This window comes from Cetorhinus maximus, chromosome 10 (assembly GCF_964194155.1).
Source record: "Cetorhinus maximus chromosome 10, sCetMax3.hap1.1, whole genome shotgun sequence".
Taxonomy (NCBI): domain Eukaryota; kingdom Metazoa; phylum Chordata; class Chondrichthyes; order Lamniformes; family Cetorhinidae; genus Cetorhinus; species Cetorhinus maximus.
Window position 1 is genome coordinate 7,014,755 of NC_135888.1, and position 144,179 is coordinate 7,158,933.

General features: G+C 39.3%; 2 protein-coding genes across 5 annotated transcripts in view; both read right to left on the minus strand.

The window, feature by feature from the left end:
• golga1 (golgin A1) overlaps positions 1–1,826 on the minus strand; it is a 64,674-nt gene extending 62,848 nt beyond the window's left edge. For both annotated transcript variants that reach the window (XM_078549880.1, XM_078549879.1), the window contains exon 1: positions 1,705–1,826. The gene's annotated coding sequence lies outside the window, so the exon portion shown is untranslated. The remainder of the gene's footprint in view (positions 1–1,704) is intronic.
• Positions 1,827–6,573: 4,747 nt separating this feature from the next.
• Positions 6,574–106,436, minus strand: scai (suppressor of cancer cell invasion). 3 transcript variants are annotated; one of them, XM_078549881.1, is made up of 16 exons: positions 106,300–106,436; positions 91,954–92,049; positions 90,559–90,645; positions 81,415–81,513; positions 80,969–81,065; positions 78,516–78,614; positions 67,581–67,733; positions 63,669–63,770; positions 61,500–61,601; positions 49,056–49,134; positions 40,776–40,875; positions 39,258–39,339; positions 18,185–18,257; positions 17,380–17,553; positions 15,956–16,056; positions 6,574–8,796 (listed from the first exon to the last, which is right to left on the minus strand). In XM_078549881.1, the coding sequence occupies exons 1-16, from the start codon at positions 106,407–106,409 to the stop codon at positions 8,650–8,652; spliced, it is 1,701 nt and encodes a 566-aa protein (XP_078406007.1). In that variant the 5' UTR covers positions 106,410–106,436; the 3' UTR covers positions 6,574–8,649. The 3 variants fall into 3 exon arrangements, with proteins under 3 accessions (XP_078406007.1, XP_078406008.1, XP_078406009.1); XM_078549883.1 differs by lacking the exons at positions 6,574–8,796; positions 15,956–16,056 and adding an exon at positions 27,357–27,477 and having other exon boundaries at positions 17,386–17,553; XM_078549882.1 differs by lacking the exons at positions 90,559–90,645; positions 91,954–92,049; positions 106,300–106,436 and adding an exon at positions 90,337–90,497.
• Positions 106,437–144,179: the final 37,743 nt, after the last annotated feature.

Genomic DNA, 144,179 nt, shown 5'->3' on the forward strand with positions numbered 1-144,179 from the left:
ATGCACTCAAATCACTAAAAGCTAGCACACAGATGCACAGTAATTTTAAAAGGTTCCTCTCCAATTGTACAGCCTCATTTCAATTTGCCCTATCCTCTTCTTCTTTGCTCAAATTTCTCCCCATGTATTAAGGTTGTCAGAGTACAATGTGACAGGTCTAGAAATAATCCAACATCTTGCCAACTGGTCATTTTGCAAGTGGCAAAACTGTTCATACAGGCACATCAGTTAAATCTTATGAAAGATGTTAATACAAACATTTTCATTAAGAGTAAAATGGACAAAAACTATACCAAGTAAGCAGCAAGCCTAATATTTAGTTTCATATTTTTGTATTGGAACATCGGGCCAGGTCTGCCAATGCCAACAGTGTTAGTGTTGTTGCGTCCACCGCTGTTACACTGTGGGACCCATCAGAAGCCCTGGCACAAGCACATGCACTGTAATTTCCCAGGAAGTTTAAACTTATGGACTGTTTTGTGCTACATGATACCCAGATACTCACTCTAGAATGGTTACATTGTTTAATCTCTGATGTAACTCAGTAATAAAAAGCAGAACCCAAAACACCCCTCAACCCTTCATATCCCAACCACCCTCCCGACCCCATTCACCCCAACCCCTGACCCAACTGCCCAACACCCAACCATCCACCCAGCCTGTCACTAAAGTCCACTGAAACCCTGGAGATGCTGACCCGAATACGGCAGTTGATGTCGCAAAGGAAAAAAAAAAAATGGGGGCGTGTCCTCTGCACTCCTCCTCTCGGCCATTGCCGGACGGCTGCGCAGAAGCGTCTCAACCGCAGCCGGGACAGGACATCCCGACTGGAAGGACCTGAGGGGGGAAGAGGGCACAGCGGTCTTCCCAGTATCGCCACTGACTGGACGATCGGGGTCATTACAACTACAGTTCGAAAGTACTCCACTGGCTGCAAAAAGCGCTTTGGGATTTCCTGATATTTGTGAAAAGTGCTGTATAAATGCAAGTCTTTGGTGGAATCTAGAAAGACTTGTGCAGAAGTTGTCTTGGCTTTTATTTTTTTTGGGGGGGGGTGGAATCACCTTATATTTTTTGAGAAGTTAAAGGGAATCCGTTTAGTCAGGAATTAAAAATAAATTAATTCCCAAAATAAGTGGGGCTTTAGGTAAAAACGTGAACAGTGTAATTCCTTCAGTGTAGTCGCAAAAAATCTAATTATCATGAACAATTTCAGGAGCTTCCCATAACCTGGGAAAAGTCTTCAATTTCCACCCACAAAGCCAGAAGCTTGCACCACAAAACAGCAGCTGACAGCTTCTTGAGTGACAGGTGACGAATCCAATCAGGAAGCGCGCTGGTCCCCGGCGACGGTTTCATTGGACGGTCGCCAAAGCTCCGGACCAATCGGCAGGCGGGAAGCGGGGCGGACAAACCGGCCGTCGGATAAATAAGGCGGAGCGGCCTAGTCTCTGCTGACCAGGGCGGGGGGCGAGTCAGCGCTTCACCGGGGATCACCCAGCCATTGACCAACCGCTCGGCTCCCCTCGCCCCCCCGAGGCGGTGCTGGATAACAACAGGCCAGCTCTGGAAAGTTCGGCCCCCAACGGCCGAGTTAATACCAACAATAAACTCCGGAGAGCGGGATACCCCCGGCGCCCCTCGCCCGCGAGAGATCCTGTCAGGCTCGGTGTATATAGACCGTTTCACATCATGAGGAGGTACCTGAGTGTCCGTTAGCAGCAAAGCTCCGAGTGTGGTCGTCCAGCCGCCCCATCCATCCCGCTCTCGGCCTTTCTCGCCTCACTCTAGCCGATGTGGCCGCGACGTCATCCGGCTCCCAGCAGCTTTGGACCGCGGCCGTGCCACAGGCTCGACCAATCAGATCCACCCTTAGATTGGCAGCCGGGGAGGGGGAGGAGAGGAGGGGGGGGGGGGGTTCCTGCCCGTTCGCCGATGCAATCGGACTTCTGATTGGCGCTCGGCTCAGTCAACCAAAACAAAAGACAAGCCATCAGGTGAGGCTGATCGCTGCGGCGCCAACAACTGTATGTCGACGGTCAAGAGTAGTCCGGGAGACCCTGCAGCGCCTAGAGTCTGGGAGGACTGAAGTCCAACTTCCATAGGTGCCATATTAATTTCAATGTAGTTAAGACTTTCTGTGCTCCAGGGATTAATGAGAGAAAGATAGGAGTAGGAGTAAGCCATACAGACTGTGGAGCCTGTTCTGCCATTCAGTGCGATCATGGCTGATCTTGGGCTTCAACTCCACTTTCCCACCCTCTAATCCCTTGATTTTCTGAAACCAAAAAATTGTCTATTACAGCCTTAAATATCAGGGTGACCATCTGACCTTTTTTTTTTAACAAGATTGCACCATAATTTCACTGATTGTCCTGCATCCCATTTTTTTTTGCATTACATCATCAGTCCCAGATTTCTAAAGCTTTGACCACCGATCTGGGAGGCTGTCTGGAGTTTCATTTTTCTTCCTCTGACTCAGGGATGGTGTCAAGAGGACTGGATAATTGCAAACATTACACCCTTGCTCAAAAAAGGGGGTAAAGATAAGCACAGCAACTACAGACTAGTCAGTTCAACTTCGGTGGTGGGAAAACTTCTAGAAAATATAATTCAGGACAGAATCAATCGTCACAGGGACAAATGTGGGTTAATTAAGGAGAGCCAGCATGGATTTCTTAAAGGGAAAATCATGTTTAACTGATGCTGGACTTTTTCTAAGAAATAACAGAGGGTTGATGAGAGCAATGCTGTTGATGTGGTATACATAGATTTACAAAAGGTATTTGATAAGATTGCCACACAACAGACTTGAGAAATGTTATAGCTCATGGAATAAAAGGGACAGTAGCAACATGGATACAAAATTGGCTCAGTGACAGAAAACAGAGTAATGTTTTTAGGGCTGGATGAAGGTTCATAGTGGAGTTCCCCAGGGGTCGATATTGGGACCCTTGCTTTTCCTGACATATAGTAATGATAAATTTCAAAATTTGCAGACGAAACAAAACTTGGAAACATTGTAAACTGTGAGGAGGGAAGTGTAGAACTTCAGAAGGACATGGATAATTTGGTGGAATGGGTGGATAGGTGGCAGGTGAAGTTCAATGTGGAGAAATGTGAGGTGATACATTTTGATAGGAAGAACATGGAGAGACAATATAAAATGAAGGGTACAACGTGCATATGTGCTTAAGTCATTAAAGGCATCAGGACAGGTTGAGAGCCGTTAATATAGCATACAGTATCCTAGGCTCTATTAATAGGAGCATAGAGTACAAGAGGAAGGAGATTATCTGTGCTTGTATGAACCTCTAGTTAGACGTCAGCTGGAGTACTGCATACAGTTCTAGGCACTGCATTTTAAGAAGGATGTGAAGCCATTGGAGAGAGTGTAAAAAAGGTTTACGAGAATGATTCCAGGGATGAGAAACTTCAGTTATGGAGATAGATTGGAGAAGTTGGGATGGTTTTCTTTGAAGGCAGCTGAAAGGAGATTTTATAGAAGTCATGAGGGGCCTGGACAGGGTGGATAGGGAGAAACTTTTCCCATTGGCGTAAGGATTGAGAACCAGTGAGCACAGATTTAAGGTAATTGGTAAAAGACACAAAAGTGATGAGAAAAAAAACTTTTTCGCACGAGTGGTTAGGGTCTGAAATGCACTGCCTGAGAGTCTGGTGGAGGCAGGTTCAACTGAGACATTCAAGAGGGAATTAGATAATTATTTGTAAAGGAGGAACGTGCAGGGTTATGGGGAATAGGCAGGAGAATGGCACTCGGTGGATTGCTCATTCAGAGAGCCAGTGCAGACACAATGGGCGAATGGCCGCCTCCTGCTCTGTAACAATTCTGTGATTCTGCAGCTCCCTGTGTTTTTGTTATTTAACTGCTGCACTCTGCTCCCATCTTTGGCCACAAGGTGGCTTTGGAACCCCTAGATGGCAGATTTGAATCCAATTCCAGGGACCCCCTTCCCACCCGCTGTCATGGTCACCAGCAACCCTCTACTTGCTCTCATGGTTACCAGATCCCACCCCTGGTCCCACAATCAAGTGTTCATTAAATAAAAAGTTGGTCACCCTGTTAAATATGGTCAACAACGGTGATCGAGCATCCTGAGCCCTCTGGGGTAGAGAATTCCAAAGATTCACAACCTTTTGAGTGAAGTAATTTCTCATTATTGTCCATAATTCCTCCCGTCTCTGCTGCTAAGGGACCAACATTTATTTTGGCTACTCTCTTCATTTTTATATACTTGTAAAAGCTCTTACAAATCTGTTTTTTTAAATCCCTGGCCATTTTGCAATCTTATAAGCCTCTTCTTTTGATATACTATCCTTAACTTCCTGAGTAAGCCATGGAAGGATTTTTCTTGCTGAGTTTTTGTTTTTCAAGATTTTTGTTGAATATTTTGAATTGTTTCTTTAAAATGTTTGTTTATTTACGGTCATACTGTAAGGGGTTGATCATCCTTGAACATAGAAATATAGGCGTTTGGTGCTATTTGAGTTAGGACGACAGTTGGAGGCTGGGAAGTCATCTGATGAAACATCCATAAATAGGGGCAACCAGAGCTGGTAATCCTGTTCCTGAGCGAAAAAATGGTAAAATCCTGCCATCCTCAACCTACAAAATAGTCATATGTCAAGGTTAAAAATCAGCCTATAGGATTGTTGCAATGGAATTATCATTACTATTTGCACAAGTAAAAATATGTAACAAAAATGCAATTTACAAACATGGGTTTCTATAACAATTTCTGTTTTAACCATAAAGATTTTGGATATTGGCAGCTTTATATGACTGATTAATATTCAGTCAAACATGTGTCACATCAGTAAAACTGGAAAGAAATTCACTTTTTGTAATTAAGTTTTCTTAGTGACCAGGGTATCAGTTTGGGGCAAGTTCCCAATTTCTTTTATTTCTGTTGTAAGTTTCTGAGAGTTTGGTTTTAATAACTGCTGGTGATCAATTCTATGGTGCATCCTGCTTGGTGACTATTTGTACTGACACACTAATTTTAACACGGAGCTTGTTTTGAAAACATATTTTGAAAAAGGTGGTAATGGCATAACAATGCAGGAAAAGTATTGATATTAATCAAGTTGCTGCTGGCAAATTTTCCAGGGACAGGCCAATTTATCACAGTTTAAGATACATGGGCAATAACCAAATATTTAACTTTATACCAAATTATTTGTATTGCAAATTATTCAAAACAATATCCTAAAGGCAATAAATATTGCCCTTTTACATCAAAGTCTTTGTAGACAAAAAGTGATTCCATATAAATCTGCAGTAAATGCACTTAAGGAAGCCAAATTTCCCTCACCACCTATTAATTAATGCTTGCACATAGCTTATTATCTAACATCCCGCCTAAACATTGTCACGATAACTTGCCACAATAACTTTGATTGGCTAATGCTGGCTTTCTATTTTTAAAATAGTCTATTTGTCAAATACTTGAGCTCCTGACTTCAAGGTGCATTGTTCAAAATGAAAAGAGCAGTTTAAAAAAACGTGTTTAGACGTGGCACTCACACAGATGAGCTGTGGCTAAACATTCTTTAAATTCATTCATGGGATGAGAGTGTTGATGGAAGTGCCAGCATTTATTGCTCAACCCTAATTGCTCTCAAGGTGATGCTGAGCCACCTTCTTGAACTCCTATGTGATGTAGGCACACACAGTGCTGTTAGGGAGGGAGTTCCTGGATTTTGACCCAATGATAATGAAGGAATGGCAATATAGTTCCAAGTCAGGACGGTCTGTTGCCCTTGTCCTTCGGTCATAGTGCTCATGGATTTGGAAGATGCTGTTGATGAATTGCTGCAGTGCATCTTGTAGATGGTACACACTGCTCACAGGCAACCAAATAAAGGGAAAGCAGGGAATGAAGTAGGATGCGTACGTTTCATTTTTGTCAAGGGTGATAAACCAGTAAAACTGCATTCCAAAGATCACTCCTTGCTGACCTTCAAGGTGGCAGTAAATATATGTCTAAGAAACTACGTCATCAGAAGGAAGGCAAAATTATGAGCTTGACTGTTTGCCAAAAGTTACTTTCTGGTCCCTCAGAGGCAGAGGTTTCCTGAATTGGATAAGGGAATCTGTTTCATTGCCTCTCCTGCGAAATGTTGACAAATGTTGATGTAGTACAATTGAAAAAAAATCAAAAAAGGTATCTTCTGTACAATATAGAACTACTGATAAGTTACTATTAACTAAAAAAAAAACCTTTCCAGCAGAAAGAAATTGTGGTTGAACTAACTTTTCAGCTTTGCATAAGTTTGTTACTGAGGCACTTGTTCAAACATAAATCATCAGATTATCAACATAGTGAAACCATAAAGCTCCAATGGAACAGATGAAATTAAATACCATTTAAATAAAAGCATAACATTTTTAATCCAATTCAGATTTGTTCATCATAGACTGTTCATTTTTAGTGACTCCAGTAAACAAAAGATTTTTCAAAAACATCTGTGTTGTCATTTTACTATTCAACTCTGGCATCACAAAATGTACACTAAAGTGTTATTTACCACTATACAGAAGAATCAACATTGCTTTAGGATTTTTTTTATTGAGTCTCATTGATAAAGTATAGGGTAATACACATTACGAACACACAGTAAAAACAAAACTGTACATACAACAGTTAAGTTATGTTAATCACAAGACGCATTATAATGTGCAGACAGTGAGAACATTTTCTCCAGTGTGCGCCATCTGTTTACCTTTTAATATAACTAAAAGTATAGAATTCTGCTTTCATCTTTGCATTTTTCTGCTTCAAGGTAGTAGCAAAAGATCACATTTAAATCTAATAACATGCTTAACAACCTTTCGAAAAGTTGCAGCACAGGAGTTGGGCTGCAGCAAGTGAATACAACGTGATTCACAAAAATTCCTTCATTAAAAAATCTTAAAACATCTTTGTAGTTGCAATTATTTACATATTAATTATTGGCCATTTTTAGAACTTTGGAAGCAAAATTGTCAATACTACAATGTCCTTTTATGCCATCTGGCCAATAAGCATTTAACATTTTACTAATTAAGCTGCCTTCTTGTTTTACATACCTTAAAATTGTATTTTAGCCAAAACACATTCATATTTTAACAACAGGACACAAGTTTAAGTGACAGAATATTAGACCAATAACATAAGTTAAATCAGATCTACATGATGATTTGATAGTGGCTAAATCTTCAGAAAGAGAAATTTCACACAATACAAGTCAAATAGCTCTCCTAAGCCATCTAGGAGGAAATATCAACTATGAATTGAGTCAACACGATGCAAAAAGATGTGGTAATAGGCATAAAAAGCATATTTAATAGTCTTGATACTTGTCATAAATGGATCAAAATCTATTACAGGAAAGATGGTTTCCTTTACATAACATTACTATACAAAGTATATTTGGCAAAGGTATGAATACCAAAGCTTTTCACAAAAAAACTTGCTTATTTCAAGTATCCATGTATAAAAATGTAGCAGCGTCTTATGGCTGAACTAAAATTAGTTGTGCAGCACAATACTTGTAACCATAAGATGTGTGACCTGTCATAGTAAATGTGTTGAGAACACAGAATACATCTTTCTGCTTCTAATTTCTACCAGTCTTTCAGGAACAAAGCAACGTTAAATTATAGCTACTAGCAACTTTATCAATAAAATAGTTCCTCTTTCAAAGAGGAATGATGAGTAGGTGGAGTATAATTAAGAATATCTTTAATTTCCCTAAAATGAGGCTCAACTGCAAAAGTAACCCCAATAGTTTTATGCACATAACTATCTATAGTAAATGGAACAGATGAGACTTAATTGGAAGCTATTAGATATCATGCTACAGTGTTTTGTAGCAATTCCAATAGTGTAAAGCAACATGAGACATACACACTTAAACCTACCTTAATCTAATGGACTCTGCTTTGAATGTTTCCTGGTAGCTCTGGTTCTCATTCATCAACAGAACATGCTCATCTGTCACAGTGCATTATGGGAGTGTTAGATAACACTGCTATATGCAGTATTTTCCAGGTCATGTCATATTTAATTGCAGTAGTGATACACTAACAGGGGTATTAGTTTCTCTTAAGTATACCAAAGGTGACCATTAAAGGGTTTACTGATAATACCACAGCTAGTACATATGGCTAACTATAACTCTTAAAATGAAACGGAATATTATGGGAAATAATTCATTTTTCCTTCTATATATTGCTGCCAAGAGATACTTAATTATAAAACACTCAAAATGACAACCTTATTAACATCTAGTGTTTTACTGTAACACAGGATGGATAAATGAACCAAGTCAAAAAGCTTCTATTGCTTTTGTAGTAAATGCCCTTTTCAGCTAATCATTATTTATAAATCATCTTTACAATTGTATCCTGCCGTGTTAATGTTTTCTTCACAATACACTTAACACACAGTGACTATGGAACACATAACTACAGAAACATAATTGTGCCAGATACATCAGTCTTTTGAGAAATTGTCTGATCAAAAAGACTTCTGTTTGAAAAAGAAGTGTTTCAATTATCCAATAGGTAAATGCAAAGAAAAATGTCTTCTTCAGAACCAGTGGCTTCAAATAAATTGTTAAATTTATTTTTCAGCCTTTCTCCTAATATTCAGCAGTGGTCTTTTCCAGGAAAAGGCTTCGAACATCCAACATGGAAGCCAGTTCTAGAATGTGATTCTGGAGGGCAGGATTCTCCACACTATCTTCTTTCTGCAACTGTGGGTATGTTTCCGGGTAATTCCGAGTTTCCTTTTATTGGATATGGAGGCAGAAGGAAGAAAATAAACAGTTGAAAATAAACAGTTGTGCAAAAAATGAAGTTAATTTGGCAGTATGGTGTCTCCATGCATTTAATATATTTAAGATAACATGAAAAAGACTGCCCTAAGTTGATCAATATACTACATAATCAATATCAAAACCAAAATCAGTATTTTAAAATCAAAAATGCAGGTGAACAGCCAAAACCCATACTGCAGAAAATGATTATGGTTCAAGCTGATCATGGAGATAAAGCATGATAAAGCAAGATGGAGGATCAGAGTCAGAGATGGATGCAAATGAAGAAAACAGATTGAGGTGAGGGATTTCATATTAATTGACACAGCATCCCAAGCATCATTGGCAGCAGGGATTGTGCTAAAATGAAGGGTGTGATATAAAACTAAATAATATCTTATTCTATTAATTGTACAAGATTCATAGCCATGCACCTGCTGTCCTTGGCCTTCTGGGCAGTACAGGTTTGGAAGGTGCTGTCGAAGCAGCCTTGGTGAGTTGCTGCAGTACATCCTGTAGATAATACTCCCATAATCAATGGAAGCAGAGTGTTAATATTAACACTGAGCGAGGCACTAACCCATACCCTTTAATGGAAGTGAAACTTTTATAGTTATAGTTATGAAGATGTTTCATTTACAGTGAGAAAAAATTACTTCTCATGTAATTAACTATCACAACTGGAGTGAAATTGAATGTAAGGCAAAGGCAGATAAAGTTAGTTGGAGGGATGTTTCTATACTTTGATAAACATATAAAGTATATGGTAAGACGGTAGAATCTGTGAATGTACAATAGAGGATTAAGGGTTAGATCACAGCACATGCTCATAATTCTGAATGCAAGCTCCACTGCATTATGATAAAGTACATAATTGATGCTAGGTCCTCTCTCATTCAACACCCAACCATGCCAGGAGAAGATGTGCAATTACAAAGTAGGATTGGCAAAGACCTAGCAGCAGGTTGTCTTCCCACCCATTTAGCTAGCTACTATGAAGTGGCATAACCTAAGGAAATAAATAAAATAGGTGGAGGCCAGAAGATTGGACAGAATACAAGGAACAGCAAAGGATGACTAAAAGATTAATAAGGAGGGAAAAATTAGAGTACGAGAGAAAGATAGCCAGAAAAATAAAAACAGATAGTAAGAGTTTCTATAGTTATTTAAAAAAGAAATGAGTTATCAAAGTGAGTGTTGGTCCTATGGAAAGTGAGTCTGGAACATTGATAATGGAAAACAAGGAAATGGAAAATGAATTGAACAGGTGTTTTGCATCAGTCTTCACTATAGAGGATACAAGTAACATCCCAGAAGCAGCTATATATCAGGAAATGGAAGGGAGAGAGGAACTCAGGAAAATTACAATCACCAGAGAAGTGGTACTGACTAAATTGTTGGAGTTGCGGGCTGACAAGTACCCGGGTCCTGATGGACCTCATCCTAGGGTCTTAAAAGAAGTGGCTAGTGAGAGAGTTGATGCAGTGGTTTTAATTTTCCAAAACTCCCTAGGTTTGGGGATAGTCCCATTAGATTGGAAGATAGCAAATGTAGCTCCGTTATTCAAAAAGAGAGGGAGACAGAAAGTGGGAAACTACAGGCCAGTTAGCTTAACATCTGTTGTGAGAAAATGTTAGCTATTATTAAAGAAGCAATGGCAGGGGACTTGGAGAAGTTCAAGGTAATCAGACAAAGTCAACATGGTTCATGAAAGGGGAATCAGGTTTAACCATCTTATTGGATTTCTTTGAGGAAGTAACATGTGCTGTGGATAAAGGGGAACTGGTGGATGTACTGTACTTAGATTTCCAGGAGGCATTTGATAAAGTGCCACATCAAAGTGTTTGCAGAAAATGAAAGCTCATAGTAGAGGGGGTAACATGCTGGCATGGATAGAAGATTGGCTGGCTAACAGAAAGCAGAGTGTATGCATAAATGGGCCTTTTTCAGGTTGACAAGATGTAACAAGTGGTGTGCCACAGGGATCAGTGCAGGCACTTTAACTGTTTACAATTTATATAAATGAGTGGATGAAGACATGGATGGGATGGTTGCCAAATTTGCTGATGACACAAAGATAGGTAGGAAACTAAGTTGTGAAGAGGACATGAGAAGGCTACAAAAAGATATAGATAGGTTAAGTGAATGGGCAAAGATCTGGCAAATGGTGTATAATGTGGGAAAATGTGAAATTGCCCATTTTGGCAGGAAGAATAAAAGAGAAGCATATTATCTAAATGGTGAGAGATTGCAGAGCTCTGAGATGCAGAGGGATCTGGGTGTCTTAGTGCATGAATCGCAAACAGATATTATGCAGGTCCAACAAGTATTTAGGAAAGCTAACAGAATGTTATCATTTATTGTGTGGGGAACTGAATCCAAAAGTAGGGAGGTTATGCTTCAGTTATACAAAGCACTAGTGAGTTCACATCCTGAGTACTGCGCACAGTATTGGTCACCTTATTTAAGGAAGGATGTAAATGCATTGGAAGCAGTTCAGAGAGCGTTTACCAGAATAATACCTGGAATGGGCAGGTTGTCTTATGAGGAAAGGTAGGACAGACTGGGCTTGTATCCGCTGGAGTTTAGAAGAGTAAGAGGTGATTTGATTGAAACATATCAGATCCTGAGAGGTCTTGACAGGGTGGATGTGGAGAGGATGTTTCCTCTTGTGGGAGAATCGAGAACTAGGGGTTACTGTTTAAAAATAAGGGGTCACCCATTTAAAACGGAGATGAGGCAAAATATTTTCTCCCAGAGGGTGAGTTCTTTGGAACTCTCTTCCTGAAAAGGCAGTGGAAGCAGAGTCTTTGAGGTCGATAGATTCTTGGTAAACAATGGGTGATAGATTATCAGGGGTAGGCAGGATGCAGATTTGAGGTTACCATCAGATAATCCATGATCTTTTTAAATTGTGGAGCAGGCTCAAGGGGCTGAATGGCGTACTCCTGCTCCTTTTTTATATGTTTGTATGTTAGACATTTGTGTACTTCCTCCAACCTAGCATACTGTATACCCTGCTCACAGTTTAGTTCTCTCTATACATTGGGCAGACAAAATTCAGATTAAGTAATCACTTTGTCAAGCATCTGTTCTGCCCACAATTGCGACCCAGAGTTCCACGTCACTTGCCACTTGAATTCGCAATGCATTCCCACTCTGCTCTCTCAGCCTTTGTCCTTTTACTTGATTTCAGTGAAACTCACTGCAAGCTTGAGGAACAGCATCATATTTTCCCACTAGGGCCTCTGGCTGTAACATTGATTTAAGTAACTTTAGGCCTTAACCAAAGCTCCCCTTTCTCTTCTGCAAGAATTGCTGGCAATGTGGGATTGACGCATCAGCTTTTTGGGGATAGAGGAAAGGAGTAAATTGGTGCTTGGGTTGGGGGACCCTACACTGGAAGACCTTTCTGCGAGGAGTAAACTTGTTTTTATTTTTTCTGAGTCACAGGTGTCTACTTCTGATCTGAATGCACGTAGCGTTTGAAACAAAACAAATGAATTGATGGATCGTACTTATTTATCTTTATTTGCGCTAACAGCCATGACAGAGACATGGCTACAGGGCGGGACAGATTGGGACCTGAACAATGAAGGGTGAGACACTTTTAGGAAGGATAGGAAGTTAAGAAAAGGTGGAGGGGTGGTTCTGTTAATTAAAGACAACATTACCACAACAGAGAGGGATGGCCTAAGGTCACGAAACCAGGATATAGAAGCAGTTTGGGTAGAGATGAGGAATCATAAAGGCAAGAAGTTGCTTGTGGGAAGGCTGTACAGGCTGCCTAACAGTAATCGCAGAGTAGGACGGGCTATCAAAGAAGAAATAGTGGGAGCTTGTCAGAAAGGTACGGCGATTATCATGATCTTAATCTACATATAGACTAGAACAACCAGGTGGGCAAAGGCAGCATAGATGACAAATTCATAGCATCTTTTCACGATAATTTCTTAGATAAGCACGTTCTGGAGACAACCAGGGAGCAGGCTATACTATACTAGGTCTATACTGGTATTGTGCAACAAAATAGAATTAATTAATGACCTCATAGTGAAAGCACCCCTAGGTAGCAGTGACCGTAATATGATTGAATTTTACATTCAGTTTGAGGGAGAAAAGACTGGGTCTAAGACTAGTATTTTAAACTTAAATAAGGGCAATTACGAGGGCATGAAAGCAGGACTAGTGAAAGTGAACTGGCAATTTAGGTTAAGGAATAGGTCAATAGAGATGCCATGGCAGATATTTAAAGAGGATATTTCAGAATACACAGAATAGATATATTCCAACAAGAAAGAAAAATTCCAAAGGGAGGATCCCCCATCTGTGGTTAGCTAAAAAAGTTAAAGATAGTATCAAACTTAAAGAAAAAGCATACAATGGTGCAAAGATGGGTGGCAGGTCAGAAGATTGGACAGAATATAAAAAACTGCAAAGAATGACTAAAAGTTTAATGAGGGGAAAATTAGAGTACAAGAGAAAGCTATCTAGAAATATAAAGGCAGATACTAAGAGTTTCTATAGATACTTAAAAAAGAAAAGTTAACAAAGTAGCATTGGTCCTGTAAAAAAGAAGTCTGGGGAATTATTAATGGAAAATAAGGAGATGGCAGATTAATTGAATAAGTATTTTCCATCGGTCTTCACTACTGATGATACAAGTAACATCCCAGAAATAGCTGCAAATCAGGAATTGTAAGGGAGGGAGGAACTCAGGAATATTACAAATCACCAGGGAAGTGCTGCTTAGCAAACTGTTGCAACTGCGGGCTGACAAGTCCTCAGGTCCTGATGGACTTCATCTTAGGGTCTCAAAAAGTGGCTAGTGAGATAGTTGACATGTTGGTTTTAATTTTCCAAAATTCACTAGATTCAGGGAAGGTTCCTTTAGGTTGGAAAATAGCTAAAGTAACTCCTTTATTCAAAAAGGGAGGGAGACAGGAAGCAGGAAAGTATAGACCAGTTAGCTTAACATCTGTCATAGGGAAAGTGTTAGAAGCTACTATTAAAGATGTTATAACAGGGCACTTAGATAAATTCAAGGTAATCAGACAGAATCAGCATGGCTTTGTGAGAGGGAAATCATGTTTAATCAATTTGCTGGAGTTCTTTGAAAAAGTAACATGTGCTGTGGATAAAGGGGAACCAATGGATGTGCTGTACTTAGATTTTCAGAAGACATTTGATAAGGCGCTACATCAAAGGTTATTGCAGAAAATAAAAGCTCATGATGTAGGGGGTAACATATTGGCATGGATAGAAGATTGGCTAGCTAACAGGAAGCAGAGTTGGCATAAATGGGACTTTTTCTGGTTGGCAGGATGTGATGAGTGATGTAGCACAGGGATTAGTGCTGGGGCCTCAACATCTTACAATTTACATAAATGACTTGGATGAAGGAATGGTGGCTAAATTTGCTGATGACACAAAGATAGGTAGGAAAGTAAATTGTGAAGAGGACGTAAGGAGGCTATAAAGTGACATAGATAGATTAAGTGAGTGCTGAAGATCTGGGGAATGGAGTATAATGTGAAATCATTAATTTTGGCAGGAAGAATGAAAAAGAAACTTAATATCTAAGTGGTGAGAGATTGCAGAGCTCTACGATTCAGAGGCATGAATCACAAAAGATTAGTATGCAGGTATTGCAGGTAATTAGGAAAGCTAATAGAATGTTATAATTTATTGTGAAGAGAATTGATTACAAAAGTAGAGAAGTTATGCTTCAGTTTTACAGGGCATTGGTGTGACCACATCTGGAGTACTGTGTACAGTATTGGTCTCCTTATTTAAGGAAAGATGTAAATGCGTTAGCAGTTCAGAGAAGATTTACTATATTAATACCTGGAATGGGACTAAGGATGGGCAATAAATGCTGGCTGAGCCAGCGAAGCCCACATCCCATGAATAAATTTTTTTAAAAAGGCGATTGTCTTATGAGGAAAGGCTGGGCAGGCTTGGCTTGTATCTGCTGGAGTTTAGAAGAGTAAGAGACGACTTGATTAAAACATATAAAATCCTGAGGAGATTTGACAGGGTGAATGTGGAAAGGATGTTTCCTCTTGTGGGAGAATCTAGAACTTGGGGTCACTATTTCAAAATAACTGGTCACCTAGGAGGAAAAATGTTTTCTCTCAAGAGGGTAGTGAGACTTTGGAATTCTCTTCCTCAAAAGGTGGTTGGGCAGAGTCCTTGAATATCTTTAAAGCAGAGATAGATAGATTCTTGATAAGCAAGGGGGTGAAGGTTATCAGGGGTAGGCAGGAATATGAGGTTAAAATCAGATCAACCATGATCTTATTAAATAGGGGAGCAGGCTTGTGGGCCCACTCCTGCTCCTAATTCAAATGTTCATATTTGCCAATGTTCCCTTTCTACCTGTCTCTCCGTTCCCCCCACCCCTTTTAGCTATTTATACATTTATTGAGTTTCATAGGTCTTTTCTTTGATTTCTCTCATTAAGCCTCCTATTGACTCGTGCCAGTATCAGTTCTGTCACTTAGCCATCTCCTCTTAAGCATTTTACAGGTCATTTAGTTTAATTCCCATATTGTATGTGCTTTTCCCTCCTGTTTCCCTTTGTTCCATTCCTTGTTAAATACTGTTCATCAGTAATATCTTCAAGGCTCCAAACAAAATGATAACGTCTATTTTCTCCACAGATGCTGCCTGTTCTGCCGAATGTTTACAGCATTTGCTGCTTTTGTTTCATATTTCCAAAATCTGCAATTCTTTTGCTTTTTCTACCTGATTAAACGTTTACCTTGATCAGTAAGAAAGAGCTTCACATTCAAAACAGGCCCTGATCCAAAAAGACTTTGCGGATCTTGTTTCGATGGTTTATTTACAGACTCCTAAAGTCACTAACTCTTGCTGGGGTGCCATTCAGTATACTTTTTACACCTATCTCATGCAGTCATTGTTTGTATAAGTTTAACATTGACTATTAGAAGGCTACATGATCATGAAGAACATCACAGCCATTCCGGATTCTGCTTTCATCAATGGCAAGCTCAAGACTTTCCTGCAGGGAGGTGGTATACATCTTATACAATCTAAACTTTTCAGACTTTTATGTTATCAGTTGCTGTATTGCTGAAGTAAAATCAAAAGGTACGAATCTTACCCTGAACATTTTGTGCAGTCTCATGGTTGCAGAACAGAGAACAAACCGGGTCAACAATAATCGAAGGAAATCATCACCAAAAAATTGAAGGAATGCTTGATCTGTAACAAAAAAAAAATGAACAGGGATATGCTTTGTGATTTAAGTGCCATTCTCAAGACAGCTGGTGCCATTCACTCAGTCATCCAAAGTAGTGCAGACATAACTAAACTGGTTGGAAACCTATTTTGTTTAGTGATCAATATGGCTATGCCATTTTATTAAGATTGTGCAATGTTCACGAAACAGGCTTCATTTTACAACTGCAAAAATCCTCAGGGAGTTCAACCTTTGAAACAATTCTTAACTTCAGTCTTGTATGAAGAAATACTTATGTAAAAAAAGGCTTACGGCCAAGATGAACATTGCAACAGTGTTGTAGATAACCAGAGACAGGTCAGCAGTCTTGTGTTTTATTTTTGTACTTATGAATATATACAGGTTGTGGTAAATAATGTGACAGCTTTCATATTGCTCTAGAAAATGACACATCTTTCTGGCTCACTGAGAATGCCAGTTTTTTGATACTTTAAAAAAGTTTACTACAAAAACGAACTCCCTGTAGGGTTGTTTTCAATCTTAAAATTAAATGCATCTGCTAAAAGTGGAGGTTTTTACACTGGCTTGTTTGCTCAACATGCACTTTAAAAATAGCATCTCATTGAAGATAGGTAGTTCAATGTGTCTCTTACTAGAACATGCTATAAAGCACAAGGACCTATATAATAGTTTCAATTGAAAAAATTGCATTAACTAGAAAACCACATTACCTCATGTTTGAGGAGATTAGTATGTGTGATCATACTGTGCAAGGACTGCTCCAGACTAAGGCGGCAGCCAATTATGACCTCAGGTAACTTTAGATGGACAATAAATATAGACTTGTCAAGCATATAAATCAAGAAAAAAAAATCTGTGGATACACAATTCTTCCCTCGTGCATTGTGCAGCATTATTGCTTAGTCATAACATTTTGCAACTGTCTCACAATCCCAAGTTGCAGAAGCAAAATTTTAAAAGTAACAGAATTCCCACTGCTGAGCATTTTACAACTATTCCAGCTGGAAAGTGTGTTATGAGAGGTTGCTGGGGAATGACAAAAGTGACCCAAGTTCTCAATCAAAAAAATCTTAAGCTCACCTTCTAGTTTCAATATAAAAAAGGCTGGTTAGCTAACAGAATGGTACAGGTTCCAGTGGAATCATGTCCAAAGCATCTGTCACTGCCTTCGGAAGAAAAGTGCAGTATTCTTTTTAATTAAATGCTGAAGGGTGGAGAGCTTGATTAATCGAACCAGTCAGTATTCTTACTAAAACTAATTTAGTTACTTGTTCATGCATTCATTTCTTCATAAAACAGCATCTGGTGTGTGGAACATAACTTACCCACTGTCCGTGATTTAGTCAGCAGGTGAGCAATGTCCCTATAAATCTTATGAAGATATTCTTGACATTTATCCCACATTCCTTTCCTCATACTTGTGAGTCGACACATAAAGAGAAATGCCATCAGAGGATTATACAGAAAGAGGGTGAAAAGGCTGCCACGTTGAGTTTGATCTGTAAAGAGAGGCACATAATTTAATAAGATTTTGGGAAGGGCGATCCATCCACCAATAGTTATCATGCACTCTTAACACAACAGTAGCAGTGCAAAACGAAAACATCCCTGATTTTGATTGCTTGCAAAAAGCTATGATTAAAGCACCGTCATTCTCTGTTTTCAAGTTTAAGTTGGCTTAATATTAATTGCTTATTTACCAAATAAGTACAACCAAAATTTGAATTCAACAAATTACATAGCAACAAATTTCAAGCAGAAGACATCCAAGGCCGTCTTTCCACAGTATTCTACAAGTGCATTTCTGATATCTTGAATCCTGTTGTTAACACGAACCTTTCTGAAACCCACTGAGCTTTCTTGTTCCACCACCCATGGCAGCAATCTGTTCTACATATTTAGCATCCTACACGTAGGATGAAATTGTATGTCTCAAATTTCTCTACAGTAGTAATTGGATTATTTTAGGAATCACATCAAAATACTGTTCACGATATAGATATAATTACACTGCATCCTAGGATAATTTAGAAAATTATGGTAATATCATGTTGCACAATCACCTCTAACTGTGGAATAGTGAATGGCATAATAATTAAGTCATGTCCTCCAATCAGTATTTAAAAATACCTTGTAAACCTTTGGGATATGCTGTTGGCGAAAGCAGGCAGACTAAAGGCTGGCCAAATAAGTTGATGAAGTTCTGCAACAAAAGAGAAATTATAATTCAAACCTGCAACTCTTGATGCTTTCAAAAATGATACAGCATAGCAATAGAGAATAAGACATTGCACAAAAAAAGTATGGAGATAATGTGTTACAAACACCAACACTTTTATTTTAGCTATTTGTATTTATTATCTGCATGTGATGATGTTATGGCTATTGCGTAAACCAGAATTTGGTACTTGAAAGGGTGCAATCTTCACATCTCTGCTTTTCACAAAAACTCTTTTCTGAAAAACAAATACTTTGATATTTAAATGAGAGATTATATAATACTCCAGCATCAATAAATAAAATCCTGATTTCACTGCTTACCAAATCATAACCAGTGTGGGAGTTGAATGGATGTGTCATTACAGATCTTGCAGTAGGAGTAACAGGGAGGCTATAAATCCTCACTGTTAAGGAGTAAATTGGACATTTGCACATACACAGTTAAATTTGGAAATCAAGAAGTTTCTGCTCTTCCACAAGCTTCCCTACACTCAGACTTCAGGAAGAGGCTTTTAAATACATGTAATGGTGTGAAGTTGTGGCATTTAGTTACTAGACACCCACTAAATACGGCAGCAAAAGTTATGGCTTGTCCATTCAAGCATGTGAATTTTTAAGGGTATGGCAAGGCTTAATTACTGTTAAACACCCTCTCTGGCACTAAAAATTATCTTTTATAAGTGTATAGTGGCATCCCTTTGAAGGTAATTATTGTTGGAGGTTTAAACTTCTTTTTTACTTATTTCTTTTTCTTTAACTCACCTTCATTATCCATTTATTTCCTCTCTTTATTGTACTTCTTTCCATGGCTTTACACTGAATTAAATATTCTAATTTACACTTCCTGGTTTAGACTCTGCATGTTTCACTACATATTCTTCAATCAATCAGATTGGTTAAATGATATGCAGATGCTTGCCCTTTTCCAACAGGTCCCAGATCCTCCCTTTAGAGGGTGTGCCGTGCTGTTTTGGTAATCTAATAAATGCAAATCACAGTGTAAAATTCTACAGAATGTACGTGAACCCGTATGTGCAATGGACACCATTTGTTCACCACTGACCACAAAATCTGGGCTGATATATCCATGTCTGATAAACAATTCACTCAAATGCTCTAAAGCTATGACACATCTCAGGGTTTGGATAACATGAACAAATCTTTCAAGTTTCACTTTCTCGATTCAGGACACTATCTCAATTACTTCATTTGTTACCATTTACTAACACACTACAGACTATAATTTTAGAAGGTCTGGTTGACCAACTAGCATAGCTGTGCAATACAGTAGTGACCAGCATTCAACATGTGCATTCACAGATAAAGGAAAATTCCTCACTCCGATCAAAAAAAGTTGGGGAAGTTACTTCTGGTTTGTGGTTCAATTTCTTGATTCCAAACTTAATCTATAAAGAATGAAAACTGTAAAATCTGCTGGAAGTCTGTTCAACAGTTACAAATTACCACTGAGTTGGTCTCCTGATTACAGAGACACAAAGTTTTCTTAATCCAGACTTGTTAGCTTAATAGGAGATATTAGGCAGATAGTCATAAATATAGAACCACCAGATTATTCACCAGTATAAAGGTGGGGAATCCATAGTATCATAAAAAGATAAACATTCAAAAAAAATGTTATAGCTATTCATTGTGATTAGGAATCAGAAGGTAACAGATAATTCTAATGACTAATTCTGTATGCCTGGGTTAGAACAAAATTGAAGATATGACTGAAAAATTAAATGCCTGGTGGCTTTGTCCAAAGCAAGTACTTTATTACTTATCGTTAAAAAGATTACACTAATTCCCCTTAAGCGCATTATATTGAAGGCTGCTGTATAACCAAACAATGTAATCCTCAACAATATTTGCCTTAAACCTTATACTTCAGTTACGTTGGGTAAGTAAGTTTCAACAGATCTGTTTTTGATGTAGGCTATTAAAGAATAAGGATCACACCCATTCCAGGCCGCAAGATTCTTTTCAGTCTTTCTTCAGAATCAATATTCACTATCAAAACTTTTCATAATTTTAAAATCTTCCATTAACTCTCCTTTTAGCCTTTTCTTCTCCAGCAGAAAAAAATAACAGGACCTCAAGCCCCTCCTAGTAATTTTGGTATTTTTAAATCAATAGTATCATACAGTGGGTATGCGAGCTGTTGAGTGAATTGTTGCATAATTCCGAGGCCAGAATAAGAGAGACAAACTTGCCTTAATTGTGATTCCTATTAACCAACACTTCCATGATTTCACTATTCTCCCAAAGGATACAACAGGGCTAAATTTGAAATCCTTCTCATTTCCTCCTCCCCACTTATTTTCATGGCTAATGAAACAAGAGTTCTGATTACAAGAACTATTTGCTTATTGAAATTAGGGTACACAGGGCTTCATGACAAAGTATTCACAAAAACAGCATATGACCATGCTTGTACAGTCACAGAAATTCTAATCAACACTTTTAAAATTATTTCACTCTGAGGAACTGGATGGCACAATGAGTTAGCACACGGTTTTTAATTCTAGGATCAAGACTTAACACCAATTAAGACTAATGGGTTCAAAGTCTTCATAATCAGACATAATTGACATACAGGTGGTAAATTTATGCAGTCTCAACTAGGTTCTTTAGTGGGCACAGCCTAGAGAACGAAATGATTCAAAGGTCCGCATTAAATGGACAATCTCACTCATAGCATCCAATCTGTTCTAGTGCATATAAGGTAAGCTCTTCTTTTCAGGCTAGGATTGAAGCACATGTAGGAGTTTTACTCTGCATCTCACCACTGTATTGTGGCAGCCTTCCATCTTGTAAGACAATATTTTACACCATGGTGATCAACTCTGTGTTAAGCGTCACCTGTGGGCTCAGGCACCCCACGCTGTCATGGCAGTCTCTGCCGTATTTGCTGCAGAGGAAGACAGTGGGCTGAGAAGGTGCACAACTTGGTGGCCTTGAGGCTTTTTCTGAGCCGCCTTCTCTCTCTCAGCCAGCTGAGCTTTTCATTCCTGCTCGCTTCTTTCAATGCCCTTCCAAATAATCAGTCTCCAGAAGACACGGCCAAGAACAACTACCTCCCAGTTGTCAGTGTCAATGTCTGCCATCTTCATTTCTTACTTGCATGTGTCTTTTTCGTGGACGTATGAATGTCCAGGAGGTCATGACCCAGTGGCCCGTTCACCATACAGAAGTCTAACTATATGGCCGTCATTCATCCGATGAACATGGTTGAGCCAGCACAGATGTTGTTGGCTTAGTAATGAGCGTACTGCATCATACCTCACCTGCAAGTGCTCAATACAGACACTCAGTGGTTAAAACAAAAGTGTTCCACTTCGAAGCTCTAATATTTGCAGTCTGTTTATTAAATTTGTCAAAGATGTAAAGGAAAAGTTCAAGAATAACACTAATGGCATTAACACATAAACAAATAGCCTCAGAGGTAGGCTAGCTACTGACAATACATTAGTCTTGCCACACTAAGATTATGACAAAAGTCAAGCACCAGAGGGAGCTAATGTGCTTTAACTACTGACCACAGGCATAAGAAACATGGGGCTGAATTATCCCCCCCATCCCCGTTGGGTGCAGGGTTATGCGGGGGTGGGCGGGAGCCAGCGCAAACGCAATCGGCGCCCTGATCGGGTCCACACCGCCATTTTACATGGGTGGGCCAATTAATGCCCGCCCAGCATGACGCTCGCCCGGAAGCACAGAGCGCTCCCTGTGCGGGCGGTGGGGGAAGAGTTCCCTGAGTCGGGGCCTGCGCTCGTTCACGCATGAGCACAGAGGTGCCTCAGGGAGATCAGTTTTAAGGTTTTGAAATTTAAATAAAGGAAAAAGAAATTTTTAAAACATGTCCCCTCATGTGACAACATGAGCTGGGACATGTCAATGAATTTTTAAAATAATTTTTAGTGAATTTTAAAACACTTCATGAAACCTCATCCCGCCCATGGATGAGGTTTCATGAAAAATGCAAAGGCCGCGTGGCCTATTCACCTCCCCGCCAACCTTGAGGTTGGATGGGCAGCTCAATTAACTGTTTTAATTAGTTTTTTTAACAGACCTTTGACAGTTCGGCAGGCGTTCAGCCGAGTTGGCTGCACGCCCGCCCAACTGAAAATCTAAATGACGCGCGGTGATGTCGGGACGCCCGCCCGATGTCACCACGTGTCATTTTACGCATCGACGAGCGGGCCCCGCCCCTGCTCACCGACCGGAAAATTCTTCCCATGAAATAAATAATGGATAGTCTTTAAATAGAACCATAGAACACTACAGCACAGAAAACAGGCCATTCGGCCCTTCTAGTGTGCTGAAATATTATTCCGCTAGTCCCATTGACCTGCACCTAGTCCATAACCCTCCAGACCTCTCCCATCCATGTATCTATCTAATTTATTCTTAAAACTTAAGAGTGAGCCCGCATTTACCATGTCAGATGGTAGCTCGTTCCACACTCTCACCACTCTCTGAATGAAGAAGTTCCCCCTAATGTTCCCCCTAAACCTTTCCCCTTTCACCCTAAAGCCATGTCCTCTCGTGTTTATTTCTCCTAATCTAAGTGGAAAGAGCCTACTCGCATTTACTCTGTCTATACCCCTCATAATTTTGTAAACTTCTATCAAATCTCCCCTCATTCTTCTACGCTCCAAGGAATAAAGTCCTAACCTGTTTAATCTTTCCCTGTAACTCAACTCCTTAAGACCAGGCAACATCCTAGTAAATCTTCTCTGCACTCTCTCAATCTTACTGATATCCTTCCTGTAGTTAGGCGACCAGAACTGCACACAATACTCCAAAGTTGACCTCACCAATGTCTTATACAACCTCACCATAACATCCCAACTCCTATACTCAATACTTTGATTTATGAAGGCCAGTATGCCAAAAGCTTTCTTTACAACCTTGTCTACCTGTGACGCCACTTTCAGGGAATTATGTATCTGAACTCCCAGAGCACTTTGTTCCTCCGCACTCCTCAGTGCCCTACCATTTACTGTGTATGTCCTACCTTGGTTTGACCTTCCAAAATGTAACACCTCACACTTTTCCGCATTAAATTCCATCTGCCATTTCCTGGCCCATTTTTCCAGTTGGTCCAGATCTCTCTGCAAGCTTTGAAAGCCTTCCTCACTGTCCACAACGCCTCCAATCTTAGTGTCATCAGCAAACTTGCTGATCCAATTCACCACATTATCATCCAAATCATTGATATAGACAACAAACAACAATGGTCCCAGTACAGATCCCTGAGGCACACCACTAGTCACAGACCTCCAGTCTGAGAACCAATCATCCACTACCACTCTCTGTCTTCTCCCACACAGCCAATTTCGAATCCAGTTTACAACCTCTCCATGGATACCAAGTGTCTGAACCTTCTGAACTAACCTCCCATGTGGGACCTTGTCAAAGGCCTTACTAAAGTCCATGTAGACAACATCCACAGTCTTTCCTTCATCTACTTTCTTGGTAACCTCCTCGAAAAACTCTACAAGGTTCGTTAAACACGACCTACCACGCACAAAGCCATGCTGACTATCCTTAATCAGCCCTTGGCTGTCCAAATAATTATATATCCGATCTCTCAGAACACCTTCCAATAATTTACCTACTACTGACGTCAGGCTCACTGGCCTGTAATTACCTGGTTTACTTTTGGAGCCTTTTTTAAACAACGGAATAACATGAGCTACCCTCCAATCCTCCGGCACCTCACCCGTGACTAAGGACATTTTAAATATTTCTGCCAGGGCCCCTGCAATTTCTACACTAGTCTCCCTCAAGGTCCGAGGGAATATCATGTCAGGCCCGGGGAATTTATCTACCTTTATTCGCTGTAAGGCAGCAAGCACCTCCTCCTCTTTAATCTCTATATGTTCCATGAAACTACTGCTTGTTTCCCTTCCTTCCATATACACTATGCCAGTTTCCTGAGTAAATACTGGTGCAAAAAAACTGTTTAAGATCTCCCCCATCTCGTGAGGCTCCACACATAGACGACCACTCTGATCTTCAAGGGGACCAATTGTGTCCCTTACTATCCTTTTACTCTTAATATACTTGTAGAAACCCTTCGGGTTTTCCTTCACATTATCTGCCAAAGCAACCTCATGTCTTCTTTTTGCCTTCCTGATTTCCTTTTTTAGTATTTTCTTACATTTTCTATACCCTACAAGTACCTCATTTGCTTCTTGTTGCCTATATCTGCTATACACCTCTCTCTTCTTCTTAACCAGATCACCAATATCCCTTGAAAACCAGGGTTCCCTATGCCTGTTAACTTTGTTTTAACTTTATTGAATTTGGATTTTAGAAATGCACCCCTAATTAAAATACTGTGCTAATAAAAGCTGGACAAAACCTTTTGAAAAATGCAGCTAGGAAATACAAAACTCAATATATGGTCAGACACAAATTTTTCCTTCAAGAAAAATGCTTCTGCACACTTCCATTAAATGCATCCTTTCATGGTCTAACTAATCAGTATCAATTAAATGATTTATGGTAAGGACAGAGTGCATTTGTTGTTTGTGTTTTATTTTAAAATCAGCAAATATTTTAAGATTTTGTTCAGAAATTGGGTTAAAATAAAATGGCACCAGACACTCAAATTATTTGTTTTTATTTACCTGCAGTAATGTAGGAATGCTGCCAAGCACAAAAAAAGGGTTTACATAGTTTACTTTAATTCAGAAATTTATACAAAATACAAACCCTCTCTAAACATGATTAAATTCCATACACAGTATTTTATTGCCCGGAATAAATTTACTCTCATGCAACCTGATTTAGAATTCAGTTTTAAATTTGACAGTACTAGTCAATTTCAGTTACTGACCAATTGTTCATGTGAAAAAGACATACGCTCAAAAGATAAAATTAAATAGCCCACCAATTAAATCACCTGAGAAAATATCTAAACAAAAGTAAGCACAAAATACAGAAAATTGACCTGTGGAAATCTGGCAAACAGAAAAACAACTGAAACATTCTCAAATACCAACTATGTGACAATGGCAAATGTTAATCTGAAGATCGCATACAAAAGAACATCTATCTCTTAATTCAGTTAAACATCCAATTCAGATCTAGCTACCATAGGTATTAGTCCCTATAAAATATATACAAAAAAAACTCATTAACTGATCCACAAACAATAACTGCCACACATACAACATTTATTTTGAAAAATATGCCTTGAAAATGAATACATTACTTGAGGATGCTCAACACAAAAGTGGTAACAGGCTTTTAAACTACACTGAATTCCAAAAAAGCCTCAGATTTGCATATAATGTCTGTAGTTAAACACATGTTTAGATTATTAAGCAACCAAATACATCTGGTAGAGCTGGACTTCAGCTGTTCAAGGAGTGCCACCTGAACTGGCTGAGTATTAAAGCATCTTGGAGCGCAGGAGTGCACTGTCACTAAATTTGCAGGCTGCATTTTCTAATTGCAGAACAGTAAGAACTTATTAATCCTCGTTATAAGTCCTGTGCTAAATAAAGGTTACTAACATTCTTGCTGCTGAAAGTTGCAGATGTACAAAATCTGAGTAGATACACAAAGTTTGATAAACTTTTCTGGGTAAGTGGCTATGATTCAGCAAATCAAAATGCAACATAAAATGTCACAAAATATTCATTATTTATGGATTTAAAATATAAGATTGGTTAAACAGCCATGCAAATGTTTCTTTCTGGATTTTATGACAATCAAAGCAATTATGGACAAGGAACTTCAACCAAGCGATGCAGAAGCATGGTTTCTATGCAAGTAATAAGGTAGATTAAAAAAACAAATTAAGTCTATGTTGTTTTCTCCTGTAAAGTTGCTATGTAATATTCAATAATGGAGTAGTTCACCTGGATTTGCCTTCCACTATAAGTAAACCAATATTTGACTGATTTAAGATAATTAATTACATTAGGATAAAAGCTTTTTGAAAAAAAATGCTGGGGTTTGGTGGGGTGGGAGGGTGGGGCGGGGGGATGCACGAGCACTAACTTCGCGCATTGAGAATCTCCCTGAGGCACAGGGCTGCCGCCTCAGGGAGAGGAAGTGTTTTTAAAATAAATAAATAAATGAAGATTTGAAAAATGTTATAAAACATGTCCCCTCACATGAGCAGGGACATGTTATTAACTAAATTTTAAAATTTTTGTTTTATTTTTATTTGCTTTTGAAAACCACATCCCGTCCATAGACGAGGTTTCCTATAAAGTGCAAAGGCCACTTGGCCTTTTCGCCTGCCCACCAACCGGAAGGTTGGACAGGCAAAAAATGTAAATTAATTACGGCTTAATGACCTTAACAGGCCTGTTAATTGTCAGCGGGCCCACTGCCGATTCCCATGCGCGCCCGCCGACCGAAATATCGCACGACTGCATATTGACGTCGGGACGCTTGCCTGATGTCAACGCTCATCACTTTACCCTCAAGCGGGCTGGGCATGCACCCGCCCGCCAAGGTAAAAATTTTGCCCATGGTTCTTTTCTGCCAATTTGCTCCACTCCTGATGCTTGACTGCTCCTGGGGTATGGGTCCGTAGGTGCCAAATATAATCTAGTACCTCACCCAAATAGCCATTTTGCAGGCCTAAGCCTAGCCATGGAACGTTGGCCGGCTCTTTTTCCATAACATACATCACAGCTGAGCCCAATTCTGACTTTACCGGCGACATATGCATACCAGGGATCCATAGAGAGTGATCAGGGGTAGTAATGGTCTCTGGTTGCTTTTTCTCTCCCTGTCCCACAGTCAATGAGACCAATTGTAATTCCTGTCTCAGAGAAGCTACTTTAGCACCAAGTGAGGACCTTCTGGAAGGTGTGCCTAACACACCAACTAAGCTATAAGGTGAACATTATCAAGTTACCTTCTGAATCGTATTTGTCTGGAAAGAAAAAAATATTTGAGTATTTATTTTTAAAATAATCAAGGATAAAAGTTCATCATTGAATGTAATTTTTTTTTTAAATTACATAGCATTATTTTACAAACACTAGTTTAAACATATTGAGCCAGATTTTGCTGCAGAAGTAACGGTGAAGCCGCCACTGCTCACCGTTAAAGAGTAAATCAGACAGCAACATCCAGTGGTCGCACACGTGTTGATGAGTACGCAAATCAGGAAGTTGCTGTCCCCAAATTGCCCTGCTCATCCAGAAGCTAGGTTGTTCAATACTCTGCATTGAAACACATTGAACAGTGTGAAGTTGCAGTGCTTAGGTAATGTACAAACAGGAACAGCAGTAGGCCATTTGGCCCTTCGTGCCTGATCCAGCATTCACAGTGAGATTATGGCTGATTTATACTCCCCTTTGCCCCATGTCCCTTAATACCTTTAGAGTATAGTGTATCAATCTCAAATTCAAAATTTACAAATGATCTGGCATCAATTGCCACTTGTGTAAGAAAGTTCCAAACTTCTACCGGCCCTTGTGTCTAGGAGTGTTTCCTAATTTCACTCTTGAAAGGTCTGGCTGTAATCTCTAAATTATGCCCTCTAGTCCTAGACTCACCAATCAGCAGAAATAGTTTCTCTCCATCTACCCTAGATGTCCCCCTTAATTCCTTGAAAATTTCAATCAAATAACTCTCAGTTTGTGTAATGTCTCCTCATAAATTAACCGTTGGAGTCCAGGTATCATTCTGGTAACCGTTAGCTGCACTCCCTCCAAAATCAACTTACCCCTCCTGTGGTGTGGTGCCCAGAATTGCTCTCAGGTGTGTTCTAACCAAGGCTTTCTATAGCTGAAGCAAGACTTCTATCCCCTTTTAAACTAGTCCCCACTAAAACTCGCTAAAAGTAGTTGCGTCTTATTCAATCCAATATATGTAAATTTTTAAATGGCGTGATAAGTCTTAATTACTGCTAAGTAACTTCGCTGGCACTGAAAAATAACTTTCACAACCATGAGTCTCATTCCTTTAGATTCTAATTATTGTTAGAAATTTAAAAACTAAAATAATGAAAATAATTGTTATATTGTTATATTATTCATAAAGAGTCAGGAACTAATAGTTATGAGAATGTTTATCCACTTACTGCTGTACTCCAGTAAGCTGCCGAACAACAATGGATCAGTTCACCAGCCACATGCAGAGCAGCAAGAATAACACTCGAAGCTCCAGCAATTTGAGTCTAAAAGTATGATTATTTCGAACTTCTGAGAATTGGAAGACATAACATGTTGGCAGCGGGTGTCTTTTGAGTAGGACAAACATTTTGGACAGATTTAATGTTGAATCAGACTGAGTAAAATCAACCTGAAATAGTGCGATAGAGAGGGAAAAGCTGAAGTGAACTGTGCAAAAGTGAAACGGCCGCCACCACAGCAAAGAACGTACAAGCTAGAGCCCATAAGGAATTAGGAAGCTGATGATGTCATAGAGGCATCAGAGAAGCTTAAACAAAAGTGCAGGCTGACATTCAACAGGTTTCCAAAAGGCACTTCTGTGGCAGGAGAGAAAGGATTAAATTTGTTTAATAGCTGGGAGATGAATGAGGACAGTAAAAGTCCAGACAAAATTTTTCGGAAAAAAAAAATCAGTGTACAGCCAAATTTCAGTCAAATTCGAATCAAAAGATTCACCGATATGAATTTCAAAGCCTGAGAAAGGAACCAGGTGAGCCTGTTGACAATTTCTTAACAAGAATGAAATATGCAGCCAGAAAATATAAAATCAAGGAAATGGATGAAAGACTGATAGATTAACTCATTTGGAGATCTGCACACCCTGAAGTACAAAAAGATTTGATTGAAAAGAACAAGCTCACAATATTACAGGCTGTAGACACTGCCAAAGCTCATGAAACCATGAGTAGGCAGATGAAGACATTGACTATCAAAGAGCCAGCCTTCAGTTAAGTTGAGAGAAAGGAAGCAGGGTTGATGCAGTGAAATAGCAACAAAAGAATGCACACCAGACAGAGAAAACGTACAAGAGCTGTGGACGACCACGAGGTCACAGACAGAAGGAAAGATCCCACATATGGATCAAACTGCAGAACTTGTGGAAAGCCCAAATCACTGGAAAAAGATGTGTAGAACGAAGAAAGATGGTGGTAAACGAGTTATCAGAGGCAGAGCAACAGGGCAAATGAGAAGGAAAAGAAACCCATACATCCATTACCTGCAAAATGTCTGAGAACACAATAGACACAGGAACCATACAACTGTTTTAAATGGCTAGATGTGTAAGATCCCAGAGAAAAGAAATTCACACAACCATTCAAATCAAGAAGAGGGTGAGAATTAAGCTCACAATCATCAGCAAACAACCCCACTTCTGACTTTATGATGGAAGAAAGGTCAGTGATGAAGCAACTGAAGATGGTTGGGCCTAGGACACAACCATGAGGATCTCCTGCAGCAATGTCCTGGGACTGAGATGATTGGCCTCCAACAAGCACAATCATCTTTCTTTGTGCTAAGTAGGACTCCAACCAGTAGAACATTTCCCTGATTACCACTGACTTCAATTTTGCTAGGGCTCCTTGATGCCACTCAGTCAAATGCTGTCTTGATATCAATAGTGGTCACTCTCACCTCATCTCAAGTTCAGCTCTTTTGTCCACGTTTGGACCGAGACTGTAATGAAGTCAGGAGCCAAATGGCCCTGGCAGAACCCAAATTGAGCATCACTGAGCAGTTTATTGCTGTTGAAGTGCTGCTTGATAGCACCTTTGATGACACCTTCCATCACTTTGTTGATGATTGAGAGGAGGCTGATGGGGTGGTAATTGGCCGGATTGGATGTTTTCTGCTTTTTGTGGACAGAACTTCCCTGGCCAATTTTCCACATTGTCAGGTGGTTGCTGGTGTAGTACCCGTACTGGAAAAGCTTGGCTAGGGGCGCTGCTCGTTCTGGAGCACATCTTCAGTACTATTGCTGGAATGTTGAAAGGACCAGCAGCATTTGCAGTATTCAGTGCTACCAGCCATTTCTTGATTTCACATGGAGTGAATCGAATTGACTGAAGATTGGCATCTGTGATCTCAGGAGGAGGTTGAAATGGATCAACCACTCGGCACTTCTGGCTGAAGATGGTTGCAAATGCTTCAGCCTAGTCTTCTGCACTGATGAGCTGGACTTCCCCATCATTGAGGATGGAGATATTTGTTGAGCCTCCTCCTCCAGTTGGTTGTTTAATCATCCATCACCATTTAAGACTGGATGTTGGAGCACTGCAGAGATTTGATGTGATCTGTTGCTTGTGCCAAGCAAGATACTTCCCTCCAAGTGGTCAGGAGAAAGTAAGACAACAACTCAGGTAGAACAAGGTCAACACTTCAACAAGCATGCTAAATCCTTGTCTGAGTTGTTGAAAGGATAAACTGTACATGTACAGGATCCAAATAATTGAAACCTTAATTCTTTGTCTCTTCACTCTCTCTGAACCCAATCTTTTTTCTCCCTCAATTGGGCTCTCTGTACCTGATTTGACATCGAATTAAAACATTTGAACTGACATTCCTGGTTCAGACTCTGTGCAGCTCATTATGATCCTTCAATTTAATTGGCTAAAGAGATACACAAGTTGTTTGCCCTGTGCACATAGATCCCAGATCTTACAGAGGGCACTGTGCCAATGTGGCACTCTAACCACAGTAAGTTCCAGAGCAAAAATCCCATAGAAGCTCTGTGGTCATTGCAAGTGTAATGAATGGCAAGCACCATTTGATCACCGCTGATAACAAGTCCAGTCCATTGTTTTGTCTTAAACTGTATGTTTTATAATGGTATTCATCACTCTGCAGGTAAACATCAAATTTTAGCTACCATCTGTTCTTCCTTTGAACTTTTTCATACTAATTAGCCCACAGAATGTGTTCACAATTCCCATGCCTCCTTAACACTGCATATTTTTGGAAAGGTCTGATATGAAAAGAACATTGACAACATATTAGTTTTGAGAAATCTATGCTATAAACAAATTATGAAATTTTGATCTGGAAATTAAGTCAATGCTCTACCCTTTTCTGCTTAGGATGTGACATTAATTTTCTATCCAGATGGCTCCAAAGATGGAGTAGACTTCATTTTAAAGAAGTCCAGTTGGATTGGCAAGATAAATACATGACAGTAGGACACAGCAAGGGAAAACAATCAAACATAATGAATACATATGCAGGCACTTTCTGCTGGTTTTTCTAACCTTAACAACCTGATATTTCCCAAAGGCAGGGGATTTAGAAAGAATTTAGCTTCTAGTTGACCTTGAAGTGCCTATTCAGACCTATTCCCCTGAAGCAGGAAAGTCACAAAAGATCCACCATAAAGTGTTACAAATCAAGTTTGTTCCAGATACTCTTTCTAATGCCCAGAACAAAAATTCAATTTTTGTTTAAATGCTTCCTATATTTTGCATGACCTTGTGCAGATTGCAGGGCAAACAATAAAACTTTTTTAAAAAAGATTAAAATAAGTACTAAAAATAGTACAGGATCCTTCCTGGTCTCCAAGTGACATGCAAATAATATGTTGGATGACCATATATTTCAGGTTACAATTATGAATCAGGTTTAACAAGAAATAGAACTAACAGATGCAAAATAAAATCAACGGCAGTATATCATGGTGTTGCTTACTTAACTCTTGAACAACAAATGGTCTCGAGTTCTGGCCATCCTCTATAACATTGCACTATTACTTTGGACAAATGTCAAAAATGCAAAATTTATTGAGTCCACAATAGGAAAAGCAAGTCTAACAGTCCAAAACTGTGCCACTGATGGAAAACTCAGTGTGGTCTTTTTCTCTCCCCCAACTTTCCAGATTAAAAACAAAAGCATTTATGTACTGCCTTTAAAGTATAAAAATATCCCAAAGTGCTTCATAGAAATGTAAGCAATAAACAAACACCACAGGAACTCAGCCTTGCAAAAAGTTGGAAGAGATATTCAGAGAGTATAAGGCAATTAACTTCTTTTGCTGAACATATGCTGTTCCACAAGAAGTTATGATAAATTGGTTCACTTGCAACTTTGAAAAACAAAATCTGCCTCCACTTGGAATCGCACATTTTGGGGTACACTTTGCTCATGGCTACGAGTTCTGCCACTCCCTGACTCACTGTTTGTAGTAAACTGAAAACTAAACTGAAAACCAGCAGAGTTTTTATTTTCAGTTCAGATTTACCCATAGTTTGAAAAACAATAGAGGAATACTGCTGTGAATCATTCCGTCCTAGTTTTGCATCTTGCATGTATCCTCCCTGGGATTGTGGGAGGATGAGGGGGAGGGAATAATTAAGTACTGAGTGCCCCAATGCTCATTATAATGTTAGAATGTGACAGAACTGCACAATAAAAAGTCACGACTGGCAACAGGGAATGTATTTATATTTGGCTTTTTTTTTTCAATAGCTGGAGTTTGCATTGATTTGAAATTATTTGAAAAGTTCCACCACAAGTTTGTTCTTAATTCTTCTACTCGTAAGCAAAAAACAAAAGGAGATTACAGCTTAGAAACGGGTCACTGAGCACAAGTCACTGTTCTTTACTCCATATGGTATCTAGTCTAATCTTACTCTCCCATTCACTCTCTCAGACTTTGGAGAAGCTTAAATAGCGTGAGAAGAGTAGAGAGTGCGGCGACACTTTGGAGAGCCTTAAAGAAAGGGAGTGCGAGAAGGGGAGAGAGAGCTAGTCAGGGCGGGGGCTCAGCCTGTGGACCGACTGCGTTCAGAGAAAAACCAAAGTGTGACATCGCAGGGAAACAGGTAAGTGATTGGTTGGTGAGTATTTTGCTCATTTATCTTTCAAAACTCATGCAATTTAGTAATTATAAGATTTTATTAGTATTAGTAAGGTTTACTAGCAAAACTCATTGGGAGTATTAGTATTTAATTATAAATTAAGAAAATAATATTAAATTAACATATAATAAAGATGGCAGGTCAGGTGATGTGTTGCGACTGCAGAATGTGGGACCTCTTTGGGGCCAGTGTGATCCAGGGCAAACACATCTGCAGCAAGTGTCTGCAGCTTGAGGAGCTTCAGCTCAGAGACATTGTGCTGGAGGCCGAGCTGCAGACACTGCGATATCAGTGAGGGGGAAAGTTACCTCGACACTTTATTCCAGGAGACAGTCACACCCTTTAGGATTGGGTCTTTTCATTTAGTCAGTGGTCAGGGACAGGAGGGTGTGATTGCGAGTGAGGCAGGTATGGAGATCCAGAAAGTAAAGTGGAGGAGCCTCAGCCCTTGCCAATATCCAACAGGTTTGAGGTTCTAGCAGTCTGGGACCTGAATATTCAAGGATACATAACATTCAGGAAGGACAGGAAGCCAGGAAAAGGCAGAGGGGTAACTGTTAATTAAAGAATGACATTGGTATGACAGAGAGAGATTACCTTAGTTTTGGAGATGAAGATGTGGAATCAGTTTGGATAGAGATGAGAAATAGTAAAGGTAAGAAGTCACTTGTGGGAGTGGTTAATAGGCCCTTAACAGTAACCACACTGTAGGATGGGGCATGCAGGAAGAAATAATAGGAACTTGTGAGAAAAGTACGACAATAATCACTGACAATTGAATCTACATATAGATTGGACCAGATTGGCTAGGGTACCCTGGATGATGAGTTCAGTGTGTTTTCGGGTCATTTTATTAGAGCAGCATGTCTAGAGCCAGACAGCAGGCTATACTAGATCTGGTAATGTGCAATGAGACAAGATTAATTAGTGACCTCTTAGTAAAGACACCCCTAGGTGGCAGTGATCATAATATGATTTGGATGGGGAAATTAGGTTAAGGGATAGGTCAGTAGAGATGCAGGGGCAGACATTTAACGAGATATTTCAGAATGCTCAAGAAAGATACATTCCAGTGAGAAAGAAAGACTCCAAGGGAAGGACAGACCATCTGTGGCTAATTAAGGAAGTCAAAGACAGTATCAAATTGAAAGAAAAGGCATATAATTCTGCAAAGATCAGTGGGAGTTCAGAAGATTGGACAGAATAGAGAGAAGAGTAAAGAATGACTTAAAGATTAATAAGGAGGGAGAAATTTGAATACTAGAGAAAACTAGCTAGAAATATAAAAACAGATAGGAAGAGTAGTTAAAAAGGAAAAGAGTAAGTAAAGTGAGCAATTGACCTCTGGAGTGTGAATCTGGGGAATTAAACATGGAAAATAAGGAAATGGAGATGAACTTAACAGATATTTTGCATCTGTTTTCACTGCAGAAGATACAAATAAAATCCCAGAAATAAGTGTGAATCAAGAGGTGAAAGGGAGGGGGGGTACTTAAAACAATTACAATCACCAGGGATAGGGTACTAAGAAAATTATTAGAACTAAAAGCTGACAAGTGCCCAGGTCCTGCTGAACTTCACCCTAGGGTCTCAAAAGAATTGGCTGCTGAAATAGTTGATGCATTGCTTTTAATTTTCCAAAATTTCCCAGATTTTGGAAAAGGTCCAATCAGATTGGAAAATAGCAGATGTGACTCCTCCATTCAAGAAAGGAGGGAGACAGAAAGCAGGAAACTACAGGCCGGTTAGCCTAACAACTGTTACGGGGAAATGCTGGAATCTATTAAGGAGGTTATTGCAGGGGGGATTTAGAAAATCTCAATGTAATCAGGCAGCCAACATGGTTTTGTGAAAGGGAAATCATGTTTGATTAATTTATTGTAGTTCCTTAAGGAAGTAACAAGCAACATGAATAACGGGGAACCTGTGGATGTGCTGTACTTAGATTTCCAGAAGGCATTTGTCAAGGCACCACATCAAAGGTTACTACGCAAAACAAGAGCTCATAATGTAGGGGGTAACACATTCACATGGATAGAGGACTGATTAGCTAATAGAAAACAGAGTCGGCATAAATGGGTAAATTTCAGGTGGAGTGCCACAGGTATCAATGTTGGGCCTCAACTGTTACAAATTATATCAATGAGTTGGATCAGGGGACCAAAGATATGGTTGCTAAATTTGCTGATGACACAAAAGTAGTTAGGTAGGTGAGCAGTTTGTGAAGAGGACATAAAGAGTCCACAAAGGGATATAGATAGGTCAAGTGAGTGGGCAAAAATTTGGCAGATGGAGTATAATGTAGAAAAATGTGAACTTATCCACTTTGGCAGGAAGAATAGAAAAGTAGCATATTATTTAAATGGAGAGAGATTGCAGAATTCTACGGCACAGAGGAATCTGGTATCCCAGTACGAGTTGCAAGAAGTTATTATACAGGTACAGCAAGTGATTAGGAAAGCAAATGGAATGTTGTCATTTTTATTCCATTCCCCTTGCAAAAAAGTGGTGATGCTTTGCAACGGTTGTACAGGGCATTGGTGAGAGCTGGAGTAGTGTGTACAGTTTTGGTCGTCTTATTTGAAAACGGATATAAGTGCATTGGAAGCAGTTCAAAGAAGGTTCACTTTCATCTTACGAAGAAAGGCTGGACAGGCTGGGCCTGTATCCACTGGAGTTTAGAAGATTGAGAGATGATCTTGTACAAACAGATAATGAGTGCACTTGACAGGGTGGATGCTGAAAGGATGTTTCCCCTTATGGGAGAGACAAGAACTAAGGACACACTTTAAAACAAAGGGGTCTCCCCATTTAAGACGGAGAAGAGGGGAATTTTTTTCTCTGAGGATCGTGAGTCTTTGGAACTCTCTTTCCCAGAGAACGGCAGAGGCAGGGTCATTGAATATCTTTAAGCAAAGGTAGATAGATTCTTGACTAACAAGAGAGTCAAAGGTTACCGGGGGTAGGCGGGAATATGGAGTGGAGGCCACAATCAGATCAACTATGATATTATTGAATGGCGGAGCAGGCTTAAGGGGCCAGCTGGCCTACTCTTGCTCCTAATTCTTAGGTTCATATCTTCATATTTTGTAGCTGAAAAATTCACATTCTGATCACCCCATGTAAAGATGTTTTGCTAACATCCTTTTTAATTCTTTTCGTTAATCTTAGATTTGTGCCCTCTTCTTGCCATCTTGCAAACCCAAGGAGACAATTCATTGTTACTTACATTTGTAGTTTATGTCTCTAGATACAAAACCAAGAGAAGAGGGAGAGGAGCAAAAAAGGAGCAAAGAATCCTGAACAGGATTTACGTTGGTTTGTGTACAAGGTCATTTTAGAGCTCTATTTGCGCTTAACTAGCAAGAGTGCATTATTAAAAATTTTTAAAGAAATTAAAGCAACAGATGTTATACTTCAAAATAATGGCACAGTGATCAATCAGTTCAAAAACACAGGCTTAACGAGATTAAACTTGTGGTAACAATAAGGATGTCACTGAGCGGCTGAAAAGCACTCTGAGGGGGGGGGAGGGTGAACAGCCAGCGGTAGTGGTCCATATTGGTACCAATGACATAGGTAGAAAGAGGGATAAAATCTAACAGCCAGAGTTCAGGGAAGGAGGGAAGAAACTAACAAGCAGGACTTCAAGGATAGTAATCTCCAGATTACTCCCAGTACCATGTGCTAGTGAGCATACAAATAAAAGGACAGAGCAGATGAATGCATGGCTGGAGAGATGGTGCAGGAGGGAGGGCTTTAGATTCCTGGGATATTGGGACTTGTCCTGGGGAAGATGACACTGATACAGGCTGGACAGATTACACCTGAATAGAGCTAGGACCGGTGTCCTTGTGGGGCGATATGATAGTGCTGTTGGCGAGGGTTTGAACCAACAGAGTGGTGTGAGAACCAGAACCAGGGGGTAACATTAGAATGGAAAACCAAGGTGCATATTGCACATGAAAATATGATGTTGTGGCGATAACAGAGACCTGGTTCAAAAAAGGGGAGGATTGGGTACTAAATAACAAGCAGCAATCCAGGGTAAAAATAATTAATTGGGGGAGGGCTAACGTCAACAGACTGAGAACAGATCAGGCCCAGCTAAATTGGAATCAAAGGTTGGCAGACAAAACTCTCATGTAACAATGGGCTGCCTTCAAAGAGGAGATAGTTCAGGTACAAAAAACATTCCCACAAGGGGAAAAGATAGGGTAAACAAATCCAGATTGCTGGATGACAAAGAGGTAGAGAGTAAGATGAAGCAGAAAAAGGGTGCATATGACATACGCCAGGTGGATAATAATATGAGAGAGAACGAAGAGAGACGCTGAATACAGAAGGTCCAGAGGGAAAGTGAAAAATCAAATAAGAGAAGCAAAGCGAGAGTATAAGAGACTGGCAGCTAACATAAAAGAGAATCCAAAAGTCCTCTACAGGCATATAAATAGTATAAAGGTAAAAGGAGCAGTTGGGCCAATCAGGAATGACAAAAGGGAATTTGCGCATGGCGTTAGGGGGCATGACTGGGATACTAAATGAGTACTTTGCATCTGTCTTTACCAAGGAAGAAGATGCTGCTCAACTCATAGTGAAAGAGGAGGTAGTTGAGACACTGGATGACAAAGGTGAGGTATAGATTGATAAACTGGCTGTACTTAAAGTTGCTAAGTCACCAGGACTGAATGGGATGCATCCAAGGATACTAAGGGTGGTAAGGGTTCAAATTGCAGAGGCATTGGCTATAATCTTCCACACCTCCCTAGGTATAAGGGAGATGCTAGAAGACTAGAGAATTGCAAATGTTGCACCATTATTCAGGAAAGAGTATAAGGGTGAGCCCAGCAACTACAGGCCAGTCAGCTTAACCTCGGTGGTGGAAAAGCTTTCAGAAAATGATAATTTGGGACAAAGTTAACAGTCACTTAATTAAGGAAAGCCAGCAAGGATGTGTTAAGGGCAAATCATGTTTGACCAGGCTTGAGTTTTTTGATGAAGTAACAGAGAGGGTTGGTGTGGTGTACATTGGTTTCCAAATGGCATTTGATGAAGTGCTACATAAAAGGCTTGTCAGCAATGATAGAGCCCAAAGAATAAAAAGGACAGGAGCAGCATGGATATGAAATTGGTTGAGTGACAAGAAACAGAGTGTAGTGGTGAATGGTTGTTTTTCAGCCTGGAGGAAGGTTTCTTGCTGGTTTCCCAGGGGAAAGTGTTACGATTCCTGCTTTTCCTGATGTATATTAATGACCCAAACTTGGGTGTACAGGGCACAATTTCTAAATTTGCAGATGACACAAAACTTGGAAGTATTGTGAACTGTGAGGAGGATAGCGATAGTCTTCAAGAGGATTTAGATGATGATTGGGCAGGCAAGTGGGAGCTGAAATTTAGAGAAGCATGAAGTGAGTCATTTTGGTAGGAAGAACAAGGAAAGGCACCATAAAATTAAATATACAATTCTAGAGTGGGGGGGGGGGGGTTGCAGGAGCAGAGGGACCTGGGGTATATGTGCACAAATCACTGCAGGCGGCAGGGCAGGTTGAGAGAGAGGTTAATAGCAAGTAAGGGTTAAAGAGTACAAAAACAAAGAAGTTACGATAAATCTGTTTAAAACACTGGTTCGGCCTCAACTGAAGTATTGTGTCCAGTTCTGGGCACCACACTTTAGGAAGGATCTGAAGACATTAGCATGGGGGGCAGAAAAGATTCACATGAATCGTTCCAAGGATGAGAGGCTTCAGTTTCGTGGATAGATAGAATCAGGAGGGGTCTGGATAGAATACACAGGGAGAAACTGTTCCATTGGCAGAAGGATCAAAAACCACAGTGCACCGACCAAGCTGACTGATAAAAGAAACAATGGCAATAAGAGAAAAAGCTTTTCTTTTTTACACAGCAAGTGTTTAAGATCTGGAATGCACTGCCTGAGAGTGTGGTGGAGGCAGATTCAATCATGGTTTTCAAAAGAGAATTAGACAGCTATCTGAAGAGAAAAAAATTGCAGGTAAAAGGCAGAGGCGTGGGACTAGGTGGATTGCTCTTGGAGAGAGTCGGCATGGACCCATGGGGTGAATAGCCTCCTGTGCTGTAACCTATGATTGTATGATAATTGCAATAAAATGGAAGCAGAATTCATGCCCGTTTTAAATTACCACCAAAACTATGTAAACGTTTTAACAAAGAATTTTAGCTTACCTTATATGCTATACTATTTGAAGAGTCCACAATTAGAAATAATGGTTTCCGTGTGAAAGGGAAAAAATCACCAGGATGAAGACTAAAGAAAAAAGAAAATACAGGAGAATTACAGCTCTATGTAGTTGCAATTTTACCAAGAATTTATGCTTTACATACCATATCCATGTGTGTCAACAGTGGACAGTTGAAGTGCAAACTTGGCAAAAATATTCAAAATAAATTTAATTCAATGTAAAGGGTTTGCTATGAAGATTAAATTAATTACTGTATCCTGTAAATCCAGCTTAAGTTTAACTCTTAAGTAAAAGGGGTAACATAGCATAAAGCATGTGTAGTATAGTAAACAGGTTCTTACAATTAGGGTAATCGTTAATCTACAAATCACCAACTCTCCCAGGGACAAAGACTGCAGAAAAGATACATAGGCCAGAATTTTACATTGATCGGGCGGACACGCACCCAACCCGAATGCACATGAAATTGCGCGAAATGACGTCGGGATGCAGTGCACACGAGCAATACTGAGGTCGGCGGTGCACACGGAAGTCAGAGCTGCACCTGCTGACATTAAAAGGGCCAATTAAGGCCATTAAAAACCCTACTGTCCATGATTTTACGTTGTCCATGCAATTTCGCGCTCATCGCATGGGCAAAACAGGCAGGCAGGCAGCCCGTTTTTAATGAAACCTCATACAAGGACGGAATGAAATGTCCGGGATGAAATATAATTAAAATAAGATATCTGGGGACTGATGTTTTTTGAGTTCTGCTGTCAGGTGCTTGAATGTGTTGCATAGACACAGTTTGGTGCATTATTTTCTTGTCATTTAATTTGTGCAGGTCTGCAGCTCCCTGAGGCAGCTCCGCAGCAGCTGTCTGCCTTCAGGAAGCTCACGAGAAGTGCCCACCTGCACCCTCACTTTTGTTGGCACCCGCCCTCTTCCCCATCCCCCTCAGCAGCGCTGTGGCTTTCTCAGCGCTTGTTTCACGCTGTTAATTGGCCAGCCAGTATGAAATTGTGCTCGGGGGCTGATCGTAGGCAGAAGCAAATTTTGCGTCTGCTTCTGGGCCTGCTGACTTGGCACGCAATACTATGGCAGTCCATAGTATTTGAGTGCAGGGGATAAAGAGAACAATGGGAATCATCATAAAGCTGTTGAAACATGGATGATGTTTCTATAAAAACCTGTTGTAACAATTCCCCAACACTGGCAGCCATTTTAAGAAAATGAAAAGGAAAGATAAAGTTGGGGAAGGCAGGAGGTATAGAAGTGTTAATATTCATCAACACTTAAAATATGGTGGTACACCAATATGAAAATTCTTGTCACGTTATTTTTAAAATTTGCTTATAACTTTGCTACTCATGGGCTCCTCTGGTCTGATTCCGTACATCCTTGTTAGATAGAACTTAGCAATTTCCGCAAAATGTGGCCACCATGTTGAACACATCTACTATAAAAAGTTCAAAGCACTTTATTCTTCAATACCTGTACTGCAACTGGACTGACATACCAGTGCATTTCTTTAAATGAATTGTTGCGTTTTTGTATTACTTCCATGCTTCCTGCATCACGATTATTGTTGGTGAGCACCCCACCAAAATCATATGGACCTAAACAGGAAAACAAACATTGACTCAATATTTTACATCATTTTATGTTATCATTGTTTGGTCCTAATTCAGTTGGGATTGGTGTAGCCACTCTGGTTGTGCATAGGTTGTTTCTTCACTTTTTGCTCATCACAACATGTTGAACAAATATACTTTCATGATGCATGAGTTAACTAATTATAGCATTCTTCATTTATTGCAGCAACACCTGTGGACTACAAGTTCCAACAAGTCCCTCTCCAACAGTGTAACCATCCTATAGCTCTCCATGATCTCTGTACTCCTCCACATCCCTGATCTTAATCACTCCATCACTGTCAGTTGTGTCTTCAGTTGCCAAGGCCTAAACTCTGGAATGCCCTCCATAAATATCTCCAGCTCACTACCTCTTTCCTCCTTTAAAGCACTCCTTAAAAAACCTCTCTCTGACCAAGCTTTTGGTTACTTGTCCTAATATCTATGTGTCAGTGTCAAATTTTGTTTGATAATGCTCCTCTGAAGCAATACTGAAAGAGGCCGTCTGCTCATTAAGAGTGGAGAGATTACACTGGGGATTTCAGTCAAATGTCTTTGAAGTAATAGTCATATAAATGTACAACATATTCTGCATTTTCAATATTAAAAATTCTAGATAAATACTTAAAACCATTATATCTTTTGATTTGAATGATGTAGTGATCAGCGCAAAATTATACATTCTAGCTTATCAAAGAATCATGCAGGACAGAAGGAGGTTATTCAGCCCGCCATGCCTATGATGTCCATGCCAATTCTTTGAGAAAGCTATCCAATTTAATTTTACACCCCAGATTTTTCCCCATCAATCTACAAATTAGTCCTCTTCAAGTACATGTCTAATTGCCTTTTAAAATTCCCTCTGGGATCTGTCTCCACTTACCATCCAGTGAGTGCACTGCAGATTTTAACAACACATTTGATAATCTCTCTGCTGAAAATCATTTGATAATCAGCAGAGAGATTATTTTAAAGTCCGTTAAATATGATTGTCATCCAGTTTGTTGAAAATCATTTTGGATTAAAAACTACTCATCAATAAATGTATTATAAATTCTTCACAATACAACTCAATGTGTGTTTGTAAAAATCCACTGAGATAACGAATTCCGTAGGTATGTAAATCTAAATATACTGATTTGATAGTGCAACATAGCATAAAGTTATTTATGGACCTTAGCTCCAGTGTGCGGATGAAAGTATTATTTCATAAGGATAAATAAATATATTATTTAAAATGTCTTCAATTACTTTTTGATTTATTATCCTTCTATTTTATTGAAATTCAGAGGACTTCAGATTTTTCTAAACTCATTAAGGAATACTTCAATATCAGGAAGAAATTATTTTGCTATACAACACTTCTAGATGGTCGTGAATAGAAGACATCTTGAAGAATTACTTCTCCACCATCAAGTACTCCCTATTGTAAAATCCAAAACACAAGGGTCACTTTCGTGCAGGTTTGCATAATCTCCAAGCCTAGGCACTTAACATGAAAACAACTATAAGCTTTGTTATCGATTACCCACTAAAATGCTAACAAATATGACTTTGTGTTTGTAACAAGTGACAAAGACACACATACAGGCCTGATTTTAAACTGTGTAAGTGAACAGGTTTTGAATGAATTAAAATTGGGCTTATTATATCTTCCTCTTTTATACTCCCACTCCGCAACATTAAACTAGTTATGAAATACTAAGAAGGAGAAACCAATATTTCTCCAAATTAAGCATTTTAAAAACAGCATGGAAGAAGGGCTTGTAAGGATCTATTGTAGCCCTTCAGTCAGCCTAAAATCCCAACTTAGGATCTTGTGTAACAAAGGTTAAATTCAAACATCACCACAGCTGAGCTTTTCACTTCAGATTAGGAGAACATGGAAAGAAGAATTAATATTTTGTATCTTTGTTTCCAGTTCTTCTTTGCCAATATTCTTCAAGCATGCTGTTGATGGCTTTACATGGGTGCAATATATTCTGTAGCCCACATTACAAAGGCAAACCCTGCCATAAAATTAGTTCAGGCAAAGACTCCTTCAATGAGTGGATACACTTCTGATTCCTCTTTATCTCATTCAATTATCATCATCAGGAGGAAATGTCATAGGAAATAAATGTCAGATGTCAGACCATACAGGAATGTGACAGCCTCAAAATATCAAAGACTAAAAAGAATAAAAGGTAGAAATCATAGATATTGCCTCTTTATAATAAGTAGGGAATGATACTACAACCTACAAAATAAAGGAAAATAATCTTTATGCCAAAGATAACATAACCAACAATATCCTACCATGATATTAGACTAGGAATCTTCCCTTACTTCCTTCAGAAAGCAATTTAGTGTCAGGCTTACAGTCTCAACTGAACTAACAGAACAAGGACATGCATTTGTAGTGACATTTAAAGACAAGCATGAAAATATTAATTAAATATTTTGACTTCAGTTTGGGTATAGATAATAAATAAAAACCATACATATGAAGAATACCACTTGTGCGTGCATATCATAAAAGGAATGCAAAAGTTGTAATAATAAAGTAGACAACAATTTGGGAACAAACAATACAACCTCTTCCTCACAAAGGTACTTAAAGTGCATTAATACTACTTAAATTTTAAATTAATATCCCTCAAGATTGCCTTCCTGCTTTTTCTTTAATATATTTCCCCTACCTACCCCCCCAACAACACCCACTCATTTTTCACCCCATCTCTTTTGAAGAAAGCAATACTTGGTGGGATACAGTTTCACATACAATTATCATTTTCTGGTACATCACCCAAATGAACTAGGTAACACAGCATCACAGCTAAACTTAATCCTATCCTCAGTTCACATGTGGCGCTTTCTATCTGAAGTCACTCAATAATGATCAAAAGTATTAAACCCTGGTTGATTCTTCCCCTCCCTTGCTTGCCAATGCCCAAGTTAATTGTAATGCCCAACTGAGATCAGCTAACTCAGTCCAGACCAGGCATCAAACCTAGGATCTTACTGATCCATACAGCTCAGTTCAACAGTAGGTAGTGCATTTACCCAGAAAGTCATCTGAAGCATACACTGTAGTTTTCATAGGGAGAGTTTTTGATATCAACTACTTATGGGAAATTATTGATCTTAACATTAGGAGATAGTGAAACTAAAATAACTCTGTTGAAGTTAAAGCTATTAGACTTAGCAACTCCTCCCAGGCCAGCAGGAAAGATTGCTCAAAAAAATGTAATGATTAGCTGGCAGTATTGATCTAAAACATACTGCAAGGATAGTAAATCACATCTCAAGGCTGCTACTGTATTTCTTGGCATCTCATTAACCATGAAGACCATTCATCTACAAATACATCAATTCTTTCTGATGGCTTAACTTTCAATAAACATCAATGATAGTGACACTCATGGTTATAAATGTTAAGCATGCGGAGAAAATTTAATTTGTTAGATAGATATTTCAATTAAGTACATTTTCATTCATCAACCAGACCCCATTTTTAAAATGTAACTCTGTTTATTTCTTTAGGACTAGCTATCGAATAAGAGATTAACAGATTTCCTTTGGTGAAATAAAGCAAAATTGAAAGGATTACAGGTCCTTTCAGAAATTTGAGAATATAATCTAGGCTGACATTTCAGTGCAGTACTGACGGACTGCTACAATGTTTGAGGTGCCACTATTTGGGTGAGACATTTAATCAGGGTCCCATCTGCCCTTTTAGGTGTTCTCCTGGTGCCCTAGAAAATATTCCTCATCCAATATCACTAAAACAGATTATCAGGTCTCAATGCTATTTGTGAGACACTGCAGTGTATAAATTGGTTGCAGTATCCCCCTACATTACAATTTCAATTCTATTTAATTGACTGTGGAGCACTTTAGAACCATACAACTTGAGAAGGGGTTAATAAACATCCTGGTTATACACTATTAAAAGTAAACAATGTCAGATCTATAGACAAATTTTTAAAAATGTACAGAGTCAATGCCGCAGAGAAATTTGCAAATAACTAAAAGAAAGTGCAGAATTAACCAAAAACAACAAAACTTAGAACACCAAAAACCAGAACTTAACTTTCAGGATCATAAGGAAGGCTTAAATTTAGAAAATCAATTTGGTCATCAGCAGTTATCATCATTTCATTTATTAAAAGACACTTTGTAGTAGAAAGCATCAATCCTGCATTCTCTTGTGTTTTGTCCTTAAAATTCCCAGCTTTCCCCGCTTTTATTTATCCAAGTAAACGTATGCCTGTGACAATATATTTCTGATATTTCTAATGCTAGCATTACTTCAGCAGTTGGACAGCTGATGGATGCCTGTTCAGAAGTTAGATATGCATTAGCCATTAACAGATTACTGACAAGAAAACCTCTTCTGACCAATACTTCAGTAGGGACTATGTCAAATGACATTTTTTTTAAAGTCTATTATTTTTTTTTAAACTAAAAGCAGTAACATGAGTTGTGCATTCATGTGTACTGGATCCTATCCAACTTTTGCACTACCTAATGTAGGTTGACAGCACTGGAACAGTCTAGTAACGACAATGTTGAAGTATTGGTCTCTGAATGACAAGATTCAAAGATCAAATCTCACTTTCGGTGCTTGAAATAAACAAAGTAAAAATTAGAATTTCAATTACATGATGAGCTGTAAGGTTAATAATTAGGAGAAAATTCTATTGATGTTTCATGAAGATTATAGAGTTTAAATTCCTAGAATCTGCTGAATTTCAACAGGGCAGCAGGATGTGCACTGCAAACATACCCATGAATTAACAGGGAGAAATCAGCACCAAAATTCCCATTCCTAATTACTCTCTGAAGACCACGTTGGAAGTAGACGCATGTGGATGATTGTTGAGGATATGATCCAGCTATGTTCTCCATGGGTAAATAGCATGGCTCACTCAGTCAAGGTTTATACACAAAGAACAACAATTTGGGCATGCTACCAGAGTGCAACCATAATCCGGGGAATCAGAGCAAAGCAAGAAATCAACACCTTCAAGCAACAAGGGAAGAACGTTTTATTTAAATTATCATCCTTATGTTCAAATCCTTCCATTGCCTTGCCCCTCCCCATTTACGTAACTTCCTCCAGCTCTACAACCTGAGATCTCTGCATTACTCTAATTCTGGTCTCTTGCACATACCCGATTTCTATTGCCTCACCATTGGTGGCCATTGTTTCAGTTTCCTAGGCCTCAAGTTCTAGAATTTCCTTCCTAAAATTTGTCTGACTCATTACCTCGCTCTCCTTTTTCAAGACATTCCTTAATACCCAGCTCTTTGGTCACCTGTCCTAATATTCCTTTATGCAGTTAGATGTCAAATTTTGTATGAAATTATTTCTGTGAAGCACCTTGGGACATTTTGCTGAATTAATGGTGCTATATAAATGAAAGTTGTGGTTGCTCATATATTCAATAGCTCACTGGGCTATGGCATCGATCCTGATAACTGAAAGGAGGCTCATGTTATACTAAAACTCAAAAAGGCAATGAAGTCAGAAATGGAAAATGATAGGCCTATGAACTTGGTCAGTGATAGAAGTTGTTAGAAGGAATAATAATAGAAGGAACAGAAAGAAGTTATACTAAACCTTGATAAAACATTGGTTAGATCCCAGTTGGGAATACTGTGGCCAATTCTGGGCACCACACTTTAGGAAGCATGTCAAGGCCTTGGAGGGGGTGGGAGAGATTATTAGAATAGTACCAATGACAAAGGTTTCAGTTACTTTGAGAGACAAGAGAAACTGGATTGTGTTGCTTAAAGCAGAGAGGGTTAAGGAGAGATTTGATCAGGGTATTCAAAATTTTGAAAGCTTTTGGTAGAGTAATTAAGGAGAAATTCGTTCCAGTGATAGAAGGGACTGTATAACCAGAGGGCACAACTGGCAAAGAACCAGAGGCAATATGAAGAAAAACCTTTTGCATAGCAAGCTATAATGATCTGAAATGCACTGCCTGAAAGGGTGGTGGAAGCCAATTCAATTACAACTTTAAAAGGAAATTAGATAAACGTTTGAAGTTAAAAAAAATTCAGAGGTTTGGGAAAAAAGTAGGGGAGTGGGACTATCTGGATAGCTCTTTCAAAGAGCTAACATATGCATGATAAGCTGAGTGACCTCCTTCTGTGCTATATCATTGTATAAGTCTATAAGGGATCTTCTGGGATACACTATACAACCTGGGATACTCTATACAACCAACTTGATGGAGAACAGATTAGCAACCTGGTTAAATTCCTCAGAGATTATTAGATTGATGGATGAAGGTAATCTCAAAGGCCATTGTATATTTTGACTTTCAAAGCTTTTGACAAGGTGTCACACACTATATTACAGTAGTTAGCTTCCTGGGAGAGTGGAGTACAGAACCTGGTCTGGATGGAGAATTCACTGTGCTCTATTAGGCAGTGAGTGGTCATTAATTCTAGTGGTTCTGCACAGAGACTAGTTACAAGTGGAATACTACAGTGACAATTTTAAAGCTGCTTCTTTTCATGATATATATCAATTATCTGGATGAAGGTCTTAGAGGGGTTCTGTCAACAGATTACATGAATATCCGTATTGGTGTCAGAGCCCTTGAGAGCAAAAAGATAATCTAATCTAGATGCATCGGAGAATGAGCTTACATCTGGCAGATGACTGTTAATGTAGATAAATGTAGTGTAAAGCATGTGGGTAGGGCTAATGTCAGACATGTATATGATGTCTGTTCAAATGTAAAGAAACCACTCCATATGTGGTCCACAAACTGTGCCAAGGCATTATTGCAAAAGCACATATAGCATTAGCATGTATAGCTAAGCTGATCTAATACAAAACTAAGAGCACTAACGTTTCCTTGTACAAGATCCTGTTTAAGCCCCAAATAGAACACCACTCACATTTGGAGATATTGAGGCCTGAAAAAAGTTCAGAGCCACTAAATTGATATTCCGTCTGATAAGCTGATGATTAGTGCCGTCAACTCTGTGTTAAGTATTGCCTGATGTGGCTCAGGAGCCCCGCTCTGGCAAGGTAATCTCTGCTGCATTTGCTGCAGAGGGAGACAGTGGGCTGAGAAGGTGCACAATTTGCTGGCCTCTGTTTTCTCTGAACCCTCTTCTCAGCCTGTTGAGCTTTTCATTCCTGCTCTTCCAATGCCTGTCCAAGCAGTCAGCCTCCAGAGTCATGACTGTTAGTGACTGCCTCCCAGTTGCCAGCATCAATGTCCACCATCTTCATATCTCACTTGCAGGGGTCCTTGTGGCAGAGGTATGGTTGCCCAGGAGGTCGTGAGCTGTTGGCTAAACTCACCAGCCAGGGGAAACATTCCATCCACATCTACCTTGTCATGCCCTGTAAGAATTTTGTAAGTTTCAATGAGATCACCTCCCATTCTTTGAAACCCTAGATTGTGAACAGCTGTGGCCCAAGCACTGATCCTTGTGGTACCCCACGAGTAACAGCCTGCCATCCTGAGAATACCTGTTTATTCCTACTCTGTTTTCTGTTTGTTAACCAATTCTCAATCCATAGCAGTATATTACCCCAATCCCATGTGTTCTAATTTTATCAAAAGCCTTCTGAAAATACAAATACGTTTTCTCCATTGGTTTTCCTTTATCTATGCTACAAGTAACATGCTCAAAAAAATCCCAACAGGTTTGTCAAACAAGGTTTCCCTTTCATAAATCCATGTTGACTCTGTCCAATCATGACAGCATTTCCCAAACCTGCAAGCTCTACCACCTAGAAGAACAAGGCCAGCAGATGCATGGGAACACCACCACCTGCAAATTTCCGTCCAAATCACACTCTATCCTGTCTTAGAACTATATCGCCATTCCTTCACTGTAACTTAGTCAAAATCCTGAGGCTCCCTCCCTAACTGCACTACGGGTGGGCTTACAGCACATGGATTGCAGTGGGTTCAAGAAGATGGCTCACCACCACCTTCTCAAAGGCAATTAGGGATAGGCAATAAATGCTTATCTTACCACCGACACCGAGGTTCCATGAACAAATAGCAAAGATTGCTGAAATTGAAAAATTCTGCTGTGTTCAACAAAATATCCCACAGAACCCTTCCTGTAAATTATTAAATTTAATTGCTTTGAACTCAATTCAAGCCCTGCAAATGACTGGAGGCATTCTTGTATTATACCTTCATAATCACAACGACCTGTAGGAAATACACCAGTAGCTGACAGGTAGACCAGGAGGACGCTATTTCCAGGCAGCTCCTGAAAATGAAAATAGAAACATTTATCATTGAAATTTCGTGTAGTATTATTGTCTTTAAAACACTGTTTGATAAGATAATCAATTTTCTTGTTGCTCTTCATTTTTAAATTTGAAGTACAAATAAACAAAAATAATAGATTGGTTCATAATACATCAGACTAGCAGTGTATACCATTTAACTGATTAAATCCTTGCATTTTGGACAAAAAATACATGTTTTCACTAAATGCTTTTAGGTCAATTAAAGATAATTTAGATCAGGAGCACTGAAGTCTTGTGTTAGTGGGTTTTGACTGTACATCCTGATGCTTCGGGAGTCACAAAGTTTAATTTCAAGTTCCTATCAATTTTCATGCCTCCAGTTGCTAACATTAGTAGATCTTAGTGTTTATGAAGTAGTATTTAATCACCAAAGAGGCTTTTTCTAAGAACAACTCTTTCTATGCTTCCAGGTTCACAAAATCCCAACAGGACAAATCAGTATTTAAGATTGGGCAAAGATTTCAGTTTAAGAAATTGGGCAGGTCTAATCAAGCATATAGCAAGCTCTCTGCTGGACAGCCGGTGAGATCACCAAATTAAGTTACTTGCCTAATCTGGTTCTGTAACTGTCACATTGCAGACCCATTTGAATCTCAGTAATATAAATAAGAAAGGTTAAGTGCACTGGCACGAAGTGCAGCTGGTTTGGTGATGAGGTGCTTGTTTCTTTTTCTATCTTTCTCAGCCTCCAGGAGACCAGGAGTTGAAAAGCTGCATGAGAGGTCCAAGTTTGAAAAAAAATCCAAGAGTGACATCACAGGAGAAACATAAAATCACTGGATGGTGAGAAATTGCTTTAGGGAGGGTCTTTAAGTTGTTGAATATTAGAAAAACATTCTTTTTGAAAGAAGTTGGTACTTAGATTTAAGTAAGAAACACAAGCAATAGGGAAGTAAAGTTAAGTCAAGGGCAAGTTAAAAAAAAATAGTATCAGTAAACCCAAGTAAAATAAGTTAATAGCAGGGAAGTAAATTGAAACCATAACAGGACAGCTCGGTCGTGTGGAATGCGTTGCCTTTAATATGTGGGAAGTTGTGGATGCAGCCACATGTGCAGGAAGCGTCACCAGCTGCAGAAACTTGAGCTTGAGCTCCGGGTTTCAGAGCTAGAGCAGAGGCTGGAGTCACTGTGGAACATCCACGAGCCTAAGAGCTATGTGGAGAGTATGTTCAGAGAGGTGGTCACACTACAGCTTAGGAGCCTGGAGGCAGAAAGGGAATGGGTGACAGCCAGGCAGTCCAAGAGAACTAGACAGTTAGTGCAGGAGTCCCCTGGGTCCCGCTCGTCAATCGATTTTCTGTTTTGGATACTGGTGAGGGCACTGGTTCCTCGGAGAAGTGCAGTCAGAGCCAAGTTTGTGGCACCACGGGTGGCGCTGCTGTACAGGAGGGGAGGAAGAAGAAGAAAGGAAGAGCAGTAGCGATAGGGGGATTCATTAGTTAGAGGAACAGACAGGCATTTCTGTGGCCGTAGACGTGACTCCAGGATGTTATGCTGCCTCCCTGGTGCCAGGATCAAGGGTGTCATGGAGCAGCTGCAGGACATTCTTCTGGGGGAGGGTGTCAGCCAAAAGTCATGGTCCACGTTGGTACCAATAACTTGGGTAGGGAAGGAGATGAGGTCCTGAAAGCAGATTTTAGGGAGCTAGGAAGGAGATTGAAAGACAGGACCACTAAAGCAGTAATCTCAGGATTACTCCCGGTCCCATATGCAAATGAGTATAGAAACAGGAGAATTGAATGATTAAAAACGTGGCTGGAAAGTTGGTATAGAAGGGAGGGCATCAGATTTCTGAGGCATTGAAACCAGTTCTGGGGAAGGTGGGATCTGTACAAGTTGGACGGTCTACATCTGAACAGGACTGGGACAAATATCAATGCAGGATGATTTGCTAGTGCTGTTGTGGCAGGGTTTAAACTAGATTGACAGAGAAATGGGAACCTGAGGGCAAATTCTGAGCAGGGAATGGGAGATATAAAATTTGTAAGTGATTCTGAAAGACAGAAGAAGCACAGGTTTAAAAAGTGTACAGCACAGGAATATGGCAGTGTTAAAAGGTATATATGTAAATGGAAGGAGTATAGCAAATAAAGCTAATAAGCTGAGGGTACAGATTGACATGGCAGCATGATGTCATCACTATAACGGAAACTTGGCTTAAAGAGAGGCAAAAACGACAAATCAACATCCTGGATATTGAGTTTTCAGGTCGAATAGAGAGGGGGATAAAAAAGGTAGAGGTGTAGCATTATTGGTTAACAAATCAATTACCGGTACGAGGAAGGAGGATACACTCAACGAAGCATCAAATGAGGCCATATGGGTTAAGCTCAGAAATAAAAAAGGGGCAGCCACACTGCTAGGAATGTACTATAGACCCCCAAATAGTGAAAGGGAATTAGAAGAGCAAATATGTAGACAAATTTCTGAGTACAAAAATAATAGGGCAGTAATAGTTCGAGACTTCAACTGTCACGACTCACTGAGGATACTGCATTGCAATATCAAGCCCCACTGCTCCCCGAGCAGCAACAAATGTGAAAAAGTTTGATCAAACCACCAGATTGCCCCAATTCTACCTGTTTAATTTAGGTTAACAGAATACGAGCAGCAGGTTTGTAAACATAATAAGTAAACAACTGTTCATTGAACAAATTGTCTTTAACTGATAGCAAAAAAAATATTAACTGCTAACTTCTAACATTATAACTTAAACTCTACCCCCAACTTAAACTCTACCCCCTTCTTAAATTCCTATTTTCTCTCTCTCTCTCTCACACACACACACACACACACACACACACACACACACACGAACCATGTACATCCCACTCCCCCCACCCCCACTGATTTTTAAGGGTGGGATAAAAATTCGATGGGTTGATTTTGATCGATGTCTTCCAAATTCCTTTCAGTTCTTGACAGCATTTTCAGTATTTAGTTCACTGGTTGAGCACTTGCCTTTCAATGTCTCTAACAGTGATTTTCCCCTTTGCCTCTTGACAGGGGTTTTCAGAGAGAGAGCAGATTGTAGAGATATGAGAACAAAAGCTATTATTGTGGAATTACTGGAATCTTCCACACAGGAGAAAGAGGTTTTAGGTCTTGTTGTTCCTTTCAGGCTAGTTCATCTGTTTAGTTTTCTTAAATGAAATAAAGAATGCTTCAACATCCCTTTCCTCAAACCTTGGAAGAGCTTGTACAAATTTAAATAGCCCCCCACTGGGTTCTGATCTGGAAATAAGTCCTGCCTCATCTACTGGTGTCTCTTTTTTAAACTGCTAGCATTTTAAGCTAGAATTCTCTCTCTTATTCTCTTTCCTCCTTTTCTAGTTCCTTTCTTGTTTTCTTTCTCTCTCATATCTTTCTGCCTGTTCTCTTTGGAATGCTCTTTTTCTCTCTACTGCCTCTAGTTCCAATTTTTTTTATTTGCAACTGATTTTGAGCCCATTCCAATGAACGACCCCTTGGAGAACTTGGTCTCTCAAGTATTCCTTCCAATTTCAAATGCTGTGCCATCTCTTCGATTATCTCTGCCTTTCTAACTTTGGCAGGCAATCCTACTCTTAATTTACCTGCCAATTCGATAACCTGGCTTTTGAAATCCCTTGTAAAATCGTCAGGGATATCTCTTCCACTTGCAGGAAAGCTTTAGCAGTTTCCAGTGCCATCTTATTTTTGACAGTACAAACCTGGTGTTTCCTTTTAGCTTTTATTACTTACTAAATCTACACCCAAATCGTTGTTGCCTTTTGTCAACTACCCTAATATCAATTGGGATAGAAACAGTGTGAAGGGCACAAGGAGCACAAAATTCTTGAACTGCATTGAAGAGAGCATTTTCAGCCAGCACATAACAAGCCCAACGAGTGGGGGCGTAATTCTAGATTTAATCTTAGGAAGTAAAGCTGGGCAAGTGGATGAACTAATAGTGGGTGGCCATTTTGGAGATAGTGGCCATAATACAGTTAGATTTAGCATCATTATGGAAAAGAAATAGAACAGCAGTAAAAGTTCTAAATTGAGGGAAGAAAAATTTTACAAAGCTGAAAGGTGACTAGCAAAAGTGGACTGGATACAGCTACTGGAAGGGAAAACAGCATCAAATCAGTGGGAGGTATTCAAAAGCGAGATTCTACGACACACATTGTAGACAAGTCCCCACTAAGAAAGGGGTGGTACTGCCAAATCTAGAGCCCCCTTGGTTATCCAGAAGCATACAGGGTAAGACAAAGCAGAAAAAGAAAGCTTATGACAATCACAAAAAGCTTAATACTGTAAAGAGCCTAGAGGAGTGTAGAAAGTAGAGAGAAGAAGTAAAAAAAGAAATTAGGAAAGCAAAGAGAGGATATGAAAAAATATTGGCAGGTAAGGTCAAAGAAAACCCAAAGATGTTTTACCAGTACATTAAAAGCAAGAGAGTAACTAAGGAAAGGGTAGGGTCTATCAGGTGTACATGGCAACTTATGCATTGATGCTGAAGATGTGGGCAGGGTTCTCAAGATTACTTTGTCTCTGCCTTCACTTAGGGAAGGGGTGATGCTAATATTCTAGTTAAAGAGGAAGAGTATGAAATATTAGATACAATAAGCATAATGAGAGGGGAAATACTGGAGGGACTGGCATCCTTGAAGGTGGATAAATCACCAGGGCCAGATGGATTGTATCCCAGGCTGTTAAAGGAAGCCAGGGAGGAAATAGCGAATGCTCTGAGGATCATTTTCCAATCCTCAATGTATACAGGCGAGTACCAGAGGATTGGAGGTCTGTGAACATTGTACCGTTATTTAAAAAGAGTACGAGGGTAGGCCATAAAATTATAGGCCGGTCAGTCCGACTTCGGTGATGGGCAAATTATTGAAATCAATTCTGAGAAACGGGATAAACTGTCAGGGATAGTCAGCACGGTTTTGTTAGGGGAAGATTGTGTCTTGCTAACTTAATAGAATTTTTTGAAGAAGTAACAAGGAGGGTTGATGAGGGTATTGCTGTGCATGCTGTTGACATGGGTTTTGGCAAGGCATTTGACAAGTTCCCACATGGCAGACTGGTCAGAAAAGTGAGATCTCATGGGATATAGGGGAAGGTGGCAAATTCGATCCAAAATTGGTCAGCAACAGGAAACAAAGGGTAATGGTCGATAGATGTTTCTGTGAATGGAAAGCAGTTTCCAGTGGCGTTCCACAGGGCTCAGTGTTGGGTCCCTTGCTGTTTGTTGTATATATTAAATGATATGGACTTAAATGTGGGAGGCATGATTGGGAAATTTGCAGATGACACAAAAATTGGCCATGTAGTTGATAGTGGAGAGGATAGCTATTGTCTCCAGAATGATATCAATGGTTTGGTTGGGCGGGTAGAAAAGTAGCAAATGGAATTCAATCCAGAAAAGTGAGGCAATACATTTGACGGAGGGCAAACAAAGCAAGGGAATACTCAATAAATGGGAGGACATTGAGACGGGTTAAGGAAGTGAGAGACCTAGGAGTACATGTCCGCAATCCCCTGAAGGTGGCAGGAGACAGGTGAATAAGGTGGTAAAGAAAGCATATGGAATGCTTCCCCTATTGGACGAGGTATTGAATACAAAGGCAGGGATGTAATGCTGGAACTGTATAAAACAGTGGTTAGGCCACAGCTGGAATTTTGTGTACAGCTCTGGTTGTCACATTACATGAGGGACATAACTGGTCTGGAGAGTACAGAGGAGACTTACAAGAATGTTGGCAGGGTTTGAAAATTGCACCTATCAGGAAAGATTGGATAGGCTTGGGTTGTTTTCCTTAGAACAGAGGGGGCTGAAGGGTGACCAAATTGAGGTGTACAAAATTATGAGGGGCCTAGAAAGGGTAAACTGTAAAGACCCATTTCTCTTAGCTGTGGGGTCAATTACCAGGGGGCATAGATTCAAGGTGATTGATAGAAGGATTAGAGGGAACATGAGGAAAGTTTTTTTCACCTAGGGTGGTGGGCATCTGGAATTCAATGCCTGAATTAGTGGTTGAGGCTGAAATGCTCAACTCATTTAAAAAGGTATGTGGATCTGCACCTGACATGCTGTAACCTGTAAGGCTATGGACTAGGTGCTGGAAAGTGGGATTAAAATGAGCGGCTAGTTTCTTTTTTTCTCTTTTTTTGGCTGGCACAGACACAATCAGCTGAATGGCTTCTTTCTGCGCCGCAACTTTTCTATGCTTCTAAATAAATGCAGAGAAGTGAATTGCCTGAGTTTTCCTGTTGGATCTATTGGTGCTGATCTTATATTTATGGCTCCTTGTTCTGGATTCCCCTGCAAGCCAAAGCATCTTCTCCATGCCAATCCTATCAAACCCTTTCATCACGTCATCCCTCAAGTCTTTTCTTTTCTAGAGAAAAGAGCTCCAGACTGCTCTTTCCTAAAAGCTGTAACCCCTTAGTTCTCCTATTCTAGCACATGCTCCAGTGTCTCTATGTACTTTTTATAATATGGACACCAGAACAGTTCACAGAACTCCAAGTGTGGTCTAACCAGGGTTCTCTACAAGCTGAATAAAATTTATTTTCAGTTCCATCCTCTGGAAATAAACTCCAGCGCTTTGTTTCCTTTTTTAAAATCACCTTATTAACTTGCGTCACTAATTTTATATATGTATATCTATAACCCCAGGTCATTCTGCTTCTCTCCCATTTCTATCTTAGATTTATATTGTATCTATTTTGATTTCTTATGCTAATGTTAGGGTCTTTTGTAAATACCAAGTAATTATTTAATAAGTCCACCATTTCTCTGTCATTACCTGTAAATTAATTGTGTTTAAACTTAGTAAGCCTCTCTTCTCTATCCTGATTTTATTTTATTGTTTGTGTCTATAGAATACTGTACTCTTTCTTTTTATATTTCTTGATAATTTAATTTTGTGGTTTCTATTTGCCTTCTTAATGGTCTTTCCTAACCTTTTCTTATTGCCTTTTGGCATCATCTCCTTTTTGTTAATGTTCTTAGTGTACATTTTTATCTTTAGTTTCAATTTAACCCTTATTTCTCCATTCATCCATCGTACATCATTACTGACTAGATTTTGCTTTTAGTTGGATAAGTTTCTCCTAGGCTCTACTGATCAACCATTTTAAGTGTTTCCTACTCTTCTATTTCTACATATTCTTCCTTGGGTAAGGTGACCAAAACTGTACACAGTACTCCAGGTGTGGTCTCACCAAGATCTTATATAATTGTAGCAAGACTTCCTTACTCTTGTTCTCCAAATCTCTTGCAATAAGCACTAATATACCATTTGCTTTCCTAATTACTTGCTGCACCTGCATGCTAACTTTCTGGTGATTCATGTTCAAGGGCCCTCAAAAGCTCTGCATACCAACATTTACTGGTCTCTCACCTTTAAAAAAAGTATTCTGTTTTTCCACTTTTCCTGACAAAGTGGATAATTTCACACTTCCTCACATCATACTCCATTTGCCCAATCACTTAGCTGGTGTATATCCCTTTGCAGTCTTCTCACAGCTTACTCTGGTGATCTAGCTTTGTATCATCAGCATACTTGAATATATTACACCCAGTCCCCTCATCCAAATCATTGATATAGATCGTATACAGCTAAGGGTCAAATACTGACTCCTGCGGCACTCTATTATTATGCCCTGCCATCTGACAATGACCCATTTATTCCTAGTCTGTTTTTTCTCTGTTAACAAGTCCTTAATCCATGCTAATATAATAGCCCCAATTCCATGAGCCCTAATCTTGTGCAACTGTCATGAGGCAAGGCCCCTTTTTAAAAAAAATGATTTTTCAACTGACTGGAAATTTTCAATTTTAACTGAGACACAGCAAACTGCTTAAAAATGCAAGGCCACATTCTATGGTGAAGGCGAGAAACAAAGCACCCTCAGGGAACTGTGAAGAGACAGACATTTCCTATAATTCAGATACCCATCGAAACTCATAACTGTCTAAGGAAGAGACATTAAAAAGGCAAGGTACTGGATATTGAAACAATGGCTGCCACAGACAGGAACACCCAAAGCCTCTTGGAAATACACAATAGATGAAGTATTTCATGGCAAGCCTGCCAGCCACTAGAGAGAGAGATTATAAGTAACACAGGTAGTGTCAAGAAAGTTTTCAGCAGAGGAAACAGGCTAAAGGCTGCTCACTCCCTCTCTCTCTCTCTCTTTTTTGGAATAAGTGTGTCGCCTAGTTCAAGAAGACAACTCTACCAGCGAACAGAGATCTCATAATAATTGCAACATCTTCAACATATGACCACATCCAAGAAACCAGCTAACCTAAATCAGCCACAGTGTTTAAAATCTCCATCTTAGGGACAATTAAAGGACATTTAACCAGATATTCTTTTACTGTTTATTTTTTTTAAAAATTGGGCTCTAACTCCCCTTACTTCTGATACTTGTGTTGTGTGTGTGTGTGCATGCGCGCATGTGTGTTTGAATGACTGCATGAAGGCTGAATGCTTGATGTCATGTTTTTGTTATTTTTCCTCCGGATTAGTGGTTAATAAATTTGCTCTTTGGCTCAAAAAAGCCTCATTTGATTGGTTTCTTATTGCTCACAGCTTAAATAGTTAAATACATTCTGATTTGGAAAAAGGCATATCCTTGTAGAAAAGAGACTTAAATCTTTGTAGTGACCAACTGAGGAAGTTGAACAGAGGGGGGCCAGTTCACCCCTTCTCACCTAGTCATAACAGTGACAACCTCTTGCATGGCATCTTATCAAATGCCTTCTAAAAATCCAAAGATACCAAATCCATTGATTCTCCTTTATCTACTGTAGCAGTTTCACACTCAAACCAATAGATTTGTCAAAAAGTATTGCTAAAAGAGACATGTCTAAGCTTTTCGTCTTGCACTCATCAGGACACTCGCAAGAATACCAATATCTGGGGAAAACAACATTCAAACAAGGAGTGGGCCATTCAGCCCCTCGAACCTGCTCTGCCATTTAATAAGATCATGGCTGATCTGATCGTAACCTCAACTCCACATTCCTGCCTACCCCTGATAACTTATCACCCCCTTTGCTTATCAAGAATTTATCTAGCTCTGCCTTAAAAATATTCAAAGATTTCCACTGCCTTTTGAGGAAGAAATTTCTCCTCATCTCTGTCTTAAATGGGCGACCCCTTATTTTTAAACAGTGACCCCTAGCTCTAGATTCTCCCACAAGAGGGAACATCCTCTCCACGTCCACCCTGTCGGTGCCCCTCAGGATCTTATATCTTTCAATCAAGTCACCTCTTACTCTTCTAAACACCAGTGGATACAAGCCTAATCTGTCCAACCTTCCCTCATAAGACAACCTACCCATTCCAGGTATTAGTCTGGTAAATCTTCTCTGAACTGCTTTCAATGCATTTACATCCGTCCTTAAATAAGGTGACCAATACTGTACAGAGTACTCCAAATGTGGTCCCTCTAGTGCCCTGTACAACTGAAGCATAACCTCCCTACTTCTGTATTCAATTCCCCTTGCAATAAATGATAACATTCTATTAGCTTTCCGAATTACTTTCTGTACCAGCATACTAGCCTTTTGTGGTTCATGCACTAAGACAATCAGATCTCTCTGCACCTCAAAGCTCTGCAATCTCTCAACATTTAGATAATATGCTTTTTTATTCTTCCTACCAAAATGGACAATTTCACATTTTCCCACATTATATACCATTTGCACCACTAATTTAACATATTTATAGCTTTTTGTAGCCTCCTTATGCCTCCTTCACAACTTACTTTCCTACTTATCTTTGTGTCATCAGCAAATTTGGCAACAATCCAAGTCATTTATATAAATTGTAAACAGTTGAGATCCCAGCAGTGATCCTTGTGCCACACCACTCGTTACATCTTGCCAACCAGAAAAGGTCCATTTATGGCTGCTCTCTGCTTCTTGTTAGCCAGCCAATCTTCTATCTACGCCACCCCCTATACAATGAGCTTTTATTTTCCGCAATAACCTTTGTAGCACCTTATCAAATGCCTTCTGGAAATCTAAGTGCAGTACACCCACTGGTTCCCCTTCATCCACAGCACGTTATTTCCTCAAAGAACTCCAATAAATTGGGTAAACATGATTTCCCTTTTACAAAACCATGTTGACTCTGCCTGATGACCTTGAACTTATCCAAGTGCCCTGCTATAACTTCTTTAATAATAGCTTCAAACAATTTCTGTACTACAGATGTTAAGCTAACTGGCCTGTAGTTTACCACTTTCTGTCTCCCTCCCTGTTTGAATAATGGAGTTATATTTCCTGTCTTCCAATCTAATGGGACATTCCACGAATCTAGGGAGTTTTGGAAAATTAAAACCAATGCATCAACTATCTCACTAGAAACTCTAGACGGCTAGGCTGAAGTTCATCAGGACCCAGACTCTTGTCAGCCCGCAGCTCCAACAATTTACTCAGGAACACTTCTCTGGTGACTGTAATTTTCCTGCCTTCCTTCCCCACTTCAATTTCCTGAGTTATAGCTGCAACAATTTATACTGTATGTGGAGAGTGCCGATTGGTTGGCAAATGGTGTTGTCATGGAGAATGCACCACTGATGGAGACTGACAGTTAACTGCAGTTTGAAATTTAAACCAGGAAGTTGACCCTGATTGGTCAAGACATTGCCCTGAGGAATGAGTCAGCGAATGGCTGTCACTTATGTTGTTTAGCTGAAACAGACGCAATGTATGTACATGTTCTTTCTGTCTGCAAAGAACAGGGCCCTGTGCAATATGTGTAGCTTCCAGTACATGCAAATGCACCACACTGTAAGCCCAACTAATAATCTTAAATTGGTTGCAACGTAATTCTTAGCGCATTGAGGATTATTTAACAAATGTTGTCCAATTGCGGAATTACATCTAATATTGGATACTGTGTTTTGACTTTTGCAAGCTCAGGCTGGTTGGGTATGGTCTGTATCCTGTCCATTGCGAACAGTGGCTGGGATATGCTGTTTGATACGATCTGCCATTCTTTGGGATGTATGGCCTACATAGCTAGCATCACATTGGCACTAAAATTCATATACCACATTACTGAATTGTGTGTTAAGTAGAACACTTTTTTGGCTTGACGACAGCATCCTGTTAGTGGTGAATACCACTCATGTTGCTACTGCATGTCTCATTTTTCAGCAATACTCAAGCTCTGTACTACCAAACGAAGGTTTGTCAAGTATGATTTCCCTTTCATAAAATTGTGTTGACCCTACATCATACTGTGACTTTACAAATGCTCATTTATCACACCCATAATAAAATTTCTCTACTATTTGAGGCTAACTGGTCCATTAGTTCTTTGTTTTCTCTTTCCCTCCTTTCTTGAACAGTAGGAGTTACATTTTGTACTTCCTAATCCACAGACATGAGTCTAGAATTTATGGAACTCTGAGCAATTAAAACCAATGCATCCATTACCTCTGCAGCTACCTCTTAAACCATTGGTTGTAGGCCATCAGGTCCAAGGTTTTGTCAGCTTTTAGCCTCATTAATTTCTCCAGTACTTTTGCTTTACTAATATTAATTACTTAGTTCCTCATTAATATTAGATCCTGGGTTCCCTAATTTTCCAACATGTTATTTGTGTCTTCAACTGTGAAAACAGACACAAAATATTTGTCTCTGCTGTTTCCTCATACACCACTATAATTTCTGCTGTCTCTGCCTCTAAGGACCCATGTTTACTTTCACTAATATCTCCCCTTTAACATACTTGCAAAACTTATCTGTTTTTTATATTTTTTGCTAGTTTACTATCATATCCTATCCTGCTTCATCAATTTCTTGGTCATTCTTCACTGATTTTTAGAACCCTCCAATCCTCAGGTTCACTACTTTTTTGGCAACATTGTAAGCCCCTTCTGTTAATTTTAATATCTCAAGTTAGCCATGGAAGTACCAATTTTCCAGTGGAATTTTTATTCCAAAGGAATGTATATTCTTTGAGAATTATGGCTTATTTCTTTAAATGTTTACCAATACTTATCTATGGTTATATCTTTTAATCTAATTCCCACTCTACCTCAGCAACTCTCCCCTCATAACTCCATAATTGCCATAATTTCCTAGTTTGTACTTAACCACATCACTCTCAAACTCATTGTGAAACGTTATCATTATGATCACTCTTTCCCACAGAATCTTATACAATAAGATTACTGATTAACTCTGTCTGATTGCTCAATACTAGATCTAAAATAGCCAGTTCTTAATTGGTTTCTTGACATATTGTTCTAGAAAACTGTTTCCAATGCATTCTTTAATCTTCCTCTCCAACTAGCGATCATCAATATTGGAACGTTAGCAAACCTTAAAAGATGCAGAAAGAAAGGTGTACAGTTGACTGAATGTTGGTTTGTACAGCAAATATTTGTGAGGATTTTCTCGTTTTGATGGTTTTTCTGTTGACTCCTGGGGAGAAAAAAAGACAAATAATACAAACCACATACCTACATTTTTACTGAGTTACTTGCTCCCTTTTGCATCACTGGAGTTTCCACAATAGGCTATACACCATTCCTGATTCAGGGAAATCTGCCCTCATATGGTGTTCAAAATTAATCTCAATAAAGAACCACTTCTACCTAAATGCTTAAAAATTTTTTTTTGCAGTCCAGCTCAAAAAAGCAAAACACATTTTCCTTAATTGGCACAAAACTTAGCTTTCTTTAGCCAACAGGATCAAAAAAGGCCACATTGCAATATCATTGCCCAAATGACTCATGGACGCTTGTCCTGCGATGAAACAGAATCATCATTTCACGCTTATTGAGGAAGCCTCAGCTAACAAAACTGAACAAGTGCACCATTAGATTTGAAGCAGCCGCATTGAAACTACTCCTAGTAAACCTTCTGTACCTCTGTTTCAGATATTTTAAACTATTTTCCCCTTTTTCAATTCTCCCTTTTGCACACTTCCACAGCCATAAATTGCACTCTAGATACCTCATTGAAATAGGTTTTGTTCATGCACAATCTTTGTTAGCGTGTGCTATTTACTGTGGAAGACAGCACAACCAATCTCGATCCTGTCATGATCTGGAACTCTCACACTTTGAGAATTATTTACTCCTTGCTATTCCAGGAGAGCTGCATACAACTGTAATCCTCAACACAACACTCAATAAGGAATAGGGATCAAGCTTGGGATCCCCAGGTCTCTATGACTCACAGGTGGTTATTACTTCTGAATCATCCAAGGAAACTTGAAAAGTTTGTCTATGTGGTCGGCCAGAAGTATGGAAGTTAACAATTAAAATTTTTAAAATATTTCTGTTGAGCAACTGTTTATAATAAATATTTGCAATAGAAGATGGTAGGTGTAAAATCAGACCAAGATCTACCCCATCCACTAATATTCATCCTATTGGTCAATAGCAGGTGGGATTAATAGTTTTGGTGGAGAAATCCAGTGTTCCTTTACACTCTCGACTTCTCCTTTCAAATTGACTGGCCTGTGGATTCCCATTAATGTGAAGAAAAGATCAGCAAATGGCAATAAACAGGTTTTCTGTTCTAATGTATCAGCAATAACAATTTTACACCACTGAATTTTCTAGTTGAGAACTGCTAATAGGAAGCTCTGACAATATATCTTCAAATGGAAGACGGCCTGAACATTTCTTGGAGAAAGACCTGATCACCTGCTCCTTAAAATCCTTGCTGGAAAAATAGCAAAAAACATCCCAATCGCCAGTATGTCAACTAATTCAAAATTATGACTCCGATCTCTTCAACAAAAAAGGTTCATCCATTTTTAAGAACAGCTTTGAGATTATCTGCCATAAATTTGTATGGAACACCAAACTGCAACTGAAAATCCTAAAAGTAAAGAGAACTGAGGAAAAGAAATCCAGTTTCAAATAAAATCAAAAAATAAAACTGCAGATGCCAGAGATCTTAAACAAAAATATAAAATGCTGGAAACAACACAGGTCAGTCAACATCTGTTATGAGAAACAAAAAAGTTATAGCTTTGTGTACAAACCTTTCTTCTGTTTTGACAGGTCTGCACCCAAAATGTTAACTTATCAGATCCCTGCACAAGTCCTGACTGGCCTGCTGTGTTTCCAGCACTTTCTGTTTTGTTTCCCCAGTTATTTTAGCTTCTTTCCAGAGGAGCCACAGCACCATAATTACATTTAAATAGATAGAGACCTATTTAGATAATTTCCTCATAGTTCGGTACTTCAACAATGCCTTAAAAGAAACAGGCCAGATTAGCTGCAAATCATTAAAATCATGTTGCGCGTCAGAACATGCATAAGCAAAACCATGTAAAATCAATAGTATTCACTAGTATCACTAGTATTATCTAGTTGTGAATCACGTTGATGACATAAAATTCCAAAAAAAAACTTCTTGTGCCACTACTTTGGGAAAATATATTTCATCTGGTTCAGGTTTAATTTATTACACAAATTAGAATTTGCTTCCTTGTTCAAAAAGTCATTGATAAGTTCAGCAATCTTCATTCACCTGTGTCCCAGACTTGTTCAATTGTGAAGCCAAATTAATGGGTTCCCGTTCAAGAGCCTGCAGCATTCGGAACATGTCTATAGTTAACTCACTGAACTTAACCTAAAATTAAAAAAAAAGAGAATCAAGTAAATCTACAAAATAACAAAAACTGACATTGCTACATTACCTGTATCCAATGATACAAAAAATCTCTCAACTTTTAAAAAGCAGCATATGTTCAATTTTTACTTGGACCAGAAGCAGGGAATATCACATCTGTGCTCATAGTTTATCAGGGAGAAAATGAAGTAGATGTGACAGCCCCAAAACTGCTACTACATGTTAGATTACTGTTCTTCAAGAACAATCACTGTTAACTCCACTTAAAAGAGGTTTATATTTCAAATTAGGATATATAGCCCTTTAGGATATACATTCCAATTGGTTGCAAGTTTGTTTCTTAGTCTGTGCTAGTAGTATATCTCATTTGGGGCAATTAGAGCTCTTGCATCTTCACATACACATTTATTTTCTTTGCTGGATACATCCCATTTAGATCCAAATGCTACTTTCAGTTTCAATTTTTTTCCACTCATTTGGAAGGATCTGATTACCTAATCCACTGACATTTCCTGATTTGTGAACAGAATGTTGTACTTCTGCAAAGCATGGTTGTTCCTGCCTCATCCCCATCCCAATGGCAGAAGGAAAAAACACATACAAAGGAGATTGCACTATTGCCTTGTGCCATATAGTGTTCTATACTTCAAAAATAGGGAAAACATTCCTAGCAAGAATCAAGGGCTGGATTTTACTGGGCACCGCAGTTCCCATACCCCTCCCAGCTAACAAGTCGGGGGAAGCCTGCCCATGATCTTGATGGCTACCCGTGGGGAATTTAACACTGAGACTAGCATTAATTGCATTAAGGTGAGACTTCCTCCCCTTTCTGTGGATAAATGTGAGGTTATCCACTTTGGTAGCAAAAACAGGAAGGCAGGTTATCTGAATGGCTATAAATTGAGAGGGGGGAATGTGCAACGAGACCCGGGTGTCCTCGTACACCAGTCGCTGAAGGTAAGCATGCAGTTGCAGCAGGCGGTAAAGGCGGCAAATGGTATGTTGGCCTTCATAGCCAGAGGATTCGAGTACAGGAGCAGGGATGTCTTGCTGCAATTATACAGGGCCTTTTGGTCTCCTTATCTGGGGAAGGATGTTCTTGCTATAGAGGGAGTGCAGCGAAGGTTTACCAGACTGATTCCTGGGATGGCGGGACCGACATACAAGGAGAGATTGAGTCAGTTAGGATTATATTCACTGGAGTTCAGAAGAATGAGGGGGATCTCATAGAAACCTATAAAATTTTAACAGGACTAGACAGGGTAGATACAGGAAGGATGTACAGAAGGAAGGGGAGTCCAGACCCAGGGGTCACAGTCTGAGGATACGGGGTAGACCATTTAGGACTGAGATGAGGAGAAATTTCTTCACCCAAAGAGTGGTGAGCCTATGAAATTCACTACCACAGAAAGTAGTTGAGGCCAAAACATTGTATGTTTTCAAGGAGGAGTTAGATATAGCTCTTGGGGCGAAAGGGATCAAAGGATATGGGGAGAAAGCGGGAGCAGACTATTGAATTGGATGATCAACCATGGTCATAATGAATGGTGGAGCAGGCTCGAAGAGCTGAATGGCCTACTCCTGCTCCTATTTTCTATGTTTCTCAGGAGGAAGGCCCGCCTTAGAAAGCTGCCGGCCAATTGGATATTGGATGGCCAACAGATCTGTGATGCTTGCAGTGCCAGATGGGAGCAATGGTTACTGCTGGCACTACAGGCAGTCCCACCACAGCAAGGAACCCAGCTAAGTGTTTTTTTTTAATAATTTTGTGGAATGTGGGCCTTGCTGGCAAGTCCAGCATTTTATGCTCATTCCAAATTGCCCTCAAGAAGGTGGTGGTGGTGAGCTACCTTCTCAAACGGCTGCAGTCCACCTGGTGCAGGTACACCAAGGTGCTGCTGGGAAGGGAGTTCAGGATTTTGATGATGCAACAGTGAAGGAACTGCAATACAATTCCAAATCAAGATGGTGTATGGCTTGAAGAAGAACTCGAGATAGTGGTGTTCCCACATATCTGCTGACTCGATATTTCTAGGTTTGGAAGGTGTTGGTGAAGGAGCCTTGGCGAATTGCTGCAGAGCATCCTGTATACAGTACATGCTGCTGCCAATGTGCGTCAGTGATGGAGGGAGTGAATGTTTAAGTTGATGGATGGGGTGCCAATCAAGCGGGCTGTTTTATCCTGGATGGGTGTTGAGCTTCGAGTGTTGCTGGAGCCATACTCACCTGACTTGTGCCTTATAGATGGTGGACAGGCTTTGGGGAGTCAGGAGGCAAGATGCTTGCCTCAGAATTCCCAGCCTCTGTCCTCCTCTCGTAGCCACGTACTCATATGGCTAGTCCAGTTCAGTCTCCAATCAATATTAACTCCTAGGATGTTGATAGTGGGGGATTCAGCAATGGTAAAGCCATTGAATGTCAAGGGGGTATGGTCAGAGTCTCTCTTGTTGCAGATGGTCATTACCTGGCACTTGTGTGGTGTGAATGTTACTTACCACTTATCAACCTAAGCTTGTACGTTGTCCAGGTCTTGCTGCATGTTGGCACAGAATGCTTCAGTATCTGACTGAGTTACAAATGGTGCTGAACATTGCACAATCATCAGCGAACATCCCCTTTGAGCATCCCCACTTCTAACCTTATGTTGGAGGAAAGGTCATGATGAAGCAGCTGAAGTAGGTTGGACCTAGGACACTAGGAACACCTGCAGCAATGTCCTAGTTCTGAGATGACCAGCCTCCAACCAACCACAACCATCTTCCTTTGCGCTAGGTATGACTCCAACTAGTGGAGAGATTTCCCCCTGATTCCAACTGATCTCAATTTTGCCAAGGCTCCTAAATGCCACATTGGTCAAAAGCTGCCTCAAGGTCAGGAGCCAAGTGGCTCTGGCAGAACCCAAACTGAGCATCAGTGAGCAGGTTATTGTTGTGTAAGGAACACTTGATAACAGTGTTGACAACACCTTCCATCACTTTACTGATGATTGAGAGGAGGCTAGTGGGAAGGTAATTGACCAGATCGGATTTATGCTTTTTGTGGTCAGGACATATCTGGGCAATTTTCCACATTGTTGGGTACATGTCAGTGTCATAGCTGTACTGGAACAGCTTGGCTAGGCTAGTTCTGAAGCACAAGTCTTCAGTAGTATTGCTGGGATATCGTCAGGGCCCATAGTCTTTGCAATATTCAGTATCTTCAGCCATTTCTTGATATCGTGTGGAGTCTGGGTCAGGGTCTTGCTGGTGCGGGTAACGGTTTGGGAGATTGGGTTCAAGAGATCAGTGGGGGGGTGGGTTATAAGGGTATGATCTTGGAGGGGGTGGGAGGGAGGTGCCTCCAGTGAACCCGGGGTGCCTACAAAGGAAGCCCCTCCCACTCTTTGCCTGTCACAAGGCTTTCTGAATAGCATGGGGATCCAACGCTGCAGGTAAAACATCAGTGGCAGCGGGATGACTTTATGTGGCCATAATTATGCATTAAGAGGCTCAATAGGCCCAAAAGCGGGTGGGCAGCATGACGCATCCCCTGGCCCTGTAAAATTTCAGACAGGTCAGGGCCAGGCAGATACGCGGCAGAAAGGCCACTCGCCGAATTTAATCTGCACCCGCCGACTTCTAACCTGCTGGCGGGAATTATAAAATCCAGCTCAAGTTTGGGATTGGAGGCTGTGGTCACTGATAAAATGAACTTCAGGGTAGAGTCCGATGCGTAAAGATATGTTACCAGGATATTGTGCAATGGTAAAAGCTAAAAATAGGGCAAGATAATGTATTTGTTTTAGCAGTAGAAAGATAGAAAAAGACATACCTGACTGCTGCAGTTTCCAATGATTAGGGCATCTGCTAATGCTAGCTGGCCTGCTACCATCCCTTGTTCCAGTGGTGGGACTACTCCCTCCGCCAGGCGATTTGATGTTACCACAATGCTGTTGTCATCATTCAACACAATTGCAGGATCCGCCTAGAAACAAATAGGTCAAACAACATTTGAACCTGGCTAAGGAACCACAAACACTAAACCAGAGGCAACCTACCTCTGCATTCCATCAATTTAGACTAGTTAACATCACTCTCCTGGGAAATGGACCAAAACTATCTCCCTTCAAAGTTTAACCTTTACAAACCACTTCTCAGTTAACGAAACACAAGTTCAGATAGCCAACTGTTTTACAATAAAATTAAACAATTCAATTTAAGAACATAGTGAAAATATAAACCAACAAAGTGGCCACCAGGATGAAAGTTATACCCATAGAAAAAGGTAATCTGTGCTGATCTATCAATATCGACCGCATCTGCAGGTTACAAAACACGTTATGGTGTAACACAAAAAATAAAAAATGGTAAAGAAATGAGGAAAAACATAGTTGAGATAGATTTGATTTTAATAAATGGTGCCCACAACCCTTCCAAGGCTCAGTTGAAAAACACACTGTCCAACATGGGACTAAACCATACAGATGAAGAAAAACATTCTTAACTTCTGGGCTGCGCTGACAGTTGATAATATTGCTGCCCCAGCAGAGAGCACTATAACTGGCATTAGGAATTCTGGGCTAGAGAGAGATAGAGGTGGGGCAAGGGAGGGAAAAACAAAATCAGGGTTACCACCCCCAGGATACTTTACTGGGAAGCTAGGTATGTGAAGATAAGATAGTTTCTAAAAATTTCTCCACTACTCAGTCTAACCTTGGTGATCGAGAAGCTTTTAGAAACAATAATCCAAGACAAAATTAACAGTCACCAGAACAAGTGTGGATTAATTAGGGAAAGCCAGCATGGTTTGTTAAAGGCAAATCATATTTAACTTACATAACTGAGTTTTTTGATGAGGTAACAGATAGGGTTAATGGGGGAAATATGGTTGATCACATCAGTCTTCAGTTGAACGAATATTTCACATCCGTCTTCACCCAACAGAATGAGGATGAAGGTATTGAACTCGGGGAGAGAGACTGCGAGGTTCTTGAGCAAATTGATATAGGGAGTGACAAGGTATTGGAGGTGTTGGCAGGCTTAAAAGTGGACAAATCTCCAGGTCCAGATGATTTGTGTCCCAGACTGCTGAGGGAGGCAAGGGAGGAGATCGCAGGGGCTCTAACCCGAATCTTTAATTCCTCTATGGCCACGGGGGAGGTGCCAGAGGACTGGAGAAGAGCTAATGTGGTTCCGCTATTTAAGAAGGGTTGTAGAGATAAGCCAGGGAACTACAGACCAGTGAGTCTCACATCAGTGGTAGGGAATCTATTGGAGAAAATTCTGAAGGAGAGAGTCTATCTCCACTTGGAGAGGCAAGGTTTGATCAGGGATCGTCAGCATGGCTTTGTCAGAGGGAGGTCATGCCTAACAAATGATTGAATTTTTTGAGGAGGTGACCAGGTGTATAGATGAGGGTAGTGCAGTTGATGTTGTTTATATGGATTTCAGCAAAGCCTTTGACAAGGTCCCACATGGAATACAGGGTAATTTGATAAGGTGGATTCAAAATTGGCTTAATTGTAGGAGACAGAGGGTGATGACAGAAGGATGCTTTAGTGACTGGAAGCCAGTGTCCAGGGCGTAACACAGGGAGCTGTATAGAACCTTGGTGAGGCCACAACTGGAATACTGTGTGCAGTTCTGGTCACCACATTATAGGAAGGATGTGATTGTACTGGAGGGGTGCAGAGGAGATTCACCAGGATGTTGCCTGGGATGAAACATTTAAGCTATGAAGAGAGGTTGGATAGACTTGGGTTGTTTTCGTTGGAACAGAGAAGACTGAGAGGCAACCTGATCGAGGTGTACAAGATTATGATGGGCATGGACAGGGTGGATAGGAAGCAGCTGTTTCCCCTTAGTTGAAGGGTCAGTCACAAGGGGACATAAGTTCAAGGTGAGGGGCAGGAGGTTTAGGGGGATGTGAGGAAAAACCTTTTACCCAGAGGGTGGCGACGGTCTGGAATGCGCTGCCTGGGAGGGGGGAGGAGGCGGGTTGCCTCACATCCTTTAAAAAGTACCTGGATGAGCACCTGGCACGTCATAACATTCAAGGCTATGGGCCAAATGCTGGTAAATGGGATTAGGTAGGTGAGATTAGGTCAGGTGTTTCTCATGTGTCGGTGCAGACTCAATGGGCCGAAGGGCCTCTTCTGCACTGTGTGATTCTGTGATTCTGTGAATGTACACGGACTTTCAGAAGGTGTTTGATAAAGTGTCATAATAGGCTTGCCAGAAAAGTTGAAGCCCTTGGAATAGAAGGGAAAGTGGCAACATGATATGAAATTGGCTAATAGATGGAAAACAGTTCAGTGTTGAATGTTTGTTTCCCAGATTGGAGTAGTGTATCCAATTCTGGGCACCACACTTTAGGAAAGATGTGAAGATATTAGAGAGAGCACAGAAAAGATTAATGAGAATGATTCTATATATGAAGGATAGTTATGTGGATAGGTTGGGGAAGCTGGGGTTTTTTTCCATATGTACATACGAATTAGGAGCAGAAGTAGGACACTCGGTCCCTCAAGCCTGCTCTGCCATACAATAAGATCATGGCTGATTTGAATGTAACCTCAACCCCACATACCTGCCAACCCCCGATAATTTTTCACCCCATTGTTAATCAAGAATCTATCCAGTTCTGCCTTAAAAATATTCAAAGACTCTACTTCCACCACCTTTTGAGGAAGAGAGTTCCAAAGACTCACAACCCTCAGGAAAAAAATCTCCTCATCGCTGTCTTAAATGAGCAACCTCTTATTTTTAAACAAGGGCTCCTCGTTCTAGATTCTCCCACAAGAGGAAACATCCTCTCCACATCCACCTTGTCATGGCCTCTCAGGATCTTAAAGATTTCAATTAAGTCGCCTCTTACTCTTCTAAATTCCAGTGGGTACAAGCCTAACCTGTCCAGCCTTTCCTCATAAGACAACCCACCCGTTCCGGGTATTAGTCTAGTAAACCTTCTCCAAACTGCTTCTAACGCATTTACATCTTTCTTTAAATAAGGAGACCAGTGCTGTACTCAATACTCCAGATATGGTCTCACCAATGCCCTGTACAACTGAAGCATAATCTCATTACTTTTGTAATCAATTCCCCTCACAATAAATGATAACATTCTATTAGCTTTCCTAATAACCTGCTGTACCTAAATACTAACCTTTTGTGATTCATGCACTAGGACACCTAGATCCCCCTGAATCTCAGAGATCTGCAATTTCTCACCATTTAGATAATAAGCTTCCTTTATATTCTTCCTGCCAAAATGAACAATTTCACATTTGTCGACATTATACTCCATTTGTCAGTTCTTTGCACATTTACTTAACCTATCTAGGTCACTTTGTAACCTCCTTACATCCTCTTCCCACCTATCTTTGTGTCATCAGCAAATTTAGCCACTCTTCCTTCAGACCCTTCATCCAAGTCATTCATATTAATTGTAAACAGTTGAGGCCCCAGCACTGATCCCTGTGTCACACCACTCGTCACATCCTGCCAACCAGAAAAAGACCCATTTATGCCAACTCTCTGCTTCCTGTTAACTAACCAATCTTCCATCCATGCCAATATGTTACCCCCCTACACAGCTTTTATTTTTTGTAATAACCTTTGATGTAGCACTTTATCAAATGCCTTCTGGAAATCTAATTATAGTGCATCCACCAGTTACCCTTTATCCACAGCACATGTGACTTCTTCAAAGAACTCCAATAAATTGGTTAAACATGATTTCCCTTTTACAAAACCATGTTGACTCTGCCTGATTGCTTTGAATTTTTCCAAGTACTCTGCTATAACATCTTTAATAATAGCTCCTAACATCTTCCCTATGACAGATGTTAGGCTAACTGGCCTATAGTTTCCTGCTTTCTGTCTCCCTGCCTTTTTGAATAAAGGGATTATATTTGCTATTTTCCAATCTAATGAACCTTCTCAGAATCGAGGGAATTTTGGAAATTAAAACCAATGCATCAACTACCTCACTAGCCACTTCTTTCAAGGCCTTAGGGTAAAGTCCATCTGGACCTGGCGATTTGTCAGCCCTCAGTCCCAACAATTTCCTCAGTACCACTTCCCTGGTGATGGTTTTTTTTCCCCAAAGTTCCTCCCTCCCTTCTATTTCCTGATTTACAGCTATTTCCAGATGTTACTTGTGTCCTCTATAGTGAAGACCAAAGCAAAATACCCGCTTAATTCATCCGCCATCTCCCTACTTTCCATTATCAATTCCCCAGACGCGCTCTCTATAGGACCAAGACTTACTTTGTTGACTCATTTCTTATTTAAATATCCATAGAAACTCTTACTATCCATCTTTATAATACTAGCTAGCTTTCTCTCATACTCTAATTTTCCCTTCTTATTAAACTTTTTGTCATTATTTGCTGTTGTTTATATTCTTTCTAATCTTTCTAGTCTTTGCGTAATGATATGCTTATTCTTTAAGTTTGATATCATCTTTAACTTTTTTTAGTTAACCACAGATGGTGGGCCCTCCCCTTGGGAATTTTTCTCTCTCATTAGAATGTATAGAACTTTGAGAAGTTTGACAGGCAATTTGATAGAGGTGCTCAGGGGACTGGGTTTCCCTGGAGTCAATACTAGGACCGCTGATTTTCTTAATGTAAATTCGTGATCTAGACTTAGGTGTGCAGAGCACAATTTAAAAATGTGCAGATAACACAAAACTTACAAGTCTACTGAACAGTGAGGAGGATGGTGTTAGACTTCAAGACAGGCTGGCAGAAAGTGACAGATGAAATTTAATGCAGAGAAGTATGAAGTGATACATTCTGGTAGAATGAGGCCAGGAAATAAGCTAAAGGGTACAATTCTAAAAAGAGCAGGGAGACCCGGGGGTGTAAGTGCACAAGAACGTTTTTTAATACAGCGAGTGGTTATCTGGAATGCACTGCCTAATGGCAGATTCAATTTGGTTTTCAAAAGGGAATTAGAGAAGTACACGAAGGAAAAAAAAGGGCTACAGGTAAGCGGCAGGGGAGTGGGACTAGTTGGATTGTTCTTGGAGAGACTTGGCGTGGACTAGATGGCCCAAATGGCCTCCTTGTGTGCTGTAACCAATCTATGATTCTATAGGATTGGGCTTAGCTATGATGCCTAGCATGATTGAGCAGCTTGTCAATGCTCATTTGCAAATCTGGGTGAGGAACCAAGTGATACCGTGCCTATAGAACTAGACCCAAGCAGCACTCACCATTATCAGAAGACAAGGGGAGAAAAATATTTCTGACCTTTTTCACCATTTTCCCCTCAATTATATATGACCAAAGACCTTTGATTTAATGAGAATAAAATTGATATGAGAGAATAGAAACAGAGGTAGACGGAAAATTCAGCAGTAGAGCTCAATGGGCACACATACTGATGAAAAACCAACATTTAGTTTTAGAACAAACTATAGAGTTTTAAAAATTACTTTGCTCAAAACTTCTGCTAATTGTTCCCTAGTTACTGCTCGTGAGCTACTGTATGTCAAAGTTTGTGCGAGGGGAGTTATTTTTTTTTAAAAAGATGGAAAGGCTGACACTTTTACTGGTTTCTATCTTAATTTGCACAAAACATGGTGAATGCTGGATAAACAGTAACTGCTGGAAATACGCAGTAGATCAGGAAGTACCTGTGGAGAAAGAAAAATTGTTCACTTTTCAGGCCGTTAATTTTTCTTCAGAACTGGGAAATGTTACAGATATAACATATGTTAGGCAAGGACAGAAGCAGGGAAAAGGGCAGGGGGCGGGAGAGGGGAGAAAAGAACCAAAGGAGACGTCTGTGATAGGATAGAAGGATAAGGATTCTGCTGTTAATGAGCAGCAGAATCCTTATCAGCACCTGGTGCCTTAAAAAATGCAGGCAGTGATTATGATCTGAAATAACAGAAATCACTATTCAGCCAGAAGATTATAAAGTACCTGATCGAAAGATGAGGTGTTGCTCTTCGAACTTAATTGCAACACTGGAGGGGGACACAGACAAAAGTGGAATGGACGGAGAATTAAAATAGTAAACAACATGAAGCTCAGCGTCACACTTGCAGACTAAATGGAGGTGTTCAGCAAAGCAGTCACCCAATCTGCATTTGGTCTCCTTAATGAAAATGGGACATCTGTACATCTGTAACATTTTCCAGTTTGGACAAAAGTCTAAAATGTCAAGTCTGTTTCTCTCTCCACAGATGCTGCCTGGCCTGTTGTGTATTTCCAGCCTTTTCAGTTTATACATCATGGATTAAAAGTCACTTTAAAAATGTTTGCATTAATTAATTTGATCCAAAGGATGAAGATGGGCTTGACCAACACCCAAACTATTATGTTACAATCTGGCTGCTGCTGAAGGCAATCATACTCAAGTCATCAATAATACTGACACCTTCAATGCTCTTCACACGTCAAAATGACAACTTGCAAGCAGCTTGTTACTGATTATGGATACTCTAGCAGCAGGGTGAAATTTCAGGCTACAATCACAACCCCATGCATATTTCCAATGCTGGATCTACTGCCCAAGGAGACAAGAGGTGGAAACCAGAGACATAGATAATTCATCATAGGGAAGGAAACTTGGACATACGCACACAAATGTAAAAATTAGATAGAAAAACTACTTCAGACAACACCTTCCTAATCATCAGCAGCAGTAGCAGAGGCCTTCAGCCATCAAAAAAAAGTTACTTGGACAATATTCAAAATTGGAATCTCAACTTAGCATATTTGCGAACTTAACAAACCCATGCACATTAACATTATGAAGTTTTACTTCCTTGTCACCAATTCCCCAGTTCTTCTACCCCACACCCAAGATTTCACCTACAACAATTTTGGGCATAATGAAAAAAGGATACATCTCTTCATTTGAAATTTTCTTGAAAAAAAGTCATTTTAAATTGGCGAATTAATTCTAATTTCTGGATAATCAGAACACTTTGTGCAAAAATGAATCAGAAGTTTTAGGAGATTGCAATCTCTGACCTGAGTGACCAACACATCTAAGATCAAGCAAGCCAAGAATACAAGATCCCCTCCAGGTCATAGGCCACACTGCCTTGGAAGTAAATCACCATTCCTTCACTGTCATTGAGTCAAAATCCTGGAATTCCCTTCCTAACAATACTGTGGGTGTACCTATTTTCCTTCTCAAGGAAAATCAGGGATAGATGACAATTGTTGGCCTAGCCAGCGATGTCCACATTCTGTGAAATAATAAAAAAACCCCACAACTTCAGTTGTGACTTAATTCCTAATAATTCCACTACTTCGATCATAATTTGATTGAATTTTGCATTCAGTTTGAGGGGGAGAAGACTGGGTCTAAGACTAGTATTTTAAACTTAAATAAGGGCAATTGTGAGGGCATGAAAGTAGAACTAGCTAAAGTGAACTGGCAAATTAGGGTAACGAATAGGTCCATAGAGATGCAGTGGCAGGCATTTAAAGGGATATTTCAGAATACTGAGAAGTGCTGGAAAGAGAGGTTAAAATGAGCAGCTAGTTTCTTTTTTCTCTGTTTGGCTGGTGCAGACAAGATGGACTGAATAGCCTCTTTCTGCATTGTAACCCTAACCCTAACCCTAATGGTTCAAGGACCCACCATCCGTGGTTAACTAAAAAAAAGTTAAAGAATATTGTCCAGGAAAAGCATATAATTGGGTGGCAGGTCAGAAGATGCAAGAACGACTAAAAGATTAATAAGAAGGGAAAGATTAGAGTACAAGAGAAAGCTAGCTAGAATAAAAATGCAGTACGAGTTTCCATAGATACGTAAAAAAGAAAAAAAAAGTTAACAAAGTGATGTTTGGCCCTATAGAAAGTGAGCCTGGGGAATTAATAATGGAAAATAAGGTGATGGCAGATGATCTGAACCGGTATTTTGCATCAGTCTTCACTATACAGGATACAAGTAAAATCCCAGAAACAGCTGTAAATCAGGAAATGGAAGGGAGGGATGAAATCAAGAGAATTACAATCACCAGGGAACTGGACCTGAGCAAATTGTTGCAGTTGCAGGCTGACAAGTTCTCAGGTCCTGATGGACTTTGCCCTAGGGTCTCAAAAAGAAGTAGCTACTGAGATAGTTGGTACATTGTTTTTAATTTTCCAAAATTCCCTAGATTTGGGGAAGGTTCCATTAGATTAGAAAATAGCAAATGTAACTCCTTTATTCAAAAAGAGAGACAGACAGAAAGCAGAAAACTACAGGCCAGTTAACATCTGTCATAGGGAAAATGTTAGAAGCTACTATTAAAGACATTATAGCAGGACATACAGATAAATTCAAGGTAATCAGGCAGAGTCAACATGGTTTTATGACAGGGAAATCAAGTTTAACAAATTTATTGGAGATCTTTGAAGAAGTAACATGTGCTGTGGATAACTGGTGGATGTGCTGTACTTAGATTTCCAGAAGGCATTTGATAAGGTGCCACATCAAAGATTATTGCGGAAAATAACAGCTCATGGCGTAGGGATTAATATATTGACATGGATGGAAGATTGGCAAGCTAACAAGAAGCACAGAGTAAGCATAAATGGGTCATTTTCTGGTTGGCAAGATGTAACGAGTGGTGTGCCACAGGGGTCAGTGCTGGGGTATCAACTTTTTACACTTCATATAAATGACTTGGATGAAGGGGCTGAAGTTATGGTTGTTAAATTTGCTTGATGACAGAAAGATAAGTAGACAAATAAGCTGGAGAAATAAGAAGAGAGCAGAAGGAGGCTACAAGGGGATATAGATAGGTTAAGTGAGCGGGCAAAGATCTGGCAAATGGAGTATAATGTGGGAAAATGTGATAATGTCCATTTTGGCAGGAAGAATAAAAAAATAAGCATATTGTCTAAATGGTGAGAGATTGCACAGCTCTGAGGTGCAGAAGGATCTGAGTGTCTTAGTGCATGAATCACAAAAGGTTAGTATGCAGATACAGCAAGTAATTAGGAAAGCTAATAGAATGTTATAGTTTATTGCAAGGGGAATTGAATACAAGAGTAGGGCGGTTATGCTTCAGTTATACAGTGCGTGGTGAGACCACATATCGAGTAGTGTGTACAGTATTAGTCTCTATTTAATGAAGGATGTAAATGCGTTGGATGCAGTTCAGTGAAGGATTACTAGACTAATACCCAAAATGGTCGGGTTGTCTTATGGAGGAAAGGTTTGACATACTAGGCTTGTATCCGCCGGAGTTTAGAAAAGCAAGAGGTGACTTGATTGAGACATAAAAGATCCTGAGGCGTCTTGACATGGTGGAAAGGATGTTTCCTCTTGCGGGAGAATCTAGAACTAGGGATCACTGTTTAAAAGTAAGGAGTCACCATTTAAGACAGAGATGATGAGAAATTTTTTCACTCAGTCTTTGGAACTCTCTTCCTCAAAAGGCAGTGGAGACAGTGTCTGAATATTTTTAAGGCAGAGGTAGATAGATTCTTGATAAGCAAGTGGGGTGAAAGGTTATGGGGGTAGGTAGGAATGTGGAGTTGAGGTTATAATCAGATCAGCCATGATCTTATTGAATGGCGGAACAGGCTTGAGGAGCTGAATGGCCTACTGCTGCTCCTTATGTTTGTATGCACTTACAAAAGAAATATATGTTTTCTGCTATTCTATTTTTACTAGGACCAAATTTTAAATCACGCAACAAAGGATTTCTTACTAGAAAGCTACCAACTGGACAGATGAATACACAATGCACATTTGATATGTGCTAAATAATTTTTAAATGCCATACTCAAGCTTGCAGAGAACAGTACAGCAATAAAGTCATATATAAATAGATGATGGACTGGTAGAACAGATTACAGAAATACTATACTGAACAATGCAAGAACCAGAAGGGGAATAATGGATAATCAAGGTTGTTCTTCTACCACTTCCAAAATATTTTACCATAAAATATTCAAGACCGCTGTAAAATGATTACTTCTTGATTCTAATTATATTATTCACTTTGCAACAAGGTCGATAGGACAAACTGGGTGAAATATTAAGATGGCTCCTTGCTCCACTGGAGTCTTTTACTTTTGCACTTTAGGCATGCAATCGTGCATGGATCTATTACTGTTGGACATCACACACCTCAGGGAACAGATAAGGCAGTTCTAATCCAAACTATTTTAGTACATAACCAATTTCTAATTAATTATCTTCACATTTCTTAGAAACTTAATGGCTTTGGAATGAACTTATACAAAAATAACTTTCCATATATAATTCAAACCAAATGGTAGATGTTAACTTAATGAGGCAAAGTTTTTGCACACACTACTTTACATGCACCATTTGGTCAGTATCTACCATCACTTAACGAGCATATTTTCTTCATATAACAAATCAGGAGCAATTAGCAATGCTACTTGATAGCCAGCAACTGGGTTTCAATTATTGGAGCAGCTCAGTCCTTGCCCTTCAAATTTGTAAATCTTCCAACAGCCTGATTAAGATCAGATAAAACTCAATCTAACTTCAACTGGTGAGTTTTATTGATACTTGAAAAGATTCTCAAACTCTTCCATTAGGGTCGTATACAAATTAAGAACCAACTTAAGCTATTAGCAAATAGCATCAGCTACATTAAGTTCGTAATCAATGCATAATCATCAGCATTAACAGAAAAACATTAGTTTGAAAAGTTGGTTAACTAACTAGCAATATGATAATCAAGTTTAAACACACAAATGACAGTGATTGAATAACTTATTTTCATATTCTGATATTTCCCAATAAGTCCAGATTACTATAAACAGACCTCAACAAATGCTGCCACCTCTTGCAGCACAAGATTCCATTCTAGCTGATCTTCAGTGTTGAACCGATGTGTATAATCTTCAATTTCATCTGACAGTTCCTATTAAAATTAGAAACTACTTTTAGTGTGTAATATGGAACTACAACTAGTTCACCATTATTGAAATTACATATACAAAAATTAACAGCAGATGGAGGAATTTTAAGTGTGGATAAAGTAGTAGTGAAACCTGTGCTATGCTGTAGTTAAATGAAAATAAACCAGTGATTTAAAACTGAAATGCATCTTCTTCTATGCAGCCAAGTGGACCTTTTGTGTTCCACTGAGCTGTACAGATCCCGTAGCACCAAGTATAATCTCTGCTATGTGCTGAGCTTTGTGAGGACAGAATTGGAAGTCACTATGCCAAAGTTAATTAGATGGAGAGAAAAAGTATTCAATGTCATTCACGACTCCTCAGTTACTGAAGCATTCCATGTCCATATGCAAGATCTGGACTTGATTGGCACCCTATCCAACACCTTAAATATGCACTCATTCCACCACTGATGCATAGTGGCTGCAGTGTGTGCCATATACAAGTTGCATTGCAGCAACTCACCACGCCTCCTTCAATAGCATCTTTCAAACACACAACCTCTATCACCTAGAAGAACCAAGGGCAGCAAATGCATGGGAACACCACTAAGTTCCCCTTGAAGTCACACACAATCCTGGCTTGAAACTACATCGCCATGCCTTCGCTGTTACTGGGTCAAAAATCTGGAATTCCCTTTCTAATGGCATTGTGCATGTATTGACACCAAATGGACGCCAGTGGTTCAAGAAGTCAGTGGCTTACCACTATCTTCTCAAGGGCAATTATGGATGGACAACAAATGCTGTTCTTGCCAGCGACACACTCATCCCATGAAAGAATTTTTAAAATTACGAACAGTATAAAAGTTTGATAATGGAGAATAGTTAATTAGGAAAATAAACATGTTCAAAGACAAATTGAACAACATCAGGTTATTGGCAACTCTCTGGCAAATGTGGCTACTTTTTTTGTGTGTATCTGGACAATAACCATCTATCCATGCATGGCTGACTTTCATGTACGCACACTCCATTAAGTGATGAAGAAGGTTAATGTCAAGGTCCAAGCCCAAATGATTGAGTAGGGATTTTAAAATTTTAATATTTTATTTTAATATTTTATATTTAATAAATATATAGATATAATAAACTTTAAAATAGCAGGAAATAGGTTTCTGTTAAATTGGACCATCTGAAAATTAATTTGATGTATTGAGAATTAATTAAATAACAAGATAAATTATTGGAATTAAGAAATGCTCTGACAAAATTTTTGTAGTAGTTCCTAGAATAGCTACCATTAAAGGATGGAAAATTAACTTGGCAGTTCATTATTTTCATTATTTTGAAGTGCATTAAAACTTCATTCCTTACCTCAACCTCCTGCCAATCTATTCATATTCCCAGTTTTGTTACTAGGTCAGTTGGATTAACACATGCAATAGTAAACAGATCACTGAGTCACACTCTCCCTAGCAAACATCAGACAGTAACATGCAACGACTCTGTACTCAACCCAAATACGTACAAAATTACATTTATAGTGGTTTGACAAATGTGTTGTTCTGCAAGAATTTTTTTCCTATTTGACAAACTGGTGATGGTAGATTATTAGCACTTCCACCATGAACAACGTCAAATTCATAAACAAAGACTTTAAACATTACATCTGCTTTAAAATTCAACAACTGCTACAATAACTTTAGAACAAAACACATCCCAAGGCTTTTGCAGAAAGAATGAGAAAAAGAGACAGCAGCATTAATTAAATTACAGATGCATACATGAAACCATAAAGAAAGTGAGTTGAGACAGCCGATAGAAAGCTTAGTTAAAATAAGGTAGAGATTTTTGAGACGTTTTCTAAATAAAAGTGCAGATGTACAAAGCTAGAGGGCTGTTGGAGAGAGCAATGCAAGGTCATAAAGGGACACGAAGATGAGAAGGAATTTAAATTCAGTTGTGTTGGGGATGAGGGAACGAGTGTACATCAGAAAGGACAAGGTGATGGGATAGCTGGCGAGTGTAGGACAAGTTGGAGGATAGGAGGCATCAGGGAATAAGTTGGGAAAAACAGTCTATGTGGCAAAAGCATGGCTAAAGTTTTCAGCAGGTGTGGAGTTGAGGTAGGGATGGAAGCAGGTAATGTTGCAGAGATGGAAATAGCAGCCTTGGCGATGGATAATATGGGTTTGAAGCTCAGCTATGGACCTATTTCAAGGTCTTGCACATTCTGTGTCAGCCTCCCAAGGTGGAGCGGGGGTTGGAGAGAAGCAGTCCTTATGGAAGGAGCTAAAAACAAATGTTTCAAAAATTGAAAATATTTCTATAAAGTACCAAGAACATGAAACACAGTTCACAAAAAAGACCCGTACCTTAACTAGATCTCCAACAAGGTCCATTTTGTTAAGCAGCAGACAAACCACTATGTATCGTGCATAATACCGTAGCTTTTTAACCACAAGCTCAGGCCTACAAAAAACGAGCAAACCAAACAGATTCAAAGCAAAGAAACATCGAGTGACGCATCCAACCAAGAAATGTGAAAAAAATTACCATTACAAATTAAAATTTAACACAATTTGAATTTTCTGCATATAATGGAGACATATTTTCCAATTTTGCTGCTTTAATTCAACAGCATTTGTTAAAACATCAAAATCGTTGACCATTAAAAGAAAAGAACAAATCTTGCAAGGGTATTTCAGCAGACAAAACTTTAGTTGTAACCATCTCCGTAACAGAGTTATGCCTGCAACACTTTGTATTTGTAGTTATAAATACACAAAAGATAATTGTGAAATCATATAGATTAGCATACCTATCCTCTTTAGTGACTTGGGAGTAGTAGGCCCTTTGTCTTATTGCAGAGTAGAAGGAAAATGCTTCATTCAGATAACTGGTTTCAGAAGTACGCAAGCTAAAGAATGGGATGGTGGGGAAACAAAGAAAAGAAAAATAAGACAGCATTATATTGGAAAGGGTGCGGTTATCGGTTAAAATGATGCAAAGGGGAAATAAAAGCTTTGAGAAACAAAGGGTGATATTTATCTGTGGCATGTCATTCCTGATGGCACAACAGAAAGTGGGTGCCACTTCTGCTCTCTTGCTTTTTGCCAGCTCCCACGCAATTCTAATGAAAATGTAAAATGTCAGTGGGGTGCACGGCTGACATGTGATCATGTGGCAGAGAAGCTGTTCATTGGTGAAACCTGTCGTCAGTCTGCAATGCAGCAGGTAGGGTGGGCTATAAAAGAGCCTCCTACACAAACAGAAGGCTCTGCATCAGGGCCACAACCTTCCAGTTCAGTAGATCCATTTCTTGCTGCTTCCCCTAATCAAACTCACCCCTCCTCAATCTGCCCCACTAAATCATTCCCTCCATACCATTCTTCTTGTGCTGGCCCCCAACCCCTCATATCCAAGCCCCTTGTACCTCAAGATGTCAAAGCCTAAACAGGGACACACCCCACAGTTCAGCGATGCCTCCCTGCAGGTTCTCCTCTAGGCCAGAGAAAGGCAGGTGGTATTTTTTTCTGCAGATGGTATCAGAAGGTACTCCTGCCTGACCGAGGTGGCCTGGACGGAAGTGGCGGAGGAGGTGAACAACTGGGGAATCCATAGCAAAAGCTGAGTGCAGTGCAGAAAACGGGTGAATGACCTGCCTATTCTTTGTGCTTGGGTGTAATCTGAAAATGATAGGCCAGGGTGTGTGATGTGGATGTATGCAGACAAGGGGATTAGGTTTCACTTGGCATGTCGCTAACTCTGGACCTTGTCATGCAGGACAAACAGATGAATAATGCTAGGGAGAGAGCCAAAACAGGAGTGGAATGGCCAATCTAAGAATCCTCACCTGAACAAAGGAGGTGGTCACCCAGCTCACAGGAGTGGAGGGGAGACAGCCAATAGCAGAAAGTGAGGTTGGAATAGCTGGGCAGAAGGATCAAAAGGCAATCATACTGGTGGTGGCATGTGGGGACACAGGAGGCACATGAGAAAATGCTCAAACTGTGCTGTTGCTTAATGTCCTTCTGTTTATTCTCCACCACAGGACATCTCCACGCACGGACTAGGCCACAGACAAGGAAGAAGTCATCCTCCTGTGGGGGCAATGAGACCAATGCTCCAGAGGATACACCATCACCTGCCTCATCAGAAACCTCTGCCAGTGCAGAGATCATGTGTAGAATTGGGGTCATGATCTGGTGACCACATTGCACACATGTGCAAGCGCTGAGGGAGACTGTGATTGCAGGTCCCCTGGTACCCGGAGGACTGATGGAGATCAGGCCCTTGCTGAGCCCCAGGCTGATGACAGGCCTCTGGTCGAGGCCACAATTAGCCTGCTGGGCATACAGAAAAAGTTAGGGGAAAATGCGTCAGAGATGCCAGTGATCACATGCAGCTTTGCACATGTGATGGAGAAGTCCATCCAAGCAGTGAGTTCTGTGATGTCCCAATTTTGAGAGTGCATGGCTTCCTCCATGGAGAGGGTGGCGACAGCCATGGAGAGCCAGGTTGAGCATCTGATCTATATGTGCTCTGACCTGCATTTCATCGCTCTAGCCCTGGACTCAGTGCAACAGCAGCTAGGCGAGAGGCACTTGGAACTTCCTTGAGGTGTCTCATCTCCTCAGGGAGACAGGGAAATGCCACTGTGCACCAAAATGGAGGAGGAGCATGTGACAGCTACTCCAGGGACTTCCTCTCAAGGCACGCCCAGGGTTAGCAGTGGCTACTAATCCCCTCCAACATTGACCCGTTAATTCCGGCAGTCGTAGTCCATGCACTAGTTCAGGAGGCCCCCCAGTAGGCCCCATGGTTCCAGAGGACACTCGCCACAATCATCCAAGGAAATGGGGGACAACACTGAGGAGACTGCCTCCACCTCATCTGGTGATATTGGGGTTGTACCTAGACGGAGTTGTAGGAAAAGAAAACAAAGATATTACGAGCACAAAGGTGGCACGGGTGTTTCATAAATATATATATGTATGTATATCACATGTAAATAGTGCACAATGCATTGTTTTTGCATACACAATGCATACATAATCATTTTTGGGATAATCATTTTTGGGGACTAGCATAGTCAGAGAGCTAAATTTAATGGCACACACCATGGTTTGCACTCATTGATGGTTACTGAGAATGTAGGGACATTGCCCTCATTGTGGAAGATGATGATTTGCATTTGTGTGCATTCTTTATTGAATATTCATGAGTTTCCCAGTTTTGTACTCACTAGTCTGTAGGACATGGTTTAACATGCAGGCTCAGCTAGTCCTCCCTTCTACACACTGTTAAGGATATTGTCTGAGGTGACTCTCAATGAGGATAACTTAAATGGTGCAGGTACACTCAAAGAATTGTAAAGGTGGAGACTGATCACATTTATTGGTCATGATATGCTGATGTACATATGTTTAAGTGCTGCACAGATGTACCTATATTGAGTGTGTGCGTATGACAAAGCTCCTCGTGTTATTCTAGGTGACATAGCACGCAGGTTTAGAGGTTGCTCTGCAAGAGGGGATGGCAGGGGTAGGTCTTCATCCAAAGAAAGCAACAGAGTTGTGGCAAAGGCACAATGGTGATGTCTGGGCCCCTCTCAAGAGCGAACTGTGTGTATAAAGTAACTCCTCACTTTAAGTAGTCCCACTTAAGTCATTTCACTTTAACATCGTTTATGCTTTATTTAGGGCTTGTTGTTTTGAATTGCACCGCCATTTTCTCTTTCACGTTGTCTGCACTCTGGGCCAACTGCTGCCATAGTCTGATGTTGGAGCTGCCATCACCACCATCACGACAGGCTGGGACTGCAGAGAGAGCAAGGCTCAAGATCCAGGAGCAGGAGTGCAGGGCATGGACAGGAAGCTGCAGACTGCAAGATCAGGTGGTGAAGTGCGAGTAAGCCGGGGCGGGGCAGAGGGAGCAGGGCCCCTGGCTCCATCCAGGGCCCACACCCAGCAGCCCGGGACAGGGGCTCAAAAGCTGCAGACTGTCAGGCTCCGAAAAACAAGTGAGAAAGGAGCAACACAATGCGCAGGAGCAAGAGACACACATGCAGAGCTCTGAAGAAGTCATACGGACTCGAAACGTTAACTCTGTTTCTCTCCACAGATGCTGCCAGACCTGCTGAGTTTTTCCAGCATTTTCTGTTTTTATTTCAGATTTCCAGCATCCACAGTATTTTGTTTTTAATCTTAGCAAAATGTTGAGCTGAATTTCAGGAATGCTATGGGTGAGACACAAAAGCTGTGCTGCTCAGGGCTTGTTTGAGTGATTTAGTATTATCCAATTTGAATTTATACAGTATTTCTCTTATATTCAGTGATTTATTTCATTTAGCAAGTTATTCCAGCTAGGAATGCACAATGCTGTATATGTACGCTACAGTATTTCAACTTGTATGTTGTTTTTTCTAGGCAAGAAATGTCCAAAGAAACCTGACTCCTTACGGAACTCATGATTCACTTAAATTTAGAGATAAAAACAAAAAGCTAAAAGCTACTGCGGATGCTGGAAATCCAAAACAAAAACAGAATTACCTGGAAAAACTCAGCAGGTCTGGCAGCATCGGTGGAGAAGAAATCAGTTAACGTTTCGTGTCTTCATGACCCTTCGGCAGAACTGAGTATAGTTAGGAGAAAGGTGAAATATAAGCTGGTTTAAGGTGGGGGGGCGGGGGGAGAGAGAAGTTGAGGGTTGAGGGCCCTGTCAACGACCGTGGGTGGAAAACCTCGGTTAAGGAAGAAGGAGGACATGTCAGAGGAACTGTTTTTGAAGGTAGCGTCATCAGAACAGATGCGACGGAGGCGAAGGAACTGAGAGAATGGGATGGAGTCCAGCTCCTCTGACATGTCCTCCTTCTTCCTTAACCGAGGTTTTCCACCCACGGTCGTTGACAGGGCCCTCAACCGTGTCCGGCCCATATCCCACGCATCCGCCCTCACGCCTTCTCCTCCTTCCCAGAAACATGATAGGGTCCCCCTTGTCCTCACTTATCACCCCACCAGCCTCCGCATTCAAAGGATCATCCTCCGCCATTTCCGCCAACTCCAGCATGATGCCACCACCAAACACATCTTCCCTTCACCCCCCCTGACGGCATTCCGTAGGGATCGTTCCCTCCGGGAAACCCTGGCCAACTCCTCCATCACCCCCTACTCCTCAACCCCCACCTATGGCACCTCCCCATGCCCACGCAGAAGATGCAACACCTGCCCCTTCACTTCCTCTCTCCTCACCGTCCAAGGGCCCAAACACTCCTTTCAAGTGAAGCAGCATTTCCCCTAACTTAGTCTACTGCATTCGTTGCTCCCAATGCGGTCTCCTCTACATTGGAGAGACCAAACGCAAACTGGGCGACCGCTTTGCAGAACACCTGCGGTCTGTCCGCAAGAAAGACCCAAACCTCCCTGTCGCCTGCCATTTTAACACTCCACCCTGTTCTCTTGCCCACATGTCTGTCCTTGGCTTGCTGCATTGTTCCAGTGAAGCCCAACGCAAACTGGAGGAACAGCACCTCATCTTCCGACTAGGCACTTTACAGCCTTCCGGGCTGAATATTGAATTCAACAACTTTAGATCTTAAACTCCCCCTCCCCCCATCCCCACCCCGTTTCTCCCCCCCTCCCTTTTTTTTCAATAATTTATATAGATTCTTCTTTTCCCACCTATTTCCATTATTTTTAAATCTAAAACTAAAACTTTGTTAGTCTTTCCACCCCACCCCCACTAGAGCTGTACCTTGATTATCCTGTCTTCCATTCTTAATTAGCACTTTTCTTAGACAATATCACCACCTTCAACACCTCTTTGATCCTTTTGTCTGTGACATCTTTTGATTATCTGCTCCTATCACTGCTTGCTTATCTCCACAATCACCACACCCTCAACTTCTCTCTCCCCCCACCCCCCCCACCTTAAACCAGCTTATATTTCACCTTTCTCCTAACTATACTCAGTTCTGCCGAAGGGTCATGAAGACTTGAAACGTTAACTGATTTCTTCTCCACCGATGCTGCCAGACCTGCTGAGTTTTTCCAGGTAATTCTGTTTTTGTTTTCACTTAAATTTGTCTTACTTAAAGTCGCAATTTTCAGCAATGCAAACTTTAACTGAGGACTTATTGTATAATTTCATCCCTCATCTCTCATGCATATCTTTCCATGGCCTTGGCATCAAGAAGGTCATTCACATTCGTGGCCACCTCCTCCTCAGGCACATACAAATTCATCCTCATCTGAGGAGGAGTGATGCTCCTCCTGGATATCATTTGTAACAGATGACCACATTGCATGGCCATGTTGTTGCATTGCACAGCAGACTTTGCAACACCCTCTGTGGTGCAAACTGCAGAGCCCCTCCAGAATGTTTAAAGCAGCAGAAGCGTATTTTGAGCAAACCAATGGTGTGTTCAATTATTGTTCTGGTGGAGGCGTGAGCTTGATTGCACCACTCTTCTGCTGCACTCTGGGGATGCCTCAATTGTGTCATCAGCCATGTCCGCAGGGGATAGCCGTATCACCCAGGATTCTGCCATCGACCTGGGCTGGGGTCTCAAACAGCTCTGGGAACTGTGGGTTGTGCAAGATGTGTGTGTCGTGGCAGCACTCTAGCAAACGAGCACAGACCTGCATGATTTGTCCCCAGTGGTCACAGACCAGTTGCACATTTAAAGAGTGAAACTCTTTGCAATTGACAAATGCAGCTGGCTAGACCCAGGTGCTCTAATGGCCACATGAGTGCAATCGATGACCCCCTGCACTCAAGGGAAACAAACAATGGCCTTGAAGGCTGATGACCTTTCAGCCTGGCTGTCATCATGTGGAAAAATGCATGAATTCATTGGCACAGGGGAAGAGGGCATCAATCGCCTTCTTGTTGCATGTGTGTGTGACAGCCTGCGATATGACACACGTCGTCCATTGAGCTTTAGAATCCACCACTGGCAAAAAAATTCGGTGCCACAGTAACCTTGAGACCTACATGGGGCTCCCACCAAATCCATGTGGTTGCAGGCCTTGGTGAACAATGCCACATATCTCAGTGACCATTTCTTAGTACATCCTCAGTTGTCTATGACATTCCCTCTTCGACATCTGAAGGTAGTTCACTATGATCCTGAGGATGCGTTGACGTGCAAGTGCCCGTCTCCTACGATGCCTTCCCTGGATGGCTGCATTTTGAGCAGCCTCTCCCTCTGGCACTGCCGGCTGGCTTTGTAGTCTCTGTTGTTGAGCAGCAAGAGCTCTCCTTTGGCGCAGCCTTTCCTCTTGCTCCTGAGGTTGCTGACTATTGGGTGTTTGAGACCTATAGTTAGTTGAGCTGTATGAAGAAAGCAGACAGCGAAATAAGAACAAGTGCCTCCACGGATTTCATCCATAGCACTGATGATCAATGAGATTTTCAAATCATTGCACTGACCAAAGCTCCACTCACCCCACTGAGTTCCTCCAACTTCAATCGCCAATCCTGGCTACCGATTGAGAGTTTGGAGACATTTTGGAAAAAATGGTACGCGTCAGGTTTGAGATCAAAGTCGTTACCCTTCACCTCCTCCTATCACCTTCATGCTTGTCCCCATCACCCTCGACTCTCCCAACATCACCTGGGACCTTCTCTCCATAACCCTTCAACTACCCCCGCACCCTCCACCACACTTACCCTGGGCCCTGTCACCCTCCATTTGGACATGCCATCCCTCCCCCTGAGCCTACACCCATTCCCATCAACCCACCCCCCTTCTGATTCTAGGCCCTCCCCACATCATCCTTAGAATTTGTTAGATCCAGGACCAGCCCTCATACTGGACCTGCCCCCAACTGAATCAGCCCCCTCAATGACCATAAACGTTCCCTCTGCCAGCCAACACTGATGGGCCCACATGTGGACAGTGTAGACACCACCTTTTTAGGCTCCTCATTTTCTTACCTTGACTGACTTTCCCCACCACCTCCCCACGCCCATCACCCGCCACCAAAATCACACCCAGGTCACAAAGCACATCCCCCCACTCCTCAATGCCCCTGGACCCCATCCTCTGTCCTCTCCTGGATCCATCTTCCAAATCTCAATGCCCTTCACTCCACTTTACACACACCCACCCCCACAGCCATGACTCTCACTTGCCAGTCCCGGGCCTTCACACAAGCTGCCATTCTCCTGCTCCCCTCCCTTGTGCCAGATATCAAAGGAGAAAACTGCTGACCTCAGACACAGCTGCAAATAGCCAATTGTTTCCTGCTATCTTTAAACTAACACGAATTGGCTGCCACAAGACTCTCGTGCGCCACTGACACTATCATGAAGTTAGGACATAAGTACCAACAGTTTTAATATTATGAGTATTCGTGGCATGCAAATGTATTACAAGTAGGAATCTGTCAGAGGAGGAATGACATTAGGCCTAACCTGCCACAGACAGTTAATTTCTGAATTTGTGCCCACCATTGGGAAAGGAAAACTTCAGCTCCCGCCTAGTTAAGTCACCCCATCTGCCACATATCCCGCTCTTACAGGCCCCACAAAAACCCCCCCCACAAAGCCTACAAAAATGCTAGCCAACTTTAAATTTTGTTCTCTTTAAAGAAAAAAGTCAAGTGTTTTCAAGCTTTTTCAGGCTATTCACACAAGTTAGGTCTGCAGAAAAGTTTTTGTTTCCTCTTTCCACCTTTTCTCTTGGTCTATTCTCTCCTCTCTTTTTTCCTATCCTCCTTTATTTCTTCTCTTTCTTATTTTCCTTATTCATTTGCTCTTGCCACTCCCATGCATGTTTACTTTTTCCTGCACCTCCCACAGGTTAACAGATTACAGGAGTTTGAAGCAAGTTGGGGCCATAAATTGAGCACAGAGGAAAGAGAAAGAAGAATTCATCTGCAACCTCCAAAGAGTGAAGAGTGCATGTACAACAGAAAATTCAGCAGTCACTTCAAAAATTGTGAACAGCCACCCTGAATATTGGTTTCGATCATGTAGATGCGCTGAATATGCAGTGAAATACATGCTGGTCATAACTTAAAGTGCAGGTATATCCAACATTAGAGAGGTTTTTCTCAGTTCTTGGGAAACATTGTAGGTATGCATATTGTTGCAAAATCTTGTTATTAAATTTCTTTTCACGCTAACTGGTGTTGCTGCTAATTGTGGGGAGCAATTCCAGATTTCACAAAGCTGTTGTGAGGTCAGGAATTCCCACTCCACCGGCATCAGATGTCAGTAATTCTTATTTACAATTCTTATTGCAAGCCGAAATTTCTTCAGACATAACTTCCATCGCCATCTTTGCGCAACAAAGTTTGATCCCCAAGCAAAGCAGCCGAAGGACAAGGGAGGAGCCAAGGCAGAACAGGGCCATTACAACCAAGCCGTAAGAAGTTTAAATTTAATTTAGTTAATTTTCATCCACAAATGTCTGAAATGTTGATTGACTGCATAAAACTCAGTCAGTTGCATAAATCCGACAACAAAGAGGACATGGTGCTGTGTCAGGAAGAATCGGTGCTTTAAATAGAGGGAGCTGTTGGTGTAGTGATAATGTCACTGGACTTGTAATCCAGAGACCCAGGCTTATGCTCTGGGGACATGGGTTCAAATCCCACCACAGCAGCTGGTAGAATCAGTTAATTAAAAATAAATATGTGGAAATGAAAACTAGTCTCAGCAATGGTGACCAGGAAACTATCGACAATTGTTGCACTAATGCCCTTTAGGGAAGGGAATCTTCTGTCCTTACCTGATCTGGCCTACATGTGACTCCAGATCCACAGCAATATTGTTGACTCTTAACTGCTCTCTGAAATGGCCTACCAAGTTCATGGGCAATTAGGGATGGGCAACAAATGCTGGCTTTGTAAGCGATGCCCACATCCCATGAAAGAAAAAATAAAAACAAGTGATTTTTCAAAGTTGCCATGGTAATTAATTTGCTTTTGATCATTTCAAAAATCAAACTTACTAATAATGGTAATAGAGTTGTCCTATTTTTGAAGCAATTTCTCCAATCTGCCATCTCTTCAGACCATACCTATTGTCCAGAATTTGCCTAGGATGAAAGATGGACAAATAACAAAAAAATGCATACTGCACATACAACCATGCACGAGGCATGAGGCATACTGCATATATGAACTAAACTTTCAAAACAACTGTTAGAATTTCTCTTAACTTGATACTTGTATATTCAATAAACAGTGGTTTTATGGTGCCAATTAAATGCAACATGCAATCATTTTAAAGCCACGACTAATAATTGAATGTGAGGTAACAGGGAGCAAAATACAACCAATTTCTAATATATGCAAAATTGATCACATGGCAACATCTCGAACACAGTGAGATTGTAACATCACAAAGGCTCATATGTTTTTTCCACCCAACAGAATGAGGCCCTTATCCATTTCCTCCAGCAATTTGAGCATACAATTTACAGAAAAATTAGCTTTATCTGACCACTTCAAAACACAGTGCTTCACCTCCAGTTTCATCAAGGTAAGCAAGATTAATTGGGTTGTTGGAAGTATAATCTTCCTCTTTCCATACAGATATCATCAAGCAGTCTAAAACCAAGTTGGACTCAACATTATACTACATAAAATTTACAAGAGAGAAACAGGCCATTCAGTCCAACTTATCTATGCTCCACATGGACCTCCTCCCACTTTACTTCATCTATCCACATCAATACATCTTTCTATTGTTTTTCTCCCTCGTGTGGTTATCTATCTGCCTCTTCAATACATCTATGCTATTTGCCTGAACTACACCTCGTGGTAGCAAGTTCCACATTCTATTCACTCCTGCATAAAGTCAAGTTAAATATACACATACTCAGCAACACCTTCACACCAAAATCTGAGTAAAACTGTGATAGTAAGAACACTGTCAACCATGCTGCAATTAAATCTTTTCACCTGGTGGTTAGAATAGCATCGTCAAACATGAACAAACTGCAGCATGTTGGACAACTCTCATCAATACTGGAAATACATGCATTTCTGCATATGAATGCACTGTCAAACATATGCTATATAAGTTCCTACACACAAACTCCCCTCAATGCTTAAGTGAAATATAAACAGATTAAATGTAAATGTTCTACAAGAAGTTAACCTCACTCTTAATAGAAACTACTCATTGCGAAGAATGACGCCTACAATCTCAATTGTACATTGGTAGTAATTTCATCTAGCCTGGTACACTGTACGAGCGACACTTCCTGGAACTAAACCTGAAACCAAAGGACATCAGATGATTGGATCATCAACTATTTATCTATTTTCTTTATTCTGGAGTAACTTGCTGAAAACAAAATATTTGATCGAACAGTTTGTAAAGCAAAATTTCTCCCAACCTGTGCTGCTGTTGGAACTTCCAGAGCTTAGTGTAAACATCGAAAGTACGTCCAAAATATGACTGCCATTGTTTCTGTCCATACTGAGGTAAATCCCTGTAAGAGAATAATCTGTATTTATTTTAGAGCCATGAGCTAAATTTGTAAAAGCAAGCTAATAATCGTCTGTCAGTACAGAACTTAAGTATTGCTGAAAAAGAAACATTTTTTGTCAAAAGTTTTCGTCTTGCACTAATCAGGACAATTCACAAGAAAATACCAATGTCAGGAAATATATTTATACTGTATGAGAAGAGAGTGCTGATCGGTTAGCAAGTGGGCTCTGATTAGTAGAGGCTTTGCCACGGAGAGTGCACCAGTGGATAGTGACTGACTGTTAACTGCCAAGCATTGCTTCAAATTGAAACCAGAAAACTTGACTCTGATTGGTCAAGACATTGCCCTGGGGGATGAACCAGCGAATGGCTGTCACCTGTTTTGTTTAGCTGAAACAGGAGCAATGCGTGTATGCGTTTTGTCTGTCTGCAAAGGACAGGGCCCTGTGTATTAATATATGTAGCTTCCAGTACACAGAAATGCACCACACTGCAAACCCGACTGATAATCTTAAATTGGTTGTAATTCTTAACACACTGAGGATTATTTAGCAAATGTTGTCCAATCGCAGAATTACATCTAATGCTGGACACTGTGTTTTGAGTTTTGCAAACACGGGCTGATTGGGTATGGTCTGTGCCTTGCCTGGAAAGGAATACGATTTGCCAGTCTTTAGGACATACGGCCTACATACCTAGCATCACACTGGTGTCGAAATTCATATACCACATTACTCATGTGCGTGATGTGTAGAACATCTTTTTCGCTCGACGGCAGCATACAGTTAGTGGCGAATACCACGCGTGTTGCTACTGCATAGTAGCAGCATGAAACCACCAGCTTCACCTGTTGCTCAAATATTTGAGATACCTTGCCCTTCCAGGGTAATCCGAGGTAGACTGGGCACTTTTCAGGGCCAGAAGTGATGGCCTTGGGTCCATTCATGAGTTTGTGTGACATACAGCCCAAAATGATCTGGTCAGGGTAGCCCTATTTCAGCATCAAGCTTGCATGGTGAGCAAATGGCTCAGGCCCAATTTACAAGGTTGCCAATAAGGTCAATCTTATAGCACATAGAACTGTAAGAGTCCAAACGCATGTATTGACCAGTGAAGATAGGCTTGCGGAAGACGTGGTACAGAACCCCCTGGCAGTTTCTCAACTAGTACGTCAAGGAAAGAGAGTTAATTTGACTGCTGCACTTCAATGATGAATTTGAGCACAGGATGGAGCCCATTAAGACATGCACGTAAATTATTATATGCAGCTGTGGATTTAAATATAACAAACATATCATCCACACATCAGAAACATGAAAGGGGTAAGGGGTTGAATGTCAGTCCATCGAAGACATATTTCTCATGGAACCCAACAAAGATGTTTGCGAGAGCTGGACCTAGAAGGGATCCCATAGCAACACCAGCTATTTGGACATACATGGTGTAATTAAAGCAGAACTCAAAAACTGTTTGACAGTTAACTATCAGTCACCATCCACTGGTGCAGTCTCCATGGCAACACCTCTACCAATCAGAGTCCACTAGCCAACCAATCAGCACTCTCTTCTCATACATTTTAAATATGTTGTTTCCCCTGACATTGGTATTTTCTTGCGAATTGTCCTGATGAGTGCAAGGCGAAAAGCTTCCACAAAAAAAGTATTTTTTTCAGCAATACAAAAGCATGCCAGTGGGCCAGACTAAGAGGCAGAGGACAAGGGATGGGGGTTAGGTGGATAAAAGACAGCTAATAAAGTTGAAAGACAAAACATGGACTATATATTTATATTGTTAAACTTATAATTCAATAAATGTCGTTATTTCAATAATTTATTTGGAGCTATAATCCAAAAAACCCACACTGCCGACGTCAGAATTCTTTCAGCCTCATCACAGATCAATTCTAACAACTTGAATTTATATAGCATCTTTAGCATGGTTAAGCATCCCAAGGTGCTTCTTAGAGTGCTGTCAAGCAAAATTCAACACCGAACCACAGAAAAAGAGATTAGTGCAGATGACCAAAAGCGGGGGCAGAATCAGGTACTGAAACACTAGTAGGCAGTCGTGCTGACAGAGCGGATACATGGTAGTGAGTGTCTGGAATTCGCTGCCCAAGTTGGTGGTAGAGGCAGAAACTTTAAACTCTTTTAAAAAGTACCTGGATCTGCACCTAAAGTGCAGTAAGCTGCAGGGCTATGGGCCGGCATGGACAAGATGGGCCGAATGGCCTCCTTCTGTGCTGTAACTTTTCTATGGTTCTAAGCTCAGCCTGAGGTCAATAATTGCACATTGTTCCACAAGTCACTGTCACCTTCAATGCTTGTACAATTTATAAAGAAAGGGATGGAAGGATTCAAGGGAGTTGGACGTGTTTTCCCTGGAAAGGAAATGAAAAATACATTGGATTTTTTGGAGGATTTCAATTCTTTCCTTGGTAGATCTGTAGTTAATTCACTTCCCCATCAGCTGCAGCTAATGCATCGTTATCCTGGCCGTTCCAATCTTCACTTTCTTCTTTTAATTAAAATTGACTGTTTCCAGGTAGCAGGAGGATATTTCTCAGATTCTTAATGGTTCATTTGTTTTATCTAGCTCCATTACAACAAAAATCCATTCACAAGTCATGAGAGAGAAGAGACAGAAATATGACAGAGGAGAATGGTCCACCTGGCCCATCAGAGGTGGGTTAATAAAAACACTAAACGCAACGCTCATTAGTTGGAGATTTCACTGTAAGGTATGCTGAAAATGGGCTGTGTGAAGGAAATTGTTCAATACAGCCAGGCTTTCTTTGCCGCCTATAGCAGTTCTCCCCATCCCAGCTGCTGGCCTACTAATTTGTCTATGAGTTTCAGGGTTATCTTAGAAACCCTAACCCTCTCAAGGCCCATCTCCATAACAACATGAATCACATGGGTCTTGTACCCAGGTAGAAATGCTGATTAGCTATCCTTGAGACACAAACTCTCTTTTATCTTGAAAGTAAATGGACAGTTTAAAGAACAACTATTTACAACTTGACATTCTCAACACTTTTCTTGGACGCTGAAGACTCAGTCTATCCACTGTTAGCACACAGGGTGTTGCCATTGTCTCCAAGTGTAAATACCTTGTACTTCCTTCCCAATAAAACAATTTGGACCCCCTTTAATCTCTAACACAAAAACAAAAATACCTGGAAAAACTCAGCAGGTCTGGCAGTATCTGCAGAGAGGAGCACAGTTAACGTTTCGAGTCCGAATGACCCTTAAGGGTCGTTCTGTTGAAGGGTCATTCGGACTCGAAACGTTAACTGTGCTCCTCTCCGCAGATGCTGCCAGACCTGCTGAGCTTTTCCAGGTATTTTTGTTTTTGTTTTGGATTTCCAGCATCTGCAGTTTTTTGCTTTTACCCCTTTAATCTCTAATTGTGAAATCATCCAGGCTTGCCATCAGGCAGACTTCAGAATAGGTCACAAGACCCCTTTCATTTCATCTTAAAGACAGTCTCAAAACATAATCTTATAAATCTCATAATTATAACTTACCCTGCAAATTTCCCCATCTATATCTTTGCCACTCGTTGGTGACCTATAAAAGACACTCATTAGTGTAACAGCGTCTCTATTGTTTAACACCAACCAAAGATTCTGTCCTTGACCCCTCCATGACATGGTCTATCTCCAGCACTGCAATATTCCCTTTAATCAATTCCCCAACCCTCCACTTTTTCCTCGTTCCCCATCTTTCCTGAACACCCTCTATCCAGGAACATGTAGTAAATACTTAGCCTCTGCTTACAATCTTCTAAAAACAGGTAATAAGGATCACACGAGAGCTTGCTTCAATGATACTTTAATTTGTCCGCCCTATCTATGGAGACATGCAGGAGATCTAGGCAAAGGAATCTTACCATTTTGCACAGCATGGGTGTGTACAGCATAATGTACAACTTCAATATTTATCTTAGAGCTTGTATTCGACGCTCAAATGCAATGTTCAGAAATTTAAGTCTAAAGAGTCTATTTTCATTGCTATACAAATGAAAAAAGATAATTCCTCGTTAATTTTTTTAAACAAATATGACCAAAATAGGTGACTACAGAGTTTCACATCCAAATAGCTTTGTAAACAAAATGTTAAATGTCAGGTTATGAATGGAGATAAATAATCAATGATCTTCCTTCTCTCATTGTATTACCATTACCCAAAAAAGGCACCTTAATTGACTGACACTGAAAGTGATGCAGCTGACCTAGCTTCTTAATTTTTTTTTTACAGTTAAAGGGTTGCTTTTTTTGGTCTGTCACTGTATAGTTCTTGTGGGCATTATTACTGCCTGCAAAGATGGGAAATTAATGGGCCGTGGAATGAAATTAAATCCTGTCTGATGATAGCCCATCAGCTTAAATGACCTTGCATTTCACATCAGGCAAGGATGTCTTTATGATGAATTCACTGTATTACTCAGTCCTCTTCCAGCCATTTTTGTGTATTTCTATTTTGTCCCGTATCATTATACTGCAGAAACCAGACATGATCCACTCAATCCAGCTCATAGTCTTTTCAAAAACAAGCTACATTTTTGTTATGATTGACAACTCAATATTGTATCGCCATTTTCCTGCATTTGTTGACATTACTTAGATATGGCAGTTTATGATTATTCTGTAATGTTCAGTTGGAAATCCTTTTAATGGCTATTGTGGCAACTACATCCATTTAATACAAACTTGAATTGCTTCCGATAGCTTCAAATTTTGCTTATTTTTAGGAATTTACTTCAGCATTATCTCTTGCTCTCAAGTTAAGATACACACAAAAATTAGAGTGTTTTACGTTAAATACACCCAATGTACATTTGAGCTTTATTATAATTATTCAGGTGTACCAAAATTTAATTTGCACATTCTTAGGGCCAATTCTTAAAACAAATTCATATTTTTCAATATCTAGAATCCTTAAAATCGTATGTTGGAATAATTTCCATTCCACTGGTCTTAAGATCCCCATGTAGGCCAACAAGTCTAAAGAGCCAAATTTATTGAACAACTCCAACGAAAAAACAATGGACAAGATTTCACTTTTTATAACTTATACTTTAACAATCAAACCAAAATCAACATAAACTAAACATGAATTAACTGACAAATCACTGTCAATACATATTATAAATTACACAGCAGATAGAAGAAAGATAGATCTCAAGTATTTAGTGGGCAGTCACTCAGCATACAATACACTAATTTCAGCCACAAAATTTCTTCAAAGATCTGAACTGCCAGCTCTTTTTCTTTAAACATTTAACTACCAATTCTCCTTTTACAGCAGCTCCCAGTCAACCCGGGTTCCATCAGTAGTCTTCACCAAAATGACAGTCTTGATGACGTGGATCCACCAATATCTCCTTTATCCGAACCCTCAGTGACAACCCTGTGCATTCTTTGGCCCAGTCTGGTCAATCAATAAAAGCAATAGTTGCAATCACTTTGTATTCATTCCTGGATATAGCCTTCATTTTCACCTTTCTTAAACTGTGCCATCGCTGTCTTCTTCCCAGCCTGATCACATGATCAGAGGGCCCGTGTTCATGTCGCACCCCAGGTCACAGGATCACGGGCTTCCAAGCCCCCTCAGAGGCTGGACCAACACAGGAAACTAAAAGTACGGAAAACATACTCCCCCTCCAACACAATGAACAGCAGCCCCACTGTTGCAAGATCACTCCTACAACAATTCGTCAGACATAGGCTGCCCCTCCACCCGAAATGCCGCTGGAGATCCACAGCACAGGTGCTAGGCCTGCACATGCACCCCCCCTGCTGCCTCCAGCCAACCATCTTGTGTCAACTTTGGACACTGTCACAGCTGACATTTCAACTTCTATCAAAATAACATCCCAAAACTTCTGTTTATTTTTACAAAGGAAATAATATGACATTCAAATTCAAGAACAATGTAAGTGAAATGTAGCCAAAGATGAAAATTGTTTTTCTTTTAAGGTTCTAAATCTGACTAAAACTCCACTGGCTCACAGTTTGAGAATGAGAGAGGTGCAGGGAGATCCAATAGATCATTCAAAGTTCGAATTTCATTCCCTCATGTAACAATGACAAAAACTAGTCAGAAATTCTTGGCTTCATTTTTAACCTTTGATGATTTGACTATGTTAAACAATTAGTCAGCAATTTATCTATCAATGCTGCCTGTCTACTCAATAGAAAAGGAAGAAATGTAATCCTCAACTCGATTTACTACCACAACATTTGCAGGATGCTCATCTTTAAAGTTAAAGCTATTGTATTGATTTATCATGAAAATGTTACAAGAAAAAAGGCATTACACACAAAAGGTCGCTTAAATTTCTTCAGGGTTGTGATCTGTAAACTATATAGCTTTATATTACTCACAACAACTTGTATTTATATAGCTCCTTTAATGTAATAAAATGTCCCAAGGTACTTCACAGGAGCATTGTAAAATAAAATATGACATCAAGCCAGAGAAAGAGATATTAATTGAAATGATCAAAAACTTGGTCAACGGGGTAGATTTTAAGGAGGAATGCAAGGTGGAGAGGCAGAGAGGTTTAAGGAGGACATTCCAGAGCTTAGAGCCTAGGAAACTGAAAGTACAGCCACCAATGGTGGACTGATTAAAATCAGGGATCCTCAAGGAGGCCAGATTTAGAGGGCCACTGATATCTTGGAGAAATAGGCAAGAAATTTTGATTGCGTACACTATTAAACTACACCCAATTAAAGAAATATATTATTCAGTCTTATTCAGATATCACTGGGAATTTGACTACATTAAGTCAATCTGAACTGTAGTCAGCCTATCATTTTCAAAGGACAAATATGTAAATTTCATTTTCTTAAAATCTAAGTGCAAGTGGTAAATAAGTTGACAAGTAGCAGTTCGAGCTTCATTTCACATATGCATACATTTACTAAAACATTTTACACTTCTCTCTAGAATTTCAGCCCTTCTATAAATATTAGAAATGTTTGTTGTTTTATCGAACACCATGTCACCAGTTATTTTACACCCTACATAATACTTACATTATACTGGGATCATAGCAGCACAGCACCTGTGCAATGCAATGCTAGGTCTTTGAACACACATTTGTAGTTTTTTGTTTTTAACACATTTGTATCTACCAATTGCAAGCACTAATGGACATAATAAAGAACAGAGGCAAACACAGCAATTAAGGAGACAAAAGTAAATAAGGTCCGTCAACCTTAGTAACTTCCTGATAAATTACAACCAGTCAGAACAGCATTGGCAGTGTCTGTAACACCAGCACTTGAGCACCTTGGGGTTGCAGGAGAAGCAACTGGCCATAATTTATTCTGGCTAAGACATGTAACTGCAATTTCCATTAGTTAGACTTGTCAGTTTGGGTTTTAAAAGCTTGTGTGGCAAGTTGCTCAAAGTGCAAGCTGATAATGTTGCAGTGAGGGAAACTGGACATCTGGGACCTGGGTGAACAGGGAAAGCAACCATATATCTCCTTAATGAAATCAGATTGAAGGACTGTGAAATTAGCTGTGCAAGACTGGAGAAAGAACTATAAATTAGAGTGGGTGAATTCAGTGCCAAATCAGGTACAGAAACAAATTGAGAGAGAGAAGACAATTGGACCAGGACAGCGAGAGAAAAAGGAAAAAACAGTGCATTTTGTTTCAAATCCACATTTTTTAAGTCTCCAATAATTGTAGCCTGAAGCAATGAGATTCCACAGTTGTATTGTTAATTTTCAGTGTCAGGATGGCTGATGGGAATAATTAACACTTTCCATATTATTAAAACATAAATTTTAAAATAAACAAGGCTTAAACCTTCTGTGGGGAGTTAGTTTGTATCTAGCAGGCAAACATAATTTCATGTCCTACAATGCATTTCACTGGTGAGCCAGACAGCTAGGTATCACAGTATCTTTACAGTGCAAACGGTGGCCATTCAACCCATCAAATCTGCACTGGCTCTCTCAAAGAGCATTCCACCTGTTCCACTCCCCTGCCTTATCCCAGTAACCTTGCATATTCTCTCTTCTCGGGTAGCAATCCAATTCCCTTTTGAATACCTCAATCGAACCAGCATCCACCACTCTTTCAGGAAGTTTGCTCTAGGCTCCAGCCACCCTCTGGGTGAAAAATATTTTCCTCAAATCACGTTTATTCCTTTTGCCAATTATTTTGAATCTGTGCCCTCTAGTTCTTGATGCTCTCTTGAATGGGAACAGTTTCTCACTATTGACCCTGTCCATACCCCTCAGGATCTTGAATACCTCTATCAAGTCTCCTCTCAGCCTTCTTTTCTCCATTCATTTTGCCATTCTTGCAAAACAGCAGAGCTGCACAATTTAGACAGCAAGTTTTAGATATTGTAGTTTAACAGTGCATCTGCCCCTTGTCTGAAGTGCTGTACTAAGTTGTAAGTTAGGAGCTGTTGTTTCCAATTTTTTCCCCCATCCCACCACCCTCAATGGCCCCTCACATTCCTCCCAAAACCTATTCCTCTAATCCTTTTCAATTCAGAAACTCACCCAATTTTCTTTGCAGTACAATGAAGTCAGCACATACTGTACTCGTTCACAATCTCAAGTCAACGTCTAAGCATAACTACTGATGTACGGAGTGTCCTATCTTCAACCAATAAGCAGCAGCTGGTTTCCAACTCTACATCTGGCACCCTAAATTAACTTGCTTCATTGCCCAATGCAAAAGTGAGTTTATTTACCTAAGATTTGGCCATTTTATAAAATGTGGTTCCGTTGGAGACCATTTTCAATAAAAACTAAAGAATGCCATAGTGTACTGAACTTGTACCATAATATTAAAGTGTTTCAAGATGCCAGTTTAGGCCCATAACTCCCCACTCTAGGAATTTCTGATCTCAGCTATAGTCACTCAGCTTTACCATATTGCATGATATACTACACTAAGAACATGAATCTGGAAGCAGGTCTCCTATTTTTTTTTTTATTCATTCATGGGTGTAGGCATCACTGGCTAGGTCAGCATTTATTGCCCATCCCCAACTGCCCTTGTTCAGAGGGCATTTAAGAGTCAACCACATTGCTGTGGGTCTGGAGCCACACGTAGGCCATACCAGGTAAGGATGGCAGATTTCCTTCCCTAAAGGACATTAGTGAACCAGATGGGTTTTTACAACAATCGACAAAGCTTTCATGGTCATCATTAGACTTTTAATTCCAGATTTTTATTTAATCCCAATTCCACTATCTGCTGTGGAGGGAATTGAACCTGGGTCCCCAGAGCATTACCCTGGGTCTACATCACCTCCCCTAACTGAGTTCTGTTGCTGGCATGAAGGAGCATCACAATGGGTAAAGAAAAACAATGGAAGGTGCACCCTTCCACTTCTGGCTTGTGGCAAGTTTTAGCAATTGACACACTAGAGCTCAAAGCAATCACCATTAAGGTTAAGAGTTAGATAGTTCCCACTACTTAAAACAGTTGCCTGTCTGAGACGACAGCATTAGGACGCAAATTTAAATTAATCATAAAAGGACTTATAAGGTTAGGATGAAAAAATTTCATGCAGAGGTGTTTATTATATGGATCCCTTTGTCACCAACTTTTGAAACAGTCCAGAAATTACTTTAAAAGGGATTAGATAGTTGCTTGAAAAAAAGAAATATTAAAAGGGTACAACAGAAGGATTAGAGAAAAATACTAGCATGGTTTGGTAGGCCAAATGGCCCATTTCTGCATTGTAACATTCTATGGCTCAATACACAGATCATGCCCTAACAAGAAAAAAGGCCTCAAGATCCATAACTCTAGAGATAGAAAAGTTTTGTAAGCTTTGACTACCTCAGCCTCGCTAAATTGCACTGCTGTCACAAGAACATTGCAAATCTGGAGGAAGTAAATGCAGGCCATACAAAGTGTTAAGCTTGGAACTGTAACACAAGGAAGATTTCTTGTTGCAGGATTATGGTCAGAGTGATGCTGGCTGGCTATTTTATAATCCTAACCTAATGCAATATTTAATTTCTATGCTGAAACAAACCATTTATAAACCAAAGGGTGGCAATGTAATTTGGAAAATTTTATCTAATGAGAACTTTACCAATATCCTCAGTTATGGAGCTTAAAAGGTTGATGGTCCAGATCTTCCGGTCTCCGGATCATCTAATTCCCCTGCTCCCTGGGACCCTTCAAAAAAATATCCAACTCTGAGTTAGAGTCAGAGGCTTCAGGCCATTCCGATTTACTTACTGGATAGTTACCCAGGCAATGTTAAAAAGAAAAATCCTAGTCTAATTCCTGGGTAACAATCTGACCTGATTACCCCACCCACCACCTGCCACCTTACTCACTTAAACATTCACCAATTCACTCATACCCACATTAACTAACACATTGAAAAGCTTTGGGACATTTAAACAGCTTTTCAGTGTGTTAGCGGACACTTACCAGATTAGAGCAGCTACTGCTGTAAAGAAGGGGCATGGCTCATCTTCCCCTGACGATCCAGCACCACTAGGAAGCAGTTCCATTGAAGGGACGCTTGGCGTTTCTGAAGAAGCTAGGATTGGAGGGCCTGGGCAGAAATGTGGAGCTCCGTCATGGCACAGAACAATAGGAGCGGAGCAGCAATCCGATGGTGATTGCTGTTCCTCCTCAGAAGGTTCAGGCCGATGATTCATATTTTCCAGAACTTTGGATATACTTGCAGACTATAGTTTATCTCAACTTCACACAGCTGAAATACGCAAGGTACAGCTGACTGCAATAAGTTTAATATATTCATCAGTAGCTTATTTCAGTTGTGATTCTTAAAGATCTGTTCAGCCTGAAACATTTTTGTAAGGCTTTATATTGTTCAGCAGTCACCGTGGGTTACAGTTCACGCTTTATTTGTCAAAAACACACGGTGAATGCCATAATAAGATATAGGTAGACAGTATGAGGTTAAAGGGCACAGCAGTCATCTATATTTTAGATCAAAAGAGGCCAAAGGGAATTTTTCTTCACTTCTTTTGCTCTCATATACTGCAGTTATCTTTATCCCAGCTGACCTGACATTTGGCTTTCAAGATGAATTACCAGGGATTCTGTACAGTAGCATGACCTCAACAATTAGTGTATCACTTTTAGTTATATTTCATAATCTTCACTCATAACATGAACCAAACTGGATCTTTCAGCTGGCTGGCTGAAAATAATCAACTATAACAACTAACATTCATATGATCCATTTAATGTAGAAAAATAGCCCACGGTCCTTTACAGAACCATAAGTCACAGAAGGAAAAATTAGGAATGACCTAAAGCTTGGTCATAGAGGTGGATTTTAAAACAGGTCTGTGAGAAGAAGGAGAAGCAGGGAGGGAGTTCAAAAGCATGAAGCCAAGGCTGAAAAGGCATAGGCTGCCAAAGTATAAAAGGAACAGGATATACAAGCAGCCTCAGAAAACCAAGATTGAGGTTGGAGTGCTACAGAAATAGGGAGATACAGAAAGGTTTGAGGATAAGAATTTTAAATTTGTGGTATTGGGTCAGCAAGGCCAATGTGTATCAACAAGGACACGAGTAATAGGAAAGCAGGACGTGAGGTACAGTGCAGAGTTTAGGATGGTCTCAAGTTTATGAAGGTTAGTGGATTAGAGTAATTAAATCTGGGCAGGAACAGATTTGGATGAGGGTTTCAGTGGAAAGGGGAATGAGGTAGAGGTGAAGGCAGGCAGTTACAGAAATTGGAGTAGACAGTCTTTAGAATGTATAGGATATGGAGTTGGAAACAGGGCACCAAAGTTTCAAGCAACCTAGTTGAGTCTAAGTCTGTGGCCAGGGAGGGGGATAGAACTAAAAAAGAGAATGGACAATGGCCTGAAAACGACAACTTTGTTCTTTCTATTCTCACTGTGGCTGGAAGAAATAGCAGCCCATTAAAGATTGGACGTCGGACAAGGTGGAGGGTCAAGAAAAGTGGTGAAGGGAGGGAGCTGGGTGTCAGAGTATACAAGGAAGCTAATCCAATACCTCAAGATGTTGTTGCCAAGTGATATGTTAAATGAGGAAAAGGAGAGGGTTCAAGAATGGATCCTAAAAGAAATGACAAGGTGTCAGTGCAGGGACAGGGACAGAAGCCATTGCTAGAGATTCTCTGGTCACAGGAAATGGAAGAAAGGACAGTCCTGCCAAGCTGGACAATACAGGAGAGCAGTTGGAAAAGCTGGTGCATGCCAAAGGTGGTAGGGAGATGAAGGCAAAAAAAAAAGTATAATTTATCACAATCACAAAGAATGTCGATCATGATTTTGGTTAGGACTATTTTAGTACAATGGGAGGTGCAAAATCTGATTAGGTGTTAATTAGGAAATTTGGAAAGAGAGAGGGGGTAGTGCCAAAGAGCAATAGATGAAAGGGAGATTAGAAATGTGGCAGCAGTTGGTGATGAGTTAAGGGTGTTTGTTTTAAGAAAGGATGATCACAACAGACCCGAGACAGGAGTATACTGCCTGAGGAGAGAGAATTATTTACACCATGGCCCAGCATGTAGACCAGGAAGGGAAGCTGGATTAGCAGTTTAGCAAAAATGGGGTCAAGGAAACAGGAATGGATAGCATGCAGGAAACGATAGAGAAACTAGACAGAGTGTAAGCAGATAAGTACACAGTGTACTAAAATGCTCAGAGACATGCTTGCAGCAAAACATGGACCACTCTTTCCTTCCCATCGCCAGTTGGCATGTTCCACTATTTTCAGTAGCTCTTTCACACTGACCAAATATCATTGACTAACATTTGTTGACAGTCAAAACATAAATGGAGGAAACTCTGCTGTAACAATGACGCTGGAAACCCATCTCCTGTAAATATTACAAATTTCCATTGAATAAAATGATTCCTTATGCTATCACTAAGCATCTGGAGTTAGTTCCACACACCTGCATGCATTTAAAACTATATTAGTGTTTTTCATGTCAGCTTTAAACATATCTTATGAAGAACATTCCCACATGATGATCAATATAATTGGGGACAGTAGCAGAGGTTATTAGAGCACGATTCCCTCTGAATTCTGGTTACCAAAAAGAAACAACCAGCATTCCATCCAAAAAGGAGATTGTAGCAAAGTGACACTTGTGCCATTTGAACCCACAACAACTGCATTTCATACATTTCAAATTCAATATCAGTTGAATAATTTTGTATGCAGGTTGAGTCAACTTTAATCTGTTTGCGGATCTTTCAGGGCACAGTAATATTGAAGCTGTTAGATAGGAGAGCATAGGGATGGGAGTCAGGCAGCCCTAAGCCATGAACATTTAGCTTTTTGATTGCCATATTACAATGTACATCATGAGTTTAGTTCTTTATTAAGGCTTTGTGCACAGTAAGTTCTTCTACGGCTGCAAAACAAATATTTTCTTTAAAATAAAAAAAATCTAAATCATTTTTACAAGAAGGTAATTCACAACTATTTGCATCCATTGTTTTTTGGAGTATCAATTTTAGACAACTTGAAACTATAATCGCTCCTTTCCTGTAAAAAGCTATCCATAACAACATTTTCTTTCTTCAGAGTATATCAAGCTTTTTGCATATTTAGATATCAGTGAACACAATTAGTGCAGCACCAATTGCTGTCATCACCATCACCAGTAGTTATACTCCTGATTTACAGCCTCTATGAAGCAGTTGCAGTTTTATGCTTTTGTGCTTCAACATTCATTTGGCATCTCACATGCCATCCCCACATAATTAGGCCTCATGCTGCACCTTTCAGAATATATCACAATTTCCAATAACCAATGAGCATATACATTCCACTGAATCACAACATATTATTTCTTAAATAAAATTGTTTAATATATTTTTCTTTTGAAAGATACTAAAACCAGGCCATTGAATTCACCCTGACTCTCCAGTCTTCAAGACAACAGTTTTTTCAAATAGCATTTCAACCAGGCATCTCTTTTAGGAATTATTTGATAAGGAAAAACAAATCACCAGCTGGCAGAAGTTATGTATTAAAGGCCACAAGAGGAAAACCATTTGACCTTTTTGAAGCATAATAGCTAGAGAAAAATATCTAACATTCAGACACATTAGTGGAACATGAACACAGTATACACAATGAAAAAGTTTCACCAGGAAAATTGTTAAGGGAAATATTAATTAAAATGATCCTTTCTTATAGAAAAAAGTGATAGATGCAAAGGTAAAGTCATTATGCAATTCTCTCTAAATAAGGCGAATCCAATTGATCTAAAGCACTGACCTTAAACCATTGAAGAGCTGTTTGGATTTATCTAGTAAGTAGCAAAAATCAGTAACTGTCTTCCTCTCTCCCAAAGGGATATCATCATCAGTTCCTCCACCTGCTGTCATGGCTCCTTCCAGATTCAATACTGAAAACTAACAATAAACTTTATATTAGTAAAGTGAACTGCAAGAACTGCCTTACATATTTTGGATATTTACATTACGGTATAAAAATCAGCACCTCACCTAATCCCACAAAGAGTAAAATGTATCACAGTCATTCCATCCATGTGATTGGTAACAAGGAACATACATTGTCTAGATTACTGAAAGAAATTGAGACATTGCCTGTGAGACAAACTGATCAGTTATGGCACAGTGAAGGGACAGACAGTTTCAAGCTACTTGCACTGATTTTATCTCTAATTTTGTCTGCATAATACTGTATTTCAAAAGCAATTTATTACATTTAGTTCTGTGAAATCTCATGTAACCATGCTAAATGGCTTATTATTTAAGCATAGGGGCCTCAATTGTGTAACTTGCTTGCATTGCATCCATTTTATTCAAGCATATTGGGTAATGCAGCTATTAAGCCAACAAAACGCTCAGCAAGCTTATCCACTGGAGGTAACTGCAAAAGATTAAGTAACCAAAGAAGCAGACTAGCAGGATATCCCAGTTTTGATTCTTGGTCTATGTTGAGATGGCTGATTTTTCCTGGGGCAGCCATAGGTATACTGCAATTAGGTACAATACCCATAGCTAGGGCGACAAAGGAGAAAAATAAAATCATTTAGTGTCATTGTGCAGCTACTTTTGCTGGAGCTGCTACATGCATGTGTGTGAGGAAGAATCCGTCTCAATTGAGATAATAGCCTTTATCATCAAATGGTCTACTAACACCCATCATGAAGGTTAACAAGTGAATGATAGTCACTTAAGCAAAGCATTGGTGCCCATGGGACCATCCTCCAGTAAAGATTCAACATCTTCAATAGAAATGGAGAAGCCATAATGCATCAGAGGTTTTAACTTTCAAAAAAAAGATGACTTTGGGGCAACATACCAGTAATTTCACAACACATTCAGGCAACTTGAAAAATGAAATTGTTGTTTGAAATAGCACTGTCAAATTCTATCACAATCAAAGACACAACCTCCCTACCAATGAATAAATCACCCATAAACCACCAACAAAAATGACTCCTTACAATACAATAACAACAGAAAGCACAAGATTCAGAGATGTCGTGCATGATAACAAAAGGGTCATCATTTCCATGCAATGACCATGTATGAAAACATACTTATTAATACAAATGCTCATAGTAGTATAAGGACAATTTTAAACTAGAAAACAAGCCAAGAACTTACTGGTTAGGTCATTTACACAACAAGTAGACTAAACCAAAAAAAACATACATCACAATGCTCATCCTGTTATGGAATTCTCTCCAAGAGTTTGCAACCACGATCAAGTTAATTTTCTAAACATTTGATACATTAAGCCTAATTCAGAAAACAAAGTATAACAGAACAGAATTAACCTTCACTCCCCTACAAAAATTGTTTAAAATTAGAAGTAACATTGAAACCTATATTTAAATGTAACACCTTTCACAACTATCCCAAATCACTTTACAGCCAATAAAATATTTCTGAAGTGTGATGACTATTATAATGTAGGAAGTGCATCAGCTAATTTTACACAAGGCAAGGTCCTACAAACAAGATACATGGCCAGAAATTCAATATATAAAAGTGACATTGAATGAGGGATAAATATTCATCAGAGTATTGGCAGAACCTCTCTATCCCCCTTTCTGAATAGTGATATTCTTTTACAGAATGGGCAGATGAGGTCTCAGTTTAATGAAAGACAGTCATCTGAATGACAGCACAGCCAAGAGTCAGCACAGCACTATGTGCTGAAGTTTCTGCAGTGGGGTTTGAATCGATAGTGCTGTCACCAAGCCAAGGCTGACATGTTAATTAATATTTAAACGCAAGTTTAAATAAGTTACAATATGATAAAAATTTAAAAATCAAGAATTTTACATGGTAACAAAATCATTGGTGTCCAAGAGGCATATTAAAAGAAACTATGCAAACAATAAAATTTCAGTTCAACTGTAGATTGGACTCCACACATGTGACATCCAAGGTTGTGTTCTTTGAAGAGGTAACAAATGTACAAAAGATTTGCTGGAGCTGTGTGAAATTAGACTAGTTTCAGCATTCTGACTTCCTCATTGTGACTGATGTAGTCATGAAGAGCCATGTTCTCAGAGTAAGCTGAAGCACACAGTTAAAGGATCTCACTTTATTGAGCACCAGCCTTTGAGAGGATCTCAAAATTCTTACACAACATTTGAAAGGCAAAGACCTATAACTTACTCAAACACTGCAGACACAAGGCATTGAGTAAGTGAAGGTGGCCAATGATATTTTCCATGGGTCTGCAGCTCCTGCAAGTGCTTTGTAAAATTTATTTTGCCACAGTCCATATACAATTAAGAACCATGTTCGTAGCACACAATAGAAATAGAAAGCCTATCCTCTCTATATGCAAAATGATCAACCACAGCTAAGATTAAAGATCCATCAGATTAGTCAAACACAACTCAAACCTACCCAAATGAGCAAGGCTGTCAGGACAATGAATGGTGCTTTATACTTTCTCCTGGGATGTGATACTGGCAAGATTACAGTCCGTCCATCCTTAGTTGACAAGTAGCAATTATTTTTCTCTTTTATAATTACAACTCAGAAGCTTGCTAGAACACTTGAGGGCATTAGAAATCAGCAAGTGTGGAATGGGAGGCACGAATAAGCCAGACCTGACATGGATGAAAGTTCCTTTCAAGCAAGGACAGTAGTATACTAGCTGGAATTTCAATGTAATCTGGCAGTTTCCAGCTATTTTCTTCTAGTGCCAGCCCACAAGAACAAAATTAAAGCCAACAGTTGAAGCAGTTCAATAAAGAACCAGAAATATAATACTTAGCTTGTGCAAGCATTAAGCAAAAGGCACATTTAAAGCATCATGCAGTTTTGGTCTTTTCATATGGTTGGTGATATCAGGGCCATGGGAGTAGGTTCACAAGAAGGCAATACAAATGATACACTTAGGGATTTTAGAAACCAGGATAGGGTCAAGAAAGTAAGACTTTCCCCCCCCTATTCAGGAAACGTAGACCTTCAGGTGATACAATTTATTTTATAAAAGAAACTTTCCCTGGGTTGATCGATGAACCAGAAAGTGTAAACACAAAATGAAACAAAGTTAGGTTATATGCCAAGAAGTATTTTCTGTCACAGATGCATTGACCTCTGGATTAATTACCAAATGAGTGATAAGCATTGATTCACTGTAGTCTTTTAGAAGAAAAGGCAGCTGAAAGGGTTCCTGATAGTCAAGGACATTTCTATTCTTAGAAGGTAGGGAGAGGGATAGCTGGAATTCTTGACATGGATTACTTCAAGTTAACCAGAACTTGCTCAATAGCCTTACAAGTGGCACTTCCCCGTCATTTCCCAAATTGGCCCAAGATATTTTTCAGCACAGCAAAGGGAGGTTGAAGAGGAGGATGTCTGGGTTGATGGTGTAGCTCGTCAAGATTAGACTAGCTTTGATGGGCCATTTGCTCTCCTGTCCAAAGTGTCACACCAGTTATTCTTTATTTGTCAGTATATCCCTATGCAATGTCTAATTGGCAGTCCTCAAACCAAATATTTTCCACAGGTAAGCTGAATTTTACACTGAATTGGCTCCAAATTCAAACCTGTCCCTCACCTAGACATAAACAAAAGATTTAACTCATTGATTTATCTAATTACAACATAACAGCTATTCCAGGTTTACTATGCACAGCTTCAAAACATCAAACGATAAAAAGGAATCCCTATTTTTTTCCAAAATGATATCATCCCATTTAAGAAATCGTTGAAATATGCAATTATACGAAAATGCGATTTTATCAGGTCATTAGCGAAAACAAGCATTCTTCTATCTATTATTAAATAAACTGGGCTATTTGGGAAAGGGAGGCACCAAGTTGAAGGCAAACATTTCCCACATGGAAAGTTGGAAAACGAGAGAGCAGGTACACTGGAAAATTCCAAAACCTTGATTCATAGCAACAAAAAAAATAAAAATGCCTGGACCAGGAAGCAATTCTACCCCTTCGAGCACAGAAAGGCTTATGAGAACACGGAGCCATTAAGGTTGGAGGTAAGGAAAAGCTTGCACACTGCTTATCAAAGAGATTTTGCCCAGGGCCCTGTTCAGCTCCTGATCATTGTACAGAAATCACTGAAGGAATGCTCTTAATAGCATGATTTTTGATGGAATGGTTGATCATTGAGTTAATGAAATTGATGAAAGTTCCTCACCTAGGTAAGCTGTACTTTGACATGTTAATGTGACCCCATCCAAAGCATCAACCTTATGTAATTACAGAAAATACAAAATTAAGCTCATTTCTTTGGAAAATAAAAATATAAAATCAATATACCTTTAGATACTCCTATAAATAAATAAACAACAACTTGGATAATACAGAGACAATTCAATGAAAAATTAAGAAAACTACAGAATTGCATTTATACATGTGGTCTCAGGCCTCTTATCTCCTTTGGAATTGTTTTAACTGCACCAACAAAAGCCTCCTGTAATATTTCAAGTCAGATTTAGTTAACTTCTAAGTTTACATGCCATCCTCATCTACATGGCTCTGCACTGTATTCTCTCATTTTATTACATCCTATTGCACTTCCCATCTCTTGACTAATGGAAAATCTAGATATAATTTCCATGTATAAAAGGTAGCTTTGTATATTACACAGTGTAACTGCCATACAATCACTCTGTTCCCTTCAGTTTCGTTAAATAAATGACCAATAGCTTGTATGCTTGTTTGACTGCACATTAATGACCAGTCCATCAACACTGCAATGTGCAGGAAAGGTCATACAAGGGCTGCTGAAAATGCTCAGCATGTCTTCTGAATATTCCAATCCTCTCCTAGGCAGCTTCCCTTCTCTAATCTACATCTCATCCAAAACACGGATGCCTGCATCCTATCCTACTTTCTTGCTGGCCTATAACGGCTCCCAATTCAAAATCTCCAAAGTTTTGTAGTGCTCAACTCCTTTTATGATCTCACCCCTCCCAATCTCTAACTTCCTCCAGCCTAACAACCCCAACTTTGTTCCTTTGGCTCTGGTCTACCCCATCCCTTCACCCTGTCATTGGCGACTATTCCTCAGCTGCTTAGAGCCTATACTCTGAGGTGTCCTGCTTAAGCTCCTTTAACTCCCATTAATGCCCACCTCTTTGGCTAAGCTTCAGAATATTTCCTTTGGCACTAAATCCACATTTCTAATTAAACCTCACAAAAATATCTTGCTGTTTTACAATATTGAAGGTGCTGTTTAAACACATGTTCATGTTAAAGAATGTATTTACCCAGCTTCCCCTTAAGTATAATCTATACAATTTGCCGCAAACTCTTCTGTGATAGCAAGTTCCACATTCTCACCAGAGTAAAGATTTTACATTTCAAAAACTTACATTTATAATGGTGCCTATCACGACCTCAGGATGTCCCCAAAGGAAATTACAACCAATTAAGTATATTGGAAATTTAATTACAATTGCAACGTAAGCAGCGAAAAAAAAGCTTTGCATACACCAAGTTCCATGAATAGTAATGAGGTACATGGCCACATTGATCTGTTTGAATGGTGTTACTTGAGAATTAAGTATCATCTGGAACACTGGGAGTGCCTCGTCCAAATAGTGTTCAACCATAGTGTTCAACCAATAGAGCAGAAAGTTTAATGACATTACCAAGGCTCCAATTGTGCAGAATTCACTCAGTATTGCACTGAAATGTCAGCTTGGATTACATGGTCAGGTCTCTGGACTAGGGTTTGAACCTATGACTTTCTGATTCAAGACTTGAGAGAATCTTACCACTGAGCCAAGACTGACACCTAAAACACTCAAAGTGATCTTTCAATCCAATAGCATCTTGTACCAGCACCACATCTGTTTCTCCTTGTAATTTATTCAAGTTCCACTTGATTGGCACCCAATCCACCACCTTAAACTTTCACTCCCTCCACCACTGATGCACGGTGGCAACAGTACGTATGATCTACAAGATGCACTGCAGCAAGGTTCAAGAAAGCAGCTCACCACCACCTTCCCAAGAGCAATTAGGGATGGGCAATAACAGCTAGCATAGCCAGTAATGCCCACATTTTGTGAACAAATAAATTAAATTAATTTAAGTTGAAGAGCAAATATTAAATTAGCCATTTTGAAGTAACCTTAGAATTGGACTTTGTTTTAAGGTTGTGCTCCATTAATTACACTTTTTTTTAAAAAAATGAGTGTCCAATCACAATACGGACGATACCAGTTGGTTCCCCATTCCACAAGTTGAATTATATTGGCCACTAGAACCAAGCAGTACCTGGGACAATTGTGTCAGCTGGCAGAATGGCATTGATCCTTCAGTCACTGGCATTCAAAATTGTAATTAGGACAGAAATAACCACCCATTCTTTTACAAAAGCTTCATTTTGTTTTTAACTTGGAATGATTTGTACACTAGCTAACTGTGATTTTACTACAAGGGCTGCACGGAGTATGTAATTTCAATTGGCATCAGCCTCCATCTTGAATCAGAAGATGCAGATTCAAATCCTACTGTGGATTTTAGCACATCATTTGGGCCAATAATTCCTACAAATGAGGTGTTAAACCAAGGTTCGAGTGAGTTAAGAGCCTCTAACACTATCTAGTGGTAAAGAGTATTCCTATTGTCCTTGCCAGCATTCTCTCTCAACTAATACCACCAAAAACTGACTATCTGGTCATTTATTCAAAGTTGGACGTTGCTGTTGTTTCTTTTTGCATAACATTGATTATACCGCAGAAATAGCACTTAAAGAATAAACCATTATTTGTAAAATGCTTTGAAATGTTCTATGGGAAGTAATATATCTTGCATCTTTATTAATTTTTAATAATCAGTTAGAAATTAAAATGTTCGAGTTTCTTTATAATCAAGGCTTCAAGGTTAAAGAAATTTAGTGTATTTAAAATGTTAGAAATGCTAAAGATTTTGTTTCCTGCATAGATGAATGAAGAATGGTTCGAGGAGAGGTTTGCTCTGCAAATTTTCAACAGAAGTTTTACATTATATTTGACATACACAAAGCAAACTGCAGCTTCATTCATAGTCACGCTATTTTTTTTCCAAAAATATACTTTAGTCATAAAAAGTACATTACAAAACATTTCAGCTCAGAAATTAAGAAAGTGCAATAAAATTCAACTTGTCTCCATACAGCCGATTAAAAATAGCACAAGTGCTGGTTTTGAGTGTGTTAAAACCACAAGAGTTTCACAGTATTATGCCCAAGCATTATTGGTCATGCAGAATTGCCATTTTCCTTACACAGAATTTCTAACATTGTATATACAATCATAATCTAATTTTATACTCTGCTCACCTCCCATTGCTTAATTATTTCCACCTCACTCACTTGCAGTATGTCTAGCAATGTTGTTAAAGAGCGGTTTCTGCTATGACAGTCAGTTGGTAACTGCGGTTTTGACCCTAAATCTATCCCCTCAATCCTAATTCAACCAGTATCCCTAAAACCTATATTGCATAATGTAGTTCCAGCTGCAGTCTACACAATCATTGCTATGTTACTGATGAAGCAGTCAGTGTCAATAGTCACGAATTTGTATCTCAGCTAATGTTTGATTCTTTTACACCTTCTCACATACTTAGCTATCTCTAATTCTTCTTCAAAGTCTCTAACATAGGCAGGGGTTGTCTTTTAAATGCATCTTTATGAATCCGATTACTATAAATTACAATTACTATAAATTAACAGTTGTAAAATGTTGGTGCTAAGATTTCTTTTAACTACTATACCCACAGTTAATTTGCCTGACTTTATTCCCAGATACTTTCCACACTAGCAACAATAGAAAGTTTGGTGCCAACTGAGCAACCAAGAAAGCTAATTTTTCCTTCTGCCTTTCTGTGGAAAAGACATCACTAAAAGAACTTAATTCCTAAATCGTTTGTGTCTGTTTTCTACAGGTCGACAGCTTTCTTCTCTGCCTCTGTCTCCACTTGTTCCTCTTCCTTTAAGGCCCTCCTTAAACCTACCTCATTGGCCAAGCTTCAAGTCACCAGTCCTCTTTGAATCAGTGTAAATTTTTGTCTGATTACAGTCCTGTGAAGTGTCTCAGGACGTTTTCCTTTTTTTTTTAAAAAAAAGGTTCTATATAAATGCAGGTAGTTGTTGATTAAAATGGAATGGCAAGTGTAGATTATTTCACATGACCAGAAGCAGTAGTGATGATCATTGCCAGACTTCCTCAGTTTTGTTTTACTGTATCCAGGATACCACATGACTGCTGGAATGTACTACTGTGACATCATAAATGGAAGAAGAATGTTGGGTAGAGATATTTGTAAGTCCTAGCAAGTGTGTACAGTATCAGCTTGACAGCACTTTCAACTTGCGTTTAAAAGGCAACAGGTTTGAGGCCCCTTTGAGCACATAATCTAGCACAATGGAATAATAAATAGTTCTCACTGCATTGTTAGGTGTTGTCCTTTGAGAGATATTAAACTGAAGCATTATCCACCATATACTGAAGCATTATCCGATTATACACTCAATGACTGAACATCCACAGCCCTCTATATACAAAATTCCAAAGATTCACAACTTGGTGAAGGAATTCCTCCTCATCTCAGTCCTAAATGGCCAACCTCTTATCCTGAGATTGTGATTCTGAACTCTAGACTCTCCAACCAGGGGATACAGCCTTTCAGTGTTAATTTTGTTAAGCTTCCTCAGGATTGTGTTTGTTTCAATGATACCACCTCTCATTCTGCTAAAATCGAGAAAATTTAGGCCCATTGTCCTCAATCTTCTAGCAACTACAGTGCTATTTGATTAGGGCAGTTGATTTTGGAAATTCGGGTAGAGGGGTCATCAAGAATACATAAATATTTGTTGGAAGCTCCTGACACAAAGTTTGAATACCACTGATTGGTACAAGACTAAACTCTATATCAACATGTCCGAACAAAGTACTTGCTATATCGAGCAGCAATTCATCAGGCTGATAAATGAGCTCTTGAAATTATCAAGCGATCTTGTTGTTGATGAGGGTACATGTTGAATGTTTATGCTCAGAAGCTATAATTAGCTACATTTTGCAATTCAGTGAAATAGATATCAAATTTTAAGTTTGCAGAAATGTTTTGAGAATTGTGCCCCGCTTTTAATACCTCACATTAGTTAATCATTCCAGACATCTAAAGCTTAATACAATTGGCCAAACTCCAGAAACAGTACTACAGAAATCTTATAAAATACTTGATATAAGTTAGTGCAATATCACACTAAATAGTTTCGTAACCCTTCTTCCAAACAGTAAAGTTATGGTATGTTTTGGGTGAGAAGATATCCTAAACTATTGTAGCAGCTAGCACTCATTCATGGAATACGTCCAAAAGATTGTTGTTGATCTCTGACGACAAGTAACTGACCTCTTCAGTTACTAGTGCCCAAGTTTATAAAAATGTATCTACACACAGCCTTTCAGTTCAAAACTCCAATGAATCTGACATTTCTTTACTTAACTTTCAGAATTTGAAATCATCTAACCCTTAAATTACCAATTAATCTCTGTGTCCAGGATTGCTATCATTAGACTCTAATCAAAATCTCAAATTTCCCTAGTGAACCATCTCATTAATCAATGATGCAAAATGACACTCTCAGACCTCACTTGGATAATTACTTCACAAGTTCTTCTTTGGTTGCCTCTAAGCATAGAAGAGACAGAAAAGAATTCTAACTCTTTCTTTTACATATCAAGTACAAACAGCAGTTCTAGGAATCTGCACTACATGTTCTTTCTTCTCAACTTTTCATGTAAGGAATGGAACAAGATATGATCTTAAGATTTCAAAAATGTATGCATTTTATTTTCCTCATTAAAAAATGAATTCTCTCCTTTTCAAGTTAAGGATCATGGATCATCTCCTAAAGTCTGCCAAGGTCCTGAGTCACAGTCACTGCATTGTATGCAAAATTAACAATTTGGATTCCTCTTTGGAGTTTTTAGTTTCTATACACCTCCAACCAAAGGCACAGCTAATATCATAAACACACCCTGGCAGATGACAAGGACAAATTTGCATCTTACTTCAATGTGGAGCGGAATTGTGGAACATCAAAAGACTAATATATTACCCATTAGTATTTCCCATTTCTTCCACACAAGAATTTTACAGCAGTAAACTATGGTATTCAATTCAGTGGCCCGGATGAGTTTTAAATCATAAACAGTGAAGTTTGATTAGTTTATCACTAGAATCCTGAAATTTAATTACTTTGCTAACTAATCACCAACAATTGTTTAAAACATAAAACACATCATATACCAGCAGTTTAATCTTGACACGTTATTAAACAAATGGAAATAAATGTAATGAATATTTATCTGGAAGCAGTTACCATGCAATAATCTAATGAGTTTAAACAATATATTATAGACAGCAAAAGTGACTTATCATTTGAAACTAGAGGTTAGATTACACCTGTAATCATTCCCTAGTGCATGAAATTTTTTTTGTAGCATAGCGTTCCATATTCATGGGGAGGTTCCATTCAGCTCAGACTGTTTTGTGCCAAGTGCTGATTCTGTCAGTATGTTCCATTACACTGATGCTTGATAACACTCATAATACAGGTATAATAATTGGCAATATCATAAGTTTTATTCCAAAAAGAATCTGAAATAGATTAATAAGATTCTATATTCAAGAGACATATACCCGCGCAAAATAAAATTACACAGCTACGTCAAAACATTGCTGTTGATGCAGAGAGAAAATTAAGGTCTGGCCCATTGGCAGGGCTTCTATTGGGGCCATGAGAAGCTCACATGACTTCAAAATTGAAGAGTACAAAACTGCTTAGAGGGTTGCTGTCGTAGCATCCTCCCCAGCTAGAAGATGAGACCATTTCAAGGTACCAGAAGAATAAGCAAATGAAAAATAATGGATTCTGTTGGTAGCACAGCAGGCTGAAGCACAAAAAGTCACAACTTTGGAGCAGTGTGAGCTTGAAAAGATATATGCACTAATAATTTCAGACTCCTGCAGGTCCAAGACAGCTAACAGAAACAAAACAAGCAGATCAGTTTTCTTGGGTAATTTTTTTTCTCTTTTCAAAGGATATAGTATGCTATTTTACAAAGAGCCCATTGTGCAACATAGGAACTGAAGAATAAGGGACAGAACTTTTCACATTACATTTGAACTTGGGGAGTAGCAGCAGAAGGCAAAAGATGCACTGCCAACTGACCTTTGAAGTAAAGCTCAATCTTTTCCTTTTCCTACAGAAAGATAGATTTCAGGTTTGCCAAAGTTTCACAGACTTTTTAAACCGAAAAACATAGGACTGAGTAATAGCAACATTTGACCAATCATTTAGATGCTCCATTAATCATTTTTAATTTCTGATTCAAAACAACCAAACAATCTTTTAATTTTAACTACTACTAGTTTCATACAACTGAAAAACTTATAATTGGATACCTAGTTTAGCTATCAATTCAATAACCTTCCAAGGTGCCAAGTGGAGAAATGCAATGGATTTTAGCAGGCAGGCTGATACAATATGTTCTACAGTCTGGGACTTATAGTCACTATTGCACTTTCAGTCATCTCTCATTTTCCACTAATGGAGCAGGTGGCTGCAATGTCCATGCGCTACAGTACTATCACTTGTTCAGAGCCATATCAAGTAGGAAATACACAAACATGGGGCTAGAGTGTCCTCCATGCGCACACCCTGGAAGTGAGACTCAAAATTGCATAGACAATATGCCCATTTTGCCAATGTCAAATGACATCCAAGTATCCTGGTGATTGTATTTGAACAGATCAGAACTTAAAAACAGATGTGAAGTGTGTAATATGCCAACATGGTGTAAGCTTGGTTGGAATAGAGCTAATGGTGACTCAGGTGCTAGGATGGAGAAATATAAAAGTCAAAGAGAAAAAAAAAGTTATCTTCCAGGGTGAGGCTAGCAAGTGGGAAAGTAAGTAGCACATAGCTCTCTCTATTTTTTTCATTGCCACCAGTTCAAAATTGTGAAAGTTTCCACCTACTAGCAATGAGGATGTTCTTACACTGCATGGACTCCAGCAGTACAAGAAGGCGACTCACCACCAACTTTTCAAGGGCAATTGCAGATGGGCAATAAATGCTGGCCTTGCCAAAGGCGTCCACATCCCAGGAATGAATCTTAAAAAAAAAATTTCTGTATATCAGGTGAGACCTGTTAATCAATTCAACTAGCCATAAAAATAGGTTATTAAGTGTCATCTATAACTTTCTAATAGTAGCCCTGAAAAGCATCCGAAAAGTAGATTATAAAACGTAATTAGTACTAATAAATTCATAATTACCCTCCTGCCAGTCCAGGCAAGTGTTAAATACTGCTGGATTCTCATTTAATTGCTTCATTACAGCACTGATCAATGCACAATTGATTATTCTATTCCAAGCTTTGCCCAATACAACTCTGCTGGTATCCTCACTGAAAGAAATGCTGAACTATACCAGGGGAGGGGGCAGGGGTAATATTTTCAGATTGTCCCTATTGTCTCCTCTTGGCTATTTCAGATTGCATCCCTTACAAGTCACATATCCTGACCAGCAACACATGTAGATGTTTCACTGTCGCTGGATGAAAGTTCTACAACACTCTACCTAACAGTATTGTAGGCCTACAGATACAACAGTTTGAGTGGCCCACACTATCTGCTTACTTAACTGAAATTTTTTTAAAATCCAAAATTCTAAATAATATATTTGCAGAGGTTTTTGACTTCGGTGACATTTTCTTCTGTATGTCATTTAATCTTAAAAACAAAGAATAAATTTCCTGTTTCCTACAACTAGCAGAGGAAATCTTTCCCCATTGAGTTCCATAATTCTTATTCCCTTAATGAAGCATCTTAAAACAAATTTCGAACATCACATACACATCTAGAAATGACTTTAATAAAAAAGTGTAAGAAGTGTAAACCTTTTCATATCATTTTTAAATAATGTTTTTATACTTTGTAATTTGCATTTTATATGAGCTCCTAGTAGATGAACGTCAATTCTAAAAGTATGTGATTGACATCTAGCCAGTGTGATTTGAGTCAAATCAAAGTCACACTGTAATGTGAATTGATAGTGTGAATGGCAAAAGAGGAGACTGATGTCACAAAGGATTTGCTTTGAAATATATAGATCAAAGGACTTTGGGGCTAAAACTGAGTTCAAGTTATTAAGTCTGGCAAATGGTTTGCAGAAAGAAGTTAACGATGGACTGCTTAAGTTTTGACGATATCCTTTTTCAGGGTCCATGACTATTGGCAAATGGAATATTAAAACCAAAAATACGGCATCAAAACTAGAACACAGCCTTAAACCTTGGCTGCATAGGGTAAATACAGACAGTGAAAACAGGCTCTTTGTGCAGATTGAAGACAGAGAGAGAAAGAGGAAGAAGTCACAGGCCATCTGCCACCACTGGAGTCAGTGGGAAGCGAGAAACTTTAAGCTCAAGAATATCAACTTCCTTTGTTAAATATAACTTTTGTTGCTTAATAAATTGTCCCAATATCTCTACATCAAATGTCTCCTCATCCAAATTTGTCTCGTCACAAAACCTCTTACAAAAGTAAACTAAGTGGCTCTTGTTGGAGCCAAATATTTAAAACCATATTCTCCAAAGACATTCGTAAACAAGCAGTTTACCAAGAATCTGCATTATCAAAAAAGTAATTGGAAGATTACTGTGCCAATAACAAAAATTATTGAAACTAAATTATCTGTATCTATTATGGCATAGCAGATGGTAAATGCTGAGCTGTTCAAATCCCAGAGGAAAACTTGAAACAACTACCACAGCTATTTTACAACTTGTATTTATTTCGAGATGTGTGCCTTGAATTCAGCAGTAGTAAGACCACTGAGTCTTATAGGTTTCTTACAAAACTAAATTAAACCTTTGTTAATAAAAAATGATTTTAAGCACATACATAGGTTTACAAATTACTACTGTGATAATTCCTAGCTCCATTAGTTAATCTAACTCCCAGTTACACCTCCATTAAGGCAACAGTAAAACACCGATTTTAAAAGACCCAGGCAAAGTAACATGATACCCTGAACATTCAAATTCAAAGTGAGTTTTCTTCACTTCAGTTTGTGTAGACAGTAACTTGAGGCTTAGAGGCTGGAGGCTTCTGACACCTGTTAGATCTGAGAATGCCTTACTCTTATAAATAACCTCATCTCCTTTATACAGGTTTCTCCCTTTTTAATGTAAGACCCATTGTCCCAATATGTCTTTTCAACTCTACTTTTCTAATATTAAAAATCTTTCAGAGTACCAATTATATCAGTAAGTTTTGGGAAAAATAAGCACACTGTTTAGTTTTTTCTGGCTAAGTGTAACATTTCACCACCTCTTTGAAATTCAAATTACTCTGGTTTATCTAAAAATGCAAATTTTCCCTTTACACCTCACATTCTAAAACTTCAGCCATGTTTATCCATTTAACATTTCAAACTTAGCTTCTCTTCCGTTAAATCAAATCCTTCAGACAGGCAGACAGACATTATGAAAGTTATTATATTTTCCTGACACCCCCTTCCTTACTAAAAAGTGAACTGTCATAATTTAAAAAGACAGCTTCATTTTCTTAACCCATCTTACATTATTTCCTATTCGTATTATAGTGTTACATTACCAGATACATGTATTAACATAATATATATACACACAGATCTTTGGTATCAAACAAAATTATTCCAGTCCACTGTCCAGGTTTTAAACGTCCAATTTTCCCTTTAAGCTCAAACTCTTGACAATGCATCTGCAATAAGATTTTCTCGTCCAGCCACATGTATGATCAGTAGATTAAACGGTTACAGTAATAAACTCCATCTGAGTAGCCTTGCACTTCTGTCTTGAAATTTGTCCAGAAGCTTTAAAGGATTGTGATCTGTATAAACAACTGTTTCTGATTAATTGTTTGCAACATAAATTTCAAAATGCTGCAATGCTAACACCAGACCCAAAGCTTCCTTTTCAATTATTGAATATCTTCTTTGTTGCACATTCAACTTACATGAAAAATACCCTATCAATTTTTCAATTCCATTTTCAGCTTCTTGTAACAGTACAGCTTCAATAACTATATCGCTTGCGCCAACAGCCAACTTAAATTGCTTGGCATAATTGGATACTGCCAAAACTGGTGTTGTTGTTAATACAGTCTTCAAACTGTCAAATGCCTTCTGACACTCCTGTGTCCATTGAAACTTCTTGTTCTTTTTTAAATAGTTCAGTCAATGGAACAACCACACTATTAAAATTTGGTACGAATTCCCAGTAAAAACCCACTCATTCCCAGAAATCTCAAAACTTCTCATTTTGTTGTAGGTACAGGAAAATCCACAATAGTCTCAACTTTCACATCTCTCAGAGCTACATTACCATGTCCAATGATGTGGCCTAGATACAAATTCACTTTTAGCCAAATTCATCACCAGAGCAGCTTCTTGTAATCGACAAAACAATTCTTCCAAAGGCTGTAAATGCTCCTCCCACATCTGAGAGAAAGCTATCAAGTCATCAATATAAACAGCACAATTGCTCAGGCAATTACTTTGTCAGTCTTTGAAATGTTGTAGGTGCATTTTTCATACCAAATGGCATGACTTTAAACTGATATAGTCCATCCGGCATCACAAAAGCCAATATCTCCTTTGATCTCTCCAATAATGGTACTTGCCAATATCCTCTTAGCAAGTCAATCTTTGTGATAAATTTTGATTGTCCCATTTTCTCAATGCAATCTTCCAGCCATGGTATAGGATATGAATCCACTTTTGTCACTGCATTCACCTTTCGATAGTCCACACACACACAGTCGTGTTCCATCCGGTTTTGGTGCCAGCATAATAGGCGAACTCCAGTTACTACAACTAGACTCAATGATGTGATTTTGAAGCGTGAATTCGATTTCTTTCTGTACTTGTGATAACTTTGCCGGATTTAATCTATAAGGATGCTGCCTCAGCGAAGATGAAACCCCTACATACATCATGTATAGCTAAATTTGTCTTCCCTAGTGTATTCCCACAAATAGCTTTGTGTGACTGCAATGGCTTCCCCAAATTACTTTGATACTTCTCTAGAAGGTAACTCAATATTACATTTAAATTTTCAAGTACCCCACCATTATCCAATTTGATTAGAGTAAAATCAATTTCAGAATCCTGCCATTTCTACTTCTTTCTCATCATCTACCACCACTAATACCTCCTTTTGGTCCTCTTCCCTGTCAAAGTACTTTTTAAGCATATTTACCTGACACACACTCTGCTTCTTTCTTCTATCTGGAGTATTTATTACATAATTTACCATTTCTTTTCAATTCTGCAAGGCCCACTAACCCTTGTCTTCAAAGAGCCACCCAGTACTGGTAACAAAACTAACACTTTCTCCCCAGCAACAAAACTACAAGCTGTAGCTTTCCTGTCTGCCTTCACTTTCATCACTTGCTGTGATACCTTTAAATGTTCCCTAGCCAACTCTCATGCTCTGTCCAATCTTTCTCTGAAGTTTGATACATAATCCAGGAGAACAGTTCCTGAATTTTGACCCACCATCATGAATCAATTTCAGTGGTCCCCTTACTTCATGACCATAAACTAGTTCAAAAGGACTAAAACTAGTCAATGCATTAGGAGGATCCCTAATAGCAAATAACAAGAATGGAATTCACCTATCCTAATCCTGTGGATAATCCTGACTACACACCCTCATCATAGTTTTTAAAGTTTGATGCCATCTTTCCAAAGCCCCTTGTGACTCAGAATGGTAAGCTGCTGGCTTAAACTGTTTTATTCCCAAACTGTTCCTTACTTCCTTAAACAGCTGTGACATGAAATTTTAACCTTGATCTAATTGTATTTCTTTGGGTAGACCACATCTTGTGAAAAAAACATTTAACTAACTCTTTCACAATCTTTTTAGTTGTAATATTTCTCAAAGGTATCACTTCAGGAAGCCTTGTAGACACATCCATTATTGTCAGTAAATACTGATTTCCACTTTTAGTCTTACGGAGGGGTCCTACACTATCAATCGTGGATCCTAGTAAAAGCTTCTTCAAATGCTGGAATTGAAATTAAAGGTGCCGGCTTAATCACTGCTTGTGGTTTCCCGATACCCTGGCATGTGTGACATGTTCCACAGAATTTGACTACATCCCTGTGCAATCCAGGCCAATAAAAATGTTTTTGTACTTTTGCCTGTGTCTTTCTAATTCCTAAATCACCCCCCTCCCCTCTATTGGAATTTCATGAGCTATCCTCAGAAGCTCATATCTATAAGCAAATGGTATTACAATCTGATGCACCTCCCTCCAGCTTTCATTTGTCTGATACAACTGTTTTATTTGCAAATACTTTTTTTTTTAAAAACTCCACTAACTGCCTTGAGTTAAACACTTCAGCTGCATTGTACTCTGTTCTTTCCTCCTGAACAATGTCATCAAACACAGTTCCAGCTAATTGGACTCCCACACCTTCTCCCTGCCTTCAAACTTCCTGTTCTTGTTTCAACCTATGAGCCTGTGATCTTGTTATCACACAATCTGGAAACAATCCAGGATGCTCTTTCTGAAACAGCTGTGGAAAACACTTCTACAGGCTGCTCAACCACCATTGGCATCTCCCACATCTGTGACCCAGCTATATCATTACCCAGAATAAATTGAACCTCTGCAATGGGCAGTTTTTCCACTACTCCAACAATCACTTTACCTGTTTTCCACTTAATCTTCAAATTTACCTTCCACAATGGCATAGGTTTAACATCTCCATGAACCCCACTAATTATCACCTGTTCTGCAATACTCCCTCTGAACAACAAATATCACTATCCCACAACATTAGGGATTCACTAGCCCGTTTCTCTTAAAACATTAATATCTTTACCTACTCCACCCTGCACACATGGAACGACTTCCCCTTTACATATAAAATCTTTAAACATTTCTGCAACCTGCTCTTCCGAATTCTCTTGGGTAAATTGTGAACACATTCCCACTTCTTTACCTACCACTGATTCTTCCTGTTTTACCTGTACACAAACCACTGGTTTTTCCTGTGCCTGAACCTCGGAACCCACAGTACTTTTACTTCCAGAACTCATCTGCAGCCCAATAATCCCGACAGATTTTCCCTGCAATTTCCAACACACTGACTTCGTGCATCCAACTTTATTATAATGAAAACACCTCAATTTTCAAATGTCACTTTTACCCTCAGCACCTTCCTTTTTATTCTGAAAAAAATTTCTGCAAATTTCCACCTGCTCCTTCTCTTCCCTGGCTACCTACCTTCCTTTCACCTTCCCACTTTTTATCATTCCCTGATTTGAAAGGGTGACAAAAAGGTTTAGCTCTATGAACTAATTCATAATCATCAGCTATCTCTGCTGCTTGTCTTACCATTTCAAACCCTCTGTTCCTCCAAGAGTTCTCACTACCAGAGGAATTGAATTTTTAAATTCTTCTAAAAGAATTGCCTCTCTAAGAGCTGCATATGTCATCTCTATCTTTAATGCCCGTATCCACTGGTCAAAATTACTTTGTTTTGCTCTTTCAAACTCAATATAAGTTTGCCCAGGCTGTTTTCTCATATTCCTAAATTTCTGCCTGTATGCATCAAGAACCAACTCATGTGCAATCAAAATAGCCTTTTATATCACATCATGGTTCACCGACATTTCTTCTGACAATGAAGCATAAACCCCATGTGCTTTGCCCACCAACCTGGATTGTAACAACAATGTCCAGTTGTCCAGTGGCCACTTCAACCATTTCGCTATTTTCTCAAATAAAATAAAGAATGCTTCAACATCTCTTTCCTCTAAATTTGTACAAGCTCTTCCAAAGTTTAACATCTCACAGATGTTCAGATCTGGAAATAAGTCCTTCCTCACCTCCTGGTGTCTCTTTCTTAACTGCCAGCATTTTAAGCTGGAATTCTCTGTCTCTCTCTTTTACTCTTTCCTCCCTTTCTACCTGTTACCTATCCTTTTCTTTTTCTGCTGCCTCTAGCTCAAGTTTTTTCATTTGCCACTGAATTTGAGCCCATTCCAATGGACCACCCCTTAGAGAACTTGGTCTCAGGTATTCCTTCCAATTTCAAATGCTGTGCTATACCTTCAATTATGTCTGATTTCTTTACCCATGCAGGTAACGCTAATTGTAATTTATCTGCCAATTCCATTAACTTAGCTTTATTTGCTTTTTGTAAACCAATCAAAAGTTATAACTTCAACTCCCAGACAAGTCTTAGCAACTGCCAAAGCCATATTGCAATCTCACCACTTAAAAAAAAACCTCACACCAACTCCTGAATTCAAAGTGCTTCTGGTACTTATAATCTTAAGATTCACCAAACTTCAAACCAATCCAGGAATTTCAAATATATCCCGCAAAGACCCTCCCCCAGTTTTGTTAAGGCACAGCAGATGGTAAATGCTGAGCTGTTCAAATCCCAGAGGGAAACTTGAAATAACTGCCACAACTATTTTACAATTTGTATTTATTTCAAGATGCGTACCTTGAATTCACTATTAGTAAGACCGGAGTCTTATAGGTTTCTTACAAAATTAAAATAAACCTTTGTTAATAAAAAAATGATTTAAGCACATACATAGGTTTACAAATTACTACTATGATAAATCCTAGCTCCCTTAATCTAATTCCCAGTTACACCTCCGTTAAGGAGATCCAGATTTTAAAAGACCCAGGCAAAGTAACATGATACTCTGAACATTCAAATTCAAAGTGAGTTTTCTTCACTTCAGTTTGTGTAGACATCAACTTGAGGCTTAGAGGCTGGAGGCTTCTGACACCTGTTAGATCTGAGAATGCCTTACTCTTATAAATAACCTCATCTCCTTTATACAGGTTTCTCCCTTTTTAATGTAAGACCCATTGTCCCAATATGTCTTTTCAACTCTACTTTTCTAATAATAAAAATCTTTCATAGTGCCAATTTTTATCAGTAAGCTTTGGGAAAAATAAGCACACTGTTTGGCTTCTTCTGGCTAAGTGTAACATTTCATCACCTCTTTAGAAATTCAAATTACTCTGCTTTATCTAAAAATGCAAATTTTCCCTTTACACCTCACATTCTAAAACTTCAGCCATGTTTACCTATTTAACATTTCAAACCTAGCTTCTCTTCTGATTCAAAGCCTTTCAGACCAGCTGTTTTTAATTCAAGTCCCACACACACAGACACACACTATTCCTACCTTACAATAAATTCCAATAACATTAGGAAAAGTATTATATTTTCCTGACACTATGCAAATTCAGAAGAAAATCACTTTTATATAAAAATTTCAGATTTTAAAAATCTTTCCATGGAACAGTTTTAGTCAGCATATGTGTAATAAATCAGAGTAATGCTACTTAATTTTAAGAAACGTAACCTAAACTGAACTGATCAGGGATTGAATAATTCTTGACGACCATTCACAACAATGCACTGTGGCAACAGTAGAGAATTCTGTAGATTTAAAGCATAATCTAGACAAGTTCTGCACAATTTAAACAATTAATTTTTGGCAGTTGTTTTTAAAGCAGAAGCAGCATTTTGGGTTTAGCCCTTCTCAGAAGGCAGCCAAATAATCTGTCAACAATGAGTGGTAAAATACTTGTGTATGAATGTCTTTGGAGAATATGGTTTTAAATATTTGGCTCCAACAAGAGCCTCCCCGTTTTCTTTTGCAAGAGGTTTTGTGACCAGATTACTGGCATTGCTGCCATACTAAATGGAAGAATAAAAACAAAAGAAGAAAATAAAAATCAACCAAAAGTGTAAGAGAAAAATATGACGATATCTGCCCTACCCTTGTCGCTATTCTCCCTTCTCCTGAAGTCAGAAACTTCTTTCTGGGACACAGTTCAAAGAGCACAGGGCACCCCTTTGTCTATCGCCAAGATTCTTCGCGTGTAAGTTTCAAAAACAAATGTGGACAGGCTCCTCAATCATGGAGAGGCACAACAATTTGGATCCAATCCGATCAGACACCCCATCACACGCTCTTGCAGTAACTAACGGGAGCAGAAATAAATAACTACTTACAACATCCCTACTGCCTACCTCAGACCTAACCCTCTCGGTCTGTATAGCTCAGCTACCTTTTATGGGAGCTTACCTACCCACCTGGAGGTCAGTGGCAAAACAAACTTAAGACAGGTACTTAATAAATTCAGTTCCATATATTTTATTAAATAAATAAACTATAGAGTCAGAGACCTGCAATTTACATCCAGAATGCTTCAGGAGTTGCAAATTATCCAAAATTGAAACTGGGTTTGTTTAATGGTTTGACCATTGGTCCATTGTGAGGGGGCCTGTGAATTGCCAAACACATGAAAAAACAAAAGAGACAATAATGTGTACACAAGAATACAATGGCCTGGATTTTGCACTAAAAATAACTGCAAGGCTATCAAAATTCCATTGACAGTATTCACCACACTTTAACTTGCCCGCTGATTTTCGCACTGGAATTTGACGTTAATAGTGAGCCAAAAGTGGGAGTTCTTTGTTCTGTATTTGTATTGCTATTAAACAAAAAGGGAATTTTTTTATTTGAAAGGTCCCACCGCTCCTGCTCCCCCTCCAATTTCAAAGACTGCTGGCGTTATCAAATGCAAGAATAAAACGTATCGCATTGTAGTATTGCGACAATTACTTTATTAAGGCTTATGCAATATTTCTGCCACAATGTTCTTGTTCATATAGTTATCGATAGAACTTAAAACAAGCATTTAATGCTCGTGTACAGGAAAGGTTTCAGCATGTCAAGTTTTTCAAATGTACAGAAGCATTTTTCCCCATTTCCTTCAGAGGAAAGGACTGAGTAGATCAAGTTGCAAACTTGACTTGCTGCAGCACAAGAGTGACTAATACCCTACTCCAGTGCTTCCTAAACTTTTTCCCACTGTGATCCCATTTAATGCTTGAAAATTGGTACAACCTCAGAGTGAGGGTGGGAGGAGAGCTGTTGAGCAAAGAGGAGGTTGCTGAAAAAAGGCAAATGGTTTTTAAGACTCTGATGGGGCCTTGGAGCAAGGAATCTTGCGTACATGTGAAATGGAGCCTCAGTGCCAACCCAACACAGTCCCACCATTCGCAAAAATGTGTGTTCAAAGTACATCCTCCCTTAGTGTGTTGAAGGACGTCACCAATTGGAACACTGAAATGAATGACCAACCAGGGCAGCAAAAGGCCAATGACAAACCATTTGGGGAAAAAAAATTCACCTCCCAGCCAGAGTCTCCATTCAACAGTCACCATTTCTGCCTCAGAGCTTGTGATCCCAAATGATCGGTTGAGGTCACGGTCCACAATTTGGGAACCCCAGCCCTACTCCGTGGCACAGCACATTGGATATATATTTACCATATTACGCTTTGCTGTAACAGTGTATTTAAATAGAATCCTTTCTACAGACCATCATGACTATACTTACATAACAGCTTTCATAGACTCAGTGTACCCCAAAGTGCTTCACAGGCAATAAAATACTTCAGGTGGTGTGCCACTGCTGTACTGCTGTTGCTGCAGTGAGACACGTTTTGTATGTTCCCTTTATTCGGGATGGAGTGACGGGTTCTACAATACGGCAATGTTTGGTGTTGGAATTGACTGTGACTTCTGGAGAAATGCGATACCACTAGTTCACAAGCTGTTTTTGACTGCTAATGAGTTGGCCTCATTCTAACTATTTCTGTGACTACAGCACATGCAGTGGGCTGCAATCACATCACAACAAACATTTAACACCATCAAAAAGTGCTACTTCTAATTTATATCAAGTGTTACACAGCTGTTTCTCTCGAGGGGAAGATTACAATGTTGGGGTTTAAAATTTTGCTACTTTGTATAAAGGAGAGGGTAAACTAAAATTGAAAGTAACTGGAATCACTAAACATGAGAGATTTTATGATAACTTTTAATTTCATAAGTTCATGAAATTTTCTTGTTCAATACTTAATTTAACAATTACCTCAATAAACCTTCTCCTTCTGCATTTCATCTATTTAGGATATTTTATTCCACTTTTGTCTTGGGAGGGAAGATTCTGCATAATTGCCATACTTTATGATAACCAAAATAATTTTTGTTTTCAATATAGCAAAACATTGTGCTTCACAAAGGAATAGGAAAGAAAGGAGACACGTGACTGATTACAGGTGATCAAGGTATGGTTCAATAGCTAGGTTTGAGGTAACTTTGAAGAGTGGGAAGAGATGTGGCAAGGTACGTAGCTTTAGGAAGATAATTCCAGAATGCATCTACATAGTGGCTAAAGGCTCAGCCACTAATATGGGAGGGAGAGGAAGCACATAGTACAGAATTAAAAGACAGGAGACTAAGCTGTGACAGTGTGGTGGAGGAGTCTGCAGAGATACGATGGCACAAGAAATGTACAAGTTTGCAAATCAGGAGCAGAATATTGAAATCAATGTAGTGAGGGAAGGGCAGCAAGGGGCAATAGGTGAACGGGACTTACTAAGAAAATAAGAGTGCTAGTAGATAGATTTCTCGATAGGTTTGTGTGGCTTGGAGCTGGGAGGCCAGCAAGAAGGGCTTTGGAGAGTAGGGGTGAATAATACAGACGGAGAGGGGGCAGACAACACACCTCCTCCCCCAGAACCCCGGAAGGAAATACGGCGTGGAACCAACTCGCTCCCACACTGGTCAATCCCACAGTCATAATGCGCTGCGGGCGGGCTTAACAAGGGCAATGTGGGACTTCTGCCCCTCATTGGGGAGGAAGTCCCACCTTCTGGAGTTGCCAGCCAATCCAATCCATCAGTCTCAGCAGTGCCAAGAGCACATTAGTGGCTGCTACCAGGACTGCAAGAAGAATAGGAAGAAACCAGTAAATCCAAGGTCTTGGGCAGGAAGAATTTTGGATAATGGTGAGGGGGTGGTGTGGGGGGAGTGCACTAAGGGGTTTGACCTTTTTGGGGGAGGGGCAGGGGGAAAGTGTGCCCCCCACCCCCCCCCTTCCTTCTTGCCCTTTGATGGCTCTCTTAAAAAAAATCAGGCTGCCCATGCCAAACATTTTATGCTGTAGCAAGCACGTTACCAGGGTCAACAGACTTGGGAGCAAGCTCCCTCCCCTACCCCCCCTCCCCATGCCTCCCAACCCCACCAGAAACACGCCCACTGGGAGCACATAAAATCCAGCCCGTAGTCTGGAGATGAATGTATGTGTGGGATTTCAATCAGGAGGCGATGGAAGTATGCAAGCTTGGTGATGGAATGGATGGACTCCAGAGTTAAGCAGTAAATAAAGGTTGTGGAACATGTGATTCAGTATGAGTGAGCAGCTGGGGACAGAGAGAGGTGGCATTGGTGGAAATGAGTGGTGCAATTTCTGGCAAGCAAAATGAGAATATCTAGCTAACCCACTGTTCCACACTAGTTGCCTATTCCACAAGCCTAATCCACCTTCCGCTTCTACCCTAAGACAACAAGAACCACTTTGTCCTGTGAATGACTTCATTTCTCATTCTGCTGTTGTACTTTTTAAAACTAAAACAAATAGGCCTTATGTAGCCTGTTTATTACCCAAAACAGCAGAGATATTAAAAGAACCATGTAATCTTTATCAAAAGATGAGCAACAAAGAGGTGTGGCAATAAAACTGTAAATATCCAAATTATGTTAAAAGATTGGTTAATTGTTTGTACAATGTTAATCTTGCCATGGATTTCGTGTTGAACTAAGTGAGTGACCTGATGAGGTAAATTACAGGTCATTGTCTTTCTCAACAGCACCCTCTCCTGTGTCAATTGGTATGAAAGTTAGATTGTGATGCACAGCGAATGATTTACTTTGTGCCCACTGAGTATTGAGGGATCAGCCACACCTGACCCAAGATCACAAGTTGTGGGTAGTGATGCTAACATGTTGCTGATGTGCAAAAAGCAGAGCAACAGCTTAGGAACAAGTGGTTGTGTCATTAGAATTTCTAGTAACTTTTTTCCCATAAAATCAAGTATTTATTTTAATAAATCACAATTATTAACAATTGCATGAATTGGGTCAACCCAGGTAGAAAGTTGTTCAGTGGCCTGAACCAGTGTCATGCTCCATGCTGTCTCAATTTTAGTTAATTTAGGGGATGGTGTAACAATGCTTTTTGCTTCACAGCCAGACTCCCCCCCATCAATGTGGGATCCTTCCTCTTAAGATGCAACCATTATGGATTGCTGCACTGCATGTATGTGAATAGCTGCTTATACATTACACAACCACATTTGAGAAGTGTGACAAAGTGCCTTTTCAAATAATCTCAGAATTGATAATAGAGCAAAAGGAACATTATTTCTTAATTGGTGTTAACAGGAGAATTGATAATATTTTGATTACTACTGCCCCTATTCTGTGACTTAACATTTGAAGAAATAATAATAATTTGAAGCAAAGTACTACTTCAGCTATCCTGCTTCCCATGTAAATGCACAGTAGCTACAAGTTCACAACAATGTGCAATCTGACTCTGTTTTATAGACAGATCAGAGAAACAGTAATTAATGCAATGGGCTCATTACCACGTCTCAATCCAGCTCGTTTTAGAGGTGGTAGGCCCATCTGAGTCAGCAGCAAGGCAGAACAACACTGGCTTTTGTTTTGTTTTTAAATGATCTATTCTGTTGAGATGAAGATGATATATATACTCCTTTTTATAAAACTCAGGACTGTTCTGCTAGTGTTTTCATTCTGTTCCTATTATGACGGAGTTCTAAACATCTCGAATGGGAAGATGGAGAAAATGGTAATCAGCTGAAATTTTTTTTTAACTTCCCTGGTTAGTGTTGGGACAGTAAGTAATGCTTTTGTTTTATTAATTGTTTTACATGAGAGTATTGAGCCTAGAACTTAAAATGTGTTTGAATTATATTCTGCTCGATCCCTTCAAAGATGGTTTTTGCACAAATTATGCATTCCACAGGGAGTGACAAATAATGGGATCTGTGGCAACTGATTTATTGTAACACTGGTTTAATTTTGAGTGGATTAAATCATAAAAATTTTATATATTTTCTCAGTCTGAAAAATTATCTGTGCTATAAATGCATCATTTTAGAATCAGACAAATTTTGGCAAAGGAAGAGACTGATGAGTCAATGTTCACTCTTCAACAGAAATATTTTCCCCATCATTTCCCTGGATCTTTTTACATTAATTTTTTCTGCCCAATATTTATCAATTTCTTTTTAAAGAATTGTCTGAACAGGCAAAGATAAACATTCCATGCTTTGATAAGACTTGTGTGAAAATTTCCTCTTATAATTTCCCTCTTCCCTTCAGTCTTCTAATGATCCTGAGTCAGAGCCCCTGGTTACTAAATCACTAGTCAGTGGAAACAATCTTAAAAGACCACGTGGATATTGCTTTTCAGTTGATACATTTTAACATTTGAATTAAGGCCTAAAATAACTGAAGAATTTGCTTAATTACAACAATGCTCGCCATCTTCAGTGGAATGGTATTTGAAGCACTACATCAAATATACACAGTGTATATATCGCCAGAATAGCTGGCCAAGTGCTGATCAGAAATTATAGATCATATTCAATTGATTAGCATGACCCTAAATAATAATTGGATAAAAGGATATTTTAGGCAATGCTATTCACTTTGCTATGCACAGAGAATGAATTGATTTCATTAATTGGGAGTATAAAGGGGATTTTTAAAAACCTCAAGACCTCACATATTACATCACTCAACCATAGATAGATATAAAAAACAACCAGGCCATGCTTGGTTTCCATAGGATGTTTTTTATCTGAACGGAATAATGCATCACCATGGCCCAGCAAGACCTTTGGTGTTCTCCCACATCAGTGGTGTATGATTATGAGGAGTTGGGGAAAACAGAAGGAATAAAAAGATGCACATTTGAAAATTTAATGACCACAATAACAACTCTTTCATAAATGCAGACAGGAGAAAATATGCAGTACAGTATACTTCTAAGCAAAAGGAAAAGTTTAACAAAGTGGAAGAAAAATGTAAACAACGAAGGGTAAATCTTGGATTACATTTACAATATACATTCTATGCCAAACATATATGGTTTCCAACCCTTCAGTGTACTATGGCAGGAGGGCCTTAGATATGGTCTTTCCTCATTGCATCTTTGCGGCAGCTTCCCCAAGCTTTAATGATCAACACATAGTTCTGGACCTTGGAAGTGCCAGTCTGCAACACCCGATCATTGACAGCTCTTTGCACTGGAAGACTAGCAAGTCTCAGGCACACCAAACAGCATCTTTCACAGAATCGATGGCCCTCCAGCAGCAGTTGATGGTTAGTTTGGTTTGCATCCCTGGGAACAGCCTGTAGAGCAGAGTCTTGCATTTCAGAGCTGTTCAGAATGAACTTCGACCAAAAAAAAAATACTGCATCTCTTTCCAGACTTACTTTGCATTTCTCTGCTGTTAGCAGCTATACTTTCAGCTGTCCAGACCCCAAGCTCCAGAATTTCCTCCCTCAACCTCTCACTCCACCTTTAAAAGGTGCTCCTTAAAACTCACCTCTTTGACTAAGCTTTTGGTCCTTATTGTGTCAAACTTTGTTTACTAATCCTCCTTTAAGTGCATTGGAATGTTTTATTACATTAAAGGCACTATAATCAATGCATGTTATTGTGAGGAGCCCTTATACTTTTCAACTAGAATCCTATCTCTCCAACACAACTTTCTGCAACAATAAAAACATTCAAGGCATGTGGCTGAAATCACTGACATCTGCCCTTGTAATTCCACGGGTTATATACCTGCCACTGTTCATGTAATTATAGTGCACATAATTTATATAAAAAGCATGATATATGGTCATGAAGCTATTAATGTATATAATGTTATTGGAAATTATTTTTCTTTAAAAATAGAGGTTTAGTCTGTGGGTGTGGCTTAATTGGATTAAAGCCAGCTAGCCTGGGTGCTTTGAAGTATTCTAGTTTTGAGATGTAACCACAGAAGTAGAGGTACATTTGCATTTTGTTGAATAGAGCATTCAAGAAGGGGAGTGAAATCTGGCACCTAGCTAGCAGTGACCAAGCAATGTTTATATTAATAAAATTGGAACTATGATAGGAGTTTTATTGTTAGAAGAGGTGGAGTTCAATGGTGCTGGTGATACAATGAGAATTTACATTCAATGAGATGTGCTAGGTGTAACAGATAGCAGTTTTGTGTGTGCAGGGCAGAGGCAGAGGCAATGTAACATCAAAGCCTGTAAGCCTACCATTGTGTCTGCAAAGTAATCAAAATGAAAGGAATCTCATTTTGAATTTGTACGGCGAAAATGCTTTGCCTAGTGTCTGCTTAAAGTCTATGGGTTGCTGTTGCCTTAATGGAGATTAGTTTAGGAATTTGTTAAAAGTTATGATAGTAGTAATTTATAGCGATGTGTATATATTTAACTTATGTAAATTAATAAATTCCTCATATATTTTGATATAAAAACCTCTCAGACTGGTGGTCTGATTCCTGAATTTAGAGCTGCATCTCAAACATACCATTAAAAATATAGGATATATTTTCCCTCTGGGATTTTTCAATAACTCAGCTTTACCAACTGCTGGGTCATAACAATATTTAAAAATTAAGATTTGTTTGCAGATACTTCATAGTTCAAGCAATACATTTAATTTTTATGCCATGTAATAAGCAATGCATCGGTATCAAATCTATTGAATTACAGCGACTGGTCAAATTTATTTTTAAGGAATTCTCAGAGTTTTAACTTGTTTGGGGGATTGAATTCCACAATTTTAATCATTCAAACTGGCAGCCTTGATTCCTTTAAATGTGTACTGAAATATTGCTTACTTTTTAGTCAGAGGCACCTCTCACATTGATAAAACATGGACAAAGTTGATAAAAAAGGACTTGTATATTTTTGAGAATAAGGGTTTCAATTGGTTGACTTGGCTTGCCTTCTACATTTTTACAATAAATATAGGACTAAATCCCAATGACTAACTTTTCACTTCACCCAATTCACAGGATTTAATTTTCTCTAACCAAAATAAATTGGATCATCCAACTACAAAAAGTTCAGAAATTATAACTTGTTTCTCTAATCAATGAATTTGCTAAGAAAAACGTATCAGAGCGAAGTGGAAAAAATATAGCCACAGATATAAAACAAGTGTGATCGAAAAAAAGCAACAGGAACATTTTACAGGGTGAGAGATGCATCTCCAAACTTCTCTACTTTTGAATGCGTAAAAATTACACAACTACTTCTGGAGATATCAGATGCTTATAATCATGAAGCATCTGTAAGTACATAGACCAACCCTTTAACAAAAAAAACTACCTATAGTTCATATTCATCCATATTTTCCAGCACCTGTTCGAAATAATTAATCAGTGGTTTCTATTCAATTTTATTTTAATTTTCCAAAAACATGGCAACTAGATTTTCTTCATGCACTCTTTAAGCTCAACATCTAAAATGAACACTGAAAGGTGAATTTCTTGGAAAGAAAATCTTGAGAAAGAAAAGGCAATTTTGATTTTAAAAAAAAGTGTTCATAACTTGAGCAATTCAAATTCAGAAATAATTTCTAATACTGGCAAATAGCATTTTAAAACATTTTCTTTAAAAGAATCAACAAAACTTAGCTATGAACAACCACAACTGCAGCCATGTTTGGTGATCTTAATGCAAATAAAATCAAGTCAATGGGATTATTTTTGGAAGGTTACGCGAAAGCTTTTGGGCTGAAAATCAAACTGCGAACTCAACTGCCATTGGAGTTATGGCATTCAGTACTTTCAATGGGGTCCACAAAGATTGACCAATAATGGTTTATATTCACCTATAGCAATTTAGCAAAATGATTTAATAAACTAGCTGTGAACTTAAATCCTGTCTTGTATGCCAATACAGAAAATATTTTGCTTCTGTACAAGAAATGAAACTTAGCATGCTGCTTATATCTCTTCAGGCTGCTAAAAGATAGCATAACGATAGCAAATAATGACTTGTGTTGTTTCCACAATGCCGAGCAGTGTTGATTTTGCTGCACTGCGACATTTATCTAGGTCCTTTTAACAATCTCACCTGACAAAGCAAAGTCTTTATTCAATAATATCACAAAACAAATGGCCACCAATCCAGAACAGAACCTAAATGCTCTTCACCATGGTAACCGTCTATTATTCCATATATAAAACACGACTGATCATTATGTTTTTGACTATCGTTTCAAAATACAAATGCAGGCATAGTACACTACTGGACACAAAACTGGTTTAATTCTATTTGAAGGCTAATTTACTTCTGCCATTTATGAAACAAAACCAGCAATATGCCACCACTAGTGCAATAGCTTCAATTTATCACTCTTCGGGGCGCTGCCACCCTGGCAAATACTGCAAATTTCCACAATTCCTACAGTTAAATATTTTGTTACATCACACCACAGTTGATCACTTGCATGCACATACCATTAATAAAATGTTCAGACATCTTGATACCTTTCCTTGAAAACAACCAACTTACTAGCAGAAACACAATCAGCATCACGTGAAAACATACATTGTATTTGACTGCAAACTATTCATTATCCTTTGCACTGAGGGTAGAAACAATACCATTATTATTCAATTTAAAACAAAATATTAAACAACATTAATTGATGCATTAAGTTCAAGTTTGAGGATCTCTGGTTGAAGCCCCACCCTAGGGTTTGAACACAGATAACTGGCACTCCAGTGTTATCCTATAGAATGTCTTTAACAAAGGTCGTGGTTCACATGGATGCAAAAGAGCACATGGCACCTTTATGTGCGGGGAGATCTTAATAATGTAATGGTAAACATTTCTCCCTTAACTGTCAGCACCCAAAAGTATCGATTAAAGATTTTTCAGCAGTCTGTGTGATCTTGTCAAATGAATGCTGTATTCATACATAACAATGACTGCACCTATAAAAGAATTTATCAAACATGATGAGCTTTAGCGTGATTCTGATGGGCAGGACAAAGGGGTGCGAGATAATAAAGGTAATAAATGCAAGATTTTAGCTTTAAAATTCTAGAAATTTTCAGAAAATGCTGCTGCAACCACACCTCAATAATCAAAGATAAATCAGCAGTAACTACGCCCTTTTTTCAGACCAGCATATGCATGGCAAATTATTTCTTCCTAGAAATTCAACGGCTGTGTGTAAAAATGAGTTTGGGCAGTCCCAAGCTAATTCCTAACGTGTCTCAGTACAAAACTGCTCCTAATCAGCATTAATTTGGAAATGTTTCAGTGGTTACAAGGATGAACGGAGCAGGAAATGGAAAAATGTCATACTGGCACAGCAGTAATAATCTATAAATGGAGAATTAATCATATTGTTGGAAGTGGAGTAAAGGGAACCCCTGTCTGCATCTAACCAGGTTCAATCTGACCAAATGTAGGTGTGGAGTGCTCAAAAAAGAAATTGTTCTGCCTCCCTAGTGCATACAACTTTGATGAGCACAAAATAAAATAATTTCACACTCTATATCAAGACATGAAATCAGTGACTAGGATGTCTTTATCAATTGTCTAATTATATATGCAGAGGTTACACAATGGGATACCTCACGCATGAGTACTTCATGCATTTGCCATAAACTCTGCTATTTTAGCAAAGGCATTAACCCATTTATATTGAAAGGGAAAACATCACAAATAACATAACGATGGGGAAATTCCAATCAAATTTGTTAAGCATTTGCATGTTAGAATACAAAGATGTAATTTCATAGTCAGTTGCAGGGAAATTTCAATCCCATTAATCCTTCTAAATAAACATTACCAGATTGGTGCCTTGCATTCCAATAATTTACAATTCATTAGTTTTAAAAGATTGTTGTTTTGGGACGGTATGTTTTAATATAAGGTAAAATGGAGGAATGAAGGGGTCACGTGACATGTTCTGAATTCTGCTGACAGCAAACCTGCTTGGTTGGATTGTTAAAGATTAAGGGGGACCCAGATTATTTCACTGGGAAGAAGGTGCAAGGTGTTCACACTGGTAGACAATGGCGGAACCTCCTGTGCTGACAGTGGTTAAACTGTTAGTCTCCAAAGTCCCAGGTAGGTGTTAAGAATGTCAGGTTTTGTAAACCATTATACTTTAACTGTAGTTAATTTCAAGAGGAGATGGAGTTGGGGGTCTAAAGTCAGTATTTCTACCTGGATACAAGGTCCATGTGATTCATGTTGCCAGAGATATGGAGGCTTTGAGAGAGGAAGGGTGCATCAGAACCTTGTAGGGTCGGATTACAATGCTCTTCTGAAAGATATCCCCAAGATTTTACAGACAGGGCAGTCTGCCAGGATCCGAGAGAGAGAGAAAGGGAGGGAGCAGTTAGAGGTGGCAAGTCTATGGTTTACTGCGCAAGAATGTAGGTGAGAGCTCATGTTCAGATTGAAAAGACCAAACTCATGAGGATTTAAAAAGAGGCTAGAAGCTTTTCCTAGCATGGTCTACAGAACAAATCCCCAGGAAAAATGTCACTGTGAAGGATGGTCTGGAATTAAGTTACCGGGCTGGGAAAAGAAAATAAACAGAAGTAAACCCTAGGGATCTAAGAATCACTTTGGGATAGTTCTAGGAGAACTGAATGCCTACTTAAAAGCAGTGTAAAGTATAACCACGGAATGAGATTCCCAGTTGTAATAAAAGTTAAAAGAGAAAGTTCTGTTCTGTAGTTTAAAGTATAAGTTGCCTACTGAAATAGTGTTTAGTCAATGGTGCTTTTAGTTTGTGTGTTACAGTAAACGGTTTGAAAATGTGAAATCTTATGTCATCCTTTCAGCTATTCATTGGAAGTTCAAGTTTCTTTTTAAAAGTTATTGGTCTCCGGGGCTCAAAACACAACAATATCAAAATCTGAGTATTGGATTTCAAATCATATTGATTTGACAAAAAAGAACAAATGAAAAGTCCCAATAAATCTTTATCTTCAGTTTCTAAAATGTTCCATTTATTTCATAATCCTCACTAACTTTACTGTGTTTTTTTCAAATTGATCTGGGAGAAAGAGGTAGAGGATAAAAGCAGGAGTTCCCCACATACATCCACTCATTGGAAGATGAAACCACCAGTCTCACGGAGGTTGGCAAGATACAAGTCTAGTTTTACAAATAACACTCTCAGGATAGTATCTATCAGAAAAACAGCCAAAGAATTTATTCCAATGATGATCAATAAAATCTTGGGAGGAAAAGCTTTGTTGACCTAAACTGTTTGTGTAGTTCAGCTTTTTGCAGCTTTATTGGGCACATGAATGATTTCAGTCAAATCAATTCAAATAATTCTATATCTATAGAAATATTATATTATTCAGATCCAGCATATTTTTCCTCAGTTCAGAAAGAGTCATCAGTGTTCTATGCAGTTACAAACTAGTATTCTACTAACCAAATGGCAACACATGATCTGCAATGTTAGAAGACAGTAACATCAGTAGTTTCAAATGACATAACCCTTCAAGATGAGTCAATTTTTATCCTGCCCTATGACAAGCTTGTGTAATTTAACAATCTAATTTGATAAGCAGTGACCTTATACCATAAGGCTGGATAAGCAATAGTAGGCTTTAACTTTCCTCAACATGCTGGGCATCACAAATAAATGGATTTTACTTATCTCACTTTCAGATGGTAGCTGATAATCAAGAGACTGAAGTATTGTTTCATGCCATGTTATGCTGATTGTTCTACTGATATAAATAGCAAGCTTTCAATTATGCAGAATGAGCTAACATTGGATCTACTTTGTTTATTAGAAAACATATATGAAAACAAATCTTAAACAAAAATGGTTGTTTCTCATGTAACATTGAGAATTCAGTCAAGTGCTCAATCTGTACACATTCATATTGCTTTTGAATTTATGAACTTGAATTAATTTTACATTTACAATTAATTGTACATGTACAATTTTATGCAATTGTATGATTACCCAACTTCAGACTAAGTGAGGGATTAAAAATTAGCAAGTTAAAACTCATCGATTCTTTCAACTTGTGATTAGACATTAAACACTTAATTGCCTGCTCAAGGGACATGTTCTGTCAATAAGAAAATTGATCAAATGAAGCATTTCTGGATTTTTTGATGAATTATGCACAGAACAGGTTTGGTGAAAAAAAGCTACATTTTAAAAAGGTGTAATCACACAAGTTTAAAAAAGGCATGCGTGAGCGGTGGTGGTTAAAATGCCAATTTTCCCCAAAAACGAAACAAGAAACAATTAGTTAGCTTGTCTTGGTAATTGATAAACAAATCACACCCATTCTGCTAGAGTATCTTGCATGGTCTTCTCTCAGGTGGTGAACTCAGATGAAAATACAAAAGAGGCAGGTGTATTTGAATTCAGTCAAGCCTTAAAAGCTGTCCTTACAGCTTTCTGCTTTATGTAGACTGAAAAGAGAATGGTTAGGAGTCAATCTGGTAAAGTCAAGCAATAGGATCACTGTGGCGGGCAAGTATACCTATTATTTTACATTGTGACATGAAAACAAGATACACAGATTGAATTGTGCAAGTCCAATCTTTACTATTGCTCTATAATGTTCACTGGCTATGAAAAAGCTGCTAAGAATTTATTCCTGGCCTAGTTTTAGCAAGTGTTTTCTCAGCTCACCTTGGGAAATATATAAGCACGTGGGGAAAAACAAGAATTTCTGGTTCCAATTACAAGAGGGTATTGTTATATGCTTCAGTTGTGACATCTTACAAGTAGATAACAGACAGCAAGAGTCAATTCCAGCATGCAAAAGGGAGAGATCGACTTACAAGAGGAACAGTCTCCACTAAACCCAAGCAGACCCAAATTTGTAGCTCACGTCCTATTAAGCAAATCAAGTGTGCATCTTAAGTAGAATAAAAAAAGAGATACTCTATTGGTACTTCCATTTAACATGCATCTCTTATTCATATTTGCTGTGTGGAAAAACTACAAGCAATCTGCTCTGGTGGTGTGCTATCTTGGGACCAACATGCTGCACTAACGTTCACTTTTTATTTAAAGACAAACACTAGTTTATACAATTTTGATCAAGCCTAATGTGTATTAATTCTGCCCCACCACCCCACCCAAGGATGATCTGTTCTTCCCAACTTCATTTTTATTTCTAGGCTGAATAGCCTTAAGCAATGCTACTGTCCAGTGCCTCAGAGTCTGTCTACGATATCGAGATCTACTATGTGATCTAGATCTACTAAATTTTAAACAGATAAAACCAGCTAGATATTCTGATTAGTATTCAGATCTTTCATTATTGTGATTTTAGCTGTGGTTTGATTGCCTTGTTTATTTGTTTAGGTTAAACTGAAACTGTACATTTTTATTATTTTGAAACTAGGTAACTTTACTTATACCTGATTCCATGCTCATAAACCTGATTATGATTCCACAGGAATTCAATCTGTTCTGCTCCTTGAACAACAAAATAAAACTTCAAATATTTACTCCTGAACTCTGGTCTTGCAATTGAAAGAAATACCATCAGTTATCCAGAGACTTGATACACCTCCTGGTGGCCACTTTCAAAACTGTACTGGTAAAGGACATCTTCACTGAACATGTTACCCACACTTTCAACCAGGGATGGCTTATATATGTACCAACACATTTCACTAATAAATGCACCTTTAAATACCAAGGATTGAAAGCAGACAAAACTACATTTTCCTCCTGTAACTAAATTACTTAGCTCAACATTTGCACGATGTCAAATACTCACTTTTACTCACACTTCCCTCCCACACTCCCTCCAGCAGCATGGGCTCAGGGGAGGGGCAGTAAGCAGCAAAGGGTTCAGGAGATGGAAGTAGCAAGCTGGAGGCTCTGGAGAGGGAAGTGGCAGGTTGTTAGATAAAAGACTGAGCTTGCACAGTAACCATGCAAAAATGTGCTTTAAATGGGTGATACTAAGTTATCTACATTGATAGGGCTTTGCTGTCTGATTTAACAGTGCAACACAAACTCTGCTACACACTTCAGTAACTGAGCATCTATGTTACAAGATTCACATTCTTGAATTTCTAAGCTCTTACAGTAATGCGATTTAATGTTTGCTACGAACATTTACTGTTGCTAAAATTATGTTTTACAGAAATCACTCAATTTTAGTCTTCATATATCTCATTTTATAATTCTTTTTGTTTTTAACCTCTTTCTTGAAAGTGAGAACTTTTGCTGTGGTGAAGGACCATGGATCCCACCTCTCATCCATTATCTAATGCCAATGTGTGTCCCTAAACATTAACTGGGCTTTTCAACTGTGGACGGTATTTCACCCAGTCGTGTCTTCACTCAACACGAAAACACAGGTTGGGGGATGGTGGAGGGGCAGGTCACTGAACGGCATTCAGGAGCAGGAACTGTGACAGTAGTATCCCCTCATTAATTTAAGGGCATCAAGATCAGCTGTTACAATTACTATCAGCCAACACAGTCCAAATGAGGAGAATCTGTGACCTATTTCTTCTACGTGGCAGTTTCTTTGACCAATAAATCATAAGAAATAGAGAGAGAGAGAGAGAGATCAAGATCAATGTTATATTACTGACACTTCAGTTACACTTCATCAACCCCCTAGATACAAATCCAGAGGTTCATTACTGACACATCAGTTACAGCTCAGATCCCAAGATGTCTAATGCTGAGGTTCCACTGAATTCTTGTAATTATACACCCTGAAGAATGAAACATTTCATATAAATGAAAATCATATTTTCATTGTATAAAACTTTTAAATATAATAGCTGCTTTAAGATTACTTATGTTGGTCTTAACTGCCAATTAATTTGAAATATTTCTAGAAAGAGCCTTTGAAAATAAGTCTTACTTTTAGGTTTGTGGCTTCTGAGTGGGTGAGGTGGGGGGGGGGGGGGGGTGGAACTGTAAAGCTGAATCATACTTACATTAGAAATAAAAATCAAAAAAGCTGGAAACACTTAGCTGATTAGTCAAAATCTGGAGTGATGAAGAATCTGCATATCAAATGTTGTAATTATCTGTTCTCTCCACTGAATGCTGTTCACATCTGTTTCTCCAGTTTCCTCATATTTTTTACATTAGATTGCATTCATTAAGATACACAATGAACCAATGTCAAGTTATATTAGGATCAATCAAGGGCCAAACATCTCTTAAAGCACATCAGGCGCTGATATGACATGAATTCAGCTGTCCAACAATGCCACAATATACAATGGATATATTGCTCAATTGTGTTGCTCAAACAGCTATCTACTACATCTTTCTTACATGCCACAGAACTGTTATTCATAATATACAATATGATTCTTCATTGCTTCATTTAGTTCAGAATATTTCTCAGCACCAAAGTTAAGCTAAACAAAAAGTACTTTTGTCAAAAGCTAAACTCAGATCTGTTGGAATGTATTACAAATCAAAGACAATACCAGCCATGGCTACTGAAGTATACTTTAAATTACTCTTAAGTGCACTTTCCTCGCTGATCAATTTCAATTTTTTTTTGCAAACTTTGATAAAATTAAAATACACTCACACTTAAATTATCCACACCACATTAAAAGTTAAATGTACAGAGTACACTAGCTCACTCAATTCTCTATAAAACAAGTTCAGATCATTTTCTG

Excerpts from the sequence above, each read along its gene's own strand:
- scai (XM_078549881.1), bottom strand. The coding sequence starts at position 106,409 with ATGACAGCAGGTGGAGGAACTGATGATGATATCCCTTTGGGAGAGAGG. Across the intron at positions 63,771-67,580 it reads TTGGAAACTGCAGCAGTCAG|GTTAAGTTCAGTGAGTTAAC; the intron begins GTATGTCTTTTT and ends TTTTAATTTTAG. Across the intron at positions 17,554-18,184 it reads ATATCCCAAAGGTTTACAAG|ATCAAACTCAACGTGGCAGC; the intron begins GTATTTTTAAAT and ends CTCTCTTTACAG.